We start from the raw sequence: 144,179 nt of genomic DNA on the forward strand, positions 1-144,179 counted from the left end.
GAGAAAATTCTCAAAGTATTTCGTATAGTGAGTTGAAGATAGGAACATGATAGAGACTTCCAGCTCCTCTCATGTCCGTTTCTTCCCAGAATCTTTCTCTCCCTTCAGCAACTTGAAGAGAGCATCGCATTGTGGATCTTCTCTCACCTAGCTTAAAGCTAGAAGAAACCCAGATCTTTCTCTTCTTGGCTCTCACCAACTCTGCTTAGCTCCTCAGGCATATTTTTTGAGAGTAATAAGTTCCATACAAACTGTGTTCGACTCTGGGGAGGTAAAGGCTGAAGGCAACAGTTCAGGTGTTGATCTCCACTAATGAGGAGGGACTCCCATACCAATGGGCTTTGGGGCTTGAGTTACAGAAATAATAAAGAAAAGCAGGGTTAATTCTCCTCGATTCTTTCCCTCCTCAGATGTTACTAGAATACTTCATCTCTATCTCTCCTTTGTCCTCATTACATCCTAGCTTCTAATATACTTATTTGTATATGTCATCTCCCTCTTCCCAGCAGTAAAATCTAAGTTTCTCCATGACAGGGATTGCTCCATTGTTTATCTTTCTACTATGTACATAAGCAGTAGCATGGCAAAGCAAATAAGGAGTTAACTTGGAAATCAAGAAGACTTGGGTTCAAGTCCTGCCACTGACTTGTACTGACTGAATGACCCTGGGAAAATCAGTTAAATTCTCCATGCCTTAGGCAACTTTCTTAAAGCTACAAATTGCCAAATAAATTCTGTTGTGCATTGATAAAGGGGATTTCCTCATTGGAAATTTCCTACACTAATGAAATTAAAAGCCTGGTATTTTTTTTTTATTGCTGGACCACAAGCCCAGCACCTTACATATACTAGGAACTTACTAAGCTAGGAAATGCCTTAAATTCACAAATATAGTACTGTTAAGCACTACTAGCTTCAGACTGCAAACTGGAGGGGCAAGGTTTAGGTTTGTTTTTCCTTATTGTCCCTCCTCATCAACTTCTCCTAACTCCAGATTGTGAAAATTTCAGTATCAGATTTTGCACCTTTGAAATCTGCAAACACAAACAAATCTGCAAATCAGGGCTTAGGGTATTGTTTGTTGATTGTTTTCCCTTAAGAAAGTGATATAGAAAAATTAATAATGTAGTTTAAACTTAAAAATGTGTTGTGCATTTTGGAAAGTCAGTCATTAAACATTTAACAACATACACCCGGGAGGCAGCTAGGTGGGCCAGTGGATAGAGCTAGGCCTGGAGTCAGGAAGACCTGAGTTCAAATGTGACCTCAGATACTTACTAGCTGTGTGACCCTGGAGAAGTCACTTAGCCCTGTTTACCTCAGTTTCCTCATCTATAAAATGAGCTGGAGAAGGAAATGACAAACCACTCTGGTATCTTAGCCAAGGAAACTCCAAAAATGAGTCATGAAGAGTTGAACACAACTGAACCCACTAAACAACACTCACCCCACTTCTAATACATTCCAGATGCCCAGGACCCTCAGACTATTTCCAGGCTTCCCTGGTATTATGCTTTCTGGAACTTTCTCTCCTTCTTTTCTGCCCTCCCTTCCAAACAAAACTCAGTCCTACAAACTCAAGGACCTGATCTCAGCTGAGGGATGGCAGTAATGGGTCATCCACATCAACTAGTCTATTAATTTGTTAGCTAGCTACAGAAGGCTGGTCCTCCAAGGTCATCTAAAGCCTTATCTCAATTAAAATACAATGTCTGCAAGGCCCTTCAAAAGTAACTCTAATTTTAGAAATCTCAGGCTGGTTGGGGAGAGATACTAAGTTTTCTCAGTCTCTCAATTCCTTGGAAAGCACTTTTAACTTGTTCTTCAAAATGAAATCTCCTTTGTCCCATAGGCTGGTCACCCTTAGAAGTAAATTATCTAAAACATTCCAGAAAGCAAAGACCAAATCCAAAAATATAATGCACCAGACCCAGATGAAAGCATCCAGCCAAAGACAGTTTGATAAAGGTAAAAATGAAACATTCCAAAGAAGTCAGAAGCAATAGCCAACGGGATGAAATATAGGAGATAAAAATGAGGTAAAAACAAAAAAAAGAAACCCAACTAACTAGGAAATGCTTTCATTCCACTAAAAACAAAAGAATGGATCCAGCTGGCATGTAGATCTATTCTCAAATAGAGGTAATTTATTTTTGGTCCAGATTGCATTGGTGTGAGGCCCTCCCAGTGTGAGGATTCTTTCTGCCAAAACAGATCAGTAAATCATCAGGAATCTAGTCTTAGAGTGTGTCCAGGGAAACTGAGAGATCGTGACCTGCCCTTTGTGGCATAGCTGGTAGGCCTCAGGGATAGGATTCAAATGAACCTGGCTCTTCCTACTTGGAAGGCCACCGTGTGCTTTGGGGAGTGTGTGGGAAGAGCATTCCCTCAGGAGAAGCCCTTTGGGGATTTGATTTTTAGAGATTAATTTGTATACCTTGAGGCTAACCAATGTTTTTGCTTTATTTTAAAGGATGAATTAGAAACAAATAGAAGAATGAATGGGAAAGAAGAAGAAAACTTCACAAAAGTCATCTACAAAACAAAATTAAGTGTGCATCCTGGAATTCAGAAGTCCTAGAAAGTGTAATTCCTGAACAGGAATTAAAACAATTGACATATTTAAAACACTTCACATGCATCATCTCACCTGAGCCTCACAACCACCCTACTGGATAAGTCCCACAGTTTTGTCACCCCCATTTTACAGATGAGGAAACTGAGATAATCCAGTAGTTGGTGTCTGAAGTGGGATTTAATACCAAGTCTTTCCTGGAGAGAGAGAGAGAAAGAGAGAGAAAGAGAGAGAGAGAGAGAGAGAGAGAGAGAGAGAGAGAGAGAAAATTTCAGCCCCTGATCCCTTTTTCAATTGAGGCATGTTCTTCTTTTAGCTCTTTACTTAGCAGAGAAATTCTGCCCTGTAAGGGATGGGCTGCCCGTCAGGACAGGGATGAATCTAACAACAACTTAATAACTCAATCACAAAACTAGTCCTGTGGTGTGTGGAGGCCGCATTTACTGTCCTTTGGGGCCATAAAAAACCCTAGCCCTGGGTTCCCAAGTGAACTGTTTATAGATCTTGATTTACACAAACACAGGTCTATTAAATATGAGACCAACAGATTTGGGAAAATCCAGAGACATAAAAATAGGGGGAAGGAGAAGGAGGAGGGAAGTAAGATTCTCATGCCAGGCAGAAGGGTGGGCATTTTACTCTAGGTGTTGCTGGGCACCTCTCTGGTAATTCATGGTAGCAGAAAAAAGAAGAGCTATCTGGCATAAATTATAATGCACCATAGCTTCCCAAATAGCTCTTCCTGTTCATTTAATTGTATGCACATTGCTATAATTAATCATCAGAAATATTTTAAAAATTAGTAAAAACTTCTTTGTTCAGTCAATGTATAGATGCATAATATATATTATGTATAATATGTATATGTGTGTGATATATAAGGTGTGTGTGTATGTGTGTGTTGGAGAAGAAAGGTTTTTCATTAGCAGGAAAAAAGACTATATGGGTGTGTTTTCTTCAAAGGCTTTGAGGAAAGACTAATGAAAGAAATGGGAGAGAAAAGGCAAAAGAATATATTTTGTTTGACTAAGAGGAACCCACAAAGGGAAAGGCTTGGTATCTAGACTTTGGGCTTGTAGGTGCCTCTTCTTTCTAGCTGTGAAACTGCTTTGGACATAAACAGTGGTTGCAGGTCTATAGCACATAACACAGAACCATTCTTATTCCCCAGACATCGCCAGCAACCAACACAACACTGCCACTGCACGGTGTCATAAAGGTGTTTTATGTGTATTGTATATCTTACTGAAGCCTCATGTTCCCGGGTCCATTGCCATCACCTAATAGTGTAGGACAAAGACCAATGTCCAACTCTGGGCAAGAGGGAAAATTGCAAAAGTGACCCTAACCTCTCTGATGGACTTCACATTCAAAGGTTTGGCCAATTCTCCAGGATAGATCAGGTCCCATTGTGGTCGTGACGACAATGCTATTTCCCAGGCTGATAGCAAAACTTTCCAGTGGAGAAAGAAAATACGATAGCATTGAAGCCCTCAGAGAGATTGCTTTGGGCACCAAGAGGCTGCTTCTCATTAAAGCTCAAGATTTATTGCAAAATTTTAAACTTGTAACTTGTAGCAGGAGGTAAATACTGAAAGCTCATGTGTGTATGAATGTGAGCGTGTGTGTGTGTGTGTGTGTGTGTGTGTGTGTGTGTGCACGTGCGTGCGCAGCACCAAGGTCAATTTAAGAGGATATGCCACTTTTTTCAGAGAAAGGCAACGAACAATTGAGGAAAACTCTTCCCCACCTGCAATGAAGCTCCTTCCCCACTGAGGTACATCTTAATTCCAACCATCCTTTAAAATCAAGCTAAAGACTCCTTTAATTAACAGGAATCAAATAAATACAACACTTTCTGGAAAGGCTCCATACTTGATTTGTCCTTTGCCTCCAATAGCCATTTGCTCTGGCTTTTCTGTCCAAAACACTTGTTACCTTGGGCAACAAGTCACTGCACCATTTGGAGTCTCAGTTTTTTCATCTGTAAAATGAGGGGGTTGAATAAGATACCACTAAGGTCTCTTCCAGCTCTAAAGGTATGATTCTATACTAGAACCTTAATAGAATGTACGCCCCTTTTGAGGTGAGGATTGTCTTATTTGTATTTATTTCTCCAGGCATAGAGTATGGCCCCATTGCAAGTACTTAATAAATGCTTTTTTATTCATTCTTTCATTAATCCATCCAACCATTCATTCATTTCATTTGGTCTTCTCTTTTCACTTCAGTCCTGCGGTTTATGCCTCACAAAACCACAATATGTTAACCATAATGATAATAATAATATTCAGCTAGGTAGTTCAGTGAGGAGAGCGACGGATGTGGAGTCAAGAAGACTTGAGTTCAAATCCAGCCTCAGACACTTAATAGTGCCTATTCTCTTACCCTAGGTTTTTGTGAGTAGCAAATGAAATGCTATTTGTTAAGTGCTTTGCAAACCTTAGAGCACTACGTAAATGTTAGCTATTATTATTAACTCTGATAGCACCTGCTGTGTGTGGGTATTACTCACGTGATTCCCGGATATCCTGCCTAGTACTGACAGTATCTTTTCAAAGGATCACAGCTACAGAACTAGAAGAGACCTTAGATACCATCTAGTCCAACCCCCTCATTTTACAGAAGAGAAAAATTGAGGCACAAAGAGGTGAAATGAGTTGCCCAAGGTTACAAAGGTGGCAAAGTGACAAAATCAGGATTTTTTGCAGATGTATGTATGTGTGTATGTATATATGTAAGACACATACACATATATGTATATGTGTGTCTTATGTCCCCAGCTGTACGATAAGTTTCTTGATGGTAGAAATTGTTTCTTATATTTTTTGTATCACTAGTTCTATGCAGATATCTCATTATCAGGTAGAAAAGAAATTCTTCCTTTAAAAAAAGGAATTTAAAATCAGAGGCCTTGAGACAGAAAGAAAAAAGGAAGGGAAATAAATAGCTTAAAATAGACCTCACTCAGTGGACTCCCTGAAAAATAGAATGGAGTAAACAGAAATCAATAAGTACATGATACAATACACACACATCAAACAACTAGAATTTTAGAACAGTTAAATATGCTAGGTCTCTTGTGATTACTGAATGGCAATCAAAAGGAATATATCTATTTCTCAGGTTGACAGAATAGTTTTATAAATATTTACTATATTCTAGGGCAGAGCTGTATGTGGCCCCACAGTGCAATTTATGTGGCCCACCTACAAGCATAGAAATTTACATAAATGCTTTAGTAAACAAAGCCAAGCTATGGCAGAGCTCTCACTAAAATGGCAAATCAAAATATGTTGTCTGTCGTTTCAGTAAAAACCTATGGTTGGACAGCCCTGTTCTAAGGCATAAAGCCTTGTAAACTAATGAAAAATATGAACATACAGAGGAAAAATACCTTTCATAGAGAAGACTTTACTTTTTAATATATTATTATATATCTTATTAAACATTTCCCAATTACATGTACAAAAATTTTAACATTCACTTTTTAAAAATTTAGAGTTCCAAATTCTCTCCTCTCCCTCTCTCCTGTGCCCCCCATCCATTGAAAAGGCAAGTAATATGATATCAATTGTACATGTGAAGTTATGCAAAACATATTTCCATATTAGCCATGTTGCAAAAGAAAATACACACACATAAACAAGTAAGAAACATGAAGTTTTTAAAAGTATGTTTCAATCTTCATTAGTTCACTCTCTCTGGATGCGGATAGTGTTTTGTCAACAGTGGTCATATAAATGATAAAAGAATGAGTTCAATCATTGCTTCTCAAAGGTCAAAGATGATATAACATCCAAGAGATATGAATCCTAGTGCTTGTATGTTTTGGCTTATACTTCAGTTACTTCAATGGATCTAAGATTTCATAGACAAGAATACTCTCTCCACACATTCTCAGCCCATGTAATTCTTGTCAGTATCTTTCCAAAAATGCTCCATAAAGGATCTACCCAACATATTATAGGCCTTCTAATTTTTTTTAATATATCCTGGGTACCCACGTCATACTGGGGCTGTCTGTCTCTTATCAGTCATTCAATACTTGAACAGCCTGCCTCCTTTTCTAATCACAAATATCCCTACTGATATCTTATATACTATTTTTCACTAGTAAGCCATCACTGATAATATGTTGCACAAATGTTGTACTTTTACCCACTAGGCATCTTTTCATTGCTCTTTGGATCATCTGCAATTGTGAATCTTCTGAGATTGTGATATTCCATGACTCACAGTCATGCAGCATCATTGTAAAAATATCAGTGTCAAACCACATGGGCTTTGTGTCAGCAACCAACTTGTATTTGTTAGAAACCTTGCGCAGTTTCTCAAATGCAACCTCGTCTACTCTCTTATCCTTATTTGAGACACACACGCATACATTTACATACATGCTTTGGGTATATAAAATATATGTACAGTATATATGTGTATAGATGTGTATATACATACAGTAAACATACACATATGTACACACACATACACATACCAACGGACTACCTTAATGGTTTGTCTATCCAATGACGTGTTATAAACTGGGCAAAATATGTTATTCAGCTACCCTGCTATTTTGCTATGGATGGCTTGGTCCAATCTCTTGAATGACTATGGATTTCATTGAGAATGTCCTGTAGTGACCCAAACTGTCACCATGGAATTAAGATTAGGGTTATCTCTATAAAAGTCACCACACAAAAGTGGCTGGGTTATGCAATGGAGTTATTTAAGAGAGAAAATTCCACTAAGCCCTCAAAGGGAATATTTTTTCTTTATATCCTTTCACTTTTCTTTCACTTATGGTTTCTTCTTGGACTTTTCCCAGTTTTTATTCCTTTGGTAGGAGTAAATACTTGAAATTCAGCAATAGAGAGGTAGTGCCTGTATCATAGATTAAAGATCATTGATCTTGTTGGAGAGTAGTGAGCAGGTATAATGTTGTTAATAAAGATTATCACTTAAAAATTATGAGTTCCTCCCTTTTTCTTTTTTGATGGTCTGGAGTTGAGGAAAGAAGAAATGAAAACATAGACACTGGCTTATAATGAGACTATAACATGATAAACAGAACAAAACTGAGTAATATCTATCACCTATCAATCTATATACATATATACATACAGATGAATAGATAGTAGAAAGATATGTATTACATGCATACTGTAGGACAGAAGAATCTATTGTGGGATAAAATCTAGGAAAACTTTCTTATCAGATATGTTCAGTACTAATAAAGAATTACTAAAACTTAAGGATCATAGATTTAGAGCTGGAAGAGACCTATACATTTTGCATAGACTGTGAAGAGATGAATCTGTTTGTTTTTTAATTGTGGGCTCCCTTGTGCCCAGGCACTTATATTCTAAGATAGGCAGGCGTTGATGTGGATGGGTAAAGTTGGAAAAAAACCCTAGATATCCCCTACAACATCTTTCAGTAATTCTGAAGATTAATGACTGTTCTATATTTTACCAGGAAAAACCATCAAGTACAGGCAGCCATTCCCATCAATAGCCAAGCTCCTGCTAAAATGGCTCCCAAATGCTCACAGAGAGAACAGGATAGAAATCAGGTCCCCAGAGTAAGCAGAAAGAATTACTCATAAAGACCCAAGAGGCTTAAATTCCTGCAGTCACACATATGCTACCTGCATAATTTTGGTCAATATGTATCTATAATGTCACATGAGTTGGAGACCTTTGGAGAGTTTTTAAAACAGGAAGTTCTTTCTTTTCTAAACAAATAATATACAAATTGAGAATTTTTATGACATTTATTTCCTTTTCATTAGGGTATTTAGGAGTGATAAATTTCATCTCCATGACTAAAATAGAGATGTCACTCAAAAGACTTACAATCTATAGCCTGTATAGTATTCTTGTAAGACACTTCCATCTAGTGGCCAATATGAGGACAAAGAAGCAAAGATGATTTTCTTTAATATCATTACCTCGTTAATGTAGGCTCATTTTTAAACAAAAGAGGGCCATTTAAAGGGTTTTATTCCTACTAACAGTATCAAATATAGTCTGATCAAATACAGTTTGAAGACAGTTCTTTAAGGTTTTTAATGGGGGAAAAACTAGATGGATTATTCAGAAGCACAGACTCTGGCACAGTTTTGTATAGACCTGGAATTCCATTGGCATGAGAAACTCTAAGGAAGTAAATTCCCCCTACCAATGCCGATCTGCCATTGTTCTCTATCATAGCTTCTTAGAGAGATGGTTGGAGCACTGGGGATAAATGAATTTGATCAGGTTCACAGCCAGTATTTGTCAAAGGTAGGATGTGAACCCAGGTTTTCCTGGTTTTAAGGTTGGCTCTCAATTCACTATGCCCTGCTGCCTGGCACACAATGGCTACTTAATAAATGCTTGTTAAATTAATTGAACTGGAGTCTGAAAAGTAGTCATTAAAAGCTATGAAGATAACCATGAGCCAACATACCAAAATTTCTAGGATACAGCTAAAGCAGTACTCAGAGGGAAAATTATGTCACTGAAGACATAATTAACAAAATAGAAAAAGAACATTCATGAATATACAATTTGAAAAACTATAAAACCAAGAAGTAAAACCTAAGCAGAAAGAAGAAATCTTGAAAATTAGAAGAGAAATAAATAAAATGAAAAAAACCAAAAAGACTAAAGATCTGATAAGACCAAAAATTGGTTCTTTGAAAAAACTAATAAAAATTTTTAAAAACTTTTAAAGAAAATCCATCATGATATTAGGAAAGTCCTTACTTTCATATCCTTGAGAAAGGAGGCCTCCTAACGTGATTATCATTTAGGTGGTTTAAAGTATGGGGAAAGAACCTCAGTCAATTTAACTGAGAAGTACTATGCATGGGCACATAAACTCACTCTCTTGTATTTGGAGGAAAATAGACTTTCCATGCTAGCTTGTCTATTAGGCTGCACAGTCTCAGCCTTCTTGCATTCATCACTGTCAGCAGCTGGCACAACAGCGCATAATAAGTACCATCCCATTTTTATCTTCCTCTGAAGTTCTAGCCACATGAATGAGCCATTCTTAATTGGGTTTTGCACTCAGTTTACAATGGCAATTGAAAACCTTAGCGAAAAAGAGATAGGCTTTAATGAATTTATTTACTTTTAAATTTTTATTGATGCCTCTTGCTTTTTATAATATAGTTAATTTCTCCATCTATACCACCACCGCCACTACCACCACCACCATTCCCACTGAATCTCCCTTTGTAACAAAGAAAATAACTAAAAAGGACAGTGTATGCAGCATTCCACATCCATCACCCCCTACCTCTTTTCTGAAAAGACAGGAGGATAGCATTAGAAGGGATCTTCTAATCCAACATCCTCATTTTACAGATGATGAAACTGAGGCTCAGAGAATCTAAGCAATGTACCTAAAGTCACAGAGGTGAGAAGTTGTATCTATCATTTGTTCTCCTGGACCATGACTATTCAGTGCGATTGATTTTAGTTCAATTACCATTAAGTGTTGCTTCTGTGTGCATTATTAAAGTCATTGTATACGTTGTAAAAAGATTATTTTTAAATCTAATTTATTAATCTTTTAGGTTTTAACTGGAATTTAGGTTAGCCCTGAAGTATGGAGAATTTGTCTAAAGATGGCTAGTTTATAAGACCTAAAACTTCCGTTCATGATCAGCATATCCTAAGTAGCTGCTTATTTGAGGGGGGAAAACCTCCTACATGACAGTAAATGTATCAAAAGGAAATTGGGTTAGCTGCCCCTGGCTTTGCTAAGTAATGATATTTGACTGCCCCAGCAGGTAATACACAGACAAAATGTAATAGGGCTCAACAATCTTAAACATACAAATTGAAATAGTTTAGGTTTTTTCCTAATGAGGCCAATTTTCCAATACCTTCCATAGACAGTACTTTAGATTATCCAACAAACTTGTAAACATACAGTTTAGTGCAAGATTTCATCAGGGCAGATGATAAACTACAGCTGAAGTCACACAGTAAATATTTTAAGACCTATGCATATAGCATCCATTTCTTTAACAGCCTGTTTAACTACCCCAGTGCTTTCCAAAGCAACTCTTACCTTCTTTCTAAGTGTTCTGACAAGGGAAGTTACTAGGTTCGATACTAGCCACCCAAGAGAGCTATTATCTTCTTGTAATTTTCTGTCTCTGTCTACTGCCAGCAACTCTTAGAGGTGCTTCTCATGCTGTCTGGATTTGAATCAAGGAAATGCCAAAGTGAGGAGACATGTGAACCTCTGTAAGGGTATCTGGTGTCTGTGTGGGGATGGCTCCTTTGACATCATTGACAGAAATGGCCATCAGTTTATTAGAGGAGTTGACCTCAATCCTGTAATTATGTCTTATTCTTTAGATAGAATTTATTTTTTAAAAATTTGGCCGTATTCCAGTTGCCCATGGAATGGCATCTATCAATACTATTTTACTGTAATGAGACATTATTTGAAGAATTTTTTACCAAAAGATTTTTTAGAGAAACTCAGTAAATGAAGGTACTAAGCAATTTCTATAAAAGTCAATTTTCATCATACCAGGGAACACTGCATTTAGCTATAGCAGTCAAATCTTTTCTGATAAACTGTTATTCCATAAACAGAGATAAACAGGTTCTTCCCGTAGAGGAAACATCCTCAAAGTCCCCAGCAAAGGCTTTATCCTTTAACCTTGTGACGGTGCCCAGGCTTAGAAAATCAAGGTTCTAGTATAATTTCACCAAAAATATGTCTGATGAACTGGGGCAAATCATGTACATAGCTTCTTTCCATCTTAAGTTTTTGTGGGTGAAGCACTTTGTAAACTACAAAGTGCTAGACAAATGTGAACAATTATTAATACTATCATTGGTATCATCCCAGAAAGTGATCTTGGTGTAGAGGAAGACCTGGGTTCAAGTCCAACCTCTAACACATATCAGGGCAAGTCACTTCATCTCTAAGTGCTCTGGGCAACTCTTTACAATTTTAAGTTGCAGAGAAGGTGCCTACTTACATTGGCAAGAGGGAGTTTTTCATCTGGAAATTCCCTCCAACAATGAAATCTCAGGTGCAATACCTATCTCTATTGTTACCATGTTAATTATTAGTCAACAAAACATTTGTTAAGTACTCTTTTTTTTTTGGAGGGGGAGGGAGTAAGGCAATCGGGGTTAAGTGACCTGCCCAAGGTCACACATCTGGTGTCAAGTGTCTGAGGTCAGATTTGAACTCAGGTCCTCCTGACTCCAGGGCCTGTGCTCTATTCACTGCGCCACCTAGCTGCCCCTTAAGTGCTTTCTATGTGTCCATTTCCAAAGTCAGTCTGTGTGTCCATGTGCAAAGCAAAGCCAAACCAAAAGTAGTCCTTGTCCTCAAGGAGCTCACATTCTAACGAGGGAGACAGTGGATAAATAACTGGGCTTATCAGTAAAAGGAGGGTGATGTGGCCTACCCATCCCAACCTCTCAGGGATGTTAAGTATACACCAAATCTTGGATGAGAAAGAATGATGGTAGTATGAGGACTGATATCTTTGGAGGGAGAGCCCAAAAGTAAAAATTATAATATAGGAAGAGAGGGCGATAGGGAGTGAGAGATGGAGACAGAGATAGAGACAGTGAGAGACAAAGACAAAGGGAGAGGGAGATGGAGTCAGAGACAAAGAGAGAGGGAGAAGGAAGAAGGGGAGGGAGGGATGGAATGGAGAGGGAGGGGGACAGGGAGAGAGAGAGAGAGAGAGAGGAGGAGAGAGAGAGAGAGAGAGAGAGAGAGAGAGAGAGAGAGAGAGAGGGAGGGAGATTGAAGATACTAAAAGAAAACAAAGAGCTTTTTTCTTTTCTGGTACCATTCAATGTCATACATACCTGGAGATATCACTAAAATAAATTTCATTTAATAAAATACGAATGCCAATCTCCATGCCAAGCCCAGTCCCACATTTTTTACTGCCTGCCTAACATCGTCTCTAACTAGATACCCCAGTGATACCTCAAATCCAACATGTTCCACACTGGTTGGTTGGTTGTCCTTCATGCTCAAAGAGCACCAGAATGACATCACTATGTCAGAGTTCTGGTACAATGTGTCTAATTGACCAATAGAAACTCGCAAGGCTCTGGCACAGGTCAGGCACAAACAGTCCGTGTGAACATTATTTCTGTTCATAGTAATGGTGCTCTCCCAACCACCCAGACCAAAACTTCGCCATAACTCCCTTTCTGTCTTATGGAATAATGTGGAAAAAGACTGGAAAGAAAGACTGGACATAGCATGTCTGACACATGCTTCCCTTGCTACCATTTAATAATTGTCAAGGTCAACTCTTCCTCAGTTGCAAGTGATCAAAGGGCAGAAATTTCTGGCCATTCTAATTATGCCTCCAGATTCAGAAATAACTCCCTATAACTACTTTACACTCACTATAACATGGCAATATTTTGCCTTTACACACACTTTTAACTTTGGCTTCTCAGATCTTCTTCATTGCTATCAAAAATATATATTAAGCTCTGTTTGCAAGTAGTCCTTATTGGGATCTAAGAAGGTATGATTCCTGCCTTCTAGGACTTTACAATGTATCCCAGCCTTAAAATAATAGCTCCACATTATATAGTGTATAAGATTTGCAAAGCACTTTACAGGCATAATTTCGTTTGAATTGCATAGCAGCCCTGTGAAGGAGATGCTTAGATATTATCATTCCCATTTTACAGAGGAGGAAACTGAGAAATTTAGCAATTGTCATGACCGCACAGCTAGGTAGGACATACTAGAGCAGGATCCAAACCTGGGCCTTCCTGATACTCTTGTCTACTGCACCACACTGACTTCCCTGAATATGAAGGGTTTTGTTTTTTTAAATACAGATTCCAATCAGGCTAATCTACAATGGACAATCAATAATACAGTCAGTGCTACACCTACAAGAGGTAATGAATGGGCATTTGCCACACAGTATGATGAAACTCTGAATTTCTCCACTGGTCCTTGTTCTCTTATTTGTATCATTATTCACTCAATATTGAATACAAATGAGAACATATGTATCAGTAGTGTGAAGACAAATGCAGCTGGAACACATTGTGAATAATGGAACCATAGCACAGCTATGATGGAGATGAAGGGTTTGGAACTGCTCATAGGATATGATCATTCATTCATTCATTCAACAGGTATTCATTAAGTGCATACTAAGGGCTGAGCACTGTGCTAGGTGCAAGGGAGGGGGGTAGCGGTAGGATGAGTGATGGGGAGATTCAAACTTTAGACAAAACACTGTCACCGTCCACCTGGAACTTAGAGTCAAAAAGAAGGATAAGAAAAAGGCTATGATAATTACAATCCAGGATGCACATATTAGATAGTTACACAACAAAGTACTTTGTGAGGTCTGAAAGGAAGAGAGTCATGGTGGTGGGGGAGAATCAGAGGTGGTCTCATGACACGAGGAAGGCTTTCAAGGTTGGGTGGGTATTTAATGGGCAAACAAGGAAGGAGTAGGCAATCCAAGTATAGGGAACACTGTGAGCCAAGAAATTGAGGTAGAATGTTCACAGGGCAAAGAAGAGAGCAGAGGGGACCAGTTTGATAGGAGTGGGGTATGCATGGAGCGGGGTGATATGAGATGAAACTAGAAAGGTAGAGTGGCACCACACTGAGGAAGACTTTGAATGCCAGACAAAAGAAGTGAACTTTCCTCAGCAGGCAATAGGAGACATGTGAGCAGAACAGATATCTACGTTTGTGTGTGAGAAAGATTATGGTAACTTTTTGTGGTAGCGAACAATCTGGAAACAGAGTGGGAGCCTATCCTTTGGGAAAAGCTGAGCAAGTTGTTACATATGAATGTAACAGTATGAATACACCATATATAACCACAAATATGAAGAATTCAAAGTTACATAGTAAGCTGTGTACAAAGCGATGCAGAACAAAGAAGAACCAAGAGTGAATTGTTATTCACAAAATGAAAACGATAATGTAAAAGAAAACACTGAAAGATAATGGATTTTATATCAATACAATGACCTGCCTTTACTATAATCAATCAATCAATAAACGTGTATTAAGTGCTGTCTATGTGCCAGGCACTGCGTTTAAAGGTGCAATATTATTCCATCCTCTTAGTAGAGAGGTGGTGGACTATAGATATGGGATGAGACATACAGAAGCTGTCAGTCTATATATGCTATATACAGCTTGTTTATAAATAGTTGTTTTTCATATTTTTGAGGTCCTTTCTCAAGTTAAACTGCCGAGCATTCAAGGCTTAATTCCAACTCAACTACAGAGAGCAAAACTCTGATGCATTGACCACGTTGTTTGCATGCCAAAGGTATGATTGCCTAAAAGGCTATTTTAGGGAGAACTCACACAAGGCAGGCACTCACATGGTAGTCAGAAAAAGTGATACAAGGACACTCTCAAGGTCTCTCTAAAGAACTTTGGAATCAATTGTGAGACATGGGAGATGCTGTCAAAGGGCCATCCAGCATGGTGTGCCCTCATTAGAGTGAAGTAGAATTGCAGTAGGTCCAAAGAAATATGAGATGAGCAAATTTAGAGATGTTTCCACTCCAAATGTTCGTATGGACTGTTTGTGCCTGACCTGCCGTAGAGTATTCCAAGCTCATAGTGTTTAGATAAACCATAGTCAGATACAATGTACCTTGATTCCAGCATACTGATGTCATTTTGAGGCTCTTTGAGAACTAAGGACAACAACCAACCAGTCTTGCCGCCAAGTGCCCTTCCCCACCTTAGATTGTAAGTTCTTTGAGGGCAAGGATTGTCCTTTCTTTTTTATTTTTGGATCCCTGGTACTTAGCATGGTACCTGGTGCATAATAGGTGCTGAATATTGTTTATTGACTGACTTCCTGCTTAATTGATTTTAGGGGCAATAAGAACTGTTGCACATTAGCTTCTATAAAGCTAAGTCACTCCCTAATGGAAAATTCTTATAAGGACATCAAGGCAAGAATGCAAATGAAGTCATAATAAATAATATTAACATATGTTATGACCCTATTATGTATAATATATTCCAGCTGCTCCTGCCTTCATTATATCCACCAACCAATCAGTAAGCATTTATCAATTTTTATGTTCTGCCAGGCTCCAGGCTAAGCACAGGGGATTAAAAGACAAAAATGAAACAGCCTCTGCCCACAGGGAATTTACATTTTAATGGGGGAGGTAACATGTATATATAAAAGTATATTCAGAATATATGCAAAATGAATACACAGTAGTTCTTTTCCTGGGAACACACTACTTAGTTGGGGGACTGAAAGCTTCGTGTAGAAAGTGGGTGAGCAAAAACTTGAAGGAAATCAGGGATTCTAGCTGGCAGAGGCCAGGAGGAAGTCCATTCCAGGTATGGTAAACAGAGCAAAAGCACTCCTGTGCTTTGACTTTCTGGAGCATGTGTATAAAACAGCAAATAAGTCAATATGGCTAGATTGTAGAGTATGTGGGAGGGGCATGATGTCCAAGAAGAATGAAAAGGTAAGAAAGGGCCAAGTGGTAAAGAACTTTAAATATGAAATGGAGGAGTTGATATTTGATACTCATGGTAATAAGGGACCAGTGGAGGCAATTGAATGGGAGAAGGTGGTTCTGACACAGTCAGACCTGTGATTAAAGAAAATCCCTTTGATAGCTGAATGGAGGATGTGCTGGAGTGAGAAGACAGTTGAGGGAAGGTGACCAATTTGAAGGTGACTGTAATAGTCCAGACTAGAGAGGGGATGAGGACCTGAACTAAGGTGCAGGTTGTACTAGTGAAGAGAGGGCAACACATGGGAGAGATTTTGTGGAGGAAAAAAAAATGATAAGATTTGGAAACTGACTAGATATGTGGGGTAAGAGAGAATGAAAAGTCAAAAATAACCAAGTTTAACAAGAAAATTCAACTTTCTAGAAAATTCTATTCCCATTCTATTAATTGAGGTTCTAATATATTTTGAAAAATGTCCCTGTGATTGATATAGAGAAAATTTCACATACACTTCATTTCAGCTTTTTGCTCAGAAGTCTCTTTTGAAGTTATACATACTACTTTGTGGTAATCATAGTAATTCTGCTGATCAGCTGTTGTGGCCAAGCCCATTCACTCCAAGGGAGTCACATGGCACTTCTTACACCCAGCCCTCTTCTCAATTTACCCTGCATAGTCAGGAGGGACCATTAAGAGGATAAAGTTGATAAATAATAAATAACATATTTACTCAGCATCTGCCATCCCAAAGGATTCTAAAGTGATTTACAAACTGATACATAAATATGCCTTGGGATTGCATCTCTGCTTCTGAAATGGAGCCGGTCCCACAGTGGAAAGTGACAACCCTTTAATGGTGTACAATCCAAATGGACAGGAAGCTAAGCCCACTCTATTTAGTCAAATTCTGCTAAAGAAATAGAAATGAGCAGAAAATAACCACTAGAGATAGTATTTAGCCATGATGTTTAGGAAAAGTGGCATGGGACTTACACATTTCAGAGGCATGGAGGTCTAGATTGAAGGGACAAATTCTCGTAATTCTTTCTGCTCCTCCATGCCTCTCCTCTCCTTCCCCAAATCTTATCAATTTGACCAGTATCCATCTCTACCCATTAGAGTCTCAGGATTGCTTGCTTGGAGGTGGTCAAGCAGAGATTGGTACTTTTAAATTCTATTATTCTAAATGACCAGAAAATAGGTGGGGTCCCTATAAGCTGAGTGAAAAGGACTATCCATATTTGGGCTACATTTTAGTGCATAGGGAGTTTCTTAGAAAAGTTGAGTCTTCTGGGTAGCCAGTGTTGCACTTGCCCAGTGGGAATTACTAGGTCCCCATTGGCAGAGGAAGAGAAGGAAAAGTGAAACTTTTTTCTGTCCAATAGGATTCTACCAATTTGAGAATATGCCCCTCAAAGGATTTCCAAGGCCCTAGCCACTATTCAGCAACTTAGGAAAGATTACTAAGGACATGAACTATTTGGAGATGTTGGTTTATCAGTATGACATTCTGCTTAATACTTAAGGAGAGAAGACTTAGGCATTAGATTGGCTAGAAGCTTCTGTCTTAAAGCAGTAAACTGACTTGTGACAGTTTTGTAGAGCCTCTCTGAATTATGTTAGTCACCTTATCTCTCAGCGGAGAGTGATTACTGACCCTGAGAAGACAGATAGGCTCTTTAGCTCCCAACGCTGAAGAATTTTTGTGAGCTGAAGAAGTTTCTAGAGTTTGATTACTATTATTAGACATTTCTAAGGACCAGTCCACCATTACTAAGCTTCTAGATAAGCTCACCCATTAACACAGTACTTGGAGGAGCCATCATTAGAAGGGCAGAAAGGGGCACTCTGGTTTGGACCCCCTGGAACATTTAGAGATTGCTGGGGCTAATAATGGAGTCGGGCCTATAAAAGGACCATATATACACATCAGTGCTGACTTTCATAAATCCAAATAAGCCTCTTTTGTTACATATCAACATTAAGTTAGTTTACATGGATTGTTACTCATTCTGTAGAGGACTGAAGGGTGATGACCACAAGAAATTTACTGAATTTAGAGGAAATCTGGCTCAGTAGAAGAGTACTAGAATTGGAGTTGGAGGACCTGCCTTCAAAATCCAGATCCACCATGTACTTCCCTGTGACCTTCAGTAAGTCAGGGAGCACTAGATGAGGTATTAGGAGACCTGGGTCCCAGTTCTCACTCTACCGTTGACTAGTTGTATGACCACAAGCAAGCCACTTCCATTCTAGGCTGCATTTCTAGAAAAGGAGGAAACCAGAGAACCCTGAAGATCCTCTTCCCACCTCTAATATAAATCAGATTCCGTGAACCTCTACTGAAAATAACTAAGCCAAGATCTAAACTAAACATGCTAGCTGTGTAGGTCTAGAGACCTATGCTTGGAAACTGTCAACCCACAGGCAATGTGATTAGTAGATCAAGCACTAGATACATGTAAAAAGACCCAGGCTCAAAGAATCTCAGAGTTGGAAGGGAACTTCAAGTCCAGCTAGTCTAAACCACACCTGAACATGAATCCTTTCTACAACATTCTCGCCATGTCGTTATCCAGCCTTTATCTGAGGACTACCATCCACTAATGAGGAAGCCAAAAGCTCCCAAGGACCACCCCCCCCATTCTAATTTTGGTCAGAGCTTTTAAGTAATTTTCCCTGCTATTACTCCTAAATTTGCTTCTTTCAATACCCATTATTCCTAGTTCTGTTCTCTGGGGCCTAGTAAAAAGCTATAATCACTTTCTGATGGATTTTCATAGAGTCAAGTTCACTGCTGAATATTGTTGTCACAAAGGAAATCAAAAAAGCAAGTGCTTGGACTTGGACATATTAGGAAACCAGTGAGGCTATTACTGGGTATGTGACCTTTGACACTACCACTCTAATGGGGTAATTGAGCATTACCTCTCTAATGCTCACCTGTAAAACGGAAATAACACCATTTATACAATAGGGTTGTTGTAGCCCTAGAGGAAGCACTTTGCCAACCTTAGAATGTCACCTACATGTCAGCCTACATTCTTATTGACCACAACAACTCTGAGCTTGAGAAGCTTGAGCCTTTCTCAAGGTACATATTTAGGGACAGGGAAGGGGCGCTTGTCAAGCAGTTCATAACCCTACAACAGGGAAGAAGATCTGACATCCCTTCCCCTCCCCAGGAAGGGAACTCATGACCTCCAGTGAATGCCAAAATCAGATCAGCTGCCCTGCCTTTTCTCCATACAAATCGATTCTGAAGACGCTTCAAGGCAAAGCAGAAAGGAAACCTTCTGACTTCTCCTATTTCTCTGGTGCTATTTCAAATAAAGTGCCCGGCCACACCAGACTGCCAAAGACCCCATCCAGAGGCTCTAGTGGGGCTTCTTTCTCAAATGCTTTTTTAATGCCCTGTACTTATTGCTACAGAAACATCCAAGAGTCAGATCTCTTTGCATAAATCACTGGGAACTTTAAAGGAGACCCATTCCTGCCCTGTGGATTTAGCAAATACCAAGTGAGGCAAAACCATGACATCACCACCCTTGTATTTCCCAGCAATTATTTTGAGGATTATGCTTTTTGTGGTGGTAGATTAAGAGTGTCAGCCTCATATTTCAACATCTCCTAAAGAAAATGATCAGGCGACCAAGTCACTGACTCGTCAGCATCCTATCTGCTGAGTCAAACCTCATTTATGTCACTGAGCAGTAAGTCCTTCTGCGTCTCTTGGGGTGAGGGTGGGGAAGGAGCAGAACACAATAGAATATGATTTCTTTATTGTTTTAAAAACCATTGAACTTTCCAATAATTGTATGAATGCTTAAGAGGTAATAAGGGTAAACCAGAAAATTCTTAGCATATGTAAAATGGACTTTGCTAGGAGCTGCCTTTAACCCTTCAGATGTGCTCATGTGTTTCTCATTAGACCAATCCATTGCCTATATGGCCAAGATAATGCAATAGCTGATCTGGCGGAGCTTCTTATTCTCCTGAAAGCATTATAACTTTAACCAGTGATTATGGTCCACTATCATGCCATACGTTGGAAATATCAACATTAGCTGTCACATAACTCTATAGTTTGCATTTTGTGTCTCCAAACATTTTCTGAAGACGTGTTATGGGTGTAATCAGATGAAATGTCAACAATTCCATTGCCAAAAGAATGGTGCATTTCTTAGAGCATCAAAAGAGTGAGGAAGGTTCCTGCCCCTTTGGGCGCTGATAGAACTCAGTCATCCCTTAATGGATGTGTTTATAAGGACAACTAAGTCTAGAAAGGCAAATTCAGTCACTGAAGAATTCCTTTCAGGAAGTTATATCTCTCAACTGGAGCAGTTGCTTGGCTGGCTACTATCCAACTCTTCCATCTAGTTCCAACCTAGCACATTTGGGGGCAGGGAGGGGTCAGCCCCAGATGTACTTTGTGACTCCACATATCAGTTACATATGTTTTCCATTCCAGGGCTTAACTGAGGTGGTAGAACTGGTAAAGTTGCACTGAAGTACAGATCTGCTTAGGGGCACAGGTTGGCATGGGGAGTTCCCATCAGTCTGACTTCCTGCACCCTCATAAAATTTCACTGCAACCTAGAAGACCATATGGGGAGATCTCTATTGACTCTGATTGTATTACCCAATTCCCCATTACACCTCAGCTCTAGGAAGAAATGAAAGTCACTACGGATGGCAAGAGGACTCTTCTCTCTATGGCCGTTGGCGTTGTCTCACCTAGACAAGATACACATATGGCCCCTGTATTAGTTTCCCTTTCTCAGACTGCTGACTCAACTATGGACATTGCACAACAAATTAGAGCCAGGGGGTCCTTTGGTGATCATGAGTCCAAGCCCTCTCACTTTACAGATGAGGAAACTGAGACCCACAAAAATGAAATGACTTGTCCAAGGGTCAAATAGCTACTAGATGGCAGACTTGATAGTTAAATGGCAGTGCTCTCCTGCTTTGACTACAACTATAGGATTGGATGAGTGACCAGTTCTAGATGTTATGATGCATAAGTACACAGACACAGGCCAGACAGATATCATCAATCTGCCCATGTTGTTTCTATTATTCAGACCTTTAGTCATGTCCAACTCTGTGACCCCATTTGGGGTTTTCTTGACAAGATACTAGAGTGATTGCCATTTCCTTCTTCAGCTTATTTTACAGATGAGGAAACTGAGGCAAGCAGGGTTAAGTGACTTGTCCAGGATCACACAACTAGTAAGTGCCTGAGGCCAGATTTGAACTCAGTAAGATAAGTCTTCCAGGCTCAGCACTCTGTCCACTGTGCCACCTAGCTGCCTTCAAACTGCTCATTCCTCCTATCTAATATGTGGATCCTGTGCACTGGACTTGGATTTAGAAGGGCCTGGGTTCAAATAGCACTCTGGATATTTACTTACTAGGTGATTCTAGGCAAGCCACTTCCCTGTCAGTTCCTCCTCCATAATATGAGGGAGCTGGATTAGATGGCTTTCTGACGTCCCTCCAGCTTTAAAACTATGATCCCATGAGCTGTGACTGCACACCCCAATTCCTGAATCTGTCATCATGACTCAGCAAAGACAAACTCATTATTTTCTGTATCTGACATTTTCTGATCTGGTGAATTTGCCTTTACATCCCTCTGGAAGAGAGACTACCTGGTAGACTTTTTAGGGGAGGCTTATCCTGGGTCATTCTAGATTGTGACCCTGGGAGGGACAGAAGTAAACCATTGATGTGTCTATTGTAGCAGTTGGAGGCTCTCAGGAATTTTATAAACATAAGGCTCCCCAGGGATCACCACTTCTTGGGCTGCTCATATATACCTCCCACAAGGGAGCAATACAAACTCTTTGGAATCCAACAGATGCCATTTCAAGAATCCTAATGCCTAATGACTATACAAAAACCATCCATTATCTACCATTTTCTTATTGTATCAAAATAATGAGTGCTGTAATGAGAGAATTTCAAAGACAATTGTTTTGGTACAAAGGGCCTTTTGAACCCACAATATCATACTACTGAGTTAAAAAAAAACCCACCAACAACAAAAAAACCCTCCCTCACTTTGCCTCCAAATAGGTAAAGTCAACTTAGTCTATTTATGTGGCTGCTACTGAGAGATAGACTAAGACGATAAATAGGATGACCAGCAGTACATCTTTAGCTCAGAGAATGTGAAATACAGATGAGAGTCCTAAACTTGACAAACCGACTTCTCTCAGCTCTCCTGACATGCCATTATTGGGCTCTAAGAGAAATTAGTCTCTATAGAATCTCACACTTCCAGTTCCATAGGAGCAAGTTATTTCTGTCTTTCCCCACAGAAGACATCACAGGTACTGGCCATGTACCTGATGGCAGCCAAGCCTTATACATGCTGACCTCATGAGGATGAGTCAATATAAGCATGATAATAACTTACATTTGTATAGCACTTCTGAGTTTCCTAAAGTATTTTCACATCTGTGATCTCATTTTTATCATCCTCTGGGAGACAAAACACATCATAACAAAAAAATCTCTGTATGGGGTAATTTGTTTCTCATTAGTTCTGGATACTAATGAGAATGCATAGCAACTAACTCTACTATAAGGACCAGGAGAAACCACCACATAATTTGTATTTTAAAATGTTCTGTTTGCTTCAAAACATGCTTTTAAATGCTAAAAAAAGAAAAAGAGGGTCTGATCCCTTTTAGAAAGTTTCCAACAACAGAAAGGTGATAAAAGTTTTAGAATTTGAAGAGTTTAGCCCAGAGTCTCAAAGCAGATTGGAATGAGAGACTTCAGCAACTTGGTTGCTATGTATTCTAACCATAACAAATAATTCCATGTGAGCTGATTACAGTTATTACTTAGCCTGGTTTGGGGATGGGGGAGGAAGAGAAGAGAGGGTCAGGGTATGTATGCTAAGCAGTGATTAATAGTAGTTGAAATTAGCCGAGGAATTTGTGTTTGAGTGTAATATTTCTTTTAAATCTTATTACATATTTTATCTTTTGGATTATACCTTGCAAACATGGCAATTACATATATACTGCTATTTTCTTTTTTAAATTGCTTTGATAACTTTCACTTTGATTCCACCTCCATTTCAAATATATTTCTCTCCTCTGCTCATTGTAACAAAGAATGAAAAATAAAAGGGGGAGGGGGAAAAACTCATTAAAGCCAACATATTGACGGAGCCTGAAAGAATATGTGGTATTTTGTCTCTGCAAACAATCAGTCACTATTAAGCACCTACTGTGTGTCAGGCCCTGTACCGGAAAGACAAGAAGAAAGTGTGTTTATTCTTTCTCTTGTGTAACCAAACTTGGATGTCGTTGTTCTATTTGAGTTTATGTCTATAGAAAATAAAGTATTGGGCAGATCACAAGCTTTGGTTCACTTTTCTCAGTTATCTATGACTGGGATGGTCCATGGAAGAACACTGGACGTTGTGGGAAGAAGGCAGCATGTAAGGATCTAGGAACCTCGAATCCTCACAAACACCCCAGGAAATCTCTCAAGCTGGACTAGATGTGGCAGTGATAAAAAAACCAAAGAGATACCCTACAAGCTCCTTCATACAGACCAGGGCCACACAAAAAGACTTCCAGAATTCAGAGTGGACATGAGCCAGGCCAGGTGGAAGGGAACAGTTTCATGCCAGACAACAGGGGACAAGGCCCCAGTGCAGCAGCTAGGCAGCCCTGCCAGAGCCCTAGGAAGAGACAGGGCAAGATGAGTGCCCAGGCAGTCCCATGGGAGACACAACAGGAGAAGGGGCATATCAGCACCCAGGCAGTCTAGACAGGAGGCAAAGGAGAAAAATGGGCCAGGGCAGCAAATGAGAAGAGAATTTTCTGAGGTCTTGGTCTGTCAGGCTCACATAAAGGGATAGAGCTAATTTTGGATCCTAAGACTGTGGAGGAGGAGGCAGAGAAAGGAGCAAGGCCAAAACCTATGTTGAGCGATCAGGAGACTGAGCCAAAACCCAGAATTCTTATGCAAATCAGGACCTAGTCTTTACCCACCAGTTTCAGGACCAAGCAGGGTTTGCCCACACTATCCAAGAGTATGGGAAAGAGCAGATTATCACTCAAGCACAAAGCCTCAATCTAGAATCCAAGAATGTAGATATGTTTACAAAGAAGAAAATACCTAATACAATGAAGAAATACTAAGGACTGAGAAAAGTCCAAGAGGTAAAGTCAAGATAAGTCAACAAACTTGTATTAAATGCCTACTATGTGCCAGGCATTGTGCTAAGTACTGGGGATATTAAGAAAGACAAAAACAGTCCTTGACTTTAAGGAACTCACATGTTAATGGGGCAGACAACATGCAAACAACCATATACACACAAGATATATATACAGGGTAAATGGGAAGTAACTCCATAGGCAAGGCACTACTAGCATTGAGGAAGACCAAGAAAAACTTGAAGAAGGTAGGATTTGAGCTGGGATTTGAAAGAACACAGGGAAGCCAGAAGGTAGAGATGAAAATGGGTGAGGAAGGGGCACTTTGGAAGATAGAGTGTCCTGTGCAAGGAACAGTAAGGCTAGTGTCACTGGATCACATAGTACATGGAGGGAAACAAGGTAGGAGATCAGAAAAGTAAGAAGGATCCCGGTTGTGAAGGGTCTTGAAAGCCAAACAGAAGATTTCATATTTGATTCTGAAGGTAACAGGGAAACACTGGAGTTTATTGAGTAGGGGAATGAGCCATGTCAAGACCTTAGAAAGATCAGTCTTTGGACTGAGTGGAGAATAGACTTGAGTAAAACAGACTTGATGTAGAAAGACCAACCAGTAAGCTTCTACAATAGTACAAGCAGTAGGTGATGAGAGCCTGTACCAGTGTGGTGGCAGTGTCAGAGGAGAGAAGGCATTTACAAGAGATATTTTAAAGGTAGAATTGACAGGACTTGGCAACAGATTGCATATGGGTGGGTAAAAGGGAGGAGTAGAGGGTAACACCTAGGCTTCTAACATGGGTGACCAGGAGGATGGCAGAAACCTTGACAGTACAGTAATAAGAAAGTTAGAAGAAGGAAGATTTGAGAGGGAAATAATGAGTTCAGTTTTGGACATGTTGAGTTTGAAATGTCTACGGGACATCCAGTCTGAGATGTCCAATAGTCATTTGGATACAGGAGATCAAGAGAGTAGTTTGGGTTGGGAAAAAAAAATCTGAAAATCATCTTCACTGAGACAATCATTACATCCATGGGATCTAATGAGATCATCAAGTGAAATAGTACAGAGAGAGAAAAAGAGAAAGCCCAAGAAAAAGCCTTGGGGGACATCCATGGTAAGTGGGCACAACCTGGATGAAGATCCTGCAAAGAAGAATGAGGAGTGATCAGATGGGTAGGAAGAGAAGCAGGAGGTTGTGTTTCACAAAAGTCTAAAGAGGAGAGAATAGTATCAAAGAAAAAAGGGTGGCTGACGGTGTCAAAGATTGCAGAGAGGTCAAGAAAGATGAAGATTAAGAAAAGGCCATTCAATTTGGTGACTGAGAGAGCACTAGTAACTTTGCAGAGAGCAGTTTCAGTTGAATTATGAGGCCAGAAGCCAGACTGCAGAGAGTTAAAAAAAAATAGAGAGAGGAAGGGAAGTGGAAGCATCTCATCTTATTAACCAATGACAAGTATGCTGGAAGAAAAAAAACTATCTTCCCAGGATTTAGTACGATGTTATACATGCATGAAGCACCTAATAAACACCTGCTAATTAAGTGAATAAGAAGACAAGGGCTCAAGTCCTACTCTGGTATTTATTAGAGTATGAAATTAAGCAAGTCATAACTTCTCTGAGCCTTAATTTCCTCATCTGAAAAATAGTGGTAATAAACCCGTGGCCTATTTCACAAGACTATTTATTGACCCTGGGCAAGTCACTTAACCTCTCTTTGCTTCAATTTCCTCATGCATAAAATCGGGATAATAATAGCACCTACCTCCCAGGGGTTGATGATCAAATTAGATAATACGTAGAAAGTGCTTAGCAAAAGTTAAAATGCTCCTTAATGCTATTAGCATTTTTAGAAACATGCTGTGTAAACCACAAAGAACTACATTAACAAGAACTCATTTTTACTGAACATAAACATCTCTTAACAGGTATCTGGTGGTACCAGAGACACAGGAATAGAGATTTGAAAGAAGAAAAAAGCAGTCTCTATAGAGCTAGCCTTGAAAATCCAACGTTATTAATCAGTGACAAATTTCACCGGAAAAAAAACAAATTTCAGTGTTTATCTTGCTTGTGACTTGAAGGGTCATCACTCTGCTGCCACCAAGCCATGTTTTATTTAGAGGAAGACTAAAGCTGCTTTCTGGGACTTGTCCTTACTTCTCCTACTTATTCCTGGCACTCCCCTTCACCTCCACCTAAGTCACCCAGTACCTCTGTACCCTCTGATGCCTCTTTTCAGCCAGTCAGTCAGTAAACATTAAGTGCCTTCTTTGTGCCAACACAGGGCATACAAGTAGAGACAACAGAGACAAGAGTCAGTCCCTACCCTCAAGGAACTCACAATTGAATAGAAGAGACAACTAGCAAACAAATGCATACAAACAAACTGTATACTGGATAATTAGGGAATAATTGAGAGGAAAGGCACTGGAATTACGAGGGAAATTACAAGGAAAGGGCTCCTGTAGAATGTGGGATTTTAGTTGAGACTTAAAGAAAGGCAGGGAAGCAATTAAGCAGAGATGAGGAGGGAGAGCATTCCAAGCATGGGGGACAGTCCATGGAGCCTGCAAAAGAAGTGTGTCTTGTTCACGGAACAGTCAGGAGGCCAGTGTCACTGGATTGAAGAGTACCTGCCATCAACAACAACCTGGCATGGAGTAAAGTTGAAAAAGCTTTAGGAAAATCACTTTGGTGGCTGAATGGACTATGGATTGGAGGAGAGACTTAAGGCAGACCCACCATCAGGCTATTGCAATAGTCCAGGCATGGGGTGATGATGGCATACATTAGAGTGGTGGCAGTGTCAGAGTAGAGAAAGGGGTGTATATGAGAGATGTTCCAAATGTGAATCAATAGGCCTTAGCAACACATTGGATGGGGGTGGGAGTGGGAAGATGCTGAGGAGTTGAGGATAACACTGAGGTTGGGAGCCCAGGGGACTAGGAAGATAGTGTTACCTTTTACAGTAATAGGGGGATGGGGCAAAGATGAGTTCGGTTTTGGATATGAGTTTAAGATGTCTACTGGACATCCAGTTCTCAAAGCAGCTTGTTAGTTCTTTGAAGGTTAAGCAAAAAAAATATGTAATGCCATGTTCCATGATCCCTTATAGGTAAGTTAGAATGGAATCATCATGCTTAGCTCAGTGTTTGAGAAAAGGAAATCTGACATTTACCATAGGTTTTTAGATGTGCCTACCCAGGGACACCCTTCATTATCACTCATCCCAGGAGACTGGGGGAAGGAGTGGCCTGGCAATTTTGGGGATTTGGGTCTAGAGGGCTCCTCAACATGTAGGCCACAACAGAGGTGTCACTCATCATACACTTCACACAGTGCCTGGAATATGGTAGGCACTTAATGCTAGCTGATTAACTCTCCATTACCAGAGGTTACCTACCACTACCATATGAGAAAACAGACATATTTAATTTAGCCCATTATCACCAGCGAGAGCAAGGTAGGTAGGAGCCAGTGTGTAGAGGACAAAGCTTATCATTATCACAACTGCCAACACCACTTCCCTAGGCTCTGGCCACAGCCTGGTCTCTCACTGGAAGGGAATGGTGGAGTGAAGGGTCCACATGCTGCCTAGAGACAAAGGGCCTCTTTGACAACACCCCCTCGAAACTTTTTATCTCCCATTAGACTTAACCTTTATCCCAGATCTCTTCCTCTCATCCTCTTTCCATCCTCTTGAACTCAAGAAAACCTCTTTCTCTGGATGACACCTTATCACTGGTCACCCACTCCAGGGATTATTATACCTTTCCTCACCCCCCTACCACCCACCCCCACACATTGGGCCAAGAGGAAGAGTGCTCCTCACTGACACTTCCAGAGCCTCCCTCCGCCACCAGAGCCCAGCTAGCTCTCCTCCTTTGACCTTCAATCCATTGCTGATATCACCCTGTCTAGATCCCTTGTTGCCAGAACTTACTTGGCCCCCAAATTTCCTTCCTTCACTTCTAGAGGAGTTCAGTCCCTTTACACCCCAATTTTTGTCCTTATGTGTGGGAAAGTCAATATTTACCTTGATGTCTCCCTCCAACAGCCCAGCCTACCAGTTCATCAGCCTCCTCAAGTCAGTTACCGATAGGAATAGTCATAGATTTAGATAGAGACAAGTATAAATATGTGACATTTAGATTTAGAGCTGAAGAATTGAAAGATCACCTAGTCCAAACCCCTTATTTTACAGCTGAAGTAACTGAGACCTAGAAAGGTTAAGTAATTTGCTTATGCTAATTTGTTTGACAACACAGGTAAGATTTGGACCTGTGTCTTCTCACGAAGTGAACGCTCCCTTGTTATACCACCTTACCCACCACACCCTTAACCCATTCTGCCTTCATGATCTGGAATTTTGCACGTAAGCTCCTTGAGGGTAGGGATTGTTTCATGTTTGTCTGTTTCCTCAGCCTGGACACATAGTAGGTGCTTAACTTATTGATCAGCTTAGCTTAATGACTGAATGATTTTAATTCACCTACTGATAACATTTTCCTTTTCTTCTTTTTCTTCCTTTGCCTCACTCCTAAACGTGTCCTCAATCCCAGGCTGAGTCCATCCTTCTTATGATTTAAGCCATGGTCCAGAAATCCAAATCACCTTCCTAGCCAGGTATTTTCTACCCAAATCCTCTTCTCTCTTTTGAATCACCTTCCTTCTACTGGAAGTAATAGTTTAAAAAAAAATACCTGCTAGGCCCCTAAAGTCTTCAGTTTTTGGCCAGGACGTCTTAAACCTTAGTAATGCATTCTAGATTCTTATGGGTGTTATTCTTTGTTCTCCTAGGAATAATCACTGATTGTCAGATTTAATATGTATGAGGAGACTCCTTCTTATATCATCCATCTATCTACCTACATATATGTAAGCACATATATGCATAAATATGCATATATATGTATATACATCTATGTATATGTGCAGGTATCTATAGGGACATACACACATTTACATGAACATGTATGTACATACATACACACACACACATACACACACACACACACCTCTGGTAAGATAGCACATGAGGAAACTTTCTCTACCAGGACTAATAGGCAACCCTTTGGTTATTTAGACATTACAGTGTTGAGTGAGATGGCCAGGGTCCCACAGTCAATTTGTATCACAGGCTGGACTTGCACTCAAGTGGTTCTGACTCTGAAGCTATCTTCTCTAATCACTATGTCATGCTGTGTCTAATCATTGTGTAGTATTATTTAAATTATGTCATATAAATATTATATCATTTTAATTGCATAATGATAGCTACATATGGAAATATGAAAATTCCTCTAACAAGAAGTCAAGAAAGATTTTACTTATATTAAAGAATGGAACCTTGTGCCAGACAAAGCTTTGGATCAATTAATCAATAAACATTTATCAAGTAATTGCTATGTGCCAGGCACTGTGCTAAAAGCATAGGGTTACAAAAAGAAGCCAAAGACAGGATCAGAAAGGAAAAGAAGTAGCATGGTGTAGAAGAATGCGGGTTTAGGTGCAAATCCTCACCTTGCTTAACTGTGTGACATGCTAGACATCAGTTAATTTCTTTGAACCTCTGTTCTCTTGTCCGTAAAATGAGAAGGTTGGATGAAATGACATTAAAGTTTCCTTCCAGCTTTAGATCCTGCAAAATTAGAACAGGCCATCTACTTAGCTCATAATATATACATTTTTTTGTATTGTACAAGAAAAATCCAATACTCTCCATCTGAGGCAGAAATCCGCCAGAAAGAAATTTACTAATTAAATTATTCTAAGTATTACTACTTAGAGAGAGAGGATTTCAAAGGGACAGAGATCCATCCTGCCTTTGAAAATCTCTCAGAAACAAACCATTTCTACTCACAATTTATAGACTTTCCAAGCAAAACACAATATTACATAATGGAGATTAAACAAAAAAGACAAATTTTAGATAGCAGTTTTGCTTGGTCAAGCAGAACAATAGCAACTTAACTTTCTCTGTGACCTGGAGAATGAATGGCTTTAGCCACATAATTTCTCTCTAAACACTTCCTCTAGGAATTCTCCTTTCAATTTGGTCAAAGGTGAACTCAAGAAACACTTCTAATACTTGCATGAATCGAATATTTTCTTCCCTCTTAGTCTGATCATTACCCTAATCAATTTCAGGCAGATGCTGAGCCATTCAGGCCTTTCTCTTTAAGAAACTGGTTAGGCCAAGCAAAAAATCATTCTCAGGATTCCAAAATGGTGACTCATAGAATGTTACAGCTGAAAAGGACCATAAGCATCATCTAATCTCCTCCATTCTCTCTCTCTCTCTCTCTCTCTCTCTCTCTCTCTCTCTCTCTGTATAGATGCATGCAGATATAGAAATATATATATGTATTATATATCATTCCATTATATTAGTCTATAAATTATATAGTGTAGAAGAACAAATCCTCGCCCTGCTACCTGTGCAACATTCTAAAAAATCAGTTAATTTCTTTGAGCCTCTGTTCTCATCTGTAAAATGAGAGGGTTGGATCAAATGACCTTAAAGTTTCCTTCTAGCTTTAGATCCTGCAAAATTAGAACAGGGCATCTACTTAGTTCATAACGTCTACATTGTTTTGTATTGTACAAGAAAAATTCAATACTCTTCATTTGAGGCATATATATACGTATACATATATGTTCATGTGTGTATATACATAAATACATCTACATGTGTGTACATATACGTGCATATGTACATATATACACATACATATCCCCATACCTTCATCAAGCTGTCATTTTAAGGAAGTAGCCTATATCTTGTTTTTAGATGAATAGGAGAGCTGATTGACCTGGGGCATCACTTCACCTCTGGGTCTTAATTTCTTCATCTGTAAGTATACACCTAGCATAGAGAATAGACTTAGATGGTCCCAGAAAGACAAGGCCACTGGACTTTCTTTGTCCTGCACTAGGATATTTGGTTTGACTGGGTTTGTTGCAAGGAAGCATGGTGAGAGGGAAATCCTTTTTCTCAGATTCATTGGTTCTTTATGTCCCTTGTCCTTACTACCCACGGAAGCAGCACAAGGGTTGCCAGATGGGTTTTTTTTTTTTTTTACTGTCCAATGGAAAGACAAAATTCAATCTCTCCCTTTCTGAAACGTTCTCCATTTTGGGGCCGGCTCAGATCTAACTGCATGAACGTGCCTTCTGCTGCTCTCCTGAGTGACACTGATTTCCTCTTCTCTGACCTCTCTGAGGACTCATGATCAGTATTACACAACTTGACCCTCTCCCTCATGATGCTTTGCCTATCTTCTATTTTTTTTCTTATGCCAGAGTTTTGTCCTCCCACCTAAATGGCAAGCTATTAGAGAGAAAGGACTATATCTTATATTTCATTTGCATAGCAACTAGCACAGTGCTATTCACTCTATGGGTGCAAAATCACTTATTGCTTGGTTGCTGGGCTGATTCAGAGTTTCTGCTGCTAATGTCATTTACATTTTTATTCTTTTCAATATTGTTTGTTTTTATCTTCAGCTAAAATTACTAATTACTGTGGAAGACAGTGTGGTACAGTGGAAAAAGCATCTAACCCTTGTTAGCTCCATGGTCTTTATCAAAGGGGGAAGGGTAAGGAAGCATGCATATAGTGCCTTCTACATGCCAAGCTTTGTGTTAAGCGCTTTATAAGTGTTATTTTGTTTGATTCTCACAGCAACCTTGCAAGGTAGACATTTGCATTTTACAGTGAGGAAACTGAGGTAAACAAGAGATTAAGTGACTTGCCCAAGGTCACATAGCTAGTAAGTGTTTTAGGCCAGATTTGAACTCGGATCTTGCCAACTCCAGGGCCAGCACTGTATTACCTGGCTGCTGGCAAGTCATTTCACTTTTTTGGGTCCCAGTTTCATCATCCATAAAATGAAGGGGTTAGACTAGATGATTTTTGAAGTTTCCTCTAGCTCTAAATCTATGATAGAAATGTCAAATGAATATATCTGGATTTAGTAAGGGTATTCTTATTTTAAATATTTTATATAAGTTAGAGAAGGAAAAGCTATTAAGCAGCATAGCAAAGGGCATCATGCAGCCTGTAGACCAGGCAACACTCCTGCGTGACACTGGAACCAGATAAAAATATAATTGGGAAATATTTAAAAGAATGAATAAAAATACAATAAAATATAGATAACATTCCATTCTAAAACTAAGTCAATATGCACCTACAGGGATCCTCGTGTATTGATCAGTGGCTCCCATTTCTAATGAATTTGATACCATTGGTATGGGGGCTAGAAGCTAGCATTGGAAGTCTAGTTTGAAGGCCTACTTTTGACCCAGTACTGTGTGACCCCTGGGCAATTCACTTAACCCCTCAATGGTCTAGGCCACTCTTTAGAAATATAATTTGCAAAACAGTTGCTAATCTGCATTGGCAGAGGTAGTTTGCATATTTAGTGTTTGTTACTCTAGTGAAACAAAAAGTTCATGAATGTGTCTGTTTTCATGCATCTTGTTCAACTGAAAAAAAATTAAATGGAAACAATAAAACAGAAATTACAGGTCCAGATTAAAGGAAAAAAAAAGATCAAGTATTTCTCACATCCACTGCTTGACTGCAGGGTGAACCATGCAACCAGAAAAGGGATTGGGGGTCAAAGAGCAGGGGGGGTTCTCAGGCTCTACTGGACACAGGGCTGAGAATAGGGTGGAAAAGGATGTCTCCTGCCTTTGGAGGCCTGTTTATATGGACATGGATATTTATTTGCAAAGCATGAGAGTCACTGTATATAGATTTATTTATGAGACTACTGAATAGTTGTTTTTAGCAAGTCTGATTTTATGCTATATTTATATATACATATGTGTATATTTATATCTAAGTTTTCTTCTATTTAAGGGAGGCAGCTGTGATTTGCCCAAATATTTTAATTAATTAGTCAATAAGTCATTTGCTAAGTACCTTCTATGGACTAGGCACCACGCTAGTTGCTGAGGACATGAAGGAAAAGCAAAAATAGTCTCTGCCTTCAAGAAGCTTACATTCTAAGGGCAGCTAGGTGGCGCAGTGAATAGAGCACTGGGCTTGGAGTCAGGAGGACCTGAGTTCAAATTCAGTCTCAGACACTTGACACTTACTTAGCTGTGTGACCTTGGGCAAGTCAATTAATCCCAATTGCCTTGCATTCCCCCCTAAAAAAAAAGTTTATATTCTATAGAGGGAGACAGGGGTGAGAAGACTGGACACAGCAGGCATGGTATTAGCAACCTGGGGAATTACGTGGTCTGTATTAGCATAGACTTATTTTATAACTAAAGATCATGCAGACCAAATTTTCCATTTTTCAGACAAGGAAACAGGTTTGGGAGAGGTGATTTACTCAAAGTTGCACAGTACATAGCAGATGCAAGATTTGACTCCAAAGCTATTGTTATACCACATGAAAAAGAGATTAATATCCTATCAAGGGGATTTCCAATATTATGATGTTAAGATGTGGATTAGCTTTTAACTATGTGGCATTCTGCTCTCATTAAAGAGCAGACCTTTGAGAAAATGGCGGGCTGCATTTTTTTAAAAGTTTGCTTGTTTTCAACATTACTGCTGCATGCATTGGTTTTGTGCCATTTTCCACTCTAGTATGGAATGCTGCCCTGAGAATGTGTCTAATGAGGAGAAGGACAGAACAGTCCTTAAGACCGCTGGCACAAGGACTGGGTTCGTGGGGGACTCACGGCAGCCACTCCTGCACAATAGGGCCATAGTTCTCAACAGCCTGGAATGATAGGAATAGAACACAGGCCCTTTCTGTCCTGTCTGGCCCCAACTGGGGAAGGCCTCTCTTTGGGAACAAAATATTCTGTTTCCTTTGGAGTTAGGAGCCCTTCCTGGCGATGTCTTTGACAAAGATGAATTGTCTCTTCTCCCTTTCATTTTTTAAAGTTTAAAAGGAACGGAGCCTTTTTGCTTAGAAAGAAGCCTGGGAACTCAGGACCATGACTAAGGCCCAGGCTGCTATTTAGTAGAATGCTAATGACGTGGAGGGTTTTCTGGTTCACCTGGAGGTGCCATTAGTGAGCTAACTGTCACTGTCTTTACCCTGATTGTCACTCACTATGCTCTTGCAACACTCTGAGTTTCCAAGTATTTTGCTTTTCTATATCTTACTGAAAAGAATTCTTTGTGTTCATTTGCTCCTCACTGCATTTATAGCATAGAAAAATACTGCTAAATGTTTTAATGGGCTTTGAAGATAGGCCTTAAAATTAGCCCCTCAAAAGAAAATTAAGCACTCACTATGGGCCAGGTGTTTTACAAATACTATCTTGTTTGATTCTCACAACAACCCTGGGAGGTAGGCGACAATGTTATCTTCACTTTACATTTGAGAAAATTGAGGCAAACAGTTTAAAAGTGACTTGCCCAAGATCACAGTAGTTAATTTGAAGCCATATTTAAACTCAGGTCTTTCGTGACCCAAGGCCCAGTGCTCTATACCCCACGCCACCCAGAAGTCCAAAGTTACACTGATTCTTCTGAAACTTCCCAGGGCCCTAAAAGCAAAGTACCTGAGCCTGAGACTCAGGAGGAACCTCCATGAGAATAGCAGACCATCATAGCATCATGGGTTTAAAGTTGGAAGGGAGCTTAGAGGTAGTTTAATCTAATTAACTCATGTATTCAAATGCAGGTCCACCTGAATCCAAATCTAACCCACGTTTAGAGTCATCAAACAAATTCCAAGATAGCAAAATGGCACCAGGTACAAATCCATAGGTGGGAGGATTTGTGGGAAGCAGCACAAGAAGACCCTGTTCTTGGGTACTGTTCTTACTATTCAAACCTACTATGTGCCAGTGCTGCTATACCGTGCTAAGTACTACTCCCGTAGGTGCGGGTGGTAGAAGACGATCAAAAGCAACAGCAGCACCTAAAACTCTGCAATAATTCCTCGTATTCATGGAGTATTTTATGGTTTGCAAAGCCCTTTATTACATGATCCCTACAAAGTTTTTGTTTCAGTCTGGACTTGTGATTTCACCGGGGTAAGTAACTATGGAGAGCTAGATGGTTTCATGGATAGGAAGCTGGGCCCAGAGTCAAGAAGACACGAGTTCAAATCCAGAGTTAGATACTCACTAGCTATGTGACCTTGGGCAAATCACTTAACCTATATTTGCCTCAGTTTCCTCAATGGTAAAATAGGGATGATTGCAGCACCTTTTACTCAAGGTTGTTGTGAGGATTAAATGAGATGATATTTGTAAGGCATTTAGCACAATTCCTGGCACGTTTTTCTTGTTCAGTCATTTCAGTCGTGTCTGAACATGACCCCATTTGTAGTTTTCTTGGTCCACTGAAGAGGTTTGCCATTTCCTTCTCCAGCTCATTGTGTAGATGAGGAAAATGAGGCAAAGAGGGTTAAAAGTGACTTGCCCAGGGTCACAGAGCTAGTAAATGTCTTAAGCTGGATTTGACCTCTGGTCTTCCTGACTCTGGGCCCGGTGCTCTATCCACTGAGCCACCTAGGTGCCCTGCCTGGCATATAGTAGATGCTTATTCTCCCTTCTCCTGCTATGGAAATTCCCCCCTCTGGAAACTGGCAATTTTTCTATAACTTACATCATAGAGTTGCCTTGGGCACTGTGAGGCTGTGATCTGGCCACAGTCTCAGAGAAGCAGGTACCACCATGTATACCCTAAAAGGTTTGACTCTGGAGGAGTGAGGCTGATGACTTTGCACAGATTCACACCCCAGTCAAGACATGACCCTCATGTCACTGGTCCTCTTTGAGAATGAAGGATCAGCAACAAAAACAGCAATGATATCTACACAGACGAGGAAGTTGAAGATCAGAGAGCTGATGTGTGACTTGCCTAAAATCACATAGTTATCACTAAAGGTCAGAGACCAGGACTTGAACTCAATCTTCTGACTTCGAATTCTTTATTCTCTCCATCATACCCATCTCACAAGAGATATAAACTTTGCTATTGAGTATAAAAGCTAATTTAAAAAATTAGAATGATCATTTTTTAGTTTGGCACCTAGGCTTGATTCTTTATGGTACTGGGCTCATGTGTGGAGGCTAATTTGCAAGCCCCATTTGCCTGGTACTTTCCTGGATGTCGAACAAAGGTTGTATATGAGGAAGAGAATCACTTCCCATCTGGCCCAGAAAGAAGTGGACTAATTCTGAGCAGACACACTGCTGTACATACAGCATGGATGTGTTCAGAGCACATGTTAACTGTCTCTTCTCTATTACCGTGGCCAGCTTTCCATGCCTTTGCCATGTATTTTGTCCAACTCCCATATGCAAGAGCCCCTCGGGAGGCAGTCAACAATATGCTCTCTTTGTCTGGACACAAGCACAAATAACATTTCCTTTGTCCTTCTGGCAAGAAGGGTAAGAGGAACAGTTTTGCTTTATGTGCAAAACTTTCCTCTTCCCCCCCCCCCCATCCCCTGCCCATTTTCTGATATGCCCTCTGACACATATAGAATGAAATAAAAGTATCCAGATTTGTAATTTATTCTTGAAATACATCTTCCAAGATCTACAGATATCTCACCACGTCAACCTCTCTTAACCTGAACCTGACCTGTCACCCACATTAAATTACTTTCTAAACCAGAGGCAAACTTTATATCATAAAACACCATTCATAGCCACATCAATCCAACCTGAAATCTGCATTACTCTCTTGACCCGAACTTTCTAGATATCCACAATTCATAGATCGACCAGCTTTCCTCTATCAATATGCCTCCCCCTGATAGTGTATTACACTAATATATTATGAGAGGCCCAACTCGCTTTGTTGATGTATAAGGGCAATGCATTAGGAAAGCGGTAGCTCACTTCCATGATGTATAGCTGTAATACATCGTCAGAGGGAAGCACTTGGGTGATGAATAACTACGACAAGGGCACCAACGGGGAGAGAACAAGTTCAAAGTGGATTCGGTTTCGCTCACGGAGTCAAGATGAAGCACATCTATGATCGGACCAAGCCCACCTCCTCACCCACCACAAACAATGCCAGGTCTGTGCATGAGGAAGGACCGTGCACAAATTCAAAGACCTAATTTTTCAGCCCACGTCTTCCCTGGTTTTCATAGTGACAACTCATACAGAAGCAGGGCTGGAAACCGAAGGAAATTCATATAAACATTCTATTATGATGGCACCAAGGCTTAGAGCCCACATTTCAGATCAGGCAGATTTTCACTTCTTCCCCTTCTTCCCTCCTCTGTCATCATGTCACTTGCTCAAATCGAGAAAACTGTCTGATGCCAAGTCAACCAACAAAGGGAAATGTTGCAGCTTGTGGCTGCATTGCTGCCCTCGACACCCCTACTCCCTAACAAAAGTGCAGAGCACCCAGTGTTATTATTTGGGGCCAGTTCAGCTAGACGTGGACTTAGGAGGTCAAAGGTGAAAAGGTAGTACATTATGCACCTTTAATTTGATGAGGTCTGGACCCATCATAAAGCAGTTCAGGCTGTCAGCACAGAGTGCTACTGGGAAATCAAGCCAGAACTGAACCAATATTTCTTTGGAGTTTGGAAATGAGATGGAGAAGTCATATTTCTTCTGATTGGGAATATTAAAAAGATTGTGATAAGCACATGCATTATTTTACAATGGCATTTTTGCAAACAATATGATACATGTTTATTGTGGCAATGAGCCAGTTGCTTCACAGGGAGGCTTGTTATATTACTGTAGAACTTCACATGCCCCAAGAGATTAAAAAATGTTTATTGAATGAAATCAAGCTGAAATATTTGCATTTGGGGGTGGCATCTATATTAGCAGAGTACCATGCTCTCATTCATTCAACAAATCTTCATGTTGACCCACAGATTATAGCAACCTTTGGACAAGCTCTTTGATACTCTGATGGATCAGTAACTTGCAAGTTATAGATCTGAGGGTTAGTTAGTGTGGGTTCTTTCTCCATGGATAGAGGTGGCAACCTATTCACATCTTATCTGGGGCAATTCTTCATTCTTTCCATAAATCTTATAGAAAGATCTCAACCGAACAACAGGTAGAGATTGCACAGAGGCTTGTTGGAAGGGAAAATGTCCTAATTTAGACCCAAGACAACTTTGAATGGGCAGCCTTTCGTGGTAGCTGGTTCCTCCTCAATAGATGATTTCAAATTGTGGCTAGAGGGCAACTTATTTTCAAGAATGGGTTAGATAACATAAACTCTGAGATCACTTCCCAACTCTGAAATTCTGCAGTCCTATGAACAGAGATATTTTCCTCCCATTCTTTTAATTCTATTCGGAAATAGGTACAGTTCTTAGGCTGTCCATTTGCTCTCACTCCATACAGTTAGCCTGTCTGTTTTTTCTGTCATAGGAATTCTCAATGATGTCATATATGCTAAATCATCATTGGTAACATGTGGTCGCTATTTAACACAGTACCAGAAATGTTAGCAATTGAAATAAAACAAAATAAAAAAATTAAAGGCATAAACATTGGCAAAGAGGCTATCAAATCATCCCTGTCTGTAGACAAAATAAGTGCTTACTTAGGAAACCTCAGAGAATCAGTAAAAAAAAAAAAAAAAATTGAGATAATTAATAACTGAGGCAGCTAGGTGGGAGCCAGGAACACCTGAATTCGAATCCAGCCCCCCAACATTTACTAGCTATGTGACACTAGGTTAATTATTTGATCTACCTGCCTCAGTTTTCTCAAATGAAAAATGAGGATAATGATATAGCATCCACCTCCCTGGACTGTTGTAAGGATCAAACAAGGTGTTTTTAAAGTGTTTAGCACATTGCCTAGCACATAGTAGGCACTTACTTGTTCCCTTCCCTTCTTGTCTAATGGTTTCGATAAGGTATTGAGATACAAAATAAATCTACAAAAATCATCAGCACTTATATGTAGCAGTGACAAAATCCAAGAGTAAATAATAGAAAAGCAAATTCTATTTTAAAAAACCACATGAACTATATGAGATTTGGTCTATAAAGCACAACCAAGATTTTCATAAATAGAGAACATTTTTAAGAACTAAAGATTGATTAAATGATTAGAAGAATGTCCATTGCTAATGGCTGGGCTGTGCTAATGTAAGAAAATTACTATCTAAATTAATTCAGTGATTTAGTACTATACTAAAGTAGCAAGCAGAATACATTATTAGTTTTCATATCTAAGATACTAGGTAACTAACACAAAAGATGAAAAGCCAAAGATCAATGAATACATGGCCAAAGGATGCAAATAATCCTTAGCTTTGCAAACTATTGTCAGTCATGTGAAAAATTAATTCCAAATTACTAAAAATAAGAAAAATGAAATGAAAACATCTGAGGTTTTACCTCATACCCGGCGAGATGACAAAACATGGGGAACAGTCAGTGTTGGAATGTTACACACATACACACTTGACAGAGCTGTGAAATGGTCTAACTGTTCTGGAAAACAATACGGTGTTGTTGTTAATGTTTTTGTTTCTTTTTTTTTAAATTTATTTAATATATTTGGTTTTCAGTATTGATTTTCACAAAAGTTTGAATTACAATTTTTTTCCCCATTTCTACCCTCCCTCCACTCCAAGATGGCGTATATTCTGGTTGCCCCATTCTCCAGTCAGCCCTCCCATCTGTCACCCCACTCCCCTCTCATCCCCCTTTCCCTTCTTCTCTTGTAGGGCATGATAAATTTCTCTGCCCCATTGCCTGTGTATCTTATTTCCTAGTTGCATGCAAAAACTTTTTTTTGTTGTTGTTGTTTTTGAACATCTGTTTTCAAAACTTTGAGTTCCAAATTCTCTCCCCTCTTCCCTCCCCACCCACCCTCCGTAAGAAGGCTAGCAATTCAACATAGGCCACATGCGTATCATTACGTAAAACCCTTCCACAATACTCATGTTGTGAAAGATTAACTATGTTTTGCTCCTTCCTAACCTATCCCCCTTTATTGAATTTTCTCCCTTGACCCTGTCCCTTTTCAAAAGTGTTTGTTTTTGATTACCTCCTCCCCCTGTCTGCCCTCCCTTCTATCATCCCCCCTTATTTATCTTCTTCCTCCTTCTTTCCTGTGGGGTAAGATACCCAATTGAGTGTATATGGTATTCCCTCCTCAGGTCAAATCCAATGAGAACAAGATTTACTCATTCCCCCTCACCTGTCCCCTCTTCCCTTCCTACAGAACCACTTTTTCTTGCCACTTTTATGCAAGATAATTTACCCCATTCTATCTCTCCCTTTCTCCCTCTCTCAATATATTCCTCTCTTATCTCTTAAATTGATTTTATTTTTTTAGATATCATCCCTTCATATTCAACTCACCCTGTGCCCTTTGTGTGTATATATATATATGTATACACATACATATATATTCATATATATACATATCTACATATATACATACATAAACACACAGATATGTATATATATGTATACACACACATGTGTATATATATATGTATATATATATATATATATATATATGCATATTCCTTTCAGCTACTATGATATTGAGGTCTCATGAATCATATACATCATCTTTCTATGTAGGAATGTAAACAAAACAGTTCAACTTTAGTAAGTCCCTTATGATTTCTCTTTCTTGTTTACCTTTTCATGCTTCTCTTGATTGTTGTGTTTGAAAGTCAAATTTTCTATTCAGCTCTGGTCTTTACACTGAGAAAGCTTGAAAGTCCTCTATTTTATTGAAAGTCCATATTTTGCCTTGGAACATGATACTCAGTTTTGCTGGGTAGGTGATTCTTGGTTTTAATCCTAGCTCCATTGACCTCCGGAATATCGTATTCCAAGTCCTTCGGTCCCTTAATGTGGAAGCTGCCAGATCCTGTGTTATCCTGATTGTTTTTCCACAATATTCAAATTGTTTCTTTCTGGCTGCTTGCAGTATTTTCTCTTTGACCTGGGAGCTCTGGAATTTGGAGACAATGTTCCTAGGAGTTTTCTTTTTGGGATCTATTTGAGGAGGCAATCTATGGATTCTTTCAATTTCTATTTTACCCTCTGGCTCTAGAATATCAGGGCAATTCTCCTCGATAATTTCTTGAAAGATGATATCTAGGCTCTTTTTCTGATCATGGCTTTCAGGTAGTCCAATAATTTTAAAATTATCTCTCCTGGATCCATTTTCCAGGTCAGTGGTTTTTCCAATGAGATATTTCACATTGTCTTCCATTTTTTCATTCCTTTGGTTCTGTTTTATAATATCTTGATTTCTCATCAAGTCACTAGCTTCCACTTGCTCCAATCTCATTTTTAAGGTAGTATTTTCTTCAGTGGTCTTTTGGACCTCCTTTTCCATTTGGCTAATTCTGCCTTTCAAGGCATTCTTCTCCTCATTGGCTTTTTGGAGCTCTTTTGCCATTTGAGTTAGTCTATTTTTTAAAGTGTTGTTTTCTTCAATATTTTTTTCAGTATTTTTTTGGGTCTCCTTTAGCAAGTCATTGACTTGTTTTTCATGGTTTTCTTGCATGCTTCTCATTTCTTGTCCCAATTTTTCCTCTACTTCTCTAACTTGCTTCTCCAAATCCTTTTTGAGCTCTTCCATGGCCTGAGACCAGTTCATGTTTTTCTTGGAGGCTTTTGGTGTAGGCTCTTGCACTTTGTTGACTTCTTCAGGCCTTATGTTTTGGTCTTCTTTGTCACCAAAGAAAGAATGCAAAGTCTGAGACTGAATCTGGTTGCGTTTTCACTGCCTGGCCATGTTCCCAGCCAACTTACTTGACCCTTGAGTTTTTCGTCAGGGTATGACTGCTTGTAGAACAAAGAGTACTTTGTTCCAAGCTTGAGGGGTTGTGCCATTGATTTCAGAGTTATTTCTATATAGCCAGCTCTGCCACCCCAGCACTCCTCCTTCCTCAAGAACCACCAACCTGGACTTGGCAAATCTTCAGCAGGCTCTGCACTCCTACTCTGATCCACCACTTAATTCCTCCCACCAGGTGGACCTGGGGCCGGAAGTAACTGCAACTATAGTTCTGTAGCTGCACCTCCCCCGCTACCCCCGGGGTGGTGGCTGAACAATGAACTCTGTCCCCCACAGCTTTTCCCACTAACCTTCTCTGTTGTCTTTGGTGTTTGTGGGTTGAGAAGTCTGGTAACTGCCACAGCTCACTGATTCAGGGTGCTAGGGCCTGTTCTGCCCGGGCCCTAGTCTGGCTGGTCCTGCTGCCTCCCATGCTGAGCTCTGCTCCCCTCCACTCCATGCACGATAGACCTCATCCAGCGACCATCCAGGCTGTCCTGGGCTGGATCCCTGCTTCCCTCTGCTATTTTGTGGGTTCTGCAGTTCTAGAATTTGTTCAGAGGCATTTTTTATAGGTTTTTGGAGGGACGTGGTGGGGAGCTCATGCAAGTCCCTGCTTTCCAGCCGCCATCTTGGCTCCACCCCCGGAAGTTCCTGTTAATATTTTCAAGTGCCTGAAATGTCCACATTCTTTGATCCAGGCTCCTACTGCTAGACATATGCCTCAAAGAAGTTGGAGAGAAATGAAGGTCCCCAAATTTTCATAGCGACATTTTTTTATGGTAGCAAAGAACCAGAAATAAAGTAGGTTTGGCGAACAGCTAAACAAATTGCTCTATAAGACTGTAATAGGACATTACTGTTCCACAAGAAATGTCAAACGTAAAGAATTTAGAGACCCATAGGAAGACATTTACGAACAGATGCAATGTTAAGTAAGCCAAGACAGGAAAACAATATACACGGTGAGTACAATAATGTAAATGAAAGAACAAGAAAAACTTAAACGTGATTATTAATGACCAGCTTTGGTCCAGAGGAGAGCTGAGAAAATATCACCTTCTTCCCTTCAATGCAGATGTGGAGGGGGATCTGGAGGTTGACTACCAGGAGACTCTCAGACCAGGAATAGGTTGGTCGGTTTTGCTGAACTGCTTTCTGCCCCCTTACTCTTTTAAAATCTTTGTTACTAGAAAGAGCTTGCTAAATTAGAGAAAGATATATTTGGAAGTGAAAGTGTTGTAAAAAGGAAAGGCATCAAGGAAATAAGATTTTAAGACAATTAAGAGAAGTAATATGGGTATAGCCACTTGCCTTGGGAAACCTGGGCTGGAATCCAGCCTCCAAAAATTATTAGCTATGGGATCAAACAGTAGTGACTCTGGGCCCCGGTTTTCTCTCAGTTACTACAGCTGTAGTAACAACATGAGAAGGCTGTTGTGAAGATCAAAATGTATATAAAACAATCCTTGAAGAGCCTCCATTCTACACACAACTGCCCAAGTGATTTTCCTACGGCTCAGGGCTATGTCATGCTGTCCCCAAATCCCCAAATAAACTTTAATGGCTTCATTGTACTTCTAAGATCAAATATAAATTCCTGTTTGTCACTTAAAGCTCTTCAAAACCTGGCCCCCTTCAAACTTCTCCAGTCCTTTAACATATTGCTCCCCTCTACACAATCAATGGTCTAGTCTTACTTGGCCACCTTCCCACTTACTTCCTAACCTACAAAGCTCCATCTCTTATCTTTGCACTGGCCACCTCCCATCCTTAGATTGTTCTTCCTTCTCTTTTACTTTGTGGATCTCTGGCTTCTGTTGAGACTCGGCTCAAGTGTCACCTCCTCCAGGAAGTCTTTCTCATCCCTCCAGCTACTAGTGCCTTCCCCTTTAAGGCTTCCTTCTGTCTACTCTCTATATTGTGTGTACCCATTTATGCATATGTTGTCTCTCTCATTAGAATTTATATGCATAATTAGGAGAGTCAATTTTTATTACACCAAAGTAATGAAAATGATATTCAATCATGAATGGGGAAATGGTTAAATGGACATTAATAAAATGGAAAAACTGAATATCATGACATTTCTGATCCAGACAAAATTTATTAATAACATTTTTGTTATAGTATTTTACAGTTACACACATGATTCTGAATAGCAAAATATACGTTTCAAAGCCCATTCAAATATAGGGACAATTATTTGAGAATATAAATACATACGAAATATTTACAAAGACTTTATAAAGTTTTGACTGATGTGGTCCTGGGTTTAGATGGGATGAAGTAAAGATTAAAATAATGAGTGTGAAGAGAGGTCATATGAATAGTAAATTACTACCATGCTGATATTTTATGACCACACCAGACATGTTGCTACTTCTAAGAAAAAAATAAAGCATGCATAAATATCCAGAATTCTGAAAAACTTGGGAGGTGAAATTACAATACAAAGCATTTATAAAAAATATCATGTTGAGGTTTAGAAAAAAAAATACAGCTCAAATACAATAAAGCCAATTCAATTTGGCCCATATTGAAAATAACATTCAGATCACATAATGACTCAGGTATAATGGCAGAAGCTCACTGGAAGTTTCCTCTTAATAAAGCAATTATGAGATAGATGCATTATACCAAACAGCCAATTTCTGAAAGACAAGTAATGTGCTATACCAGTACTTAAAGGGAAAAAAGGCAAAGTGCTTGTGTTGTTTAAAAGAATTACTGTACAGGAACTATTCAAAGTCATGACGATGGTATTTTCAGCCCAACCACATAGAACCACAAATAACCCACATTTCTCAAGCAGTTCAAAGATGTTTAATTTTATCTTTTACATAAGATCCTACAAGTTAAATGACCTTCTTGTTCCCGTGCCCAAGTGTCTCAAGGGCGTCAGTTTCCATCTAACTACAAATTCTTATTTTAATCCATAATGAAACAACTGTGCCATCAGTGAAAAGTCCAACCTTTGATTCCTTAGATTCTTTTAGTAGCAGGCTCAGATTCTGGCTTCAGGATGCAATTTTTAATTAGGTATAAAAGATATTCTAAAAAGGAGAGAAAATGCCCCTCCTATTATAATATAGATTTGGATATTAGGTGGAAAGGTGATTTTCTTCAGTTAACTAAATCATTGCTTCAGGAAACAAAGACTCATTTGTCATCATTCTCTAGGATAAGAAAATGAGACTCAATACTAATTATAAACATTGATGATATAAAGCAAGCCTGCACAACTGTAGCCTGCCAAAGGATTTTGTGCGGTGCAAGAAAAACGTCGATGTTTTGGTGGGCTGCAGGTTGTCCAGGCTTGATTTAAAGAATTGGACGTTGCCTCCCAATCTTTCAGAAAATGGTATCTAGAGTTTTACTTCTGACCCTATAGCTACTTTAAAGCCATCAAGAGAAAATATAAGATGATGATAAACAAAGATAAGAGGTCCTATAAATGTATGTACAAACACAATCTATCTTGGATTGAAATTCAGACATTACCTTCATTCATAAGATCCCATAAATGCAGCATAGGCGCACACACCTTTTTTTTTTTTTTTGCACACACCTTTTAAAAAGCAAATATGACAAAAAATTTGTTCCTATTGCTTGCCTAAATACTGACACTTTTAGTAAGTGCCAGGAGGAAATCATTAGAGAATAATGCAGTGAGAACATAAAATAGATATATTTTGATAACTGGCTTTACAGCTAGGGAGAATTAGGAAAACCCCTGAGTATTCTATTAAAAAAAATTATGCAAGCCCTTGATAAGAAGAATAGTTACAATGCAATTTAAATTACTAGAGCTAAGTTCTCATTAGCAACCCCCTTAAAAGGCATATTCCTCTTATTTTCAGGTTTTCACAAACCCTTCTTAGCTGAAAAGATATACATACACATTTCACCAACTGTTCATATTTCCCACCTTTAGGGAACCAGTAAATACAGCTAATGAACCAGTGACTAGGTATTTCAGCTAATAGCTAGTAGGAAAACCTCAAACTCCCAGCACCTCAAAGCAATATAATTCCATCAGAGGCTAAAGACACGACCATGCATTTGGTCTTGGATTCCTTATTTCATTTTGTCATAAATATTTGGGGATTGTGTTTACGATATTCCAAGAACTCACAATTAACTAAGTGCTTGCTTAACAGGTCATCTTTGACATGCCTGATGATTTATCAGGGGGAAAATTGTCAAGTGGCTTTGTGGGTGTCACATACATTTATTTCTTTTAAAATAAATGTTTCATAATACTTTACTTTCATATGGCAAAAGTGTCCTTCAGGCCCAACATAACGTTAGCTGACACATCATGAATTTCTGTGAGGTGCTAAGCTTCCTCTTCCTATGCAAAATCTCCTCCTACACTAACAAAGTGGTTTATCAAGTACTTTTTCATTCTTGGGTAGTCAACAAAATCTATACACACGTATGAGTTTATACCCACTGAATATTACTGGGCGAAAGCTCCCCTGTGTAAAGAGCAGAAGATAGAGTCTGGAGTTTATAGACACGTTGTGGTACACCTTTAATTCTAGTAGATTCAGTTCCTGTTAGTTTACGTTTTTCTTCATCTTTACCATTCTGTTCAGATATTTCCTCGGGTTTCAACAAGTCAAGTCTTTCTTCAGATTCAAAATCCAAGAGGAGTGATTTGGCCAGAGCCTGTAATTCCCTGGAGGCAACGTCAGATATTCTATCATCAAGGGTGTTTGTTAAATCAGAAAGTGTTGTAAAGAGACTGAAGTTATCAATAAAAAGCCTGGACAAGTTGCAAACATTTTCAACACAACTCTTGAGCCGAATAACATCACTGGAAGATCCTAATCCTATATAGGAAATAAAAAAAAAGCAAACTAATCAATTCTTAATTTTTCTAGGCATTTCTACTTTTGTATAATAGCAGTGGTAAGTACATCAAAGCATTTTGAACTGATAGGAGGGAATATTCTTTGTTAATAGCTTTATTAGTTAACAAGGAATTATTTATTAAATATTATTTATTAGTTGGCAAGGACTATTCCTTGCTAACTAGTAAATCTTTGTCTCTGAAATACAAGTCACTCCATAGCCACCTCTAATTATGTGGACTTCTATTATCTGAGTAGAAATCATTAAGTGTCATAACTAATACCCAGACTTAGTTCACATCACTCCTGTACTTCAAAGTGAAGGTAACACATGAGCTGAACACTAAAGGAAGAAAAAGACTCTGAAAGGCAGAAAGGAGGACAGAGTATTTTCCATGCATTGAAGGATGGCCTGAATGAATGCACAGAGGTGAGAAGTATCAGGTTGAGACTGGACTAGTAATTTACTTTGACTGGAATGCTGAGCATGTGAAGGGGAATAATGGCAAATAAAGCTGGGAATGTAGACCAAAGTCATATCATGGAAGGTTTTAACTACCAGGATGAGGAGTTCGTATTTTATCCTAGAGACCAGTGATGTCAAACTCAAATAAAAATGAGGCCACTAAACTGTGCATAAGAAACTCTGCAGGCTCATGTTGACTTAGAAAACTATATATTAACATTATCTACATTTTATTGTATTTTTATTTATTTTGCTAAATATTTCTCAATTGTAATCTGTAATCTGATTCTAGTGGCAGTTGGCAATATTGTGGGCTGCAAGAGGCCCAGGGCTATGTGTGTGACGACATCTCTGCTCTAGACATCAGTAAACCACTGAAGATTTCTAAACAGCGGAGTGACATTATCATACTTGTGTATTAGGGAAGATTACTGGACAGACTGGAGGCAGGAAGACCAGTTAGAACATGATGATAGACCAAGTAAAAGGTGAAAGTCTAAACTTGTATGACAACATGAATGAAGAAATGGAGGTAGAACTGAGAAATGGAGGTAGAACTGAGAAATGTGATAGTGGAACTGGCAACTGATGATACAGAAGATGAGAGGAAAAGAAGAATCAAAGAGAATACTGAGGTCAGGAGCTCGGGTGACTGGATGGATGTCAATACCATCAACAGAAATAGGGAAGCTGAGAGGAGGGACAGGTTCAGGAGGAGAGAAATTTAGTTGTTTTGGACATTTGGAATTCATCTGCAGAGAGGTAAAATTTGAACTTAAGAGAGTATATGATATCTTAAAGGAAGAAACTATAGAGAAGAGGGCTAAGGACTGAACTCTGGGGGAAGCCTAAGAAGTTAAGGAAGCTTATAAACCAGAGGAGGCAAAAAGGAAACAGTCAGATAGGTAGGAGAAAACCAGGAGACCGCTGTCACAGATGTCAACTGAGAAGAAAAGATGCAAGAAAACGAACTGTCAATAGCATTAAGTGCTGCCAAAAAAGTCAAGCAGGAAGAAGGCTGGAAAAAAAACCCCAAAACTAACAGATTTAACATTTTAAGAATCTACTAGTGACCTTTAGAAACAATTTTAGTAAAATGGTAGAACAAAAAGCCAGAGTGCAATACGTTGAGGAAAGAATGCATAGTATGGAAGTAAAGGCCACACTTTCCCCCTTTTTTCAGCAGTGAAGCATAGAGCAAAAGCTTGAAGATATTGCAGAGTTAAAGCCAGATTTGTGGAGAATAAGGGAGATAAGTGGCAGGTGCTAAATAACTTAAATATTGAAATGGAAATGGGTATCAATTACTATTATGTCAGTAACTATATTTGAACTTAAAGTTGATAAAGAAGATAAGCAAGAGTCAGTGGCCATTGAAAGTACTAATGAAAGTGGACAGCAAGTGTGCTCACAATAAGATGTTTTGATAAAACAATGAATCTCGTTTGGGGTAAATACCTTTCAATGCAGAAATAACAATCTGACTAATTTGCTCTAAGCAATGCTTCAATTTCAGGAATTCTGTGGCAAGATTAATTAGCTTCTTCACAGCTTGATGTACTGACTCTTCTTCTTTAACTTGAACTGTAAAATCCTTCTGTATTTATGAAGCAAAGTTTATTTAAAATATGCAGTAGAATCACAAAGCAGTAAAACTTTATCAGAACAACTTTCAATGGCTATAATCCTATCACTATGTTAAGTGGTTATGAAATCAAGTTTTGCAATAATACTTTGAATGTTAAGAAATACCAAGATAAATTTTAAAGCTATACTTCAAATGAAATAAGAATTCCCTTTTAAAACTTAAATTAAGCTTTTTTATATTATTCTGTAACAAAAAAGTTGTCTTTAATGAAAAAATCGAGAAGCGTTAGTGGCAGAATGCAGAGGTAGTAAAAGGATAACTTTGCTCTCTGACCTGGCAAGGAAAATCTTTATTATTACAAGATAACACTTGTCAGATACCTACTAAACCAATCTGAATAAACTGAGGGATTATGACCTTCATAAACATTTAATATGTGACAGATCAATTGAATATAAACTTCTCAAATACATTTACAGAGAAATACAATATTGGAGCTGTAAGGGACCTTAAAAATCGACCAATCCAAACCCATCATTTGACAGAGAAGGAAGTAGAGGCCCAGAGAAGATTAAGTAACCAGGAGGTGGATGCTATTGTTATCCCCATTTTATAGATGAGGAAACAGAGGCAGACTGAGGTGAAGTGACTTGCCCAGGGCCACACAGCTAGTAGGTATCTGAGTTCATATTTGAAGTCAGGTCTTCCTGAAATCAGGCACACTGCTCAGGGACTGTGCCACCTGCTGTCTGGCAGGAAGTGAAATCGCAAATTCTTCAATAACTACTATAGGTGTAGCTACTTATTCTTGTACCCATGGATAATTCCAAGAAATGAGTCCAAATGGAAAATGAGTTTAGCTAACTATATGACTGGAGTCAGAATTACATTTTCTGGGTCATAGAGTGAGGGCTCTTGCTTCCAGGTCAAGAAGCACGCTGATCTGTGCCCATCTCAACCCCTAAACTCTCTTCCCTTTCCAAGAAGTACCCAGGGTAGATAACATTTCCATCCTAACTGCTAAGAATCCTATTTTCACCACTGTTTTTCTGTTCTATGGCTTTATGAAATAGCCATTTCTATTAAATCCTTTATTTTCCCAGGGTGCTTTCAACAGACTAAATAGCATATATAATAATACATATATGTATTTAGTATATATAAAATTTTTCTCAAACACTTATTCTGGTGGAATCTGTAAGTCCTATTGGTAATATGTATGTGTTCTTTAAAATACCAAGTGTCAATTGACAATCTCCTTATTAATACATCACTCCACGATCAATTTATGCTTTTCCATCTTTGTTTATGACATGGGAAAGAATGTAACGCTTTTCCTAATTCTCTCGTGCTCTCTTTATATACATATGCTATCCACAATTCCCTTTTTTATCTGATGATTTCTTTGCAGAACAAGCTGACTGAGCACTCTACACAAGGAGGAAATTCTTATGCCCGAAGAATATTCCTTCTAGATCCATGCTATGGATTTAAAACCATTGAACAGAAATAATTCAGGAAGGTTAAAAAGATTATGCTTCAATTAAATAAAAAAGAAAATCAACTGAAATAAATTAAAGTATTTAATGAGAAAAATGGAGTTTCTCTTACCTTTTTCCAATCAGCAATGGTATTTCCAAAGGATCTGGTCAAAGCAACAGCATTAGTTTTTATCTTTTCTATAACCTATAAAGGAATTGTAGTATTTAGATATGGAAATAATAAAAACTATATAATCACAGATTCTTTACCTAGAAGGAGATGGTGTTGGTGTAATAAAAATAAAACAAAACCTATTAACCAGGAAATCAGGGCATCTCAGTTCTAGTCCTGGTTCTTGCATGCTGTGTGACCTTGCATAAAAGCACTTCACTTTTCCTGGGCTTCAGTTACCTCAATCTGTAATAATAGAGGGTTAGGCTAAATCAGTGGTATCTAACTCCAACAGAAAGGGATCTTTGTGGGCTGCATATTAACTTAGAAAACCACAAAACAACATTATTTGTTTTGTATTATATTTTTATTTATTTTGGTAAACATTTATCAATTATATTTTAATCTGCCTCCCACTCTACTCAGCCAGTGAGCCAACAGTTTGACACCTCTGGGCCAGATGATCTCCAAAGTCCTTTCCAGCTCTAAAACTCTATTATTTTATCATTTTATGCTAGACCATCTAGTTCAGACTCTGCCTCCAGACATAACGCTTAAACTAGGCAAGAAAGATCAATGACTGAACAAGACCAAAACTATTATAACTATTACCCAAATCACTGCATAATGAAAAGACTTCCAAATCCCAATAAATGGGCCATTCATTCTGAATCATATTCAATATGATGTTGATGCTTTGGTGATTTAATAGATCTAGGATCTCAGTATGGGATACTTGCTCCTTTGATATAGACCACAACTCTTCCATCCATTCTTTCTCTCCATCCATGCAGTTTTCTTCTACATTCTTCACTAAATCTTCCATAAAGGATTCACTAAAAAAAACTTGAGACCTTCCTCTGGTTCTTTAATAGCTTAGGGGAATCAATATTAGTATTAGTTTTAAGTACCTACTGTGGAAAATATTATACTATTTTATATCATTTCTAATTTCAACCAGACCCAGAGCCTCCATTAATGAGTAACTGGATGAAGATCCAGGACCTGGGCTTCTTTGTTTTCTCTAAAAGTTTGCTCAGGTAATAAATACCCTTACCTCTGTCAACAAGGCCAGATTTAGACTGACCTAAGGACATTACCCTAACCCCAAGAGAGATTACCTTGCTTAATATTCTACAGGTATATACTATGTTATGGAATGTAATGAGACACAGAGACGCTGGGCTGTAGTTTCAACTGACTTTTGTCAACATCCTTTACAACTTTATTCCATTAAGGAAAATCCTCTTGTTGTATCATGGTTAAACATACATGGGGGTCATAAAAATGAGATCATACAGGGTTGCTAGCTCTGCTAAAATAACGTATATAAGTTTTCTCATTGCTTTGTTCAGGCAGCCAGAGTTTATACTCTGACTCCTTGTACGTACAAGTAAGCTAGCTCCGCTATGCTTTAAGGGAAAATAATAAACAACATGGATTTTTCTATCACCTAGCTCTGTTGTTTCCTTCAACCAAATTTTCAGGTTTAACACTACTCAACTTTTATCTTCTAGTATGTGAACTCGTGTCCTTTGTTAATTGCAAACATGATTAAAACAAGAAATCCTAATGCAAAGAGGCAAATTTGAACTCCTAGCCATCAGTAAGATTTGATGGAATGGGACTCATGCCTGAAATATGGCTCTAGAAGGGTATCCCTTAATCAAAAGGAAAAAATAGATAAAGAAGAGGTAGGCTGAAGAAACAATATATAGTAAGCAATTATACTCTTGTGAGAAAACTCACTAATAGGAGAAGGAAATATGCTGAAAATAGGTAAAAATTAATAGAAGGAGAGGAAAGTGATATAATTGTGGGAGTATACTACAGAACATGTGTAGAACAGGATGTTTCAAAAGTTTTAGTTCAGTCCATGACTATGACTTTTAGGACACCCTACAGAACTATGATGGAAGATTTCAGTTGAGCAAGTATTTGTTGAAGTTCTTTCTCTGCAAAAGCTGAGTAGTTAATTAATTCTTGGTTATCCTTCAAAAGATAATGGAAGTGACAAAGTAAACTGCTATTTTGAAGCTGATTCTGACCATCAAGGAAGAGCTTTAGTTATTGAAAAAGAATGATGGGAAGTTGAGGGGCAGGGTAAGGGGAGAAGTGACTACACCATCTTCTCCCCTCTGACACTGTCACCACAATGCCTGGCACACAGTAAGTACTTAAATGCTTCTTAACTTGACTATGTATATGACAGATAGTCTAGACTTTTTGGAGAGACTCCAGAAAATTCAGGAAAAAGGATCAATTTTCCTTTATGGTAAAAAGTCTGCAGGGGAAATCAACCCAAGAAAGATGGCAAATTCTTATGAATGAAATTCGGAAAATAGAATGAAAAACAATTTTAATGAGGAAGAAAAGAGAATCTGTCTAAAGAAACTGAAGTAGATGCACAGGGAATTCACTAAGCAACCTGGATTTTAAAAAGAAATGAACCAATGAGAATAAGGGCATGTAAAAGAAGATGAAACATGGCAAAATCCTGCCAGGACAGGGCCAGAAGCCCTAAAGCTCAGAAATAGCCTGAACTGGTGATCACAAAAAATAATAAAAAAGAGCTTCACAGAGAAAGAAGATCAATGAAGGTACAGAACACCTATGTGAGGTGACTAAGATGTGACACTGGCTGATGGAGAGAATGCAGAACCACTCTACTCTTATTTTCTTCTGTTCTCCCTTCCAAGAAGAAAGATCTTTAAAATGGAAAGGACAAAATTATAAAGGTTAATAGGAGATGAAGCCCAAAAGAGGTAAGGAACAGCTAGCTCCCCTTGATGAATTCTAGTAACCAAACCCAGATGAATTATGTCCCAGGGCACTGAAAGAATCTGTAGGTATGATTGCTGAGTCACTGTCAAGGATCTCTGAAAGCACAGAACAGAAGGGAGAGAGAGGTCACCAGACTGGAGAAAGACAAGTTATGACCTGATGCTCAAAAAGGGTGAGAGAGTAAAATCTGCAAACTATAAATAAGTCAATGAGCTTAATTTTGAATCCAGGCAAAATTTTAGAAGGTATTATTGTTATTAATCTATACCTATGATATCATCAATATATGCAGGGGCAGTTAGATGGCACAGTGGATAAAGTGCTGGGCCTAGAGAGTCAGGAAGGCATGAGTTCAAATCTGGCCTCAGACATTTACCAGCTGTGTGACCTTTAGCAAGTCACTTAACCTGTTTGCCTTAGTTTCCTTATTTCTAAAATGAGGATAATAATAGCACCTACTTCTCAGGGTCACTGAATGAGATAATAATTGTAAAGGGCTTAGTATAGTGCCTGATACAATATAAATGTTAGCTATTAATATAAGCAATTCCTAGGGGGTAGTTTCATATACTAATACAAATCATCAATTGTTCTGCAACTTACAGTGTTAAAGCATTGCCCTGGGCAATGAGAAGTTGGATGCCATGCCTAGGGTCATATAGCCAATTAAACCTAGGGGGACGGGGTGCCTCAGGGAAAGGAGAGGAATGACTTGAATCCAGGTCTTTCCCATTCTGATTTTGGCTTTCTATCCACACTACTTCTCTAGAACATATATTATTAAAATGATAGTTTGTTAATACCTAGAAAGGAGAGCGATGATTAAGAATCTACATGTTTTCGTCCAGAACAGGGCACAGCAGACTAATCTCCTTCTTTCAATGGGGTTACTGGAGTGACAGATCAAGAAATGCTACAGACATTATCTCAGCCTCAAATAACAGAAGTGAAGAGGTTTAAAAAATGTGTAAACAGGATTGTCTATATACTGTCAACTCTTTTTCAGGTACAAATTCCCCTTTAATTGGGTCAAGGCAACAGACTAATCAAACAAGCACACCCCTGGGGGCTTAAATAATGGGAGAAATATCAGCAGTTGTTCAGGCCACGTCAGCCGTGGAGGATTCCAGGCTTAGGCATACCCAGGGGAGGCAGACCCTTATACTATACTAGAGAGAAGCAAAAAGTAAAGGTGAAATGAGCCCAGAGGATGTGCTACATACCGCTCCCCCTCCACACCTGTCACTAGAAAGACGGGACCAATAGGAAAAAAGGTATCTAGCTAAGAGGAGAGAGACATTCTGGAGTTCAAATCACCTAAGAAAGGAAAGGCTATACTTGCAAACCCAGAGAAACACACTAAAGAAAGATACCTGAGAGACAAAGAGTCTTCAAGGAGCACGACACAACTTCTTGTACCGGAAAACATGCTTGCTAGAGACTAAGTAAAGCCTTTTGATAACCAAGAATTTGTCCTTGGGCCACACATTTTCAACATGTGTGATTCTGCAACTTACAGTGTTAAAGTATTGCCCTGGGCACTGAGAAGGGGAAGGCAGAGTCTAGTACAAATGTTTAAGGCTGGGGAAACCTAGGCATGTTTGTAGGCAATAGGGAAGGTGCCATTAGATAAGGTAAAACTGAAGACGAGAAAGGGAGGAATGATTCAAAGAGCTGGCTCCTCCAGGAGCCAGAAGGGATGTTACCAAGCACTCAAGAAAAGGCACTAGCCTTGACAAGGAGAAAGGCCAGATCTTCACAAGTGACTATAGCAAAGGAGAGAATGCAGAATGATGTAGAAGGGTTTGGAGGTATAGAATTGGGAGGTGAGAGACCTGGTCTGCTTGGGCTCAGAGGGCAGAACTAGGAGCAACAGGTAGAAGCTACAGAGAGGCAGAGTTGAGGATAATTCAAGGAAAAATTTCCTAACAATTATACTTGTCCAAAAGTGAAACAGGCTGCCTTGAGAGGGAATAGATTTTCTGTCATTAGTGCACTGAAGCACAGGCTGGATGACCACTTGCACTTTGAAGAAAACTAGGAAGTCTAAGAAATGGAGGTGAAGAGGGAGCATGGAGCATAGCGCACACAAAAGCAAGATATATAGTGTCGGACATAAGGAACACCAATTTGGCTGGACCAAACTGTCAAGGGTGTCAAGCAAAGGCTGGAAAGTTAGATTAGAACCAGTTTATAATGGCTTTAAATGGCAAACAATGGAATTTGTATATGATCCCAGAGTAAGAGGGAGACGCTAAGGGAGTGTTATGCTCAGGCCTAAGCTTTAGGAATATCACTTTGGCAGCTGTGTGGAGGACAGACTGGAAAAGAGAGAGATTTAAGGCAGAAAGACTCCTTAAGAGACCATTGCAATAACGTAGGCAAGAGATGATGAGGGCCTGAACTAGGGTGGTGGCTATGAGAATAGAAAGAAGGGAACATATGCAAGAGATATGGGAATAGAATCAACAAGACTTGGCAAGAGACTGGATACGTGGGGTCAGGGAGAATGAAGACTAAAGCAAGACACCGAGACAGCAAGCCTGAATAACTGGGACAATGGTAGTGCCTTTGACCACAATAGGCAAGGTCAGAAGAGGAACAGAGGGGTGGGGGAAGGGAGAGAAATAGCACGTTTTGGATAGGGTAAGCCTGAAATGCCTATAGGACATTCAGTTGCAAATATCCAACAGGAGGCTGATTTAGCTCTGGACTAAGACTACAAAGGAATGGCAGACTACTCCAGTAACCCCAAATGGGATCACAAAAAGATGGACAACTGAAAAATGACTGAACGACAAAAAGACTATAGAGAAGACTGGGAGTCATGTGCATAGAGATGGGAGTAGATATGGTGAGGAGAGGGAGAGAATTGGAGAAATAGGTTGGGAGGAGGAGAACAAGGCTGATAAAAGAAAACACTGAAATTAGAGTCTGTGATATGCATGATGATCCAGCAAAGAGAATGAGGAGTAATCAGACAAGTAGGAGAACCCAAAAGACAACAGTGTCATGAAAATTCAGAGGAGGAGAGAGTACTTAGAAGGAGAAGGTGTCCAATGGTATCAAGTGCTGCAGAGAAATCAAGAGGGATAAGAATTGAGAAACAGCTATTTGATATGGCAATTAAGAGATCATTGGTAACATCTGGAGAACAGTTTAGGCTCACTTATAAGGTGAGAAGACAGAATTCAAAAGATCGAAAAGTGACTGAGAGGAAAGTGAAGACAATGGATAGCTTTTTCTAAGAATTTAGATGTAAAATGGATATTTATAGGCTATCAATTTGAATAACTGGCAGGGTCCTCTTGAGATTTTTTTTAAGGATGAGGGACACCTGGACATATTTGTAGGCAGCAGGGAATGAACCAATACAAAGATGAGAAAGGCCAGAGGAGATGACTGTCCTTCCTTGCAGGAAGCAAATGGGGTCAAGGTTCGTGTAGAAGGATTCACTTTGTTGAAGAGAAGGCTATGTCTTCATCAGAGACTACAGTCTTTCCCCTACTCAATAAACTCCAGTGACTTCCAATGCTTCTAGGATTATATACAAAATGCTCTGTTTGGCTTTCAAACCCTTCATTCCCTAGCTTCCTATCTTTCCAATCCTCTTGCCTTACTCCCCAACATGTAGCCTTTGATCCAGTGACACTGATCTTTTGGCTATTCCAAAAACAAGACACTCCATCTCTCTGCTCCAGGAATTTTCTCTAGCTATTCCCCATGCCTGGAACACTCTCCCTCCTCTGCTCCAATTACTGATCTTCCCGGCTTCCTTTAAGTCCCAGCTAAAATCCCACTTTTTACAAGATCCTTCTTCAACCACTCTTAATTCTAGTGCCTTCCTTACATTAACTATTTCCTATTTATTCTGTACATAGCTTGCTTTATATATTTTATATATTTATTTGCATGTTGTCTAGATCATTAGATTGCAAGCACCTTGAAGGCAGAGACTGTCTTTTGCTTCTTTTTGTATCCCCAGTGTTTAGCACAGTACCTGGAACATAGAAGTCAATAAATACTAAGTGATTAAGTAATGAAGAAGAGAATCAGGGATAATGCCAATGGGTTTTGAAATGTGGAGAAAGGAAAAAGAGGGAGCCTGAAATATAGAGTAAGGTCTCCAACTTGTTGGGCAGATCCTCTGTGAGGATCTTTGGAAAGATAAGGACAATAATTACACAGAATAAAGTGTAGACTGGTTGTGATATGTATAGATGGAAGGAGTACAAACATTAATGAGCACACATCTGACGAAGTATAAGTAGCTTGTTAAAATGTTATAGTTATTATATAATATAATAAGTAACAACTAAATGAATTTACCAATACTGCTTTACCAATTTAAAATACAGAAAGGTCATTTTTGCTAGAAATGTGAAAATAAAATATTTATATCATTTAATTCATTTGAATGTATTTTATCTATGCCTAATATATGAAAGGCACCTTCCACTAAAGTCCTATTCTAATGTTTCATCATAGTGTACATATGACCATGTGTTCTCAAAGACTATAAAGCAGAGGAATACAAGTTCTGGAAGGTATTGCTAGGTTAGACAGATTTGGAGTATGGGCCTAGCAATGGACCATGTGGCTTTGTCTAAGGTCTAGCTTAGATAAGACAGAAGTTATCTCTAAACTGTAAGAAAGCTTCAGGATAGGACTTTATTTGGAGAATGATCTCTTGTGATATAACAAAAAACTATGCCAATTGAAGGCACTCATTAAATACTTGCTGATTAATTCCTTAATGAGTTGAGATACCATAGCCAATCTTTAAAAATGGAGTTTCCAGAAAAATGGAAATGTTATACTAATGACATTTATATTCTCATAGTTCAATTATCTATAAAATAAAGTATCATATGAACTTGTCACAAAGACCAAACGCATGTTCCTCCATAATACGTCAAGTGAAGAGTTAACAACGTAGGAGGTATTTGAATACCATGAGTTTTAATAGGTCTGAGAAGGGATGCTTTTAAGTAAATTCATTCATTACAAGAAAAATGAAAGTATTAGGATGCTGCACTGAACCTTGTCATCACCAGATCTGACCTATATTTTCCTAACTCTATCAGTCTACAACTTATTGCTAGGATATTATTATTCTTATGTTACAGTATTGACATAAAAGCCTTTCTGTTTTGTCATACTAGCATATTTTTTGAAAACTGCTCAAAATCATTTTTGTCCATTCCACATGGGAACTTGTGGCACTTTTTTGATCAGGCAAAGGAAAAAAACAAAACAAAACAAAAAAACAAACAAAAAGAGCATCCACAAAATGGGCACTAGGTGGCACTGCTACATTTCAATTCTAGGAGTTGTTTCCACATTACTAAGAAAGGATGTAACAGAATCCAGCAGAAGGATTACTGAGAGGAGGAGAGCTACAACCGAAGTTGCAGGGCTACTGCGGCAGCAATAATATTGGTCTTCTAAAATCACATCTGTAAGAAAGTGTAGCTCTCTACAATTAATCAGTCTCTTCTGCAAGAAAATAATTCAACTGTCCACATTTCTAAAGGACAAAAATTATTCTCAAAGTCAACTGTCAAATTTGTGAATACAGCCAGTTATAGTTCAACTGTTCTGCAGACTTCCCACTACTCTTGCCTCAGGCCTTGTCCTCTCCAGGTCTCTGCTGAGGCAGCCTGAGGGGCTTCAGGGCCTGGAGAAGAGGACTCCTAGTAAGGGGCTGTATCAGCAACTGGGTCTGCTGCCACAACCACAGCTCTTGCTGGTCTGCAGCCTGTCAAGGGAGTCAAATTTTCCTAATGCAAATTTACATAAATCAAGAACTGTCTTTATAGGATACTTACTCTATTTAACTTTTATTACAATTTTATAATCAGTAAAGATTTTCTTTCATCTTACCTTATTTTGTGGGCATTGTCCTAAGAGTTCAAGTTCATGCTGAAGCTGCCTCATTTTTTCTAGTCCAGAATCCAAAAGAATGTTCATACCAAACCTCACTCCATCACAAATGGCATTTATGAAATCCTCCTAAAATTTATGCATTAAAAAAATCAAATACTATTTTATATTTTTAAAAAATTATCACAGAATGGTTTCACTGGAATTTACAGATGCTTTTTAGGACCAAAATATATTTTATGAACATTAGATAGGTAAAGCTAAAATAATAAGGCAGTCAGTAAGCTAAAGAATGACAAGTGACCAATGCCCTATAATATTTGTAATTAGCAAATCCTTGATTTTGAGTTTAATTGTACTTCTATTGAGAAGAATTATTTGTTAGCTTAAATAGTCTTATGTTTTGGTGACAAACAAAAACCCCATTAAATCTGCATTCCTGCTCACATTCCTGCCTATATCAATTCAAACATATTTGGAAAAAATTCAAACTTAGCCCATTTTTTACAAGGGAAAGGGAGAAGAACCTGTGATTCAACTGTGATTCCTTCCACCAAAGCTGATCAACAACTCATCAGAAATTTAGAGCTGGATGAAAATTGCCTGTTGCCCTAAGAGGTTAAGTGACTTGACTATGATCACACATGTATCAGAGAAAGTCTTTCTGACTAAATCCACTAAGACACATTGACTCTTACTATCATTTACTGATGACTAATGATTTTAATTAAAATAGAAGGTAGATTATCTTCTTCAAAACAAATGATTAATCTTAATGAGAGTAGTAATAGCACCTAATTTATTATCAATATTCTAGTTGTTTCTAATATAAAACCTATTAACTTCTCAAAAAGGCAACAGTATCTGCCTGTCTTAAAAAAAAGATAAAATCACACTAAAAACCAGAAATAATAAACAATAGGTTTATAGGTTATAAAAAGAAAAAAACTGGATTACTCAAAACAGTTTAGATTTCAATTGTTTTGAATTTACATAATATTAACAAGATCTTGATCTTCTAATATAATGCTATATTTTGAATGAAATGAAGAACCAAAGTAAATGAATACTATACAATGTTGACACCTCAATACTGTAAATGATTTTTCATTCATTAATTGGCTATTCTTGATTACATTCATAATGGTAGACCATTAAAGCCAACCAAGATACACAGATAAAGTGAGTTTTTCAAAATCATCCAGTGAATTAATAGGGTTAACATCCTAAAGAGCAAGTTACCCATAAAGATTTTAAAATATTTTAAACTCTTATAGCTAAACAATTAAAATTTATGTACCACATTTTTTCTAGAAAGGTAAAAAGACTTTGTCATTGACTAACAAAACTCATTACAGTAGTTAACCTCTTACATCTCCCCATATATGTCTTAAAAAATAATGTAATCCCCTTTACCTGAAGATTTACCACTTCATCCCTATTGTTTTCTGAAAGATGCAATTTGGCTCCTTTAAGAATTGTTAACTGCCCCACATATTTTAGTGCCTGTAGCATGGTTTCGATAATTTTCTTTTGGACCTCATTCACCATTGAGGAAATATCTGAACAGCACCCCTGAAACATTAAAATAGGTCAGCTTTTTAGATTCTGAATACCAAGAGATGAGAAAGCAGTGACAAGAAAATTTGAGAAAATTAATTTGACAGACAATGGTACAATGGCCATTTATTGTTGTTGTTCAGTTGTTTCACTGGTGTCTAATAACTCTGTGACCCCATTTTGGAGTTTTCTTGGCAAAGATACTGGAGTGGTTTGCCATTTCCTTCTCCAACTCATTTTACAGATGAGGAAACTGAGGGTTAAGTGACTTGCCCAGGGTCACACAGCTAGTAAGAATCTGAGGCCGGATTTGAACTCAGATCTTCCTCACTTCAGGCCTGGTATTCTAGTCACTGTGCCACCTAACTGCCTCTATAGTTCATAGAACTTAGAACAACTTTCACATCTAAAAAACTACAAATAGGTATAGAATTTTACAACATGAATTTTCTTCTGTTTAAAAAAAGCAACTTATCCTATTTCTCTGTTTTTATGTTTTTGATAATAAACATATGAAAGACAACATGAAGTAATTAGATGACTGGCTTTGGAGTCAGGAAGATCTGGGTTCAAGTTCTACTTTTGCCACATATTGACTGTGTGACTAGGCAAGTCATTTAACACACTTAACGATTTGACTCAGTTTTCTCAACTGTAAAATGGGGATAATAACTGTACCTATCTCTCAGGGTTGTTGTGGGGATCAAATGAAATAATATTTGTAAAGTGTTTCACACAGTGCTTAAGTACATAGTAAATACTTAGTAAATGTTTATTCTATTACATTCATTTAACCTATCAAGGTCCCAGACAACTCTCCAAGACTATAATTTGCAAAACAGTTGCCAATCTGCATTGGTGCAAGACATTTCTCACTGGAAACTCCCTATTACAGGGCTATTAAAAAATAAAATGATGATAAACTAGGTTCATAGAGTTTATGATTTCAAGGACAGTTCATTACAAAACTAAGAAAATATTTACGTATACCTATAATTACATACCTAAATATACACATCTTCATTTAAAGCCTACTCTAATGGCCCATTATGGCATGAGGTGAGATTGGGGTCTTGAAGCTACATTCATTCTCAAAGGAAACGACAGTGAAAAAGAAGCTCAGATTGGACAAGATTCACTGAAAGGTCTAGTGACTAACTATATCATTACTATCTATACAATACTATACTATAAACCTACTTGAGTTCAGAGAGGCTCATCACCAGGTTGGCAGAAGGACTCTAAAATTTTCAACCACTGTAATTCTCAGTCTGTCCATTTCATAGAATTGTGACTGCTAGTATCCACATTAAAAAAAAATTGTTTTGGTTTGGACCTGATTTCATTAGTATAGGCAACTGCCCAACCACATCCAGACCTGCTTTGCAACTTATAATGTTAACTAGTTGCCACTGTGAGATGGCTTTTTCAAAATCTCATAGCTACTATGGGTCAGAGTGGGGATCTGAAACCAGGTCTTCCTAAGGGGCCAGCTCCCTATCCACTACACCAAGATGGCTCTCTCCATACACGATACTAAAATTACAGTTTCCTTAAGTATTAATGCATAGATATACATACCCATAAACAAATATAAACATGTCTTCACATATGTGTTCTGTTGACACTGTCAGGGCATCCTAACAACCTTAACAAGAAAAGCTCTTTATATTTGCCACTGATTTCATCTGCTGACGCTCCCCAAGGGTTTAAAGCAAACTCTTACTTTAGAACGCTACCTCAGAATGCCAGCTATGACCTCTTTTTTAGCAAATCTACAGAATATGAAATATAAGCCAGCTAGGTGGAGTATACTGGCCACTTCACTACATTGTGAGCAACCTAAACAATAAAAACTGTCTTGCACAGTGTAGTAGCTGAAAGGCGTTTATATTTGAGGGCAATGGAATGCTTTTTGGAAGCTCCTCAACTCTGTGCCCATTCTACATGGGAAGGGTGAGGCTGCAAAGGAGCTGCTCTTGTGCACAGGCGGATAGTGTGGTCAGAGCCCAGGCTTGTTCAGCTTCTCTCCTGATCTCTTTCCTTCCTGTGTCACAGGTCCTCTCATCCTACTTCATGTTCCTTCCATTACCCCATACTATATCTCATACACATGTTACAAGTAAAATTGTTGGGTAGGCAACTTGTCTACTTACTACTAAATACTTTAACTAGTCAAAGCACAAATACATAATACTTTTACCACATCTGAAGAGAGCCTAGGGACCTATATGCTAATTATGTTAATTACCTTGTTAACGGAGAATTTAAATCAAAAACTGTCTCATATTAGACTCATCCTTCAAAAAAGCCTCTTCCAATAAAGCAAAGCTATATGTAGTAATTTTTCATAAAATATTAAGGACTATGAAATCTTAGTTGTAGGTAAATAAATCACAAAAACAAAAATCCAAATAAACATTTAATATGACTATTCGAACTTTTTATACAGCACATATATCAAAGTAAAATACACAAATCAAATTCTAATTTATATCTAACAAAATTATTTCTAAACCATAGGCAGTGGCCCACTTATTTCACAAAATATTCAGTACAACAAAATTCAGGTACAATAATAATTTGAAACCTCTCCTAGAGTTGGATGTAATGGAATCTGACCGGTAATAAATGTTTGTTCAATGCTGAAGAAGGAATCTGGGATTTGTCCTACTGTTTTAGAACTATTTATCATGAAGCCTACCTATCATTATATATAAAGCTGCCCCAAGTTAATATTTCCATAGTCCCCACCACTGCTTCTTTAAGGAAACTTTGCAAAGCGCTGGAAGAATAGAATAAAAAAATCTTTTTTGATGCCCCTTTAGCCATTTCAAGTACTAAAACAGAGGGGAATCCACTGATTAGAAAAAGTTTGTTCTTTTACCTTAAAGTCTTTTTTGAGATCAAATAGTTTTGGTCCCTCAAGAAGAGAGTTTCTAAAGTACCTGTAAATCAAAATTTCAAAGACAATTTGATGTCAGGAGGCAAATTCAGATGAACTTACCTGCAAAAACAATTGTAAGTACCCTCCCAATTTTTTAACTTCCTGTTTCAAATCATCATCAGGTCTTGAAGTAGACTGTGGAAAATCATCAAGCCAATGTTTGGTTAAAACAACAAGTTGCTCAAAAGCAGACGTCATCTGAATACAAAATGACTGGATTGCTCGATCAGCAGAAAAAACTGCAAAAAAGAAGAACATTGATCAGAAACAATCTCCCAATAAACGAAAATTTTATTCTGAACAACATAAGTACATTTTAACATGGTCAAAACAATCCATAATCAATATGACAAACAATAATTCAAATCAGGGCAAAAAACCGTAGAAAGTAATTGTTAAAAAGCTGAGGTGGCACTCACAGTTATCTTGACTTTCTTCATCTTGTTGTTCATAAGCTTTGGAAATGGCAGTCACACAAGAATGAATTTTAAGAAAACTGGTAATTAAGCTGTCTGCCATAGTCTTTTCCTCATCATCACTTTGACTAAGGAAATCTAATGCTGAACCAATCAATTCCTTGCAAATTCCAGGCAAGAAAGATTCTGCTGAGTTTGAATAAATACTGTCTGATTTGTCCATTAAACCTATATAAATACAAAATAATGAACAAAAAAAATAGCTGTTGTACCCAGTACTCAATCTTTGAAACAAATCTATCCTTTGAAGGAAAAATCTAAGTATACCACAGAACCAATCATATATATATAAATTAATCATTACTATCTGACTTCCTTATAGTCTTTTTCTACAACCTGAAGCTAGAATGACTAATATTATACACTGGAATAACCAACTACAATTACATTTACTTGTAATAATAGATTAAATTCTTCTACAACAATAAGAATAATCCCCAATAAATGAAATCCACAGATGAGCTGCAAGCCTCATTTTAACCAAACTAAATTGGCTTCATCTCCTTCCTTATCAGAAATTTTAACATAACTTACTATTCCCTAAATACCTAATAATATACTAACTATTACATGAGAAAGAAAGCAGAAAATGAGGCAAGAATAAAATACAGACCATAAAACCAGTTACTAACAGAGATGACTACAATATGACTAGATATATTTTGTACTGGTTTCTTCCATAGCTATGACAAGAACAGACTGATAATAACTAAGCCTACGTAGTATCGAGAGGTCAAACTTTTAGCAACGTCAGTGCTGTACTAGAGTAATTGGAAGTAAAATAAAAACAGCTTTGAAGTAGCAGCTACATAATACATTCACTAACATTATTGAACTTCTCTTCTGATATCTCTTACTGATCCTTATTTCACATACAATTTTGAATAACAACTTGAAGTTATCTGATGTCCCAATTCACAGGACTAGAAGTTACAAATTAGAAACAAAGGCAGAGGGAGAACTATAAAAGTTAAACGCAATGAAAGCAGAAGTCACATCTGGCAGCCTAAAGAAAAAACTGAGAAGCACAGAATTGTATTATTGCAAAGCACAATAACAAATGTCCTAGTGATGACAACAGGTCATCAAGAAAAGGTTAAATTATGTTCATTATCCTGCCTAAGGTCCTACTTCAATGCTTCATTCCAGTGTGGAGGTGACACTGAATTCTCAAAGATTATACCAGTGAGCTCAAGGGAAAATGATAAAAAATATTTGATAATATGGCTTAAGTCTTTTCAGAAGCCTCATGTCATGCCTCAAGTGGCAGCTAAGGGGCACACTGGGTAGAGCACTGGGCCTAGAAATCAGTCAGAAAGATCTAAGTTCAAACCTAGCCTCAGACTCCTACTAGCTGGGTGACCCTGGACAAGTCACTTAAATTTGGCCTGTTTTCTCAACTGAAAAATGGAGATAGTAACACTTACCTCACAGGGATGCTGTGAGGATAAAATTAGATAATATCTGTAAAGCACTTAGCACAGGGCCTGGAACATACTAGACACGAAATAAAAAACATGTTCTCTTCCCCAGTGCATATTTATTACAGCATTTTCTGTCAAGCTAAAAAGGCTTTGGGTACAGTCTCAGGAACAGACAAGGAATATTATCTGGATGTTAACTTAGCTGAGAATGGCAAAGTTCATCGCCAGGAGGCTACAAAAACCAGTGAATCAAGGAAAAATTGAAAATAGCCCCCAATTCCGGTAGCCTTCCACTCCCACAGTGATAGTGGTGGAAAAGGGGTGGATGGTACTAAGACTCGAACAGTTTTTGATCAACTATAAACATCAATTGTAGACAGTCTAAATGTGAACTTTGTTCAATGACCAAAAAAAAACATTATTAGAAGAATTAAACTATATCAGTGTTGATAATTTCACAATAAATGAAACCAGAAGACAAAAAGAAATTGTACCCAAATTGAAGGATCACTCATGGATTCTCCTTGGAGAAGCAAACTAAGGAGCTGATTTCATTATGTACCCAAAGATAAGAGTAACTTCATTTTATGAAACACTGCATCATCCTACTATGTAGCAGTCACGATAATTGCAATTTATGCATCAACATATGTTGCACAGGATGAACAAGAAGAACTTCACAAGATGCTCCAGACCAAATCAACACACACTTTGATACATAGGGACATGGCACAGAGGAGAGTAGTGACAAATGTTTGAGAATATGGCTCAGGTTTGAGAAATTAAGGAGGCCAAAAGCTTATAGAATACTCAGAAGCCTCATATCCATGAAGAATGAACACTTTCCTCAATAAAAATAGGCAGGCATTCACAGATAATTTTCTACTGTAGTCCATATTGTTACAGCTGACTGAAAAGTGCAGAGAATCTAAAACTCTACTCTGCTTACTGATTATTTCAAAAAAAAAAAGCTTCTCATTCAATAGAGCATTAACAGTCTTATCTCTACTCCAATGAGGAGCACCTCATGCATATATTATGAACATAAAAGATTCCTTGACAGAGGGGCGGAACCAAGATGGCGGCCGGAAAGCAGGGACCAGCGTGAGCTCCCTGCCGAGTCCCTCCAAAAACCTATAAAAAAATGGCTCTGAACCAGTTCTAGAACTGCAGAACCCACAAAAGAGCAGAGGGAAGCAGGGCTCCAGCCCAGGACAGCCTGGGTGGTCTCTGGGTGAGGTCTACCCCATACGGAGCTGGGAGCTGGGAGTGGAGTGGAGCGGAGCAGAAACCAGCGGGAGGAGCGCGGACCAACCAGACCAAGAGCCGGGCAGAGCAGGCCCTAGCACGCTGAATCAGTGAGCTGCAGCAGTTACCAGACTTCTCAACCCAAAAACACCAAAGACAACAGAGAAGGTTAGTGGGAAAAGCTGCGGGAGTGGAAGGAGTTCGCAGTTCGGCTTCCAGCCCCGGGGGCGGTGGAGGTGGGGCAGCTACAGCTGCTGTTGCTTCTGGGAGGAATTAAGTGGCAGATCAGAGCAGGAGTGCACAGCCTGCTGAAGATTTAAGCCCAGTCCGGGTTCGGGGTTCTTGGGGAAGGAGCAGTGCTGGTGTAGCAGAGCTAGCGCATACCCCCCAAACGTGGAACATAGAACTCTTTAGTCTACAAGCAGTCATACCCCGCTGAAAAACTCAAGGGTCAAGTTAGTTGGTTGGGAATATGGCCAGGCAGCGAAAACACACCAAGATTCAGTCTCAGACTTTGCATTCGTTCTTTGGTGACAAAGAAGACCAAAACATACAGACAGAAGAAGTTAACAAAGTCAAAGAGCCTACAACAGAAACCTCCAAGAAAAACATGAACTGGTCCCAGGCCATGGAAGAGCTCAAAAAGGATTTGGAAAAGCAAGTTAGAGAAGTAGAGGAAAAACTGGGAAGAGAAATGAGAAGGATGCGAGAAAACCATGAAAAACAAGTCAATGACTTGCTAAAGGAGACCCAAAAAAATACTGAAAAATACACTGAAGAAAACAACACCTTAAAAAATAGACTAACTCAAATGGCAAAAGAGCTCCAAAAAGCCAATGAGGAGAAGAATGCCTTGAAAGGCAGAATTAGCCAAATGGAAAAGGAGGTCCAAAGGACCACTGAAGAAAATACTACTTTAAAAATTAGATTGGAGCAAGTGGAAGCTAGTGACTTGATGAGAAATCAAGATATTATAAAACAGAACCAAAGGAATGAAAAAATGGAAGACAATGTGAAATCTCATCGGAAAAACCACTGACCTGGAAAATAGATCCAGGAGAGAGAATTTAAAAATTATTGGACTACCTGAAAGCCATGATCAAAAAAAGAGCCTAGATATCATCTTTCAAGAAATTATCAAGGAGAACTGCCCTGATATTATAGAGCCACAGGGCAAAATAGAAATTGAAAGAATCCATCGATCGCCTCTTCAAATAGATCCCAAAAAGAAATCTCCCAGGAATATTGTCACCAAATTCCAGAGCTCCCAGATCAAGGAAAAAATACTGTAAGCAGCCAGAAAGAAACAATTTGAGTATTGTGGAAACACAATCAGAATAACCCAAGATCTGGCAGCTTCTACATTAAGAGATTGAAGGGCTTGGAATACGATATTCCGGAGGTCAATGGAGCTAGGATTAAAACCTAGAATCACCTACCCAGCAAAACTGAGTATCATGCTCCAAGGCAAAATATGGATTTTCAATAAAATAGAGGTCTTTCAAGCTTTCTCAGTGAAAAGACCAGAACTGAATAGAAAATTTGACTTTCAAACACAAGAATCAAGAGAAACATGAAAAGGTAATCAAGAAATAGAAATTGCAAGGGACTTACCAAAGTTGAACTGTTTTGTTTACATTCCTACATGGAAAGATGACATGTATGATTCATGAGACCTCAGTATTAGGGTAGCTGAAGGGAATATGCATATATATATGTTTATGTATATATATAAGTGAATGTGTATGCATGTATATCTATGTGTACATACATATATATAAAAGAGAGAGAAAGAGCAGACACAGGGTGAGTTGAAGATGAAGGGAAGATATCTAAAAGAAATAAAATCAAACTAAGGGATGAGAGAGCAACATACTGAGAGAGGGAAATAGGGAGAGATAGAATGGGGTGGATTATCTCACATAAAGGTGGCAAGAGGAAGCAGTTCTGTGGGAGGAGGAGAGAGGGCAGGTGAGGGGGGAATTAGTGAACCTTGCTCTCATCAGATTTGGCCTGAGGAGGGAATACCATACATACCCAATTGGGTATCTTACCCCACAGGAAAGAAGAGGGAGGAAGATAAAAAAAAAAGGGGGGGGGATGATGGAGGGGAGGGCAGATGGGGGTGGAGGTAATCAAAAACAAACACTTTCGAAAGGGGACAGGGTCAAGGGAGAAAATTCAATAAAGCGGGATGGGTTGGGAAGGAGCAAAATATAGTTAGTCTTTCACAACATGAGTATTGTGGAAGGGTTATACATAATGATACACATGTGGCCTATGTTGATTGCTTGACTTCTTAGGGAGGGTGGGTGGGAAGGGAAGAGGGGAGAGAATTTGGAACTCAAAGTTTTAAAAACAAATGTTCAAAAACAAAAAAAAAGTTTTTGCATGCAACTAGAAAATAAGATACACGGGCAATGGGGTGTAGAAATTTATCTTGCCCTACAAGAAAGGAAGGGAAAAGGGGATGGGAGGGGAGTGGGGTGATAGAGGGGAGGGCTGACTGGGGAATAGGGAAACCAGAATATATGCCATCTTGGAGTGGGTGGGAGGGTAGAAATGGGGAGAAAATTTGTAATTCAAACTCTTGTGAAAATGAATGCTGAAAACTAAATATGTTAAATAAATAAATTTAAATTAAAAAAAAAAAGATTCCTTGACAAAAGCAACCACAGAGATAATTGATTACAAATATCAAGCAAGAATGAAAATAAGGAAGTGCATGCTTGCCAAAGGTATTTGCAACTGACACTGAGGATGTATTATACAAGTGTCAAACAGAGGAGAGAGTCCCTACAGGTGGTAAGATCCTGCAGGTGTTACTATTTGCAGATGAAAATTTTCTGATTCCATCAAAGCTCAGAATCTTATCGGTTCTCCTAAAAAGACTCATGAATATTCAAGAGATTGAACCAACAAATCAATATAAGAAAAACTAAAATGCTTTCCCAGAAGTGCTGTATGATTATAAATCTGAGAACACTAAAAGCCACAAGGAATTAAAGGTGTGGGTGACCAAAGGAACAACAGGTGCAAATAGCCTATTTCACCTATGTGAAAAAAATTATCAGGGATATCACAAAGAAATCTATGATTGGAAAGAAAGCAAGTTAGTCATGAAGTCTGAGTAAAGGTTAACAGACAGAAAGTTCCAATGTTCCATTGATACCCTCAAAAACTAAAAAGGCTTGGGCGTAAAGAGGAAGGTCACTAAAACACTGGGTGGAAATGAAAACTAAAAATGATCTGAATGGGTAGAAATCTGTACCAATGGAGGGAATGCCCAAATAGAAAAGAGCAGAGATCCCATTTTCTATTAAAGTATCTTTTGGTTAAGGATGCGAGGAAATATTTAATATATTTTAGAGAAATTTCTATCAAAAATCATTATAATTTGAAAAAAGTTCTCAAGCTTGTAATGGTAAGCAATTATGTGAAATAGCTTTATTTCCTGATGATGATAATTTTCTGATAATGACAGCTAAATTAGGTGTTAGTATAGTTATACATGCTTTTTATACTGTAAGCAAGTGTATATTACACATATTTTATGTAATCTAAGAATAAATGCAGAAATGAGATAAGCCAATCAAGTTGTCAATTTAGATCCCCTTACAGATCATTTTATAGAGAGAAATGGTAAGTTGTTGAAGGATTTTAGAAACATTTGAGAATCTGTTTTTACCTGCATTTAATAAGATTAGACCTGTATTTTCTTCACTCTCTTAACCCTTACAGGTCTCCAAATAGCTTTCATCACTCTATAAATAATGGTCACTATTTTCCTTTATGTTTACTTTTATTTTTCTTACAAGTAGTTATTACATTATATATTCATTTTAATTACACATACATAAATTTTAAAAAATTTATACTATTTAATTTCCTCCTACTGAAACACATGGTCAAGTTATCAAATCCTGGCACAAATATTTACTCAGACTAATACAATTTACATTTACAAATTTTTCCCCACATAATTTAACTGTATTAAAATGCTCTGAAATACAAATTAATAAATTTGGTAGAAAAAATACCTGATGAATGTGAAGAATTCAGATTCCGAACTGGATGGACTTTTATATCTTGTAAACATCCAGAAATTCTCCTATTCTTCATCAAACTCCTGCTCCTGCAAAAAAGAAAAGCCACAAGGGGAGGAGCTATATCACGTTACATTCTTATAAAGCATCACTTTTTCTAAATGAATTTGGACATCTCATCAAATCTCCATTATGAAGAAGAAGAAGAAGAGGAGGAGGAGGAGGAGGAGGAGGAGGAGGAGGGGGAGGGGAAGGGGGACGGGGAGGAGGGGGAGGAGGAGGAGGAGGAGGAGGAGGAGGAGGAGGAGGAGGAGGAGGAGGAGGAGGAGGAGGAGGGGGAGGAGGAGGAGGAGGAGGAGTAACTCCACTTCCATGCTACCTCTTGTAATCTGGCTTCTGACCCCTCCAGTCTACTAAAATTACTATGAAAAGTCATGAATGAGCTTAGATGATCTGGAGCCATTTTCTCTTAGGCTGCCCTGCTCTTGGCTGGACTTCTTTGCTCACAGCTTTTGATAAGAGGCAATGATGTAAGGTCATAGGATCCTGAGAAATAGGCCTGGTTTTTGAGTTTGTTTTCTTCCATTTTAGTTGAAGAGATTAGAGCCTACAATCTCGCACCTACACCAGTAGAAGGAGTAACTCTTAAGTGACGTCTGGGTCTTATTTTCATGTTTATGAATTGGAAAACAAACTTAAAGTCTTATTAGAAGAAGTAAATATATTTTACGTCCTAGGACTTCTAAATTGGCATTGGTAGAATGCCTTTGAACACTTGAATAATTTAGAAGTATCATATTTGTAAAAATAGTAATAATAAATTGATTTTGGGCCTTAGCCTTATCTATGAAGATAAACCTTATCTATGAAGTTTTAGCCTTTTGCCAATGTTTATAACTGAAGTGCAAACTTCAGGAATGTTGGCATATAACGGAAATACCCACAGACTCTTAATGATGGCACTGCTACCTGGGATGAGATACTGTTGACAGTCAAATGTAAATGCTACCTTGTTGTTAAGTTAAAAAAATTTTGAAAGAAACTTGACAAGGAGCTTCTTTATTTTTAATGTGAATATAATTTTAATAGACTGCCATTGGAACAAAAACCATTTTCCTGTTTTAAAGTTGTAATATTGTTATATTATATATCAAAAGCCCTTAAGATTTTTATTTTTCCTATTCCTTCTAATATAGGATATGGTGAGATATAGAAAGAACCAGAAAGAGAATGTTTTTAGACCTCTATGTTCTTTAACACTTATGGAGAAACATTTAGATTTAGCTACTTTACATTTGGGCAAGTCAGTTTATCTCTTTGGGCCTCTGTTTCCATGTTTGTCAAATACATGGGTTAGGCTCCTAAAATTCCTTCCATTTGCTACTTTGACTTTTTGTTTAGATAGGAAATTGTCCTATCAACTCACTGAAGGAGAAAGGAACAGAGACATGGATATGCCAAAGCAACAGGCAAAGGAAAATGCTCACTTTTTTCCCTTTTCTCCAATATATTGCTTAGAATATAAGAGGTAATTTTAACATTAAACACACTCTAACTGCTAATTCTCAAAAGAAGAATTACAAAATATTACCAACAATATTACAAAAAACTAAAATCACTAATAGTAAGAGAAATGCAAATCAAATCACAGCAGATTGGCAAAAATGACAAAAGATGAGAATAATCAACATTGGAGGGGTTGTAGCTTTCCACAACCTGCTTCCTATCTTTATGGGGCCACTAATACATTCTGACAGAGCTGTGAATTGGATCAACTATTCCGGAAAACAATTTGGAACTATGTTAAGAAAGAATCTTGAATGTCCATTAGCTTTCACTCAGAGATTTCACTGCTAGTCATTTGATCCAAAGGTCAAAGATATGAGTCTAATACAACACAAAATAGGAGCATTTTTGGAAATAGTGAAGAAGTGGAAACAAAGCCGATGTATATCAACTGAGGAATGGATACACAGTGATATATGAATGTAATAGAATATTATTGCCCTCTAAGATATAATGAATGGCATCCCGTAAGATCGAGTAAGCCTTAGTACTCACACCTCATCAGTACCCTCTGTTCTTCTAACTGGAAGGGGGAGCCATGAGCCCAAAACCTCTAGTTAAAGAGGGGATCCAGGGCAGCCATACCCCACCACCCCTTTTTAGCCTTTTTTTTTGTATGTTGTCTTCTCTCATTAGACTGTAAATTCCTTAAGGTCAGGAACTGTCTTTCTTTTTTCTATTTGTATCACCAAATAGAACATAGCAGGTACTTAATAAATACTTATTGATTGGTTGATTGAATTGACAAAAAATAAAATAAACAGAATCAGACAAACAACAGACATAATGACTACAATATGAATGTGTAAAGAACAGCAACTTTAACAAAGCCGAAACTAAAGGGGGCATGATTAGGACAAAATCTGGCCTTGAATAACAGACAGAACTGCATCTCTTCTCCTTCACAGAGGTAGGAGACTATGGATGTAGAACCCTATATATACTGAGGACTTGAGTGCTGTATTGGTTAGCTCTGCTGAGTTGCTTTTCCCCCCTTTCCTTTCTATTCATTCTTATAGGAAATTGCTCTCTGGATGGAGGAGGGATATGATAGAAAATGAAGGCAATGTACAAACAAAAGATCAATAAAAATATAAAAATAACTGAAGCTGTAAAGTACTTAGAGACACCAAACAGAACTTCAAAGTTACAATTTCAGATGATGCCAAAAAAAAAATTAACTTGAATAAACCTAGAGAGACTGTTATCCTCTCCTTTGTAGGAGAAGCCCTTAAAGAGTGAATTTTCCAGTGCCCATGAGGGGCCCCCAAACTTTTCATGATCATTCTTATGATAATAACACTTGTTTAGAAGATAATTAGTTCATTTCATAGGTGTAGTCTGTGGCCATGAAATAGAAGTTGATGCTGAGTAGCTGACCAGTAAGGAGTTTGCTCCTACTGAATCTCAGAGTTCAAAAGGCCCTCAGACATATGACCTAATCTAAGAATATCCAGGACTTTTGGTCATCCAGCCTTTGCCCAAAGACCTCTAGTGATGGGAAATCTATTACTCTGGACATTTTTTTAGACAGTTCTAATTGTTAAGATGCCTTCTCTACTATCAAGACCAAATCTGCATATCTGCAACTCCCACTGAATGTTGCTAGCTCTATCCTCTTGGGCCCAGAGGAATAAATTTAATCTCTCTTCCACATGACAGCTCGAATTACACCAGAACCTACTAGATTTTTTCTATATCGCCTCAGGCAGGGAATTGTGTTTTATAAAATGGTCTCCAGTTGATAGAAATAATTTTTCTTTGAAATCTTTCACGTTGCTTTTAAATTCTCCTATGGTTTAGTTATCCAAGACACATTTATATCTATTTGGAACCTTTTCCCTTATTTTAGGACGTGCTCTATTTATCACCCAGATTTATAGTTTTGAGGGTATTCATATTATAATGGATAGTATTTAAGACTCTATAACTTAATAATGTAATATCATAGAGATGCCAAGTTTTGAAGAAAACTGGACTTAAAATAATAAGCATGGTTAATCTTTTATACTAAAACTAGATTTATGCTAGGCCATATAACTTCATAAAAGCAATGAAATACTATATTTTTGTGTTCCCCTTCAACCTGAATGGCAACCAATCTAATACTTAAAATTAACTACTGTAATTTGATTAGTTTTATAATATTCCTCATGAAATATGACCAGATAGCATGTAAAAAAAAAGTTCCTTTAAAACAAAGGAATGATCTGTATATAGGGGGAAAAGATAAAGTATTTACCTCCTTCTAGAAAATGAAGAGATTGTTGTATTTGCTAAATCAGGTTCCCATTCATCTTCTGGATCATAAAAGATATCTTCACCATTAATACTACTATTACTCTAAGGGAAATAAAAGGATTTATTCTAGTTAGTTTTTCTCCCTTAATTTTTCCTCCTGGTCTTTTCCATAGTACATTTCCTGCTTTCTGGCCATTGTCTTCATTCTCCTGCCATTGGAACCCAGGAATCTGCCCCTGAGACACTAAGATTTTGCCTTCTCTCATCTGGACCAGGCCTCCACATAACTTCATGACCATCTCTACATTGTAACACTACTTCACCTCACCCCCCTTTTTGGTTCCCCTTTATCTGTCATCTTCCCCCATTAGAATGTGAGCTCCTTGTAGGTAAGGCCTTAATTGCTTGTATTCCCAGTGTTTAGCACAGCGCCTGGCACACAGTAAATGCTTAATAAATGTTTGGTATATCTAATTCCATCCATCCCTTAACCAAAATCCCAATCCTACTAAATATGTTGTTAGTAGCTTTGGCATTTTTACAAGTTATAAAAGCTTTTAGAATAAGAAATATCAGACTAAGTATTTTCCTCCCTTTCCAAGAATAATATAACTAAATTAATTGATATTAAACTTTTCTCCAAACAAAAAATTTTATTAAAATTTCATACCTCATAAAGTTCTTTCATTGCTGCAAGTTTAGATTCAAACTTTTCCAGGCTCCAGAAAGTTGAGATTCCCAGTTTAATGTTACGAACCTGGACCTGAACAGAAGGCGCAGTACTATTTCTTTGGCTTGATATATCATGCCTGAATGGGGAAAAATAATAATAAAACACCCTTAAAAAACACAATATTTTAGGGAACATTTTCTTAACTAGAATAAGACAAAAAAAATCTGACAAAAACTCTTCTGTAATTAAACATTTGTGTAACAGCAAAAAAAATACTTAATATAAATTACATAAAGTCTGCAATACTGCACAAACTGCTGATTGAAAAACATCTCAATAAAGATAACATCCTATTTTAAATATCAGAAGATATGAATTAATCTTTTAGATTCATACTTTATTACTCTAATTATCTATGATCCTGCCAATTTGGAAGTTTCCTCCAATACTGGAGACTGCAACCCATCAGGGCACCTCTTGTCCATGTCCAACCCATAATTTCCTCTAAAGGATACACCCAACCTGCTGGGGGACCTTCCTCACTTTCTCTCGATTTCATGACGGAATCAGTAAAATGTTGTCTACCTATCCACACTTGTCTTCACCCCTGTGAGCAGATTGTCTTTTCTTCCTATTGTACTTTTCTTTGTGGACATCATTTACTCTTGTTCTGTCTCAGAGCCCCTCATTGCTTATATGTTGCAGCTTGTTCATACCCACCACGGGACTTCACTTCTTTTATGAATCAATATACTATTTTTCTAGGTCTTCCCATGAATAATTAAAAAGCAAAATAAAATTAATTGTTCTTTAAAAAATTTGCCTAGGATTTTTATATTACATTGATTTCTGGCTATATCCCTCCTCCTTTCTCCTCTGTCTAGTAAGCCATTGTCTATAACAGAGATTTAAAAAGCAGTTCAGCAAAACTAATACACATGTCAACAATGCCTCACAGTATATGCAATATTCCACATTTGGAGTCCCCACACCAGCCAATGTAACGAAGAGAAGGAAGAACATTTTTTCAACTCTTTTCTGGAGTCAAGATTAGTTATTATAATTACATAGTAATCAGGTTTGTTTAGAACAACTGTTCTTAACACAAACCTTGGGAACAAAATGCTTACAGAGATATTTCAGGGATTTCAAGAGCTTAGTACTGATACCTTCTCTTGCCTAACCAACAATACAAAGCTAGTTCACCAAGCAAATCTCCTCTGGACTACCATGGTTGGCTTCTCTGCTGTTTCTCATTAAATACAAAAATATAGTCTTCACAAAGTTTTGGTGTGGTTTCTATACATTAAAATGTTAGAAATCTCCAGATAATTGTAGAAAACATGATTAAAGTTGAAAGTTGGAAGGAAGAGGGTTGACAAGGATAGAAGGCATTTTACAGTCAACAAATATATCACTCACCTACAAAAAACATAACACTTTCTTAATTTGTTGCTAATGGTGTTGGCTTCTTGGATCATCATTGAGAGCTTCATGAAATTCCAATTAGGCTGAACTAATGCAAAACAAAAATAATAAACTAAGTAAGAATAAGTAAATATGTTTCTCTAAGAACAGCCAAATTTCCAAAAAGTTACTAGAATTTTCAGGTACTTACTAGTAATAACTGACATTTACATAACATTGCACATTAAAGTACTTCATATGCATTATTTCATTTGGGTCTCACAACCCACTTGGGTACAAGTATCATTATCCCCATTTTAAAGATGAGGAAACTGAGGCTAAGAGCAGTTAAACGATTTGCTTATATAGGCACACAGCTAGTACGTTTCAGAAGCTGGATTAAAATCCAAATCTTTCCTATTTTGAATTCAGTACTCTATCCATTATGCATACTGCTTCTCTCTTTAACGTTACAGTGTAGATGATAAGATGCATGGTTGAAGGACAGATGTATTTAGATCCCAAACTTTACTTATCTATGTAAAGGTCATAGTTTCCCTAGTAAAACATGAACAGCTTGTAGGGCAAGCAGTATCCTAGGCATTTGCACACTGCCTTACACATATATTCATTTTTATCAGGTAATATTTAGCTTTACACCAACATTCTCCATCACTCACTTGTTAACATTTTATCCTTGTTATTCAGATTCTGTTGTAGAATCTGTACTTCTTTAACAATTTTCTGCTTCTCAGCCTCCAAAGCTTCAAGAATCTTTGCATGCCGAACAGTGTGATCTTCTAAGGCCTAAATAATATCCATTTATATAGATCCATCCAAGAGATAAAGCAAAAAACAAAACAAAATATGCAAACATACTGATAACACTTATATTTATGACTAAACTTTGCTTTGTAGCATATTAATTTAAGTTATAAAATTGTACCAAATTGCCCATATTTTTGTTTTATAACATTTTGTTTTATAAAAAATGCATTGTTTTTATGGCATAAGTTTAACTTTTTCCATCTAAAAATTTTGATGGAAAGTAAGAAATCTGCTCATGAACACATATGATCAGAAGCATTAGTAATCAAGGAAAAGGCATCATTTCAGAGATTATTTTAAGAACACCTCTTGTATATCTCTATTTTTCTCCACTCATATTGCCACCACTCTAGGTAAAACCAAGCCCTAATCACCTTTCACGTGTACTAGGAATTAGACTCCCAGCCTCAAGTCTACCCCATTTCAATCCATCCTCCTCACAGCTGCCAAAGTGATCTTCCTAAAGCAAATGTCTAGCCATGTCACCTACCCCACTCTCCTGATACAAATTCTAATGGCTCCTTATTTCCTCTGGAACCAAATATAATAATAATAAAATAATAATAAAAATAAAATATAATATAATCAAATATAAACTTTTCTATTTGGCATTTAAAGCTCTTTACAACCTGGCCCCTTCCTATTTTTCAAGTTTGAAATATATGACTTTATTCCGCTCCATACATTATCTGGTCCATTCATACAGGCCTCTTTGCTGTTCTTCACACATAACACTTCCTTCTCTGCTTTAATACTTTTATACTGGCTCTCCCCCATGCCTGGAAAGCTCTCCCTAATAAACTCTACCTCATGGAATCTTCAGATTTCTTTAAGACTCATCTCAAGCACTATCTCCTCCAGAAGGCCTTTCCCAGTCCACCCAGATGCTACTTTACAGCTCTACTCCATCTACTCTGAATACATCTTGTGGATGTATATGATGTCTCCACGTAAGAATACAAGCTCCTTGAGGGCAAGAACTGTTTTTACTTTGTTTCCCCAATGCTTAGCACAGTGCTTTGTATATGGTAACCACTTAAATGCTTGTTGATTGACAGATAACATGAAAAAAATTCTAATCTGTCACAAACTAAATTTTCAAGACAGATATGATTCCATCCTTCTCTATTAGAAAGTATTCTAGTATTATTAAGGTTTTCACCAAATGATTGGTATTTTAGAGATTGGTAGCAAAAGAAGCCACTATCTGTGAAAGGCACAATATTCCTCAGTTATTTAGATTATTTGGAATCTTTGTCAAATAGTTCAACTGTGCTTAGTATTAGGAAGCAACCTGTAATGCTTTCTGCTTTGAAGAGGAAGAACAGAAAGAAAAAAAAGAAATGAACTGCACAGTAGTCAGTCTATCTAGCTAAATCTCAGCTACTAATCCACACCTTAAATATTTCAACCAGAACTGAAAGGCAGGGGAAATGAGAAGAAAGAGACCTACTAAATCTAGAGGTGAAATGATATGAGAATGAGGTATGAAATCAATCATGCAGGTGTGGGGGTAACCCTAATGGCTCTGTCCTACTGGCTCTGAAATCTAAGAACAATGGGAGAAAGAAGGCACCTACCAGAACAAATTTAGCCTGACCAGAAGGTACTTTCTCACTTATGTGCCTGTATTTTTACACCTCTTTGCAAACCTTTCAAAAATCATCTTCTTTCAAGATCCCAACAGCAGGAAAAAACAGCTAATGTTTTCCTTATGACTGATCAGACAAGCTAGTTATGGTTTGGAGATTACCTGTTTTGTAGCCAAAGTCTCCATTTCTAATCGCTTCTTATTAACATGGACTTTCTGTTCAAGATGCTGTTTTGCTTTTTCTAATTCCTGTATTTTGTCATTAGCCTTCTGATTATTTATTTCTTGCATTTTCTTCCTCTCAGATTCTTCTTTCTTATAAGGAACAACAACACAACCAGAGAACACAATGAATACCATCTTCAAAGCCATGATCCACGTCCAGCAGAGGGATGATGGGTTAGGAAGGTGGATGACATGAGTCCAAACCCTCAATCAGAGACTTTGGGTAAAGCATTTAACCTCAGTGACCTTGGCTTCAAACTAGATCAAAGTTTCCAACTAAAATCAAAACCTTAGTCAATGCATAAAAGACTTATGTTTACTAATAGGAAAGTTACCATATCAATACAACTTAGAATAAAAATTGAATAAATAACTAGAAATACTTTTAATGCTTTTAATTTTTAGGACCATCCCCTTTGAAATGAGTCTTTGGAATCCCAGAGAATTGGAGGGTCAGATTACAACTACTACCAAAATCTCAGAGTACACATATTTTCTTTGCATTTTTTTCTTCTGTCCAAAGCAATGACTTTCTCTGCTGCCATTCCTCCCTCAGCAGAGAGAACATAGGTGTAAAACCCCTTGCCCCACAGACCCATTATTTGCCCAGGGTCCCCTGTACCCACACTCACACTGTCAGCGTAAGGTTCTGGTAAACACTAAAAGTAAACTAATACTTCTTTTTACCAGTTCTGTTTCCAGGGCTTTTATTTTACTTTCATAGGCAGCTCTTTGAGAAGACAACTCTTGCTGAGCCATTTCTTTTGCAATCTGGATTCCTTGCATCATTTCTTCCTTAGCTTTTAACCGTGCCTCTTCTATTTCTGCTTCAAGTCTATAAAGTGGCAAGAAATTTATAGTATTCATTTTCTAACATTTCTGTTTGCCATGAAATAGTTCCAAACCATGGTCAAATGTTTCCTATTGAAGAATTATTTTTATCTAAAAATTTTAACTATGACAACCTTGTATTTATTATATATAAATGCAATTTTATGCCAGAAGGAAATTTGCTCTCATTCTTTAATATACATATATTTTACAGGAAAAAAAACTGATAATAGTTGCAACAAAAATTCCACGTGAAAATCCATAACATCAAAGTCAACTTTTGGTTATAACTTAAGAAAATAAAAACTCCGAAATGTAATGAAATTTAAATGATGATGGGGCTATTATAATGCTCTAATTCATTATATTTCAAGTTACCTCTTATAATTTGGCTTGATAGATGAAACTGTAATACAAAATAATTTTAAAGGTCTTAGAATTTGCTTCCTTGCCTCTATGTGAAAAAATAGGCTCTCTTTTTTCTTCTTCAGGTTTTAGTAAAGGCAGAGCAAAGAAATTAAAGAATAAGAAGGCCAGTAGACAGAGGCAAAAACAGTGTCAGACTTTCTTAAAGAGCACCACGGATAGTAGGATAAGTCTACTTTAAACCAGAGATGCAACAGAGTGTATATATAGTCACTATAGTATCTTATTTATCTATCTGGACTATCCTAATCAAATCTACTAAGGACTAATTCTTTTTGATAGCTGCTGCTATTTCTACTACTGTAAGAAGGGACAGGCAAGAAACCAGAGAAATGCACACGCAGAGGTAAAGCTATTTTTAAGTCTAGAGAAAAACTATGTCCTTACCAACTAGCAGAAAAAAACTGAATACTAGAAGGCTGCAGGATGTATCCTCATATAGCTAGTGTTTATTTCTGTGAATACAGAATTTGACACCTAACACTATCAACAGCAATACTTACTGTGATCTCTGAGCCATAAGCAATTCATTTTTTGCAAACTCAAAGTCTTTTGGACCATCATTTGAAAGAACAGACCCACAAAGTGATATTTTTCCTTTCTGTACTTCTACTGGATGATTAAATCTAAAATAATGATCTCCACCAAGAATGACCCGATCACCCTTTAAAAAAAAAGGCACATGTTTACTAAGTGAGATTACTTGGATGTTGGGGGGTAATTAAGAAGAGGGAAAAGATCAACTTAGAAAAATGAGGGAGGGTAAATCATGTCCAACAATTTTAAAGTTTACTAAAAATTTCACAGCAATGTTAGATTTTTTAGACACAAGATTCATTTCAAACATTTTAAAATATATAAAGAAATTAATTTTTATATCAATTAACTTACATGATGAAGAATTGTGGATTCTGAAATATGTTTTCCATTTACATATGTTTTTGCATCTCCTAGTGGAATAATACTAACTGTTCCATCAAAATTTTCAATAATACTATTAAAATAAAAAAGCAAAATTATTACAAGTGTAAGACACACAAAAGAGAAAAGAAAGTTGACTATTACAATTAGGCTTCTCCTTGCAGAATTAAAGTCCATGTTTAAAACTTTAAAGTAATGTCAAAGTCAATACATATTTGCATGAAGAAACTCTTTAATTAAGCATTGCCTTGCTATATTAGAAATATTTTTAATCATGATATGCAAGGAAAAAATTAGACCCAGTTAAGAAGACTATACATAAGAAACAATTCTGTAATCAGCAAATTAGAAAACTATAGGGCTTATGGCAAGACTCTTTACTGGCATTCCAAAACATTTTCACTAGGACCAAAATCTAGAGTATTTTCAACATAAATACAAAAATTCATAAAGTGAACTAAACTTTCTTTTAATTTATGCCTTTGGTATATATATACACATACACACACATACATATATTTTTCCCCCAAAATAAACTAAGTTGCACAGTGCTGGCATGGAAGAGGAAAGGGTCATGGTAATGGTTGAGATGGGTCAGGCCTAGAGATGCAGCTGAGGGCCCCCCACCCCCACATGCAGTGAGGAGATATTTACAAAAAGACAATGAAAATGACCCTGATGAAGATCAAGGAGAGATGAATGAGCAGGAAGATGAACTTGAAGATGAGCCAAATGTGGTAAAAGACCACAAGGATCTGGAGAAGTCATCCCATCTCTTTGGCATGTTGTCATCTTAAAAACAGGTCTGGATATTTCAAGAAACAAATTTATTTCCTTTTAGTTTATTTAAAGGATACCTTTTCCTAGAACAGGGCTGTGCAACCTTAGGTTTTTATTGAAACAATAGAAAATATATTTTGATTTGCCATTTTAGCGAGAGCTCTGTGGCACCTCAGCTTCGTTTACTAAAGCATTTATGTAAATTTCTATGCTTGTAGGAGGGCCACATAAATCGAACTGTGGGACCCATTTTGGGCAGCCCTGTCCTAGAATATCAATGTAACATCCTTTGCAAAACATGCATGAATTTGCACTATTCATGTATATAAGATAGTACTCTAAAGGATGCTAAACAGTACTGACAAAAAGGACAGTAGAGAACTATCTCTGATGGATTAGCTCTCCTATGACATATCCTCAAAAGTCATGTAGGGATTCCCAAGATAATAAAAGATAAAAAACAGGATAGCCAGGGGTGTGTGTGTGTGTGTGTGTGTGTGTGTGTGTGTGTGTGAACATTTTAAAGTATAACCATTTTATAGATTTTAAAAATTAAAATGAAAGTCTCAACAGTTAAAAACTTTTTTTAAAGATATTGTTTTTGTGAAATAACATACCAGTGATCATCAGCAATTAGCACCCCTGATAACTGAATATCATGACCTGAGTTTGGTTTGTACTTTCCAACAGTAGTCTTTCCTTCTTTTATCATATAGAGTAGCATCTCTGATAGTTGTGGATCTTCATTGAGATTGACAAGGTTTGGTAAACGGTTATCCATTTTGAATGTAATTCCTGCTTTCTAGGTAAATTCATTTAAAAAAGGAATTTAATTAGATGCAACAATGTTTCTACTTGTTTAAAATGAAAATTCTACCTTTTGAGCTGCAGTCACATGTCCCCAACTGTCCATAAGATCTCAAATTCCAAAAGTTCAAGATGGAACTCATCATCTTTCCCCCAAAACCCACCTTTATCCCAAACTTCTCTATTTGTATCAAAGGTACCACCATAGTCACCCTGGTTCAGAACCTTCATGTTCTGCGTGACGCCTGACCAAAAGCCAATTGGTTGCCATTTTTTTTTCATTCCTTCCTCCATAGCATCTCTCAAAAACATGCCCTTCTTTTCATCACATAGCCACTACCTGAACCCACGTAATCTCTTGCCTGTACTATTTCAATGATTTCCTAACTGGCCATTCTGCCTCAAGCCTCTCTGCACTCCAATCCATCCTCCACACAGCTGCCAAAGTGATTTCCTAAAGTACTGGTCTGTCTATGTCACTACCCTACTCAATGTTCTCCATTAGCTTCTTATTGCCACTAGGCCCAAATACAAGCTCCTATTTTGTTTTTAAAGCCCTTGCTAGCCTTAGCGTATATGACTCCCCGTTCCCTACTCTATGGTCCAACCAAACTGACCTTCTTGCTGTTCCTCATACATGACTCTCTATCCTGATCTCGGCACCTTTGTACCCCACACCTGCAATGTATTCCCATTTTGCCTTTGCCTCTCAGAATCTCATTTCCTTCAAAAGTCTGTTCAAGAGTCTGCCTCTACATGAAGCCTTTCTACTTCCCCCAGCAGCTACTGCCCTGGCCCCTATATTTACTTTGTGTATACATATTGTCTCTCCTGATAGTCCTTGCCCTCAAAACAAGTGCCATTCCATTTTTAATCTTTGCATCCTAAGCACAGTTGTTGGCACACTCTATGCACTTAAAAATGTTTGTTAATTAAGGAACATAATGAGTACTAACAATCTGCATGAAACTTCAAAATAGAATAAAAACATAATCTATAATCCTCTCCCCTTTATTTCTCCATTACTCTTTTCCCCCTCTATTACTCTTAATGGCATCATCATTACCCTAGTTACCCATTTTAAAGAATGTTAAAGTTATTTTTGACTCCTCTTTCCCCTAGCACTACACCGACCCCCACTCCTACACTTGACATACCAAGTCCTATCAATTCTTCCTTTCTAACATCTCTTACATGCATTCCTTCCCTTTTATTCCCACTGCCACCACCCTAGATTACATAGTCATTTCATGCCTAGACTATGCTAATAGCCACTTTACTGACTGGTCTTCCAGCTTTCAATCTCCCACCCCTCCAAAACCAACTTGTAAATTTCTGACTGATTAATTTTCATAGTTTACAGCTCTGAGATAATCTTGGTCCCCTTGCAACTCACAAACCTTCAGTGTCTACAGCCTACAGTGTCTACAGATTTAATGTTTAAGTGTTCCAATTTTATCTCCTACTACTGCCCAACACAAACCCTCAGCCAAAGTATCCACCAACCAAAAGGCTATACCTTTTTCCCCTTTTCAAGTATTCTCCTCACTCTCTTACCAGCAAAATCCAACCCAAATTTTAAGGCCCGGCTCAAATCCCACTTTCTCCACAATTCTTTCCCTGGGGGTAGTTAACTTTAAATAGAATTGATCTCTCCCTCCTCAAAACTCATGAAGCATTTGTCTGTGCCACTTATTTTATAGCTAGATTTGTTGCCTTTTATTAGTTGGTTTTTTTTGTGTAATTGTGCCTTATTCTGACAAATAAGTTATGCACTCCTGGAGAGCACTGGCTAGAAGCTTATCATCCTTTCTATCTCCATAGCAACTATTTCTTGTCTTAGAATAAAGTAGTACCTGCAATTCCTTCGTTTCTTGAAGCTTTCTTTTTTCTGCTTGTTCAAGTTTTTCCCTCCATGCCCTTTCCAGAAAGAAACTAATTAATTGAGTTCCATATTACAACACATAAGAAAGAACATCCTGACCATAAGCAGTGCTAAACACTTGAAAAAATTACCAGAGAGCTTAGGGCATTTTTTATTCTGAAAGTATTTCAAAATAGAACAGACTAAGCCCAATTCTTTTGAAAGCAGGGGAATGTACTTGGTGCCTGGAAAAAAATCCCTACTGGTTCTAAGATTCCTAACAGTATATACATTTAAAGTTTAAAATAATTACTCCACCTTTGCATTTCTGCTATATCCTTTTCTTGCTGATGAAGTTTCATTCTTAAGGAAGTTATTTCTTGCTGACAGCGTCTGTATCGTTCAGGGTCAATATTCCGAGTGTTTCGTTGAGTGGCTTTCAGCTTTTCAATTTCTGCTTTTAGTTCTAAATATTTTTCCCAAAAGAAATATGCAAACATGATTAATACGTGGCATACCTGAAGGTGTAATACTTCATTTGTACTTTTAAATCTTTTTTTTTTTTTTTGGTATTTAGCATACTCTTGACTTAGGGGTAAAAATGTATTTTATCTTAATTTTTAATGACATAAATGTTTATTTAGAATGAACTTAAAAGTGTTTCCGTATTAACAAAAAGAAGTCTGACCTTTGCCTGGGTGACAAAAATAACAAGATAATATACTACCATCGTATAAAATAAATTGAATTACAAATATTTTAAACACCTATGTAAAAAGGATGTAGTTTACAAAATACCTCCAGATAGATCTCACTTAATCCATAGAAATGTTTTCTTAAACATTTGCTGAGAAATCCAAATAATTATGAATATTCAAGTTCTTAACTAATAACTGTTTCTAAAATAGCAATTCATAATATTTATGATAATTATCTTTCTCTCCAGAAACATTTTTATAGAGATTTCCAAGTCCTAAAAGATTTATTTTAACGAGGACTATCATTTGTCCTCATTTCATAAAACACAGAGGTAGCTAGGTAGAGAAGGTCTGTATTGTGGAATAAGAAATCTATGGTTCTTGCTTTTCCCTAGATCAACTGCTGCATGAAACTGCAGGCAGTGAGAGAAGGAGATTGGGACATGGGAAAGATGATGGATCCACATGCAACATAAATAATATCCCCATTTCCAAAAAAGATTATCCAACAAGGAAAGGCTTTGTTACTTGTAGAATACATATGTCAATACGTGAATGAGAATTAATAAGTTATTAGAAGAAACTACCTTAGAAAAACCAATGATAAAAATGCAAATCTAAGTTGTTTCTAAAGTTGTTACTTTAGCAAGGTAAAGTAGGAATGAAGAACCCAGGGATGACAGTAGTCAAAAGGAGTCTAAGAAAAGGTGGGGCAGTGGGTAAGAATGGGAATTTTTGTAGTTTGGAACGCAGAAATATGCAGCAAAAATCAGGAATTCCTTGAAAATGACAGGAGAGTGAATTAAAAGTCCCAGCATTTCCTGACTGTACTTCTTTTTACTACTGCCATCCCTGGGTTCTTCATTCCTATTTTTGCCTTGCTTGGTTCCTTATTCTTTCTCTATCTCCCTCCCTTTATCATTCTCCATCACAGTGGAATAATGTTAAAATCAGGAACTGAGAAAAAAATTCATGGACATTTTTATAATATACCAACTTCAGTTTTAAAGTCATTTATGAGGCTAGCACTACATCTGTTATACACAACTAGGTAAATATGTTGATAGAAAAATGTTATTCACCTCTAATTAACTTGGCATTCACATCTTCATTTACTTTGGCAATGTTGATTATCAGACGGGCTTGTTTAGCATACCGAAGTGTGCTTAATGTTTCTTCTATGTTACTAGCAGCAGGGCTAATTGTAGCAATCATTGCAGTTTTTGAATTTCCACCTAAGCTTTCTTTTAACAACCTTTAAGGAAAAAAAATCGTTTTTACTCTAACAAGAATTTAGTAGCAATAATTTTCTAATATCACAAAATTAAACTAATATGGCATATACTATATCACAGATTAAATGCCATTTTAAGGGATTTGAGAATATGTAATTTACGTAAGAAGTTCATGAAAAAACCTATTTTCTCAGTCACTCTAGCTTTTGTCACAAAGAAATATTTTAAGGCAAAATTTTATTAGCATCTACTTGATTATTATATGCCCTGGTGAGAGGTGGGGTGTTAACTTATACCCTGGACTAAAGCCATATAAGAAGCAAATCGCCCTAGTTCATTCCAGATGTTGGTTATCAGTTTATAAACAATATCCCCATTATCTAAAAGTGCCTGACTTATGCTGAGCAAGAATTTATGTATTGCTTCCTATTTTTTGACCACTTACATAGATGAAAGGAATTTTTTCCCCTTTCTGAATTGTAATTTTAAGAAATATAAGGAAAAGACAGCTTCCTATAGATTTAAACATTGTGCATATGTAAATTTCACACCATTAATTCCTTTTAAGACATCAATCATATGACAGATGTAAAATAATCATTCATATGATCTGACTGAATAAAATATTACAATGCATTAAATTATGTATTCTTAGATTAAACATGTTAACTAGCCTAATTAGCAATGTGAAGTTGATTCCCACTTGAGGGAATCTGCAACGTTAAAAAATGTGAATTTCTTATATAAGAGCTGATAGAAAACAAATTTTTGAAAAAATTGTATTAAATGAACTAACCAATTGAAACTGCATCTATATTCCAAGAAAGAGGTCAGCTTTGCAAGAAAAAAAATTGTTAGAATAACAATGAGAGGGCCTGAGATTCCCTAGCAGTACAAATAATATTAAATTTGCTTTTACTGAAAATTTTCTAAGCCAAAAAATTTCAACATGTCTACTACCAAAAAAAGTACCTGTGAGGAAGGAAAAAATGAACCAGGGGTGAAAAGAATAGAATGGAAAAAAATCAAAGAATCTCAGAGTGGAAAGGGATCTCAGAGGCCACTTAATACCCAATATGTACCTAAACAAGAATTCCCTCTACAAAATAATCAATGAATAGTCATTTAGCCTTTGCTGAAAGACTTCAAGTGAGAGGGAACCTGTTACTCCAGAAGCAGGCCTTTTCTCTTTTGGGTAGATATCATCAGAAAGATTTTCTTTACATTAATGCTAGAATGGCCTCTACCTAAAACTTCCTTTCAGCGATCTTAATTTGCCCTCTGGCACCAAACAACACATCTACTCTCCTCCCTGTAACAGCCCTTCAAACACTTGAAGGAAGCTTTCATGGGCTGCCTAAGTACCTTTCAGGGAGCTACCTAAGTTATCTCTCCTCCAGGAAAATAGTCCCACTTTCTCCAGCTTCTCATGGCACAATCTTTCAGCTCTCCACCATAGAGGTTGCCCTCCTCTGGGTGCTCTACCATTTATCTAAAATGTAGTACCTAGAACTAAACATAAAACTCTCTATGTGGTCTGAACATGACAGAGTACAGAAGTATTATCATCTCTCTAATACTGGATTCAAAACACCCAAATGGATCAATGATCATATTGTTTCAGAAGTTCCCTCCCATGATAAAGATCACAACCTATCCAATCCCGACTATCTAGTATAGCTCTTGTCCACATGTTCTTATAAATTCATCATTAAAAAAAAAAAACCTAACACACTGAAGGCCTTTCCCCAATTTTTTTGGACATTGCAAGGGTACCAACAATCCAGCTGTACCAGTCACCCCTCACTTTCACCAAGGCCCTATTCTCTTCTTATAAAAAAATTCCTTGACAACATATTTTACTTCTGTTCTTTTTCCAGAATTCCTCATTAGTAAATTTATTACAGCCTGCTCATGCCCACCATATATTTTTCCATTGCCCTTGGTGTGACATTTATTTTTAATTCTGCAAAGACTGAATTCCACATCTTGTTTCCATATAGCAAGAGTGATTGAACTTTTAATAGAAATCTTAAAAAGATGGGCCTTTGCTTTCATGAAAATGTGGCATTGGAAATCCTAGACATTATGCTTGTTTTTTTTTAAAAAAATGCATTCTAAGATTGCCTGGGTATTTAAGGCTGTCATATCAAACAGAACACCAAAATCTCCAGATATTTTTCAAATGGACTTATTCTTCACTATACTTCTATCCTAAACTTGTGAAGTTGATTTATCAAACCCAGGCACTTATACCTATCATTCAATTGAGCCCACTGATCTAGATCAGGTATGTTGTACAGGTCTGTCTAGATGGTCAAGATCTTTTAAAAATAAATCCTAACTCTGTCATCAAATGCTAGCTATCCCTCAAAGCTTTGTGTGATCTTTGAACAAGCCATCTTTGTTTATTTAGGTTTCTGATAAAAGTGCTAAAAGGCAGAGGCCAAAACCAAACACAGATCCCTAGAGTGCTCCACTAGAGACTTCTTACCATGCTGACATCTAACCATTAACAATTACCTTCTGGTTCCAGGCAACCAGTTTTGAAATTATATATCTACACTATTATCTATTCAACATTACTGCATCTTTTCATCATTTTGTTCTATTCTTTTCCAGGGTAAAGTTCATTTTTCTTGGTAGAGAAAACAAAAGGAAAATAAGATCTGATTGGCTCTGCCTTCTGTCTATAAGTTATCAACCCACTCACCCTGTATATGAATGCCATCCCTTCTTTGACTCTTCTTTACTCACAATATAGTAGAAACAGCATCAACAAAACCCCACATTTCTGTTGTCATAGCTTTCATCCCCAGCTTCATCTCATTCTAGCATTCCTGAGGCTATTCCAACAGGAACTGGCCACATTTCTGTATTCATCCTTGTTACTTGTCTTTGCTTCTAGCTTCCATACATGTCTTTCTAAAAATTAAGTTAGTTGATAAATTCCCTGTATATCTACCCAGTATCTTTACATATTTCTCCCTTTTTCTCCTTACTAGGATTGCTTATCTTTGTGTATTTAGTATTTCATCTCATTCCCCCGGACCGATTTCCCCTATAAAGTTTTAGCCCATGGGATACTGTGCTTTCTCTGAACCCATTGAAATCTCATCTCTTAAAGGTGGAATCCATTTCAGACTATATACCTGACTTTTTCTCTCTCACTATCACAAATTCTAAGGTGGACTAATCACTTTCCCCCTCCCTCCAAGGTTCTCATCATTTCTACCCTGGCAACAAGCTGGCGAGAATCAGATCTAGGATAGCAGAACATTTTTTTCTTCTATTTATGTATAAAGAATATCATCTTTCAGTAGCTTTCAAAATCCATGAAAGTCAGGTTATTCCCTATAGGCTTCCAGGTGGTAACTCCACTATAAAACATCAATTGCAAAGCCACATCTCTGTAAAGTGGAAAAACAGCCCTGCTTCCCAGTGCTTAGGGAATAGCCTAAATACTGTATGTCTGAACTAAGAGATAGACATATATTAATAATCACTGTGATAGCACATAAACACATGTAGTGCATGTAATCATACAGCTGAAGAAAATAAGATTTTAAAAGGCAACTCACAGAATATGAATAGCTATTATGAGAATATATACCCTATTTCCCCCTTCAGTCAATGAGTTATTTTATGTAATAATAATTTGCACCTGAAAATATACTCACCATGTAAGAACAGATTCACGATAAGGAATAAAAACTCTTTTTCGGTTTGCTTGCTCAGAGAGAGCAGAAATAACCTTTCCCAAAGTCAAGAGTGACTTGTTAATACTCACACCTTCCTAAATTAAAAAAGAGCAGAAAAAGTAACTGACATGTCACAATAATGTCACCTCATCTAGGTCCCTAAAATAATTTTTTTTAAATTGGTTGATTAAATAAAATTTCTCTTCTACTATATAACTGTCACCTCAGCTATGCTTCAAAAGTCTACAAAGACATTACTTTGAAAAAGCAGTTACATAATTAAAAACAACTTAAGACCATAGCCCACATCCTACCACAGGGGTATATTACCACAAACTGCAAATTAAAATGATTGCCATTTGAAAATCTTGTGATCTCCTCCAAATGCAACATTATTTAACGTAAGTTTCATCAAAATGTAGCAGGGAGAACACTCACCTTTAGCCGCTCCCCACTAGTCTGAATTGCTGAGCAGCGCTCACTGCCTGCCAGATCGATTAGATTTATGCGACTAATGATCCTGTGATCATGTTCCTCTTCTTCCACAAATTCTGTCTATAATAAAAAGATGCTAAAAATCAGAGCTCTAAAATCAGAGTCAGTTATCCTAAGGCATAAACTCTTCAAAAGGAAAATAATTATACAACATTGCTAAATCTTTATTTTCAAAATTATTCATTCCCATTTTTTTGTGATGTGGCACTTTTATTATGTAATAAAACATTCACACTCTTTGTAAAGCAAGATAAAGATAGAATTGGGCTTTGTAAGTGAAAGAAAAAACAACGAAAGAAAAAGAATGAATTTACTGCTTTAAAAAGCATTACAAACTGTTCGCTATCTTCACAGAATGACCCTCTTGGTCATATACTACTAATTCTACCTTCTTTATGTTATCCACCGTATTATATAGGAGAAAACATATGCTTCAATTTCACTGTTGACACATATGCAAACCAACATCAAAAAGTACCTTTGTTTGGGTCATCACCAAAGTAAAAACCGAATGTGAACGGGAACTTTTGTCATTCATGCCAGTAGCAGCAGTTGCTCTTTGCTTATTTCCCAATTCAAGCCAGCTCTAATTAAAAAATTAAATTTAAATTAAATTTAAAAAGGAAGGAGAGCAAAATAACAGACTAAAGGTAAGGTCAGTCTCATGGCACAGTGGAGAGACTGCAACTTTTAAAATTAGGACACCTAAGTTTGAATCCCCCATTACCCAGATATGTGGCCACAGGCCAGTCTCGTAACCTCTCAGCGCCTGTTTCCTCTTTAAAAATAATACCTGTACTACCTTTCTCAGAGGGCTGCTGTGAAGAAAGTGCTTTACAACCTTCAAAGTGCTTTTAAGTAAATGAGTTATTAGCAGAATTGAGATATTTTAATGAGTTTTTAATCTCCCTTTCCTATTTTTTCTCTTAAATCTCAACTGGATAATAATACCATACCTTTAAAAAAAAACAATTCTAGCTTCCTGGTTTGATATAAAAGATGCATTTTTTTATGAGGAGCAAAATAATTCTATCTACAAAACAAAGATAATCTACCAAAAAATAATCACAAAATTGACCCATTCTACATGCTAGCAGGAGTTAAAGAAAAAAAGTATATAGGAACAACATTTTTATAAGCAATCACCTTTGCAAACAGGAAGTTTTTTTTAATGAAACAGACATTAGGTCTTACCTGGACATCAGAGTAAGAACTCACAACATTCCTATTTTTTTAAAAATAGAAAGGAAAAACAGATCTCACTAAAGATAATTCTAATTTTTCTTTTCATAAAACATGAAAACATCTTTCAAATATATTGTAGCTATCTTCAAACCCATGACTGCAATAATATGGATTCTTTGATGTCATTTCCTATTTGGCAGGAACACATGATTTGTATATGACAGGAAATAAAGTGATAACTCAATCTGAGCAAAAATGAATATTCACTTAGTATAAATGAAGAAACTTAATACTATAATATCCAATTCTACAATTGTAAAGCTAAAATTCTATGTATATGCTTATCTGACTTTGGAACAATTCTGGGCTTGTCAACTGCTCTAATTTCTTAAAAGGTAATTTTGCTTTCTTCCTTGAAGAAACACAGGGCAAAAGGCTAAGGGTTCAAAGATCATTTAATTTAACTCAGATCCTTTTCCCCACATCTCCTGACCATAGTGACACAAGTTCCTCAGAAGAAGTAATGGGAGGTTGGAAGGGGAAAAAAAGGAGAGCTAGGAAAATTGGTTAACCAGAAAATATTTAATGAGTGCTAACTGTAGAAATCTCTATACTAGGTACCATGGAGGAAACAAAAAGATAGAATGACATGGTCATTGTCCTGGGGAAGTTTTATGATATAGCTGACAATGGAAGGAAATACTAGAAGGATAAACATAGGTGGTGTGGAAAAGAAAGGGTAGTCCAGGGTTTCTGAGCTGGGTAAGTATTTAGGAACTTAGAGCTCAGTGTCCTTAAGAAAAGCATTTCAAATTCCATGAGTAAAACCTGCTTCTCCTGTACTATTTTCCCAAGAGTATACTATCTACCCAATCTTTCATGTTAGGAACCTTGGTGTTATCTTTAATTCTTCTTTCTTATATTAATCCTACATTAAATTGTATGTTTCATGAAAGCAGAGACTCCCATCACCTAATTTTCTGAATATATTTCTTCCAACACAAAGCTCAATGCTATTCACAGTGAAGATGTTAAACAAATATCTACTGAATTAGGTGGACAACATTTACTCTAAAAAGCTGCATCTACAGACATAGGACACTATTAAAAATATATTCAGTCCCATTTTTCCCTAATCACATTCAAAACTTACGCTGACAGAGCTTCTACATAGGGTCCGGAAACTGGGTGCTCTCTTACTCTGAGCTGGTAAAAATTAATGTTAGCATTAGTTAAGGCACCTAAATTAGGTAAACCACAACTTAAAAGCATCATTTTTCTACCTTCTGAATTTAGAGCAAAAATGCCAGCTTTTTTTTACTCAGAAATAAATAACAAAACATCCTCAAAATTAACAATTTGCAAAGCACAAGGATGATTGTCCAAATACTAACAGATTTTTTTTTAGAATATGTGAAATTCAGTAAACATGTAAGATGTAATTTTTATTTTACACAAAAGTATTTATACATTTCCAAAACACGGTAAATTGTAAGTTTCAAAAGTAGCTACTATAGAACTTTGCACAGGAACAGAAAAACTAGTAAGAACTTTGGAAGAAAAAGGATTTAGGTAATTTCAGTATACTACTACATAGTATGCTCCCCTAATTCCATAGTTTGAATGTGGTACATTTTAAAGTCTGTCTACAGTCAATATAAGAAAACAGAAAAGTAAAACCATGTTAATGATGTTTAAAAATGAACTGCTAAAGAGGAAAGGGACAATGAGTACACGTTTTGTATTTATTGTCAGAAGCAATTAACACAGTTGGTTTTATTAAACTTTTTTTTCTTTTCTTAGTCTTTATTGGGGTAAAAGGAAGTGAATTTGGAAATGAATGGGATATATCAACAAAAAGTATCAATTAAAAGACAAAGAAAAAAGAAAATTAATTGCTTAATGAAAAACTATTACATATGTGTATACACATGCACACATTTACTTATATACGCATATACATTCAATTTGTTTTTATGCCACAGCATGACTGGACAAATATATTAACCTCTCTGGAACTAAATTTCTTCATCTGTGAAATAAGGGTCTTCTGTGGTCCCTTCCAGCTTTTAAATTATATTAATTTTTATGTAAAAGAGAATATGCACTTATGTTAAAAGAGAATTTTAAATGAAAAGGATATCCACAAGATAAATATCGGATTAATAATCTTTTTAAAAGTATGTCCTACCTTAAAAATATACCAAGAATACTTTTAGTGTTTTTTAAATTATGCCTTAGTTATAAATCAGTTAAACTTTTAGCGGGAAAGCTCAACAGCCTTTTTTTTTCACCTAGCACTGAATTAAAATTAAAATGAGTACCTCAACAAGTGATTTAATTTTTATAGTTAATCAATACCATTATTGCTTAACAATTGTGCAAAGAACAACATAGTAACTGTAGCTCATATACATTATTCCATCTATAGCAACTTCAAAAACTGAAACCATGTATTCACATATCATAAATTTAAAACAAGCAAGCAGTACAGAATTTTGAAATCTTACAGGTTGCTTCTTCTGTCCATTTTCAGCTTTACAAACAAGTAGATCATGAATTTTTTCATTGTAGATTTCAAAGAAACTCATTTCAAGGTGATAAGAGACCTAATACAAATAGAAACAAGTAAACTACAAATACAACCTTAAAGATAGATCCCTAAATTGCATTTATGGGCCAGCATGTATTAATTAATATGTATCAATTGCATCCACAGTACTACGGGGAATACAAAGTATAAGATACAGCCCTTTGCCTGGAGAAGCACCAGCTATGTGCAGAGCATTGTACAAGATGCTAGGAGAGTCAACTGGAACGGGGAGATAAGAGACATAAAACATTGGTAACAAGAAAAGGCACTACACAATTAAAGGGAAAAATAAGTGGTCAGGTCAACAAGGGACATGGGATAGTCAGCAAAGGAAAAGATCATTGTAGTCCAAGGTGTTCTGAGAAAGCCTTGTGGAGAAGGAACCTGAGCCCTAAGGTCAGTGGGTAGCAAGAAAGGCAGTCCAAGGAACCAGTGGGAGCAGCACAAAGGAAATCCCAGGGACAGCAATGAGCATGATATGTTTGTGAGACAGGAAGATGATCAGCCTTGTCAAAGAAGGGGGAGCAATGGAAGAGAAGGATATTTGATAAAGAAGATATAGGGCTACACTATGGATGACAGTGAATTCCAGGTAAAGGACTTTAAACAGAATTTTGTTAGAATAGGATGGGGTGGGGAACCTGCAGCCTTCAGGCTACACGTGGCCCTCTAGGTCCTCAAGTGTGGCCCTTTGACTGAATCTAAACTTCACAGAACAAATTTGGAATAGGATTAGTCTTTCCAGGTGTTAACAAGGGGTGGTTGGTATTAAGAGAGCTTTAGGACAAGTATAAGATGGGTGGGAAGGAGTGTGATCAGTGGGAAGCACATCAGACTAAGATAATAAGTAGTCACAGCATACATTAAATGAATGAAGATGCACTGTTGCAGAGAAATTAAATCCTAAGGCAACCCAAAAAGTTTTCATGTCAGTTAAGCAGTGTTCACCAATTTATCAAAAGTCCAACTTTCAAAAAGAAGCTGGAACTTGAAGTCATAGTACAGGGAATTTGGTTTGAACAAATACTGACTGGGATAGAAGAGAGAAGTGGAAGAGAAAACAAAGTACCCTGTAAACAAAATAAAGGGTGGGTGGGAAAGGAAGGTATATAAGAAAGAGTTTGAGGGCTTCCTGGAAGGGGCGGTTTCTACGCCCAAAGATGGATACATATTAATGGTTAATAATGCAAATACAGAAGAAAAACAACCTCCAACCTGAAACACACACACAGAGGAATGTGACAATAAAGAAAGATTTTGAAATAAAATCTATCCCCTTATAACACTTTATTTATTACCTCAATTTGTTTTAATTGGCAAGCTTTCTAGTCCACTTTTCCAGAATAAGCATGCAGTACACAAATACTCCAAGGTCATACCTCTTGTGTTTCTTTTTTGGCTACTTGAGAAAAAAGATCTTCACAAAATCTGGGAATTATCCCCAGTTCTTCACCAAATCCCATCATACTAGAAAGAAAACATCATAATAAGGAAAGAGTATAACTTTAAAAAAAAACCACTTTCTAGTTTCTTTGGCCATGGCAAATTAAAGTCACATATTATATTATCTTGACTATATTCTTAAAAAATCAAAAGCCATTAGAGGAAAAATGATGTCCAATAGGAATTTATTCTAGTATGAGTGTTAAGAATTCTGTAGTAAGATAAAAGATAAGTGGTAATAAAGTACTCCCCACCCCCAACATGTGCCCTAACTCTGGCAATTCTGCCACAAGGTCTCTTACTTGCTTGTAACTTAAAGTTTAATAAACACATAATTTAAAAGTTTGATAAGTGTCTGGACAATTGCACATACAATAAAACTTACGTATATGATTTTCCAGAGCCAGTCTGTCCATAAGCAAAGAGACAAGTGTTATATCCTTCAAAGGCTCTTTCCAGGAGTGGCACTGCTAATGTCTCATAGACTGTCATCTGGCTTGCATAGTTAGAATGACATTTGTCAAAAGACCAAAATGAAAAGTCATAGACAAAATTATAAATTTGTTTCATGTCGGGATGTTCCACAGTTGTCTCTTGGCCATTCATGAAGACTACTTGGGATGCTTTTTCAGTTTCTTCTCTTTAAAAAGAAATAAAAGAGGAAAAAATTACAGTTAATATGTTTCTTTTTGTCTGGTATAAAATCAAGACCTTACAATTATTTGAAACATTATTGTCTTTCATAGGATAACCTCTACTTTTTAAAATATAACTGAAAAAAAAATAATGGAGTTTCATATGGGGGGAAAAGACATAAAAATGTTTACCTATTATTTCCTTAAGTCTAATTCTTCCCTCTTTCAGTAGGAAAAAAAAGAGTCACATCTCCCACCAATTATAATATAGCTTGGATGACATACATCTATACAGAAATCTCACTGTATAAAGTCCTTTTGATACTTTAATAACTTTAATAACTAGAATGAAGTTCAATAAAGACCTACCACATACTGACTTCTTATCTATGATAAATGTTATATAGTAAAGTGACAGTACTCTGTATGTGTGTGTGTATCTGTAAATTGCAATTCTTTCCAAAAAACTCACGGATAATCTATAAAAAATAGTCTATTTGAATACATATTGACATCTAATATGAAAAGCAAACACTTAAACATTGTATTTTTGCCCACTATTCAATATCTACCCCAAGGCCTTAAATTTCTTCATTACTTTGCCAGCAATTTTTTCTACTATCCTACTAAAATGCATTTTAATCAATATTTTAATTTGAAAAATGACCTTGTATAAATTACTGATCTATTTGAGTTTACAAGTTTGTTGCTCCTGGTTTAATTGGTTTGCACCTTGAGACTAACAGGGAAAGGATTATCTGTTTCTTGGAAACAAAGAATAAATCCAATGTTTGCTGTGATTTTTTTTTAACAGATCTGTGATATCATTAGTAGACGGAGCTGTCAATGAGGAGACTTCCCTTACCGATGCAAATCAACACCTGAGCAATTTATAGTCTCAGTCCAGGGCACTGAGACTGGAGTGACTTGCCCAGGGTTACACAGCTAGTAAGTGTCTGAGGCCAAATTTGAACTCAGGTCTTCCTGACTCCAGGCCAGGCACTCTAGTCACTGTGCCACCTAGCTGCCCCTTTACAGTAATAGGGAAGTTTAAAAGAGGGGAGGGTTTGGGGGGAAAGTTAATGAGTTGTTACAGGGATGGGGAATCTGTGGCCCTCTAGGTCTTCGAGCACAGCCCTTTGATTGAATCCAAACTATGTGTAGTATTGGATTTGGATTCAGTCAAGGAGGCCGCAGATTCCCCACCCCTGGTTTAGGACATGCTGAGCTTTAAGGTGTCTACAAGGTAGTCAGTTCGAGATGACCAATAGGGAAGTGAAGATTTAAGGACTGGAGCCCTTATCTGCAAAATGGGATGGGAGCGGTGCTAGACAAAGTCTAAGGTATCTTATAAATATGTTTATACTTAAACATAGTAGGCCTGAATTTAGGATTAGACTAGGTTCCAGACTAGATTAGTCTAGGTTCTAGACTCCCTTCCAATTCTAGGCCTTTAACTAAAACCAAATCTCACAGAACAAATATTTTTATTTTTATTAATACATCTTTGCTCATCTTTTATATTTTTATTTTATTTTTAAAATGAACATTTTTAAAATACCAAAGAATAAAATAAGTTTCAACAAAATAATCCTCCCAAATTGACTGGCACAATTAGAATATTAGTAAGCATTAAAGGCTAAATTGACAGCTGCTATGCTCATTATTTAGTTCTAATGTCCCCTGCCTGACTGCCACCACTATTACATGAGGTTGACTGATGAGAGTTTATGGGAGTTGAGTATGCCAGTCTGTTATCAGCTTTTGACAATGATGCACTGTGTTTCTGTTTGAAGTAGAATTTGTGATTAGTTGCACAACGTGACAGTATTTTTTAATTCTATCTGCTTAACAACCCATCATGTCAAAGAAGACCAAGAGAAGAGTGAAAGAAGAAAACAGATTTTTTAATGAGGGAATTGCAATATTATCCTATTTCTGTTAAATATAAGATGATTTGCTTGCTTTGTGATACTGCAATATCAACATTAAAGAAACTTAATGCTCATCAGCACTATAACACTCATAAGGACCACAAATATTTTAAATTAGAGAGAGACAAAAGGTTGTATTGCAGAAATTAAAAGATGAAAAGCAAAGATAATTCTTTTAAGCAGCCATAAGACCTGGAAATAATGCCACTGAAGCAACATATAAAGTAGCTTATATACTTAGGAAAAAAGGGAAACTATTCAGTAATGTAGAAATTGTTAAAGACTGCAATGTCAAAGTTGTAGGATGCTTAGGCCTTGATGATACAAACAACTGTCTCTTTCAAAGGGAACCATAACTGACTGGTAATACATTCAACTTAACAGAACAATAATACTTCAAAAGGAAAATATACATTATTCAATTGCTTTGGATGAATCAACTGATACTACTGGCTCAGAGGAGGTTTTATACTTGATTTGGTAACAGAAGATTTTCTTCCCTGCTAAGAGTTACTCTCTTTGGGCACTCTTGCAAACAGAACACAGGGAATAGATATCTTCAACAACTTTCAAGATACATGTCGTGAAGTTGTACTGAATCTGGTAAATTTAGTGAGTGTATGTACAGATAGTGCACCTTCCATGACAGGAAAACATGAAGGGTTTATTGCACAGATAAAAAATGTATTAACAGATCCAGATGCTTTCATTTCTTTTCATTGTATTTTGTATCAGCAAAACCTTTGTGCTAAAGCTGCTATTTTAAGTGATACTTTGCAACAAGTTATAAGTACTGTTAATTATATTCATACAAATGCAATATGGTATCATCCGCTTTGTAATGTTAAAGTTTAACGATGAGGTGTTCAGTGTGGATTTGCCGTATCATTCTAAAGTGTGTTGGCTATCACAGGGTCAGGTCTTATCCAAAATTTTATCTTTGCAAGAACAGATAGTTAAATTTTGGGAAGAACAGAAACAGCAATGTGAATTATTTAAAGAGGATTTCTATACAAATGCTGCATTTCTGTGTTATATTTTGTCAAATCAAAATGACTTGAATACTTCTTTGCAAGGTAAAACTAGGTCTATATATAAGCGGACAAAAATTCAAGCATTTCAAAAAAAGCTATCTTTCAAAAGGAAATTTTGGATGAACATTTTCCCCAGTTAGCAAAGGTCGCTGATGAGCAGGATGATATATACATATCATTTGAAGAATATGCAGTTGTTACAGACCAGTTAATTAGAGAATGCAATGAAAAGTTCACTGACTTTGAGAATCAATGACATCACACTCAGATTAGCATTTCAGTCTCACCTAGTTGATATCACCAAAGCATCTAAAATACTACAGATGAAATCGACTGAGCTCTCAGTAGATGATATTTTAAAGTCATTGGTTGATGATAAGAAAGATCCGGTTGAAATATGGAAAAATGCAGTAGCATACCCACCCCTTCAGAATCATGCCTGAAAAATGCTTTCTTGCTTTTCAACCACTCATTGCTTCACACCTACATTCTCCTACCTAACCAAAATCAAGACGCCCTTACGGTCACAAATGGCTGCTACTCATCTAGAGGATCAACTGAAACTGCAGACCTCCATGCTGCAACCAAATATTCAATGCTTTCCAACAAAAAGCAGACACAACATAGTCATTAAAAGGTTAATTAACTTTAAAATGAATGTATAATTTTCAATTTTTGAAACTATTAAGTACATAGTAGTTAGAGTTTTACAAAATAATGTACATTTTTAAAAATATCTAATTGAAGTTTCTTGAATGTAGATTTATTTGATAACAGCTAAATATTAATGTGGCCTTCCAACATGAAAAGGTTCCCTACCCCCAATTTAAAGGTTACTTTAAAAGTAATATTAAAGCAGTTGGCACAGTGCATAGAGTGGCAGGCCTCATCTTCATGAGTTCAAATCTGTCCTCGGAGTAGCTGCATGATCCTTGACAAGCTATTTAACCTGGTTTGCCTTAGTTTCCTCATCTGTAAAATGAGCTAGAGAAGGCAATGGCAAATCATTCCAGTATATAAATACAAAACTGAAACAACTGTGTGAGGTAGTGAGAGAATAAAGTGTGAAGACTTCACAGGGTATATATATATATGTATTAATGTTTGAGAATCAATATTTAGAGAAAAGGGAAATGGGATAAATTTGAGTCTGTGGGAATCTGATTATTTAGCCTTTAGGAATGTCTTTCTCCCCCTTCTCCTTTAGATTTATAGATGTCACCTCAGCTGTGAATGGAATACAAGATTGTGAAAGCTTCCCTATGAATAACTCAGGCAAAGTAATACTCAAATAGTACAAATTTAGTTAGGATGTGGACCTCACTAGGCCTAAGTTTCGTTTTCCTGTAAATCATATGATTTCGGGGAAATCAGGTGATATTCCCCTCTCCCCCTCCCCTAGCCTACTCACAAACCGCCATCTTAACATTAAAGTTTCCCTATAAGGTAATTCTGTAGTTTCTGTGCTGGTATTGCGTAAAATTTATTCCTGGTTAGATTGTGAGGCCACCTGTCCCCGCAAATGGGGACAGAGGTCCAGCCTCTGGGGTGGGATTTCTTAGAATTGTTTGTACAAGGATATATCCCCTTGCTTGCCTTCTCCCCCTTGCCTCTCTTCACTACTATCTCCGCCCTGGTAGTGGGAGATGTCCAATTCTCGCGAGACTTGATCAAATAAAGCTTCTGTTTTGTTTCTACCTTGAGAAAGCCAAGACACCTCTTTTTTTATTTGAGTCAGTGGTCTGTTGACCCACACACAACTGAACAACTAAAGTAGTTACTATCTAATAATTTCCAATACTAGTTCCCAAAGGTATATTATTTCTCCATTATTCTGAATAATTTAACACTTGCAGCACATAAATATTCAGAAAGTACTTTCTTCAGAAAAATTTCATACATATGTAATTAATCACAAGCATTTATTAAGTACCTACTATGTAGCAGGCACTGTGCCAGCCTCTGTGGGGATACAAAGACAACAATTTAACAATCCCTTTACTCAAAGACCTTATGTTCTTTGGTTAAATTCAGGATTTCTAACATTTACAGATGAGGCTCAGAGCTTTATTCATGGTTACAGGGCTACTGTTTGACCAGAATACAGTTCTTCTGACTACAAATCAAAGAGCCAACCATCTTTGAGAAATATTTGCAGTTGTCGTTCATTCATTTCAATCATGTCTGATTCTTTGTGACCCCATCTGGGGTTTTCTTGGCAAAGATACTGGAGTGGTTTGCCATTTCCTTCTCCAGCTCACTTGACAGACAAGAAAACTGAGGCAAACAGGGTTAGGTGACTTACCCAGGGTCACATAGCTAGTGTCTGAGTTTGGACTGGAACTCAGGTCCTCCTGATTCCACATCTAGCACTCTATCCACTGTACCACCTACCTACCTGTCCTTTGAGAAATACCGGAAATCACAAATACAGTTTCATTCTACTCAATTAACTCTACACAGTCCCTTCTAGGTACTCCCTATTAGTTAAATCACTTTCCTTCTTAATTCAAGGCTCCTTCCTTCAGCTCTGACCTTCTGGGTCAAGTTCTTGCAAGTCTATCCCCAGGTTTGCTAATTCTGTCCCCCAGGCTCTGGTTGAAGTCCCTTTTAAAGCCCAAGAGGTTTAGATGAGGGTGTTTTCTTTTTTTGGCCCTAGGCATTCCCTCAACCACCCCACAGGATATCCTGTCCTAACAATTTGGTCAATGTCTCTCTGGGCTGTGTGTAACTTCTGATTTTCCTTTTTCCTGGTTTTCTGCTCCATATATTAGTTTCCTCTAGCTAAGGCACCAGCCTCAATAAACATCTCCTAAAGTTTGCTTCCCCCAGGATTATTCCTTGTGTCTGATTTATAATTTATCAGTTAATCAACAAATAGTTATTAAATCTCTACTATATGCCGAGCTCTAAGTGAAATGCTGAGGATACAAAGCTAAAAGTACAACAGTCCTTGCCCCACAAGGAGCATGTGTTTAAATGGCAGACAACATGAAAATACAAAAGGATGTAAGATGTATGCAAAACAGCAGAGGAAGCAACAGCTGAAATAGCTGGGAAACAAGGAAAAACCTCCTGCTCAAGGTGTTGCTCGAGCTAGCTAAGTCTTGAATAAAATAGAGAATCCATGAGGCAAAAGTAAGGAAAGACAGCATCCTAGGGAACAGCCAAGGCAAAGGTACAGAGACTAGAGATGAAGAATGAAAGCAGAGTAGCAAACAGGCCAGTATTGTTGGTCTATACACAGAGTGAAGCAATGTGTAAAAAGACCAGAAAGGTACAAGTGCTTAAGGTGAAAAGCTTTAAAATAAGTTTGTATTTAGTCCTAGAGGAAATAGGGAAGGAAGGAAGAAAACAAGCCTTTACCAAGCATCCTAAGTGCCAAACACTATACACTTTATAAATATTATCTCTTTTGACACTTACAACCACCCAGAAAAGTAGGTGTTATTATTATCCCCATTTTACAGATGAGGAAAGGGAGACAGACAGCAGTTAAGTGACTTGTCCAAGGTCACACACATAGAAAATGTCTGAGGCCAGATTTTAATTCTGTTCTTGCTGACACCGGGTCCACTGCTCTATCCCTAAGCAAGGCATCTTTTGTGAAAAGCTTTAAAAAGCACTTTTATTCTACACCTCTTAGTAATACCACCTGTTATAATTATCCCTATTATATCCTGGTAGACTAGGTTCAGGAGTAAAGGGATGTTTTACATAAACTTTGTATCATACCCATTGCTTGATGCAGTGCTCTACCCACAGAAGGGGCTTAATAGATGTTTGTTGAATGACTGGAGGAACTAGAGAAATATTCCACTTCCCTTCTTATTCATATGCTGCTGAACAGAGCTCGAGGAAGTCATGAAACTGTAGATAATTAGAACAATTCACATAGATGTCAGTAATTTGGGTTTTAAAGAATGCAGAGGAATTCAGCAGACAAAGAGAAGAGTCCTCCAGGCATAGGGTACTATATAAAGACAAGCATGGAGGTTGAAGAGTGAAGGAATAACAGTCATGTAATAACTTGACTCTCTATTTGCCTGCCAGGTAAATTTCATTCCTGGCTTTCAGGGCCCTCTAGAATCTGGTTCTACTCTGGGTTGGAATCCTGCCTCACACACTTACTAGCTGAATGACCCTGAGCAAGTCACTAAAGTTTCTCAACCTCAGTTTTCTCATATGTAAAATGAAGCAGTTGGATCCAAAGGCCTGAGGTCTCTTCCTCCAGCTCTAGGTCTAACATCTTGTGATCCTACTCTTCCCCAAGAATGCTACATTGCATCAAATTGGACTACTTTCTTTCTACCTCCCAAATATTCCCTATCCTTTTCCACTCTTAGGCCTTTGTTCATACCGCTCTGTGCCTGAAAGGGCCCTTAGTCCAGGGGTGGGGAACCTGCGGCCTTGAGGCCACATGTGGCCCTCTAGGTCCTTAAGTGCAGCCTTTGACTGAATCCAAAATTGTTGTCAAAGGGCTGCACTTGAAGACCTAGAGGGCCACATGTGGCCTCAAGGCCGAAGGCTCCCCACCCCTGCCTTAGTTCTTTTTTTGCCTGCCACAAACACTTTAGTACCCAAAACAAATATAAATGGGTCTTAGGAGCAGAAGGACCCTGAGTTTCAGTATCTGCTACAACACTAACTAGTTGGGCAAGCAGGGGCAAGTCACTCAATCACTCAGTGCAATTTCCACATCCCTAAAATAGAAACCATAATACTTCCATTTCCACTCCAAAGAGCTGTTGTAAAGGAGGTACTTTGTTAAACTTAAATTGCTTTAAAATGGGATTTATTTTTACTTGCCAAAAGTAGATGAAATATAAATGTGTTTGTTTATAATTATTTTGGATTTTGATGTCAAGAAGTATGTACATACCTGCTGCTGAAGGGTCTTACTCGTACAGCCACTGTCACTTGACTATTCTCTACCTTCAAAAGACTTGATTGTCTATACGTGTTCTGAACTATAGTTTCTTCTCTCAATAAGGTATTTTCTTGTGATCTTTCCCTTTTATTTTCAAGAAAAGAACTAGGTGTACTTTTTTGTTTTTGCATAATTTGAAGGCGTGTCCTATTTTTTGGAGCTGACAAAGCTGTGATTCTCTCCAGAGTACTACTTTTTGGTGTAAATTTGTTTTCTTCCATAATCCATTGTCTGGGTGTTCTTGGTTTTTCCATGCTTCCAAACTTATTATTTAAATTTTTCATTGTTTCCTTTCCAACACTTCTATTACTTAGGTTTCCTGTTGCAATTATCTTTATACCTGATATGTTCCGCATAGACTTCGTTACTGTTGAGTGTCCTAATCTACTAACTTCACTCTGACTTTGTGACTCAACTGCTTGAAAAACAGAACACCTATCATGTGAAAGGTTTCCATTTTCTGCACTGAGAGTTGAACATTTTTCCTTGTTCTTTTCATCAATAGTTGTTTTTCTTTGTTTTGTATCTTCAACTACGGGTAAAACAGATTTAACAAAAGAATGTTTATCAGTGTTTGCTGTCTTTACATTTTTATCACTCTGTTCCAAAGCAGACATCTTATCGTAGACTCCATCTGGCACATTTTTATTTGTCTTACACTTTTCCAGAGAGTCTGTTTTTATACAACACTGCAACCTATGTTGTCCTGTTGTTTCTTTCTGTAGCTGACTATCAAGCAAAGGTGGTTCTCGAATTCTTCTAGTTCTTCTTTGGAGTGTCAACCTGCCTTCCAGCTTAGGTGTGACAGGTGCATCTTGTACGTTTTTACAGGCTGAAATAACATACGTTCTATTTACTTCTTGGATTTTACTTAGCGACTTTAATAATGGATCATTTTCACACTCTGGCATCTCTGATTTCATATGTTGCTTAAGTCTGCTGCTTTGGGTAAGGGCAGTAAGTGATGAGTTATTTTGTGAAGATAAACCAAGAGTATCATTGCGATTTTGAATAAAAGTTGTATTGTACATTGACATATTAATAACAAGAAGTCTTTAAAAGAAGGACTCAAGCTGTGGAATTTAAACTCTTTGAGTATGCATTTGATTTCTGATCTTTTCTTAATGACATTTTTTTAAAATCTGTCAAATACAAAGAAAAAATAGATTTCAGGCAAATTTGAAAGAAACATTTATAGCTTAGAAAACATTTTAGGGTATTAAGAATCCTACTACTTATGGAAATCATACTACATATATTAATAGGATGCTACTTATATGAGAAAGGGATAGGTGGGCTTTAGCAAATAATATCCTATAGAAGATTACATCTTTACAGTAACATAAATGACTGAAGGTATTAACAAGTACAAGTTCCCACTGTGGTTGTTTGTTGACTTTGAATAAGCTCTTGATCTGGTAGGACAAAAGACAAACTTAAAGATTCCCTTCAACAAGGCATCTCTCCTGAATATTTAAATCACACAAAATTTCTTGAAAGACACAACAAAGAAAACTTTATTTGACAATCCTTTTATCATTATCAATAGAGGCATAAAACAAAGACATATACTTGCTGAAGGAAGAATGTTCAGTGAAAAATCCAAATGGAACAGGGATTACCTACAGATGGTGACGTACTACAGATGTTCCTATTTGTAAATAATATTGTGCTGATATTATTGAGCCCAAGGACACTGCAGAGCATTCTAAACGAGATTCATAATCACTTGAGTGTTCAGCCTATCTACACATTAAAAAACAAGTGAATGAAATATACCTGTTGTTCAGATGATGACATACAGATGGATGGACAGCCCATAAAACCATTCCATTAATATATAAATATATCTTCAATAAGCAGAATATATAAATAGACAATGAACCGAGCCTGTAATTAAACAGATGAAGAAAACAAAAGAGATCATTTTGGGGAAATTAAGCTTTCCCCTGAAACAAAAGTCAATCTTTTAATGCCATAATTCTTTCAGTGCTGCTATATAGCTATGAATCAGGGAATAATACAGTCTCCAAAGAATCAAAACTAAAGATGATCCAAAAGGCAATAGAGATATGCATAATGGGAATAGATTGTAATACATTACCAAAGATGAATTGCACACAAGAAACAACATAAAAGAGCACCAGAGGAATGTTCATCTAGAAAAGGTGAGTTGGTAAGCAGCATCAAGGGAAAAAAGATTGAAAGTCTATGAAACACATTGGTACTTAAGTAACATTAGAAGACCTAAAGAAAAGCCCTTAGTACACTAAGTAGATCTTCTATACAAAATTTATGGATGGATATGTATAAGAATCAAACAGAATGAAGTATACAAGGAATTAGAATACAAAAATAATAAACTCACAGATCCAATGAAGTATTCTATTTAAGATGTAGTACTGTGTGAGGTAGTGAGAGAATAAAGTGTGAAGGCTTCACAGGGAATATGTATATATATGTATTAATATCTAAAATGTTTGAGAATCAATATTTAGAGAAAAGGGAAATGGGATAAATTTGAGTCTGTGGGAATCTGATTATTTAGCTTTTAGGAATGTCTTTCTCCCCCTTCTTCTTTAGACTTATAGATGTCACCTCAGCCGTGAATGGAATACAAGATTGTGAAAGCTTCCCTATGAATAACTGTTCAGGCAAGGCAATATTCAAATAGAGATAGTACAAATTTAGTTAGGATGTGAACCTCACCAGGCCTAAGTTTCATTTTCCTGTAAATCATACGATTTTGGGGAAACCAGAAGATATTCCTCTCTCCCCCTCCCCTAGCCTACTTACAAACAGTCATCTTAGCATTAAAGTTTCCCTATAAGGTAATTCTGTAGGTTCAGTGCTCGTATTGGGTAAAAACTTATTCCTGGTTAGATTGTGAGGCCACTCGTCTCCACAAATGGGGACAGGGGTCCAGCCTTTGGGGTGGGATTTCTTAGAATTGTTTGTATGAGGGTATATACCTCCCTGCTTGTCTTCTCTCCTTCGCCTCTCTTCACTGCTATCTCTGCCCTGGTAGTGAGAGATGCCCAATTCTCGAGACTGGATTAAATAAAGCTTCTGGTTTGTTTGTTTTTTCTGCCTTGAGAAACCGAGACACCTCTGTTTTTTTTCACTTGAGTCAGTGGTCTTTTGACCCACACAGTATCAAGATAACTAAATTAAGCTAAATGTCTTTGTATCCCTAGTGCAGTACTTTACACATATATGATGCCTAAAATATTTATCCAATTGAGGATCAATTGAATTCTCTCTGTGACCAGTTCCTGTCATTAAAGGGTAATAGGTTCATATCTGCAGATGTTAGAGACCTCTGTCCTTCACCTTCTTTTCTCCCCCAAGTTCTGAAAAGCAATGAGAAGGGTAAGCTTTGTCAAAGAAGTTTTAGGGAAAGTGAAGGAAAGAAGCTGGGAGTACAAATGGGCTATTTAAATAACTATATTCTATATTTTTATGAAAGCACAAAGGAATAGAGTTGAATAGATGGGCAGTTTTATTGAAAAAAAAATTAAAGAATTAGTCTGATATTCATATGGCTTATATTTACTTATTAGAAAAATTTATGGACTTATCATCTTCACTAAACATTTCACATTAAAGAGTATGATATACCTTGCATAACCCCAAAGAACTTATAAACTAAATGAGGTAACATATAAGTACAAGAAAATTAAACGTGATGTCACACTATAGCAAAAGACAAATGGCACAGTCAATAAGTATTAAGAGTTCACTGCTTGCAGTTTTTGCAATGTTAAATAACTGGAAAATAGCAACCTTCCTTCTAGGAATTTACAATTTAAATCAGGTAAGAAGGCCATGTAGACAAACAAGCCAAGACAAAATAAGAAAACCTTTATGGCAATCAGGTGTTGTGGAAAGGCCATTATGCTGGGAGGTGAAGAAACCTGCATCCAGCTCCCGTCCTGCTTTAAGCTCATTAGGCTGACCTAAAGTTATTTTAACATCTTCCCCCCATTTAGTTTTCTGATCTCTAAAATGGTGACACCTGTCCTACTTTCTTAGCTCATCAGGTGGTTATGAGGATAAAAATGAAAGCTATAAAAGTTCCATGAGTTGAGTGCTATATGAACGCACTTTTAAAAGCTCTTGTATGTATGAAGATTATTATAAAAATGGCTTATCCTGTAATCAAACCATCCTATTAAGTAGACTACAAGTTACCGGAAAAACTGCAGAAATTTTTAAAAAATAATAATAAAAAAAAGCATGTGGAAGAATTCTAGCTCCTAACTCTAAAGACTCAGATTAAATGATCTTCTAGGTCCCTTCCAGTTCCACCTGTAACCCTATTTTCCAATAATTCTTTTGAGGGGCACGAACAGCAATTTCACTGGTGAGAACTCCCCATAAAGAAACTTCCTCTACCAATGCAAATCCCCCACCTGCTCTAAAACTTAGTCTTAAAAGAGGCGAAAATCGACCTTCACCTAATGCATTAAAGGTTTTCAAAGCACTTATAAGCAACCTTTTGATCCTGACAACCCTGTGAGGCAAGGGCTACAAGTGTGATTATCCCCATTTTACAGATGAGGAAACTGAGGCCGAGACTGACTTGCCAAGGCTTCTCTACTGACTGTCTGGGGCAACTTTCGAAGCCAGACCTCTGTTTCTGTGACAGCTCAGTAAGTTAAAGGCCGTAAATATGATTATTAGCACGCGGGGCAGGAATAAGAAACCACACCCCTGCACTGATACAGCCCTCTCTATTATCCACAGCGGACCAGTCGCCGCACGGCCTGATGGGTAAATTATCTTCGCCCACCGAGTCTGACAGACAGCACTTTCCTCCCCTCCCCCCTTGTGATCGCGCGCGCGCTCAGGCGTCACGGGGCCGCGGACGTGGGGGCGGCTGAAGTGATGAAAGTGGAAGGCCTCCACTCTCCGGCCCTTGGCCGACTGGTCTCATAAACTCCTCCCGCCTCTCTCTTCCACCCTCCTGTCCCAGTCCCTTCAACCTGAACCCGCGACGGCCCAGCTCCTCACCGCTACAGCACTCACCTTCACGCGCAACTGGGTCCTCGCGCCGGGCCAGATTTGAATGAGCGCCCCGCCTGCTGATTGGCTGCCAGAAGCGCAAGTCAGACGCCGTGCCTCGCTTCGTCCCGCCCCCTGCCGGAAGAAACCATAGTTTGTTTGGGTTTGCTCGCGTGCGTCGGTGCGTCCGCTCCGCCCACTCGGGCTTCCGGAACAGAGGCTTCTGGGCGCGAGGGGGCGGGCTAGAGCGCAGAACGGACGTTTCCCCTCCCGGTTTCTAGGCAACGCTGGGTACCGCCCGCCTCTTCTCTCTGGGGCAGCCCGCATCGTCCTCAGTCAGCCTCATTTCCTGGGGGGGAAGAAGGGAGCTGTATAGTTACTACCCGGTGCCGGGGATTCTTGACTCGGACAGTCACTGAGCTAGGCCAGGAGTAGCCGCGGGGTGCCTGTGGTGGACTTTGTTGCGAATAAGAGCTTGTTCAAAAGGAAAAAAAAGATAGCAGATTTAAAAGGCAGGGGAAGCCCGAATTCCGCAGCTCAGGACAGGCGCTAGTTCAAGCTGATGGCTGCCCCGTGCCCACCCCCACCCCCACCCCCACCCCAACCCCAAGTAACAGTATCCTGGAAAAGTTCTGTTTCAGAGAATCAGGGTACATCTGGTCATTGTTATTGCTGGCACACAGCAAGAGCTTAATACATGCTTGTTGACTTACACCCTTAAATGGCGGAACCAAATCTCTCACCCAGCGGGTGGGTTCTTGCCTTTCCATGGGTCTGAGACTTTCCTTAGCCCACCTAACCAGAATGTCCTTTCTCCATCACTATTCCCCTACTTATTTTTACCCCAAATCTTCTAACTTGAGAGTACAGAGATTCCTAAAATAGTTCCGTTTGACTTTTGGGACAACCTGTATGTATAATTGGAATTTAAGAACTGACTGGTGTTACACACAGATATTATAAAGTACCATAAAAACCCTGTGGAACAATGATAACACCTTTTTATGGGCTCTCTGTTAAACTAGCCTGTTATGGTATTAAACAAGCCCTTGGGATAAAGAGTCACTTCTCATGATTATAGCAAAGACTTTTAATTCCCCCTTGCCGTCTATGCTTCCAGCAGGGAAGAATTCTCCTGCTACGTCTTAGGCTAGTTGCGGTATATAGCAACCCAGCCACTTAACTGACACCAGACACTTGAGACAATAAAGGGGAAATTGTGGTATTTGTCAAAGTCCTGGACTTGGGGGAGTGTGGGAAATCGACACTCCTGTGCTGAAGGAGGAGAGGACACCACGCTTTTGAGCAACCATGTTTGAACCTGGTATGGGTGACTCATTAGGAGATGAAGAGAACTGTGTATTCCTGATTCCTGGGAAAATTTCTGTGAGGTCAGAGCTCAAGAGAAAACATATAGCAGGAAGGAGTAACTTCAGCGTGAAGATCCCTTGCGTGTAGAAGTGCTCGGATAGGCAGAATTATGTCTCCTGTCAAGATCAGGATATCCTGGTGTGTATCTTCCAGCGCAATTGACAGAACAGGGTCCACAGAAGAACTAGGATACTGAGTATCTTTGAGCCTTTTGCCGGATGCTACTATTACAAAAGGAGTCACTAACAGGAAATACAGAAGGCAAACCTTGCTGGGAGTCTAATAATAAGTGACTGAGGTTCTGTATAGGTCTCTGGGAAGATGGTTGTTCATTGGAGGGTGACCTTATTTTCCATGAGCTCAACTCACAGTTTCATCTTTTTTAAACTGTCAATAAGATTCCTTTGAGATTGGGGTTGTTGGTTTGTTTTGGGGTTTTTTTGAGTTGCATATTTACAAGAGGAGTTGGTAACACCACACTGGGTGATGTCCTACAATGAGTTTCCCAGATTTTCCAAGTGGGGCAAAGGAGCCAGAAAAGTAGGAAATCCCCCAAAATATACCAGGCTCTTGAGGTTGTAAGAAAAGATTTTGACACAAGCATTACTTTAAGGAGTGTTTTACTGTGCTTTATGAGGAGGCAACAGGATATAGAGAAAAGAACACCAGAATTGGAATCAAAAGAACGGGGTTTCACTGAAGCTCAGAATCGGAAAGCACATCAAATACTTTTACCTAATCCCTTCTACAATGCTTCCAACAAGTAGTCATCTGGTCTTTGATAAAGCCCTGTAAGACTGAAAATTTATATTAATTCTATTTTTAAGACATAGTCAAGCTGGCGTGGGTTTAAGACTCTCTTTTTGAGAGTCACTAGATTAAGGAATGCTATGTATATATGAGGCTCAATGTGTAGTGAGGGTACTTCTTTCACATTCATCATTGTGTGGCTCAAAGGAAGGCAGAATAGAAATCCCTAATCTCTTCTTCCCGACTCTTCTCCAAAGGAGACTTGAATTCCTGCCAAGAGGGGAAGCAAGAAATTAGGGCCAGAGGCCACTGTGCTTTTCTCAGAGAGAGAGAGAGGATACTGGACTAGAATTATAGCTGTCTGAATTATAGCTTAAATATAGTTAGTTTAGGAGATGTGGTCAAGTTCAATCTAACTTTCGATCACTTTCAATTTTGGAGGGCAGGAAGACCCTAAGCTTTCTATCCAAAGCTTGACTCCTTTCCCACCAAATACCTATCCCACAATAAATACATATAGCAGTTAGCCAAGGCACAAATTTATCCAAATCTTAGCAAAAGGTACATAGAATAATGTATACCAGACAACAGAGAGCGAAGGAACTCACCATTGGGAATGAAGCAATTCAGTTCAACCAAGAGAGGGGGTCCTAGATCTCACTGAAAGGGTAGTTCCCCAAAGTCTCTAGTGTAGCAGTCTGGGAGACAGGAACATGATGGAGACTACCAACTTCTCTTATGTCTTCCCAAAGTATTTTCTTTCAGTAACCTAAAGTGAGGTTGGCCTCTTCCATCTTCCCACTTGAAGCTGGAAGCCAGACTTGAAGATTGGGGAGAACTCAAAGAAAGTCTGGAGAAAAACTGAAGAGAGCACCAGGAAGTCATCTCTATAAAGGAGAACAGAGTGGCATACCAACAGCCTTTGGGACTGAGGTTACATTCAGTTTAACTGGCCTTTAACACTTCATTTGTTAAAGTTTTTTATGCTACCCTCTTGGACAAGGTAGAGAGATGAGGACTAGATGCTGGTACAATTATGTAGATTTGGTACTGGTTGAATTATTAGCTATCTAGGGGTCAATGGTACTGATGATTTCAATCAAGTGATATTTCAGAGGCTGTATTTTGAATAAATATTGGGGGAAAATAATCTGGAAGATTTATAATGTGTGGACATGAGGATTCGTGCCTTAAGAACTCTGATACCATTCTCATCTTAAATCACACATTCAATTTCTTGGAAATTAGCAGCACATCATGTTTAGCTCTTATAAAGATATCAGTGTTCATCCTCATCTTTAGATGCTATTGCATGGTTTACAGATCATTTCCTCACAACAACCCTGTTAGGTAGGCATTGAGTTTTTGTTTGTTTTTTCAATTGTACCTGTGACTTCAGTGCTTACAGGGAACTCTCAGGGAGGATATTCCCTCTACTGGTATACCAGTATACCCCTACACTTGCTTTGCAACTTTGAGTCTTAGAGAAAGAACTGGGATACTGAGGTGGAGTGACTTTCCCAGGGTTACATATCCAGTGTGTGTTGGAGGCAGGACTTCTCTCAAGTCACAGAAACAGCTAGGTGGTGCAATGAATAGGGTCAGGAAGACCTGAGTTCAAATCTGGCCTGAGACACTTACTAGCTGTGTGATCCTGGACAAGTCACTTAACCTCTATCTACCTCAGTTTCCTTATCTGTAAAATAGGGATCTATTACAAGCCTTACAAAGCTGTTGTGAAGATCAAATGAAGTGATAATTGTAAAGTAATCAGTACAGTGTCTGCACATAGTAGGTACTATATAAATATTTATTCCCTTCCCCACTGTCATGCTGCAAATGTCATTCCCATGATTGTCTCCATTTTATGGATGAGGTAAGTGAGGCTTAGATGGGAAAAGTAATTTGGGTCATACAGTTATTAAAGTGTTGGAAATAGAATTTAAAGTCAGGTCTCCCTAAGTCCAATGCTATTCCCACTCCACTGTGCTGGTACACTACGTTTCTCATGAGGCAGCTAGGCAGCACAGTGGATAGAGTGTTAGAGTCAGGAAGAGCTGAATTCAAATCCTTCTTCTGATGCTTACTGGCTATGTGACTTTGGACAAGTCATTGAACTTTGTTGACCTCAGTTTCTGCATCTATAAAATGGGGATAATAATAGCACCTGACTCGGAATTGTGGTGAGAATAAAATGAGATAGTATTTGCAAAGATGCTTTGTAAACCTGAAAGTATTATATAAATTCTAGCTAATATCATAGAGGCAGCTATGTGGCACAGTTTTTGTTTATATGGAGCATTTGCTTACTTCCTCTGGATTAATTAACTGTTTTACAACAACAATTTGTCAGTTCTTGGCATTTTTCACATTTAGCTTCATTTTCCTTTGCGTTCTGGTGAGTATGGCCCCTTTTCATCGTGGCCTTGAAGGATCCTTGAAATGCTTATTCCCTTCCTCACAGTCATGCTGCAAATGTTACTCCCACAATTGTCTCCATTTTATGGATAAAGCTCAGAGAGGAACAATAACTAGGGACTTTCCCCAGTGACTAGGGTCCATACCAACAGTCTCTCAGATATCTCTGATAATCATTGGAACATGTTCCTTAAGAGCTGTAACTTGCACCTTTCCTTAGAGGAATAACCATGGGATTAAAAATGTCGCAGAGATTAGGGCCACAGGAAATCCAGCACTCAGCTATAGAAATCAAAATAAAGGCAGGGAAACCGGCTCAGTCCATCTTCATCTATTTACAGTCAGATGTCCTGAGTCAACCTAGTGGCAGAAGAATCACACGCACACACACATGATCGCTGCTGTCACCAACTTAAACTATAAAATTAGTGCCGATCCCATGTATTCCCATGTCACTATGTGTTATGCCCATGAAATTTTTTGTGGTGATTGTAGCTTGCGTTGAATCATCCATATTCTCTTTCCCTCTTAGTGTAACAGCTAGCCGAATAAAAGCCTTTACCTAAGGTAAGAATGAGTTGAAGATATTTCCTAGTCCCTTTTTTTCCCCCTGGAGATACATTTTTCAGGCAGCTGGGTGGTTCAGTGGATAGAGCACTGGGCCTGGCGTCAGGAAGACTTGAATTTAAATCTAGCTTAGGGTAGCTGTGTGACACTGGCAGTCACTTAATCTCTGTCTGTCTCAGTTTCCTCAATTGTAAAAAAGGGCATAATAACAGCACCTATTTTGTAGATCTTGAAGATCAAATGAGATAATATGTGTAACATGCTTAGCCCAGTACCAGATACATATTTAGCCAAAACTTGATAAATATTTGGTTTTTTTCTTTCCCAAATCTATTCCACCAATTTATGGAAAATGAATACTTTTTTTTTAACCAATTGTCTCCCCCTCTTCTTTATCTTTTTCCATCTTCTTTCTCTCATTCTCTCACCTTAACCTCTGAAATAGAGCTCATGGGACTTGTCTGCAAGGGCAACTGTGAGGGCCAGGGGGCAGCAGCAGCAAGATCAAATTCACTCTAGTTCCATGCCAAGCAGAGCTGCTGCCCAGGGAATCACAGTATGATGGACACAGTACTGATTTGGAGGCAGATGGTCCTAGGTTCAAATCCAGGCTGTGCTTCTGACATGGGCAAATCATATCACCTCTCTGGGCTTCATTAAAAGGCAGTCGGGCTAAATGCTGTGTATTTTTAAATATAAATCTATGATCCTATGAACTAGCTTCATCACCCCTATTCCTTTCAGCTGGCACACATACGCTGGTTTGTATGGCATGGGGGTCTACCCGCCTCCTATCAGTAAGGCTGACCTGGACGCTAGGACACCTTGCCCCAATTCTTAGGAGCAGTTAAGTCAGCTAGTTTGCACAGTGGATAGCCTATTGAACTTAGAGTCAAGAAGACCCAAGTTCAAAACCTGACTCAGATACTCACTATCTCTGTGATTCTGGGCAAATCACCTAACATCTCCCAGACTCGGTTTCCACAACTATAAAATGGGGATAATAGCACCTACCTCGCTGGGTTATTGTTGTTGTTTGTGTCGTGTTTGTCCTCAAGGCTTATGTTGGAGAATATCATCAAAACAGGTATGCCATGCAACATGCAACACGCAACACATTGCTAAGCCGTAAACACCCTGAGTTCAAATCAGGGGGCTCTACTCCACTTGACTAGCTGAGTGACCCTGGGCAAATCACCTAACATCTCCCAGCCTCAGTTTCTTACCCTGTAAAATAGAGGTAATCATAGCATCCATCTCATTGGATTATTGGGAGGATCAAATTAGGTAACTTATAAAAAAGGTACTTTCTAAACCTTAAAGTGCTGTATAAACCTTGGCTTTTGTCTATTATTATTGACAGCAGTGTAAGATGCGAGCAGCAGCTTGTTACTCAAGTAGGCAGGTTCTCTCCCTAACCCCTGCCTTGCTGTCAAAGCTTGTATCTGAGAGGAGCATCACAACGGGCATGCCATGGGCAACATGTTGCTAAGCACTGAACACACAGAATTCTTCTCTTGGGGCTCTACCGAGTACTAACTGTGTAACCTTGGAGAAGTCTATGGACTGTGGAGTCTATGGGACTCAGTTTCCCCCTCTGTAACATGAAGGACTGGACAAGCTTATCTCTGAAATACGACTAAAATATCTAGGATTCTAAAACACCAGCATGACTACAATTCAGGCTATAAAACAAGTATTAAAAAGTATCCAGTAGAGGGAGACAAATTGAAAGAAAATATTAAAGTGCAAGCTCAAAAGTAAAAAGCCTCCCAGAACTTCTGGCTGTATATTTCATCCATTTTTTGACAGCAAAATAATAGAAAACTTTAAATGTAGCATTGTCAAGAAGCGATCTGTTTTTCATTTAAAAAATCTGTTGCCATTTACTTTCCCTTTTTTAAAAAAAAAATCTATTCTGGGCTTAATGCTTTTTTTTTCTTCCCAGGAAAATCAACATCATACGATTATTTTAATAACTCTTGAATACTTCACATTTCTGGGAAATAATAAATAAAAGAGTTAAGCAAAATGCATAGTTGTCCCACACAGATTGTTTGGTGGTAGAATTCTTTTCTGTCTGGGTGTGGGAAGTACAGGATGGGTTACCTGTCCATGGACATGCTGTTTGAAGTGAGAAGAGGCACAGATTCAGAGGCAGCTTTACTACTTATACTTCAGGAAGCCTTCTTGAGACTAGTGCCTTCCCTCTGTTGATTATTTCCTATTTATCCTGTATCCAACTTGTTTATGTATAGTTGTTTATGTGCTGTCTCCCTTTTTTTAGCTTGGGAGCTCCTCAAGGCCAGGGGCTGTCTTTTGTCCTTGACTGTATCTTTACCCTTTAGCATAGTGCTAAAGGGTAAAGAGGTTGTTCTAGGTAACCTCTGAGGTTTCTTCTCTAAGGTTTCAGCTCTAAATCTATGTTCCCAATAGGTTAAAGGGTGCTTTTAAACACACACCCACACCGATTAGTCACTCTTTTTCACCACTGCAGTAGCAACTGCTGACCAACTGTCACGAATAGGCAGATAGACGCTCGAACCCTGGGAGCAACAGCAGCTCCCAGGCCTCTCTGGTCCTGCTTCCAGTCTGGCTATCACAATCATCACCAAGAGAAGTAACTCCTGTGGAGAAGGGACCAGGAATCACACCAAATGCCACCCACAGGGCAGGCAAGCTGGCCTAGCTGAAGCAGCAATGCACCCTGAGGGAGAGACAGAAGGCAGAATGCTCCAGGCAGATTGAGCCAGTACCACTATCATGGCCACCATCTCCTCCCAGACCTGGGGGAGACAGCTCACAACCATGAGCCCAAGAACCTTAGGAATAAAGAACAATACTTCTAGCCCAGGGCCTGTAGCCCTCATCTTGGGGAAGCATGCTTCCTGAAAATTGCTCCTGTGGATGCTACACTCAGAGTTACTGAAGACCCAAAAAGGAAAATTCTTGGCACCAAAGTCCTTGGTGCTGTCAAATAGTCCAGCATTGGAAACTGATGTGATTTTATCAGTGGAAATGTCATTAAAGAACAGGTATTGCTGTCTGCTTTGCTGCTACAACTCAGGGACCTTGGGACCTTTCCATGTGACTTGTAGCTGAAACTTTCTTTATTAGAATGTGAGCAGGAATTGTCTTACTTTTTCTACATGCATAACCATATTCTGCATATGTCTGTCTGCCTATCTATCTATCCATCTACCTTGAAGACTGATCTGAGCCTTCCTGAAGATAGACTGTATCTCTCATCCCGTAGTTCTCTATGTGACCCCCTGCCATAACATTCTCCTAACGCCTTGCCAACAGCTAGAGACATTTCTGGCAATTAGAATAAGCCAACTGCGACCCCCTTCTCAGTGCTATTATGACTTCTTGTTACTGTTCAGTCATTTCAGTCACGTCCAACTCTTCATGACACCATTTAAGGTTTTCTTGGCAAAGATACTGGATTGATTTGTCATTTCCTTTTCTAGTTTATTTTACAGATTAGGAACTGAGACAAAGAGGGTTAAGTGGCTTGCCCAGGAGTCACACAGCTGGTGTATGAGGCCAGATTTGAACTTAGGAAGATGCATCTTCCTGGCTTCCAGCTCAGCTCTCTATTCACAGCACCACCTGGCTGCCTTGCTATTCTGACTACCCTATACCAAAGGCCCCTTCTGACCCAATGGATTGGGGTTAGGGGAGACTTAAGGTAGGGAGAGCAGTTAGGAGGCTTTTGCAGTAGTCTAGGCAAGAGGTGATAAGAATACAAACTAAGGAAGTAGCTGAATGAGTAATGAAAAGGGATGGACGACATGTTGTGGAAATGTAAATGGCAATATTTGGCAATTATTAGCCATATGAGGTGAGGAAGAGTGAGAATTCCAGTATTACACCAAGATTTTGAACCTGAGAAACCAGCAGGGTAGAGGTTCTTTTGACAGAAATAATTAAGTGTGGAAGAAGAGTGGATTTGGGGTGAAAGACAATGAATTCCCTTTGGGATATATTGAGTTTGAGGTATTTTGGGGACATTCAGCTAGAAATGTCCAGCGGGTCATTGTTGAGGGTAGCTATACAGACCCAAGAGTCATTAGATTCGTGATGATCATTAAATCCATGGTAGCTGATAAGGTCACCAAGCATGAGAATGCACAGAAAGAAGAGAAGGGGGCCCAGATAGAGCTTTAGGGTGTGCCCATAGTTGGGGGCAGGGGTTGGGAAAAGAAGGGGAATAATATAAATGATACAAAGAAGAATATGAAGTTGAGGAGAACTAGGAAGTTGTAGTATCACAAAAACCCAGAGAGGAGAGTCTCCAGGAAGAGAAAGTATTCAACATGTCAAGTCCACATGCTTATAGAAATTTCAATTGAGAAGTGAGTGAAAGGAAGTGGAGACAGTAGTGTATATAACTTTTTCTATTATCACATGAGGAGAATCACACATCATAATATGGAGGTTCACAGATCCATTGTAGCATGGAAAATATAAATCTGCTTTATTTATGTAATTAGAGAGTCTCAAAGCCACAACAGAGCCCAACTCCATCCTGGAAGCGAGAATTCCTTCTAATATGTCTAGAGAAGAGGTCGTCCAGCCTCTGCTTGAATTCCCCTGAGACAGGAAATCCATTACTTCTTGAGTCAATCAATTCTACTTTTGGAGAGTTCTAATGGTTAAGGTTTTTTTTTTCTTTTATGGAACCAAAATCTGTCTCTCAGAAACTTCCACCCAATGTTCCTAGATTTCTCTCTGGGGACAAGAAAAACAAGACTAATCTGTCTTTCACATAATAGAGTCCTTCAATATTTGAAGAAAGTTGTTATATGCCTTTTAAGTTGAAAATTCATAGTTTTTCATGGAATCATAAAATTTCAGAAAAAGATAGAACCTTACAAATCATCTAAAATAAGCCTCTTAGCTTATAAATGAGGAAATATAGATCTAGAAATATTAAATGACTTTCCCACATTCACATAGGCAGTTAGGGGAAGTGCCTGGAACCTAATTCTCTTGGTTGCTAGTCCAGTGGTGTTTCCACCACACTGCATTGTCTCCTAGTCTATTGAATTACATAATTTTAAACAAGTATAGAAAGGTAGCTGCAAGTTTTATCTAAGTAATATTTAGAGGATATGTATCAGGCCCTCTTGACCACATGATCATTTTTTCATCACTTTATATTAGCAAAAATAGGACCTATACTGATCTCACTGTCCCAAACTCCACTCACATTGACAGGTTGTGTCCCCAGAGAGCAACTGACTACTTCTTCCTTTAGAGTTCTAGGGTTTAACCTGTAGGGGATGGTTTCTAATACAATTACTTATGAGCTCCCACTCAGCATGTTCCCCAATATCAATTAAGTAGTTACAAAGGCATATTTGTTGAGAAAGTATAACAAAGAGAGAAATACAAAAAAACACCCCACAAGCTGAGAATGCTCTGCCCCGCCTTCACACACTCAGGCTCTGTATGTAGGATCAGGAAAGAATAAATACAAAGATACAAAGGAAACAGACACATGTTCTGAGGTGATAGGGTAAGAGATAGGGCCTACTGTCCTTCCTCAACCCAGTAGCTCACAGGAATCACCTTACTCCAAAGTGCCAAGTGAGATACATAAAGGGCTCAGTTCCAGATCCATTATTAGTTCTTCTGTTCCAAAGCCAACCAGAAAAGCATAAGCATCAGCCCCTCAGTCAGTCACAGTCAGAAAGAGGTTTCCCAAGCTCCATATGTTGGATTAAAATCAGGCAGAGAATATTCCACATTCTTAATATGCTTTCCAGGAAGGGTGAATCTATGTATATCCCAAAGATAGAATCATCATTGGCCAGTCCTCTATTACGCAAATATTTATATGTGGCTACTCTATGATAAATCCCAATATTTTTACAAGATGAGTCAAATTTTCTGTATTTTAATTGCAAATTTCTCAGCCGACATATTTTAGGTGTCTATATATTGATTTTACAGTTTATGCATTCTAAACAACATTTTTGAAGGACCATGTTTTCATAAAAAGACTAGATCTTCTTATTTGCCTTTACTTAATAATGCCTAGGGTTGTAGAAATGCAGCTGCCAAATAAAAAGCTCCTTGGATTACAAAAACCAACCATAGACTCAGTCTTTCCAGAAGGAAAAAGGAGTGTTTCTCTAACTTTATAAGATTCATGAATAATTCCACACCCATACACATGTCCAAACCAGTTTACATAAGCCTTTTTTTTTCTTTTTTTGCAATTTAGCCCACAATCTGTACTCTGACTCACTAAGGGGAAAAAAAATTCACCACTAGAAAGAGTTCTGTATTTTTCATTCAGATCCTAAGAGTAAGAACAGTCAAGTATACAACAAACTAGCTATTGTTCTGTTTGGATTAACATTTCACATTCAATTAGTATAAAAAGATAGATAAATGACACCCTTCTTTCTGTTTTCTGTGTTGAACTTTGTTTTCACAAGATATGAATTGTGGGCTTCTGTAGAACTCATTCAATTAATCAGATCCCATTGCCCAAAGGAATTGGTAGTCACAGATAAAGCTGATCCAGGTGGGACATGACTACGCACTGTTAATCCTCACATCTGTCTTTTTTCATTTCTCTTGTAAAAGTATTCATTGTGCCAAAATCTCTAGCTGACCGGCATCAATTAAGTTTGTAAAGTTTGATCAGCAAAGACATTGCTGGGAAAGTAGAAGTGACCTACCAGGCTATCAGCCTTGAAGGGCTGCATTGTATCGGGATATTGCTTTTATTTGTTTTGTTGTTTAATATTGTGATCCAAGAATGAGATATTAGGAACTTGGGTCTGGAAAGTAACTGAGCCAGTCATATGAGAATTTACAGAATCTCATCATTGCAAGGAACTGCAGGGGCCTAGTTTAGAGCCTCTACCTATATTAGAATCTCCTATACAACATGCCTGACAGGGGTTCATCCAATCTTTGCTTAAAGACACCCAGGGTGAGGAAGTCAGTAGTGCCTAAGAAAGTTCATTCCATTTTAGGATAGGCTTAATTAGAATTTCCTATGTGGAAATATTCAATTGATGCAGAACAGGAAGTAATCAATAAAATAGACTTATAGATGCCTAAGGCATTAACAGTTTAAATGACTTGCCTCTGGTCACACATCTCCTTTGGAAGAAGGACTTTAACTCAGGTGTTTCTGACACCCCACTCTGTCTCTTTGGCAAAGCCTAAATTTGCTTCTTTGTGACTTCTACCCATTGCTCCCAGTTCTGCTTTCCAAGGTCAAGCAGAACAGGCTTAATCTCTTTTCTATAAGACAGCCCTCGAAACACTTGAATACAGATATTTTTGGAGTTTAATTAGGGGACCAAGATCAAACTACTCCAGGTTATAGAATGCCTCAGATTTCAGAGACAATGAGTGGTTCCATTCAAAAATTATAAAGAGTTTGAAACCACTAAATGGCTCATAGGGAAGTGGCCTACTTGGAGATTCTAAGGGGTATAAAACTGGGAGTGGCCCATTCATTGCTTGTAAGTGAAGTATGTATGAAGAAATTCTTCCATCAAACAATGGAATTATAGGGTGGCTAGCCACTGGATGGCTAAAGGATCAGCCATGATAAACTTATTAGCTCTATAAGTGGTGGAGACAGAAGGAGCTTTATCAGTTGAGGAGTCATCTCTGGCAGTCTAGAAGACAGCCAGCTATGGAGAAAGAACCTAGCTCTTGAGAGAGAATTACTTTTCATTTTTTTATCTCGAGCTTCTTCCTGAACAAAGTGGTAGAAGTGGGAAGGGGATTATCTTCCCCACTTCCATCAACAGTGGGGGTGGATGAGATAAATTAGTAGAGGAATTTACCAAGTTGGAGATAAAACAATGAGGAGAGAGCAGGTCTAGATAGTCCAAATGGAACTCTAGGAAGCTCAGCCAGAGTAATGTAAAGATGCCACATGAGAAAAAAAAGACATCAGGGGCCCTGTGGGGACTAGAGGTATAAGTTATCTTGTTCATGTGTTCCCTATATATGTGCCTCCCTAGTAGTACATTCTATATATATTCCCAGTCTTCCAACTAATGCTTCTTATATATGTGGAAAAGTATGTTCCAGGTTAATGGAAGGAATCTTGTGTGGCTTCAGTGCTTACTATGCTATTTCAGTAAATGCTTTTGCTTTGAGCTAATTGTGTCAACTGGCTGACTATTAAAGGGGAGTGTATTGGTGGGGGCTCATGAGGTATAGTTTAGGAGTGAGTAGAGGAGTGAGAACATAAAATTGTCATACCTAGCGGTATGCTGGTAAATGTTTAACAACCAGCTTCCTAAAAAAAAGTATCTATGATGTTTTAAAGTTTGATTTTGCATTATTAACTTTTATTAAATATTATCAAGTAATAATGCATTTGGTGGTTATTAATAGTGCATTATTATATATCATTTTTTTCTCCATCAATTTTTTAAATCCAGACAATCAACAAAACAATAATTCAAGCCCTGATCTGTTGCATTTGCCAAATTCTGAGGTGTAAATGCTCCTGTTGAAAATTTAACAATTGGCTCTCACAAGCAGTTTGAACTAGGTCCAGCACATCTCTGGCAGGGGATCCAGCCTCCAAGTGTGGGTCCTAGGAGGAAGCATTGCATCTTGTTCCCATTGTCTTCCCTTCTCTAGCTTAAAATTCAACTGATCCTCATGTGCATGCTCTTAAGGCCCTTCACTATCCTGAATATATTCCTCTGAACATTGTAGAGCTTATCAATGTCCTTCCTAAGATGCAGTGCCCGGAGCTGAGCACAATATTCAAGATGTAGTCTGTCTGGTCTTTCTAAGGCAGAGAAGGACAGGACTACCACCTTCCTCATCTTGGACCCTATGCTTCTCTTAATGAAATCCACATTTCCATTAGCCCTTTTGGCTACCATATCACCCTGTTGGCCCAGATTGAGTGTGTAGTCTACTAAAATCCCCAGTCCCATTTCAGACAAGTTATGATGTAGCTGCGCTTTTTCTATCTTATACTTGTGAAGTTGATTTTTTAAAAGTATAAGAATTTGCATATATTTTAATTAAATTTCATTTTACTAGTTAATTTAATTTAATTAGTTAAGACAATGAAGAAGTGTGGAATCTTATTTCAATCTAAGACAGAGCAGCCCCTGCTTTCTTTTGCCATGATACTTAACACCCTGTTGTCTCCACCTACTTGTAGCTTCAAGAAGCCTTGACCTTCCCCTAATGTATCTCCTCTCCTAGAAATTATAGACTCCTGGCTTTGGGGATGTTGGACCCCATTCTACTCCATCTTTAGCATAGATATGAACTCCTGGTACAGTGAATTTCCACCTGCCTGACCTCACTTCTACCTGACTGCTATATATTCTCAATCAAGTTTCCAATTGATACTTTGTAATTAATGATCTTATTAGCAATGTAATTAACAATTAACGGTCAAATTATTTGACTTTTCTCCATTCTGTGACACTCACCTTCTTTTTTGATTCAGTACCCAAAGAATATAACAGAGAAGGGGAAGACAAATACCTGGCAGAAAGATGGAAGGGGTGATATAGGACTCCAGAATACCTTAACAGGTATGAGCATTTTTGGAGCCAAGGTTTGGAAGATATTGCTTTCAGTATTTAGTTTATAAAGATCATGTAAGAATCCAAGGTCTAAAATAACTTTCATTCTCATTCTATCCCCTAAATAACTCTATTCTTCTCCCCTCCTCCTGTCTCCTTTTCTAACACAGGACTTATTTTCAAAGTAGATGCCTAGAGTTGCCGGCAAGACTCCAAATGAGATATGAGAAGCCAATTTGCAGAGTTCAATCATTATCTTCTTTACTTTATAATGAATTCCCCTGTTTACAGCTAAAGCCTTTATGGTATTGTTAACTAGCCCTGGGTCTCTTTCCTCATTAGTTCCTACAGCTCTATTGTCTAAAGCCTGCATTTAAATTTATTATGGGTTCTCCTTAGATGCGTCACCTTATGCTTCAGTGGCACTGAATTTCATTAGCCTCTTTTCTGCCCGTTTCCCCAAGCTGCTTGAATCTTTAGTAATCTGGTCCATTCCTGGAATGTAGCAATTGATATCCCTCTACTATGTCATCTGTACACTTACCTTCTTATCCAAGTACACAGTGTGCCTAATTCTCCCTTTTTATAAAAGGTTCAGGGATTGTAATTAGGGTGGTGTAGTGGTACCAGGCCTGGACAGAATGGGGAGGGAGCCCAGGTTACAGGGTAAAGGGCACAAGTCAGGAATGTTGAAATCAGTCAATCAACAAACATTTATTAAATGGCCACTATGGACTAGGCACTAGGCTGGGCACTGGAGAAAGAAGGGTAGTAATGAAGCAGTCCCTCCCTTAGTGGAGGAAAAAGTGTGTGTGTGTGTGTGTGTGTGTGTGTGTGTGTGTGTGTGTGTGTGTAGTTCACCATCTTATTCTCTCACCCCTGACACCTGACCTGCCAGCAGCTTCCACAGGGTAGAGTATCCTGTAGCTGAGAATGTAAATATTTTATGATACAATTTTGGTTGATAAAGACTGGACAAAGCCATCTTTAAGTATCTGCCGGCAATAGCATTCTGTTCTGTTACTCCTCTGCATTAACATCTCTATCAAGGAGTTTATATATGTAGTAAGATTCATTGCTTATACTGACGCATCAGTGGGACCAGGCTTATTCTTGGGTTGAGTGGGTAGCCATTTATATATTATGATTTAGGGTCGGCCAGGAAACACCAGCCCACTCCCTCCAAATTCCCATAACTTTCCATCAATGATACCTAAAATTCCATCTTTACCAAATCATTCCTTTAAGCAAATGATATAATCCTCTACTAAAAGGCAAATATTCCCAGGAGGAGCAAAATAATCATAATTATCCACCAATAATACCTTAGTGTGAATTATTTTTGTCAGATCTTGTAGGGGGAGACATTAAATCAGCAGGTTTTGGTGGTGGGGAATTCAAGAAATCAAGTCAACATTAATTTATTAAGCACCTACTATGCGCCAGGCCCTGTACTGAGTTGGAACACTTCTCTAGAAAAGCAGGCCTGGGAGGAAAGGTGAGTAGAGAGTAGACTGGGGCCACTGAACCTCTAGGAACGGAGCTCGGAGCCGCACAAGGGGAGAGGAAGGAGGCTGAAGGAGGAAGTGGGTGATCGCCAAAGAAAAAACACAGTCTGGGGGTTACGCTATACCTAGAACTGGCTCATTTGACTTTGGATCCCTCTGTACCTAGAAGAAGAGATAGTCAAAGGAATTTTCACAGTTCTTGCTGGAGCAATTAATGGTGCCAGGCAGTCTCCATACTTTATCCGTCTTAACTGTCCATATGTGAATGGGTATGAGCAGCTAATAGATTATAGAGATTGTCCATCAGAGAGACAAGCATCCTCATTAATCAAACAAAGAATGAAAGAAAATCAAGAACTGCCACCCAGAGGGAATCAAAGGGTCTAATTGCCAATCAGGATTGATATTACTGAGATCTATTGGCATCTTGTCCTCTCCCTATCACTCCCAACCTTCCCCTGGAAAATAAATTTTAGAAGTTTCTTCTAAAGCTGACAATCCATTCATTCCTGCCTAATCTGTTTGACTTTGGTCTATATTCTCCCCAAAATTCACAGCAACAGGTCTACCCAGCAACCTTAAAAGTCTTCTTCTACCTTTCCCAATGTGATAAGGGTGCTAGTTCTTTGGAGGCAGTGATGTTGCACATCTTGTTGCCAAAGAGCAACACTGGTAGAACGTTATTGAAAAGAAGTATCTTTACTCTCATGTGAAACTTGGGGTCAATAAAATGCTTTACATTTCCCCAAAAGCAATCCAGGGCACTCTCCTCATCCTTTCCAACTATAGGTCCACCTCATTGTTCATATGTATTATCTGTCTCAATGTACGATTGAACATATTCTATAAGCTGTTTTAGGCTGATGCATAACAGGGTAATAGAAATTCTTTATCCATTTGGTCTTTCCTGTGTGGATGGACAGGCCAAACTCCTCTGAATGATTATAGATCTCTTCCGGGAGATTCTGCTCTGTCTTGGGGCTTGAAACAAACAATACAATCACACAATGCCATCTGCAAACAGGAGCAACTGCCAGACCTCATCACTCACAGGGAATCCTTCCTTAACCTGGACTTGATATTGGATTTCTTCCATCATAGTCCTGAATACCTCTGTCGAGCATATGGCTCCCTGTTTTTTGCCTAGCCTCACATTTATTATCGTAGTCATTAAAGAGGATTATTTCTGTTGTTATATCTTCCAAGGAATCCCGATAGAGCTTGATATGTGGATGGGAGACATCTTGTTCTAAAAGAGCCTGTAAGATGGTATTTTTTGGTACAGAATCAAATTTTTTTATAACAAAAATTTAGTACCATAGGATCTTATATGCTGTACATCTTTTAGTGAGATGGTCAAGATGTGGCCCACTATTGATTATCGCTTTCTTTTTTTATGTTGAGACTGCATATTTCTTTTTCTTTTCTTTTTTTAGTATTTTAATTTTCCCCAATTACATGTAAAAACAATTTTCAACATTGGTTTTTAAAATTTTGAATTCCAAATTTGATTATCACTTTCAAAAGTCTGCTGGTTCTCCACTAATACCCTTGTTAAGGTTGCCCTCAATTTGTGTACAGATGACCCTCATCAAGGATGTCCTCAATTCATGAACAGATGACCCTCAAAAAGATTTTATACAGACGGGAGACTAGGCATATAGGTCAGTAGTTATTGGCATTCTCTTGGTCATTTTTTTGGTATTAATGTAAGGGTGGGGTTGAAATCACCCACCCCCATTTTAGCTTTGATACTTTAAATAGCTAAGAACATGCCTCAGTCAATCATGAATAGCGCTAAAAAGCCTTTGAGACGTGAAGCTTTGCACAAGAACCATATGACGGTGTTCTCAGCTGAGCAAATTTGCCATAATTCATCTGTCTATAAATTATCAAAGAAGTCAAAAAGGGATGGAATTCTATACATTGGAATATTCTGGAGTTCTAGCTGGACTCCAAGAAGGAACTTCTTAGGGACAAAGAGAGGTCTTGACCAGGTTTCCTTCCCTCTCTCCCCCTTTGACTAGAGAAGGACTTTGACAGCCTCAAAGGGTTTGGAGGATGTTGGACCTCTAATCCCATCTTTCCTCAGGGACAACAACAGCTGCTATAGTCCCACTGGTGTCCTAAATGGATCATCTGGATCTGATAGCTATCCCCTGGATCAGCTGGCAAAAGTGTCTGCATCATTGGGAACCAAGGACATACTCGTGATTCTACAAGGAGTCCAATAAAGAGACTACATTATACCTAACCACCCCAAGAAGTGAAGTAAAAGACTCCTAGCAACCAAGAATGGTGAGTTACTAATAGGGACTCCTATTGGCTCTATCTGTTCTATAACCTTGAGCCCACTTTCCCCTGGACTAGGTATGTGTGTTCTTATGGTAGAGTGTATCATAGGCTTCTAGGGATATGTTTAGGACCAATTATTCATAATATTATCATCTTAGTAAATACTTTTTTCTACAATTACAAAAATAAAAAGTATGGCTTAATGCTGGCTTACTAAATGATTCATAATTGATAATCTTTGGAAAAAGCACAAATGTAGTCCCTCAAGCCCATGGCATTAAAACATCACTCCTGACTCTTCAGGACTAACCCTAGAGGAGGAGACGTAGCCAGACCGGCTCTGGAGATGTGATGTGCCAGTTGGGGTGGTAGGTGATCCTCAGAGCTTAAGTAAGCTATACCAAGGTCCAAATGTGTCACTGACTTTGGTATCTTCCCATCCTTCAAAAACACTGTATACTAGTGTCCCCACAGTTTTATCCTGGCAATGAAACATACCTCTCTCTTCACAGTAGAGAGGTGGGAGATGAAGGTTGTGGAATGAGGCATCCATTCTCTAATATGGTCAATGTGTCCATTTATTTCCTTAACTGTACTTCATTGTTACAAACAGAGGTTCTATTGAGGGGACAGTTGGGAAGTAACAGTGATGTTTAAAAAAGCATCAATAAAACATTTAAATATACATATTAAATAAAAATATACATAGCAAATTAAATTAAGTATACTATATTAAGATTACTCAGGGAGGGAAAAGGAAATGAAAGAATACAAACAATATCAGCCCCAAAATGTCTTATCCTCTTACTTAAAATCTAAGTTCCCTGGGAGCAGGATTCTTAGAGTACATACATGTCACTTTATATTCTCTACATCCCTTAGCATAGTGCTATAGACCTAGTTAGTATTAAACAAATATTGGAATGAATGAAAAAAAAAACCAATGAATGAAGACCAGAAGGCAAAAGGCTATGAAATTAATCTCTATAATTACAGATTAGAGGAAATTCAGCTTTTAATCATAAAATCTTTGCACCCTGGGAACTTGGAAACTTTTTTTATAGACTTTTTCCTAGCATTTCCAAGTCTGAACCTGGGATTCTACAAGATTTGCAATTTTTTTTAAACAGAAGGCATTCCTACTATCATTGGTAGTTATTCCAACTATAAACTTCCTTTTTTAAAATTTTTTTGTGGCTAGCAGATGTTATCTGAATTCTAACAATTTGTTCCACAGTGTTTTAAGCTTCTGTTCTACAAGTCTGTCATTAACTCTAATGTAAATATTAAGCACTAGAGGTTAATTCCTATCCTACACATGGCATGAGAGAACCTGGTAGGAAGGCTGAGAATTTATTCCTTTTCAAGTTTCCAAATCATTTCCCAACATTCCCCTGAACAGCTGCTAAGAAATGAATAGTAATGCCATTTAAGAAAAATGAGGAAACATATACATGCCAAAAGGCTCCTTAATTTTCCTAAAGCTGTATAAAAAAATCAATATAGAATACAAATTAGAGTGTCCTTGACTGTGGCATCCTGTTAGTTGGAATCAGCCAGGCAAGGATTTTACCTCACATTGGCAGAGAAAAGCTGGTGTCATTTGCACCATTGAGAGAGGGGATTCTGGAAGATAGGCCTGAAATAGAGAGAAACAAGCAATGGTCCATATAGGAAACTAAATTCAACAACAACAACAAAGAATCAGAAGGAAACGTCATCTTGCCAGTGGAAAAAGTATACTAGATTTGGTAAACGAGCACATCAGAAGAGGCCAAAGAAACCAAAGATCACATAGCTTCATGAAAGCTGAAGAATCCCAAAAAAGCACCAGGGGTAGCATATCAGCGATCACAGTCTGACATGCATAAATTTATGGTGATATTGGGTGTTCTGGCCATGGCCCTTTAAACACTTGGCCACACAATCAAATGCCGGTGTCTCTTCTTTGGCATCTATTCAAGAACCGTTTACTGTGTACCTAGCACTGTACTACGCACTATAGGCAAGTTAAAAAGAAACATATGATGTAGTCCTTGCCTTCAGAGAGGGACCCAATAGGAAAGGCACTGAAATGAGGCAAGTATATTCAGGACAACTATATCTACCTTTTTTGTCTTTTTTGGCTCAGAACTGTAATTTCATTGATGTTAGGGACTCCTATTAGCCCTATCCTAGAAGTAAACTCCTACTGCTGTAAATAACTATACTGAGGGAATTAAGAGATTAAGTGACTTGCCCATGGCCACATAGCTAATGTATATTAGAGGAAAGACTTAAACCCAGGCCCTCCTGACTCCAAAGTCTGAATACTCTCTCCAATGTCATGTTGCATCTTATAGAGCTTCCAATAAGGGCTAAAATTGAACTTAATTGCGCTTGTTAAATTTCACCCTGCAGCTACTAGACTATTTAAGATGATTATGTTCCTATTTTGTTAGACGCACAAGGTAATTTTTTAATCTCTTTCTTGTGAGGTGATTACCATCATCACAAGGGCCTGGTAACTAGGTCTTCTGTCTTACAAGAAATTAATAGTTAACAATGATCTTTTAGGTGCCAAATCCAATGACCTTTTCTCAGCCCTTTTCCTTCTTGGCTTCTCTGTAGCAGAGGTCAGTGTTGACTACTTTTCTTTTTTTTTATACTCTTTGCTCTGTGTGTGTGTGTGTGTGTGTGTGTGTGTGTGTGTGACACTGATGTCTCTCTCTCTCTCTCTCTCTCTCTCTCTCCCCCCCCCCGCCCCTCTCTGGTCTCCTCCTACTTTTCTGACCACTCTCTGTCTCCTTTGCTGGATGATTGGGTATAGCCTAAGGCCCTATCCCGCATCCCATTCTCTTCTCTTCCTACATATTCTTCGTCACTCCCCCACCCCACCCCCATCCTCACCCTCAGAGTTTAATTAACTTGTCTATACTGATAATCCCAGAGCTGGGTATTCAGTCCTGATCTCTTTACTGAACTCAAGTCTCCATCACCAACTGCCTACTGGGCATTTTGAATTAGGTATCTGGTAGGCTTCCTCTTGCAACCTGCCCTGCTGCTGAACCCTCCAGGACACCATCCCTCTAGAGGCCATACCCTAGAAGATTAATGGGTTTAGAATTACTTCCCTCTTTATAGGCGAGTGAGTGAGTAAGAACTCACAAAGAAAACTATTCCCAGACCAGGCTAGACCAAGCTTCACATTGGAAACATGCTACAACCCATTTGTACCTTACCTTCCCCTCCTTCTCATTTTTCTCTTACCTTTTGGGTTCTCTGCAGTTTCGAATCTTCAGAAATTGTGATGTTTTTGGCCTCATAACTATACATTAACAGAGAGAAAATTTGTGTTAAAAAAAGAAGATGGATCACTGCACAGGAAGTAGCTTGGGAACATTAAAAGCACTGCATAATTTCTTTAATATGATCCAGTCTGACTTTTTTTCCTAGTAAATCCGGGACTCAAATCATGTTCCGTCTACAGTACCCATCCCAGATATGTGTAGAGATATAATAACTTTATAGACTAGCCATCCAAATCCATTATAGTTTGGATCATAGGCATTCTTTATTTATTTTTTTCCTTTCTGGATTATTAAGCTGATCTCTTTTGAGTAGCAAGGAACTTAATGGAAGAAACATTCATTTCTGTAATAATCTGGGGCTTGATTTAATCTGGGCCACAATTTAATCCATAAACAGTAACATCTGAAAGACTTCATCATCTGTAGGGGATCCATCTTCCATTTGGACTTCACACAGGACAACTCACATCTCCCTGAGTGTAGCTCTGGTATGCTGAAAAGACTTTGAGTACAAACCTGATACAAACTGAGTTTGAACTAAATAAAACAAAATAACAGGACTTGGAATGTGGGGAAACTTATTTTACAAACTTAAAAACATACCCAATTTTAATCAGGTATAATACAATTTCCAGTTTATATATGATGATGGGAGAAGATAATATGTATTTAAGTTGTCATTGATGGGAAAGAGAAGAAGAGATGTCAAGAGATCCACTTTGCCACAAAGTATCAAGAGAAATAAAACTTTTCCCCAACAGTTTAGAACTTTTCATATTGCTCAAACTAGAGATTATTTATAAACACCTATTTGGTGTATATCTAATGTATTTACTAACACTGATATTTTTGTTTTAAAATGTATAATGAATTTGTTGTATTTTGTCCAAGAAGAAGTCAATTCTTGGTAACTGGAAATTCCTCAGAAAATGGACTATTTTCCTTAAATTTATGTATACTATCCAGAAGACCAGAGGCTTTTAAAACTTGATATTAATTCTAGCTATTGCAACAATATACACAAAACTACTGCTATTATTGGAATTTAAAATATAAATTTATAGAAATCCTACCTTGAAGTTGCAAAAACAAGTCATTAGGAAATGTTATTCCTCCCATCCCCCTTTTCAAAATACTAAAAAAAAAAGAAAGCTAATTTATTGTTTGAAAGTGGGAAGATTAAGAACGAGGAGGTTAGATTTGTAGAAATGTTTCCATCTTCTGAACTACTAAACAATTATTGCTTGAAATCTTTTTTTTTGTCATGTAATATTTCAGTAACTACAAGTATAAACAGGATTAAAATTGTTAAATGGAAAACCTAACAGTCAGAATATACCATTTCCCTACTCTGTCAGCTGAGAGGTTACTATATATTGTAATTTCTGTCTTAATGAATATTCCAGAATGGGTTTCCTGGATGAGCAAAATTTCTACCAGTCAACTCCTTAAAAACTAATTTTTAAAAAGAAATTCTGCAACCTCCTTGTTATTCCTCATGTATGACACTCTATCTCCTGATTCTACATTTTCACTAACTGTACCCCATGCCTAGAATTATTTCCTTTCTCACCTCCACCTTCCTCATCTCCACCTGGCTTCCTCAAGTCTCAGTTAAAATTTTACATTTTCCGAACAGCAAGAGATAGAAAGAGAAATTCCATTCAAAGTTATTGTAAACACTATAAAATATTTGGGATTCTATCTGCCAAGACAAACCCAGGGCCTATATGAACATAATTATGAAATACTTTTTACATGAATAAAGTCAGATCTAAATAAATGGAAAAATATCTGTTGCTCATGGTTAGGCTGAGCTAATGTAACAAAAATGACAATTTTACCTAAATTAATTTATCTATTCAGTGCCATACCAATAGAACTACCAAAAAGTTATTTTACAGAACTGGATAAAATAATAACAAAATTCATCTGGAAGAACAAGAGGTCTAGAATATCTAGGGAATTAATGAAAAGAAATGCTAGGGAAGGTGGCCTAGCCATACTAGATATCAAACTGTACTATAAAGCAGCAGTCATCAAAACTACCTGATACTGGATAAGAAACAGAGGTGTGGATCAGTGGAATAGGATAGGAACACAAGATGCAGTAGTCAATGACTATAGCAATCTACTCTTTGATAAACCCAAAGAATCCAACTTCTGGGCTAAGAATTCACTATTTCACAAAAACTGCTAGGAAAATTGGAAAATGCTAGGGCAGAAACTGGGCATAGACCAATATCTTATACCATATACCAAAATAAAGTCAAAATGTGTTCATGATTTAGGAATAAAGGCTGATACTATAAGCAATTTGGGAAAGCAAGGAATAGTTTACCTATGAGATTTATGGAAAAGCAAAGAATTCATGACACAACAAGAGATAGAGAGCATTACAAAATGCAAAATGGATAATTTTGATTATGTTAAATTGAAATGTTTTTTGTACAAAAAAAGCCAATGCAACAAAGATTAGGAGGGAAGCAGAAAATTGGGAGAAAATCTTTACAACTAGTGTTTCTGATAAAGGCCTCATCTCTAAAATATACAGGGAACTGAGCCAAATTTATAGGAATATAAGTCATTCCCAATTGAGAAATGGTCAAAGGATATGAACAGGCAATTTTCAGAGGAAGAAATTAAAGATATCTATAGGCATACGAAAAAATGCTCAAAATCACTACTGATTAGAGAAATGCAAATGAAAACAACTCTTAGGTACCACATCTCTCTTGTCAGATTGGCTAAAAATGACAAAACAGAAAAATGATAAATGCTGGAGAGGATGTGGGAAAATTGGAACATTTTTACATTGCTGGTGGAGTTGTGAACTGATCCAGCCATTCTAGAGAGCAATTTGGAACTATGCCCAAAGGGCTATAAAAATGTTCATACCCTTTGACCCAGCAATACTCCTTCTAGGGTTGTATCCCAAAGAGATCACACAAGTGGGAAAAGGACCCATATGTACAAAAATATTTATAGCGGCTCTTTTTGTAGTAGCAAAGAATTGGAAATCAAGGGGATGCCCATCAATTGAGGAATGGCTGAACAAGTTATAGTATATGAAGGTAATGGAATACTATTGTGCTATAAGAAATGGGGAAGATACGGACTTCATAATAACCTGGAAAAACCTGCATGATATGATGCTGAGTGAGCGGAGCAGAACCAGGAGAACATTGTACACAATGACAGACTTCACTCTTCTCAGCAATGCAAGGTGCAAAGACAACTCCAAAGGACTCATGATGAAGAGAGCTATCTACATCCAGAGAAGGAACTATGGAGTCTGAATGCAGATTGAGGCACACTGTATGCTCTCCTTTTTTTTCCTTTTTTTTTTCTCTTTTATTTTTGTTTTGTTTTGTTTTGTTTTTGTTTCTCATGATTCATTCCATTGGTCATAATTCTTCTTTACAACTTGACTATTGTGTAAATAAGTTCAATGCGAAGTTATATGTAGAAGATATATCAGATTCCATGCCATCTTGGGGAGGAAGGGGGGAGGAGGGGGAGAAAATCTGGAACTCAGAATTATGTGGAACTGAGTGTTGTAAACTAAAAATAAAAAATCTTAATTATAAAAAAATGAAAAAAAATAAAAATTTTACCTTTTGCAAGAATTCTTTCCCAATCCCCTTTAATGATAATGCCTCTATCTCTAATTTATCCTTTCTATAGCTTGTTTGTTCATAATTACCTGCCGGTTGTCTCCCCAATTATACTGTGATCTCCTTGAGAGTCCGGACTTTTTTCTTGCATTTCTTTGTATTCCTAACATTTAGCACAGTACTTGGTGCATAGTGAGTGTGTAACAAATACTTGTTTACTTGATTTAATCTGACTTCTTGAACTGTTGTTATATTTGAAAAATTTTTGATGGAAATCTATCTGCATATGAGTAAGCATTATACCATGTGGAAATGCATTATACCATACTTTGACTTAAGAAAGGAACATATATAATTTTACTATATATGTTCCTTACTTAAGTCAATAACTATTATTGATATAAGCTCATAGGATGTAGAATTGGAAGGCACCTTAGAGATTATCTAATCCAACTATATTAATTTACAGATGAGGAAACTTAATCCGGAAGAGGTGAGGTGACTTATCAAAGGTCATACAAGTAATATCAGAGTTGAGTTTTGAATTTAGGTCTGACTCTTAAATCTAACACTCCTCGATACTAATTTAATGTAATAGCATAAGCCATTACTGTTCTGTATTCAGAATGGAGTCCATTCTGAATAACCTAATTAAACTTTATTGTATTGTAATAGAGTGAGTCCTTCATCAGCTACTGAGCTACACAGAGCTGCTTGTCTCTACACAGAATGCTCCCACTGTATTCTGCTGTCTGGCTAATGGTCTCTTCTTTTTCTTCCCTTGTGGCTGTCCCTATTCTCTGCTATCATTTCTCTCCACTTTGCTAAGGTCAGCTTCTAAGCAATCCAGCTATCCTTCTAATCACGTAGCTAACTATTCGTTTGTTTCTTCCATTTGCCCTCTTCCTCTCCTCATTCCCCCCATAACTTTTTGTTCTTCTACTGACTCAAGAAAAGTAGCTTTGGTGCTAACAGCTCTTGGCTTTGACATTTATCATAAGACATTGAGAAAACTCTGGAGGAGGCCAATTACCATTGCATCTTTTGTAATATGTGTATTTTAGTTCTATTTGTTGGAATGTTTCCTGAGTAGTTGCCCTAAGAAATATTTGTGGAGTATTAAACACCTTCAGTGTTTGGTTGGGTTTTTTTGCTGTTGTTTTTCACTCCTAGGCTGTATGTGTTCCAGTGGGTTAAGGTGCCAGCTATATCTGATAGCCAGATAACTGCAGTGTTACTGTAGTTACATTACTCTTCTGGATTTCAGGTCTCTCCTAAATACTGGCTGTTTACAATGTAATTTAGTTCTTCATTCCCTTAGGGCACAAAAGCCCTTTTTTGAATCCATGGTAACACTGCTACTTCCTAGCTCCCACTGCGACTGTCATCAGAAACAGCGGAAAATGGGTGTAAGGTACTGCCCCTTTCTTATGTAGGCATTTTATTTGCTGAAATGACACATTTTGTGTGAAACAGAGAGAAACAGCTTGAAGAGAAACACAAACAGTTCTAAGGATCTGAGAAAAAGGCTGCCCCTCAGATAGAAGTACTGAGAGGATCTGAGTGAAAGCAGCTCAGAGGCCCAAGTAGTGACTGATGTTAAAGAGGGCTGCAGTGCATTGTTTTCCATTAGCTCATTTGAATATGTTTTCAATACTTTGGAGTTCATATCTGGGATACTATGAATCAAGGAATTGTTTTGGGGCTAGGGGACTATTGTATGTGGACTATTTGTGTTGTATGTGACCAAAATATTGATTTTTCATTTCTTAACTCAGAAAGGTCTGCTGTCTTAAAGAGTCGATTGGAGGAAAAGAGAACCTTCTGCTGTCGGTGAAGAGCTGGCTAGGGAAAGGGCTGCTTTGCTCCCTAATATCATCTATAGAAAGAGGGGAAACCCCTCAAAGCCTATAGAGAGGAAGATGGGTATAGCTTTGCAGATCCTAGTTTTAAAGAGAACTGCTTTTTGCCATAGAGCCTAGCCAAAGGAGCAGATCTTGGAAGCTATGCATACCTAAGACTTAATGCTGCTGTTGGCTAGAAGAGCTTAATACTATTTCAGTGGCCCAAGTATAGCAGAGAAACAAACAGCTTTGTCTATCAGAAGCCTAGATAAAGATCATAGGAGGAAGAAGTAACGTATGTTTCATATTATTCTCTAAAGAGACTACACGCATTCAGATCTGGAGTCTAGAGTTATGAGTATGTCTGGGCATGAGTCTCCAAACTTATATGCATCACTGATAGGGTTCTATAAATTTGTGCTCGGACTCCCTCATTCTGCAATCCTGATACTGTGTGCATCGATGGAAGAATGTGACTCAGATTTATAAGTACATCATTAAGTGTTTATTGTTCCTGCTTTTGCCTTCTATTTATTACATGTTGTTATAATTATTCTTGCTAACTATTCAGTTCATGTTTAAGAACATATGGTGTCATTGTGATTGATTCGTGTAATGGAAAGCACAATTGTGGGGTCTTAGGAGCTGAAATCTAAATAGTACCTCTATAGCTTTCTCTATACTAGGATTACCCCTAGCACTGTTGGAGTGCATTGTAGCAGCATGGTATGTCTGTGGCCAACCTCCTTTACGAGAAAACCTAATCAGCTTTGCCAGCATGAATACAAGTTAGTATAAGTCAGCTGAAAGAGAATAGGGGTGTGGGCGACTTAGCATTAGCTCATCCATGCTAAATACTTTATACTTGCTTTTGGGTCGTGCTGGGAACCAGTACTGTTATGGGTTTTATTCCATAGCCTTGTTCCTTTCAACCTCCAAGCACTGAGTTTGGTTTGAAGAAATTTTGTATTATTTCATTTTATTTCTGATATTGCTTGGAAGGAAAAGTTAAAGATCTAGATTCTAATTAACTTTAGGATATGAAGACTAGAGTTGTTATTTCTTTGATATAGGGAATTACCAGATGAGAAAATGTCCTTCACCAATGCAGACTAACGCCTTTCTCTGCATCTTACTGTCTTGAAGAAGATTCCAGAACGCTGAAAAGTTAAGTGACTTGCCCAGGGGCACATAGGTAGAATGTGTTAAAGATGAGAGTTGAATCCAGAACTACCTGCCTCTTAGGCCAATTTTCTATTCTCTATGCTGTACTGTCTTTCTAACAAACTTTACCCCTGACAAATTTTGTCATTGCTTTTAAGCAAAAGAGGGATAAGAATCTCAGAAATAACCACAGTTTGGAGAACCCAATTATCACTCTTTAATGTAAATATTCATATCATTCTTTCTCTTTACCCTTATGGCAAAATGTCAGTTCCCCAAAATAACATGTAGATTTGAAAATATACTTTAGAAAGGGGTGATCATTATATAAAAGGTTTAGATATGCTCGTTCTTATTGGGCTTGGGCCCAGTGAATATTTTTGAGGCTTTGGTTATATCTGCTTTCATACTGTTTTCTTCTGAGTTTATGTCTTGGTCTTCCCTGACACTATAGGAGCTTTTAATGGTCAAGTTCTTTTGTTGTTTGCTCATTTTTCCAGCTTATTTCTTGACTGAACTTTGTGTTAAAGTTGGGCTCTGCTCACCCTGGGGGTGGGAAGGCAATGTCCCAAGCTTCTGGCTTTTTCATGCTGTTTTCAGAGCTAGTTCTGGGGGGTCTGCAAGTTTTCGGGTGCTTCCAAGGTGGTGTGATTTGGGGAGAGGTGTGGTCCCTGCTGTCCTGGTCTGCACTCTGATCTTTACTTAGGAAGGGTCTCTGCTTCTCTGCAGCCACCCTGGAAATATGACCAGGTCCTCTGCTTCCCTGCTGCTGTAAGCACTAGTATCGTTCTTGGCCCTGGAACTGTTGTGACCGACCACAAGCACACCACTCCTCCCTGGAACTGTGACCCAGAAGGGCAACAGAGTTACCAATCAGTGCTAACTATACTCAGTACCTGTAAGAAGTCCTCTGTAATCTCTTTCTGGCCAGTGGTCTGACCTCCTTACTGTTTCTGGTCTGAGTGCTCCCAAAGCTGCTGCTGCTGAGGCTGTGTGTCTGCTCCAAACAGGCTTCCAGTCTGGCACTACAGACCTCTCCTGTCGACCTCCTAAGTCTGAAAACTTTCTCACCCTGGCCTTTTGTTGGCTCTGACACGCCAAAATTTGATTTGAGGCATTATTTTAAAGTTATTTGACGAAGAATGTTGAGAGAGTTCAGTTGGGTTCCTGCCTCTAACCCACCATCTTGGCTCTATCCCACCAAGAACTCATAAAAGTACATTTAAAAAAATTTTTTAAATTATATTTTAAAAAACAATGTACAGAAGCATTGAAATATTTTTCTACATGTGTATGGAAAGTTGTCAACTGGCAAAGCAATTTGTAGCATAAATATAAAATAATCCCTTAACATGTCTTCTTAGAAATAGTAAACAAAGCATGTTTACTGGACTGAAGGGGAAAGAAAACAGCTAGGATCTTTTGTAATGCAAAAAGATTTTTAATCTCCTCAAAATAATTCTGCATAGAAGACAAAAACAGATCCTTTGTTTTCAATCTCACTCATTTTAGACAGAATGGCAATTTTTAGCAATCATAGGAAGGAAAAGAAGTTGTGTACAACATCTGCTGTCCAAGTCTGACATATTCAACAATAACAAAAATCATCCCTGTATCCTCACCTTACAAACATGCTCTGTTTATTCAGATACTATCATTTTCATTGATATTGTGCAATGACACGATTATCCAAAGTGACACAATCAGTTACTTCTGAGAATGACTTTTATCATGTTTTTTAATAATGTCCATAAGATTATCACCAGTCACTAGGGTGTTCTGCGCCTGATTAACTCTTTGCTGTTCTTTTCTCTTCTGTTCATGGAGATAAGGGGAGTTTAGTAACTGAGGAGGAAGAATGGATCCCGTTGGTTTGACTCTCTTCACAATATCCAAAAAAAGCTTCTTTGTGTTGTTATTGATGAAAGTAATTGCAGTGCCATTGTGACCTAATCTTCCTGCTCTTCCAACCTGTAAATGAAATTCAAAGGATTACTTAAAATCTTGGCCTCTATTCAAGTGGAAAGAAAAGGGAAGACACATAATTTTAATAAGATTTACTAATATTAGCTTTCCTATTATCAAACCTTAAGAACAGAAAATGACTTTCTAAAGAACTCAGGCTATAATCTTTAGTTAAATGGGGGATTATCTACTGGCTTTAGAATACTAGTCCCACCTGAAATGGGACACTAAAACTATTTTTCATCAATGGTGTCTAAGAGCAATAAACTCTCATGGCATATCATGATGAATTCCCATACAAAGAACTAAACTTATGAATTCTGTAAGAGCTTTTCTGAAGGCTGAGAGAGATCTTGCTATTGCGAGTTGATTTCCTTACTCAAAGTTCCCAACACCAGTGAAATCACAGGTTTGGTCTTCTTTCTTTCCCAAAAGTAGACCTTGAGACTACGCAGAAGAAAGATAGGCAAACATGACTGATTTCTATTCTAATTATTCAGAGATACATTTTGTAGTCTATTTCTAGAAATTTGCTCAAGTGTAGATTGGTTTTCTAAGTTTGGGTAGAGCCTTTTAAAGTAATTCAAAATTAACCAGTGTCACTATACTTTGAAAAACAGTTGATGTTAATGCAAACATCAAATTATCTCTAACTTAAGCTTAAGCAAAATAAACCTAAACTATTCTCAAGTGGGAAATAATTGCTACTTGCCTCAACCAATTCATCAACATTCTTGAAGCCAGGATGTCTGTCTGCCAGTGTAACTAAACCTCCTCATCCACAAATGGGCTTGTTTCCACATGTGGTCCATGGTATATTCACACTGGTTGACAAACAGCATCCTCTACTCAAATACTGCTCAGATCCTTCATCATGGAATGGAGGGGACCTCAGGGTTTTTAAGTTCTGAGCTAGTCAAAAGCAAGCTCTGACAGGTCCTACCAACATGGAGTAAGATTTCAAGTTTAAGCCCGGAAATGGACAATGTGTCTGTCCCCCAAAGATCAGGCTAACTAGTTTCAAGGGCACTGACAACTGAGGGACACTTTTTTTTTGTTTCAGTAGCAAAGAGAACCATCTACCAAGGTAGGGGAAAGCTGCAATCTATGTTAGTACAAAGAGGGTTGTTTTGGTTTTTTTAAGTATAATCCTTAGCTAGATTCACAATATTTATCAGTCTAACAAATATTTTACCACACATTCCATACTTACTAATATTATAGCACCTGATATTTATAAGTGATAGCATTTTAAAGAATTATACTAATGCACAAATGATGCTAGAGAACTAAAAGGGTCCTTCGGGATCATTTCTACCCTAACCCCCTCAAATGAAGTGACTTGTAGAAAGTCACAGAGCAAGTTACTAGAAGAATAACAGCTAGCATATGGGACTTCCAATTCTGGCCCAATGCTCTTCCTACATAAAATATTCCCTCCCGTAAACATTTTAAAAAAACTTAATTATAACCTAGTTTCTTTAGGATTAAATCCATTTGTTTGTTGACTGATACACAGTAATATCCCTCACTTATCCAAGTCAAATTTCCAGGGCTCTCATCCATAACTATCTGGAAAAATATCTACTAATCTGGAAACTAAAAAATACTTCACTCTGCTCAACACCTCCCATCCCCCAACCCAAAGCAGCCAAAATAACTTGCAAAGTCCATACATCTTGGTAGAGGAGACTCTCATTTTTATACAATAATAACCAGCCCCATGTTCTAGCCTATATCAACATCTGAAAGGCAGCAGCAGTGGGTTACAAGAGTCAGGCATACCGACAGCAACCAGAAAAGGCAACTGGCAATGAGGACGGAGAAAAAGAAAATGAAGAAGCATACACAAAACTAGGCAAGACAGTCTGGAGCCCCTTAGTAATGAACTAGCAGTTCCACATTCCTCAACAACACTAATACGTTACAACCCAGCACGATAATTAATGCCAATAAAGTCATCCGGATTTGTCAGTACAGTATCATACGCAGGGCACTGGGTTAAGAATCAGAAGATTTGAGTTCTAGTCCCACTGTTGCTTGTGTAAGCCCTGTACAGGTCATTGACATTTCTGGACTTCAGTTTCCTATTTACAGAATGAACATAATGGATGAAATGATCTTCTATTGAGCTACACCTGTATATTCGGCATATACTGACTGAAGCAGCAGGAAAGTACCAACTCCTTTTAGAAAGATTTCCCGCAAAATGATTAAAATAAAAGAACATTTCAGTGGCAAAGTGGGCAAGTTTTAATTATCCGGAAAATTCATTTCCATGGGCCACCTCAAAAAAAAAGATTTTATCATATAAATATACAGTCATGATAACTGTGTTTCCAATTCCCACAGGTACCCAAAAATAGCTCCCAAGCAACTGGTGGGATAAGCAGGCCAAACCCAGAGGTTAAAGTCCAGGGCTGCTGTCCTTAGCTCTGGAAACTGAACTTGGAAGTTACCACTTAGTGTGCGGTGCACACTTGTGCAGCAATCATTTCTCAGGCGATTTCTAGAGTTGCACATCTAAAAGCCAAATAAACCTTTCTCTCCAACAGAGACACAAGGCAGGGTGGGAATATCTGACAGTACCTCATTTCAGCAAACCAGTAACAGGGAACAGGCTCTGAAAGCCATAAGCAGCTGCCAAATTGAACATAACTAGCTGCAGAGTAGACGGCCTTGGCACACGGCCCAGATCCCTAAGTGTCCCGTGTTACTACTCTACTTTAGAGGCCCATCCTCCATCTTAGCAGGTGAAGGCAGCAGGCAACAAGAGTCATTCATAACTAATTCCATTCTAATTCCAGCACAATGTGCAGAAGGTTTTTGTGAAAGGGGAAAAGCCCTCTTTATGTTAGAGCTCGTGGTTGAGTATAAATGGATGAAGACAAGACTTACACCAAACAGAAAGATTCTAAAGGGTTCTGCTTTGCTGGGCACAAACATATTACTTTAAATAACAATCTCTACCAGAGATTAGAGGGAAGACTTGTATCGATGGGCTCACGGAACCATTAGAGCAGCATATTTGAAAAGGCAGCCTAAAAATAACTCCCAAATAGAGGTTTAGGATACCATAGAAAACCTTTTTTACCTGATGTACATATTCATCCATACTAGAAGGCATATCAAAATTGACAACCAATTTGACATTGATCAAGTCTAGTCCTCGTCCTAGGACTCCAGTGCTGACTACGACTTCATATTCTCCTTGAAATAATCCCTGTCAAAAAAGCAATACACATTGTTTTGTTACAGTAATAAGCTTCTATATGAAGAATTACAAAGTCTCTAGAATCCTACCTATATTTGAAGAATTAGCTCATATATCATCTCCTCCATGAACCTTCCATGATATTCCCCCACCAGGACTTGTTTCATAGTATTACAACGAGAGCTTAAAGTGACCTGAGAGGCCATCTAGTCTGTATAGATTGTTTCTCGCAGCTCTGAGATTCTGTAATAACCCCTTCATGTTATAAAGCTGAGGACAAGAGAGGTTAAATAGCTTGCCCAATGTCATACAAATAGTGAAAATCAGTCTGATCTTGAACGTGGGTCCTCGGACTCCAAATGCAGTGCTTTTATCACGATGCTTCTTCCTCAGTACCTCAGGTGTCTTCCAGCATCTGTCTAAACCTTTCCAGATACTCATTTGATTCTATTTGTGTTGTAGTTACCTGTGGACAGCTAGGAGATGAAGTGGATAGCGTGCTGGGCTCAGACACTTACTAGCTGTGTGAACTTGGACAAGTGATTTAACCCTGTTTGCCTCAGTTTCCTCATCTGTAAAATAAACTGGAGAAGGAAATGACAAACCACTCCAGTATCTTTGCGAAGAAAACCCT

At 38.0% G+C, this 144,179-nt stretch overlaps 2 protein-coding genes across 4 annotated transcripts in view; both read right to left on the reverse strand.

Moving 5' to 3' along the window:
- Positions 1 to 45,771: 45,771 nt before the first annotated feature.
- KIF14 (kinesin family member 14) lies at positions 45,772 to 106,021 on the reverse strand. Its single transcript, XM_036756597.1, has 29 exons — positions 104,937 to 106,021; positions 96,837 to 97,091; positions 96,388 to 96,475; positions 94,926 to 95,024; positions 93,569 to 93,621; positions 92,425 to 92,455; positions 91,709 to 91,816; positions 91,174 to 91,290; positions 90,715 to 90,830; positions 86,882 to 87,054; positions 85,420 to 85,567; positions 85,094 to 85,157; positions 83,048 to 83,232; positions 81,621 to 81,723; positions 81,233 to 81,393; positions 80,160 to 80,307; positions 79,410 to 79,562; positions 77,509 to 77,635; positions 76,844 to 76,937; positions 75,419 to 75,557; positions 74,750 to 74,850; positions 70,936 to 71,030; positions 64,167 to 64,391; positions 63,808 to 63,986; positions 60,657 to 60,815; positions 59,241 to 59,369; positions 50,529 to 50,603; positions 48,788 to 48,926; positions 45,772 to 46,836 (listed from the first exon to the last, which is right to left on the reverse strand). Exons 1-29 carry the CDS (start codon positions 106,019 to 106,021, stop codon positions 46,451 to 46,453), a joined length of 4,935 nt encoding a protein of 1,644 aa, XP_036612492.1. The 3' UTR covers positions 45,772 to 46,450.
- Positions 106,022 to 139,786: 33,765 nt separating this feature from the next.
- Positions 139,787 to 144,179, reverse strand: part of DDX59 (DEAD-box helicase 59) — a 20,796-nt gene continuing 16,403 nt past the window's right edge. For 2 of the 3 annotated variants that reach the window (XM_036758100.1, XM_036758099.1), the window contains exons 7-8: positions 143,426 to 143,554; positions 139,791 to 140,337 (exon numbers count right to left, since the gene is read on the reverse strand). In XM_036758100.1, coding sequence (XP_036613995.1) covers positions 140,074 to 140,337; positions 143,426 to 143,554 — 393 coding nt within the window. In that variant the 3' untranslated portion in view covers positions 139,791 to 140,073. Of the gene's footprint in view, positions 140,338 to 143,425; positions 143,555 to 144,179 lie in introns of all 3 variants that reach the window. The other variant, XM_036758097.1, reaches the window with a different exon arrangement.

This window comes from Trichosurus vulpecula, chromosome 4 (assembly GCF_011100635.1).
Source record: "Trichosurus vulpecula isolate mTriVul1 chromosome 4, mTriVul1.pri, whole genome shotgun sequence".
Classification (NCBI taxonomy): Eukaryota; Metazoa; Chordata; class Mammalia; order Diprotodontia; family Phalangeridae; genus Trichosurus; species Trichosurus vulpecula.

Coding starts and splice junctions, on each gene's coding strand:
- KIF14 (XM_036756597.1), bottom strand. CDS start 106,021: ATGTCAATGTACAATACAACTTTTATTCAAAATCGCAATGATACTCTT. Junction 87,055..90,714: donor CGTGAATCTGTTCTTACATG/GTGAGTATATTT, acceptor TTTTCCTTAAAG/GTTGTTAAAAGAAAGCTTAG. Junction 48,927..50,528: donor CCATTGCTGATTGGAAAAAG/GTAAGAGAAACT, acceptor TCATAAATACAG/AAGGATTTTACAGTTCAAGT.